We start from the raw sequence: 144179 nt of genomic DNA, 5'->3' as shown, positions 1-144179 counted from the left end.
AGAGATGTGTTTTCAAAATTATAATCAGGAGGTATGACTTTGAAAATAGTTAAGTGTAAATTTGGTGTGCAATAAGTTAAATTTTTAGGACATATTATATCTGAAAAATGAACTGCACATGATAAAGAGAAACTTGATGCTATTGCTAATTTTCCTTGTCCTCACAATAAAAAACAGCTTAAATCATCTTTTGGGTAGACTGGATTTTATAGAAAATATTGTTGCAGCCAAGCTTTGCATGCTCCATACTTGTATGAACTTTCGAAGAAAAATACTGTTTGGGACTTAAATCAGGAGTGTCAGGATGCTTTTGATGAAATCAAATGACAGTTGTGTCAAAGTCAGATACTGTTCAGACCAGATTTGCCTCTTACTTTTTATATTATGACAGACAGTAGTGATTTTGGATTGGGTGCTCATTCATTTTAGGAGGTTGTAGTTGATGGTGTTATTGAACATAGATCTCTTGCATTTGCTAGTAGAATATTGCAGAAACATGAAAAGACATATACTGTAACTGAGAAAGAACTTTTGGCAGCACATTGGGCACTCAACGAATTTAAAAATTATTTACTAGGCCACAAATTCATCATCTATACTAATCAAAAATCATTATGTTATCTTCAGGTGTGTAAGCTGTGCCATAACAGAATTACTTGTTGGGCCCTGTTTTTACAGCAGTTCAATTATGAAATCAGATATGTTAAGGGCTCAGGCAATGTAGTTGCTGATACTTTGTCTAGGCTATCTTTAGGAACTGAATCATCAACAACTTTGGAGAAGGAGAGAGAGAGTTTAAAATTATGTACTTGAAAGGTATGAAGGAAGAAAAATATATCTTGTAAACTTGCAAAGACATCCATAGGTATCAAAATCATGTTAAAAACTGGAAATTGGTTAAGAGCTTGTTGGGTAAGAAAGGAGGAGAAAAAACAGAACAGTATTATAACAATAACAGAGAAGAAAAGTTGTTATTCACCATATAGCGGGGAGATGCTGAGGATTCACACATTTATAGCTTTTGGCCATTAAGGCCTTTGTCAGCACACACACACACACACACACACACACACACACACACACACACACACACACACAACTTGAACTCACGTCTGCAGTCTCAGAGAACTGAAACAATGGTTGTTTCAGTCCTCTGAGACTGCAGACGTGTGTGCAAGTTGCGTTTGTGTGAATGTGTGTGTGGATGTGTGTCTACTGCTGACAAAGGCCTTAATGGCCAAAAGCTATAATTGTGTGAATCTTTTCATTGTGCCTATCGCGTCTCAGCATCTCCGCTATGTGGTGAGTAGTAACTTTCCTTCTCTGGTATTGTTACATTCCATCCTGGATTTTCCATTGTTTGAGCAGTATTATAAGGTACACAAAGGTATTTTATTCAGGAGACATAAGACTGACTCAGAGGATTGGAAATTATGTTGCCTGGAACAGTGTATTGATACTTTAATGACTTATGCACATGAGAATTTTGGTTATTGTGGATCAACCAAATGCTCACAAAAGATTCAGGAAAACATCTGTTTTTGTAACATAGGTGGGAGAGTCAGGAAGAAGATCGCCAGCTGTGACAGATGTCAAAGAGTGAAGGTAAGTAACCAAACAAGTAGAGGTCAAATGCAAGACATACTGCCTAATAGTAACCTAGATCTCGTGTCTGTGGATGTTTATGGACCTCTACCTAAGTTTAAGAATGGATTTTGTTGTATTTTTGTGCTGGTTGATGTGTTCTTGAAGTTCATGAAGCTGTTTCCTCTTAGAAAAGCTACCAGTAAACAAACCATCTTGAAGTCTGGAAAAACATGTTTTCATCAGGTAGGTGTTCCTAAAACAATTTTATCTGATAATGGTTCTCAGTGTACATCACAAGCTCGGAAATATTTTGTTGATCATAAAAAAAGGCATATTCTAATCTCAGTGTAACATCCTTCAAGTAACTCTGCACAAAGATATATGAGAGAGATTGGAAGACTGTTTAGAACACATTGTAAAAATAATCATACCAGTTGGATAGATTATGTTAGTAATTTGAGGAAATTATGAACAGCTTACAACATTCTTCAGTGGGTTTTTCACCATTTGAAAATCATGTTTAATCGCAGACCAGCTAACTTTATTTCTGAAAATGTTGAGTTTCCACCGTGTAAAATTCTGTCACCACAAGAGAGGGACGAGTGTGTTAGGGAGATGATGAAAAAACAAGGGGACAGGAGAAAGCAGAGACATGATGGTAAAGGTAGATTTTCTAAGTTTGAAGTAGGCGATCTTGTGTTGGTGAAAGCCAAAGAGAAGTCTAAAGTGTTGACATCTGAGGTAAAGAAATTTTTCTATATTCATAATGGACCAGTCAAGATTCATGAAAATCCACATCCTAATGCATACAGACCTGTGTATCCCAAATCTAAGAAGTTTGGATTACGCAATATCACTGAACTGAAAGCATATAGACATGATCCCTAAGTATCTAATTTTTGTTCATTTGTTCTTTTTCAATTGTCATGAATGTAGTATGTAAGATCATGTAGTTTCTAAAGTTCTATTTTATCAATTGACTGAGTTTAAATGTATCTGTAGATTCAGAAAACTACATAATTGTGTTTTCTTTGTCCGGAATTTAATATGTAAGATGTTGAGATTTTTAAAGTTCTGTCTTACTTATTGACAGAGTTGAAATCTATGACACACTATACAGTTGTGTTCTGTAATAGATTTGTGCTTTAGAATTTGATACACATGTGCCATGAGACTAAGTGGGTAGATCTTTGTACAGTTTTGAAAAGGGACAATATTCATAATTTGTACCGAAAAAAAAATTAGGAATAGTATCCGAGCATATCTGTGTGTAATACCTTATTAGTCCATTCTTTTCATTGCATTTAACTCTGAATATTGATGTTTCATATGTGAACACCTTTTAATTTCACCTGATATAAATCCCATATAACTGACTTTGAAAAGTTACTAAGGAGAATATATCTCGTGTGATGTGAAGATATTCAACAGCGTATTTAGTACACAAAACAATGTTTCAGGATTTGATGTGTTTGCTAGACAGGAAGTTGCCTATCTGTTAAAGTGTGTAATGAGAAACTGAAAGATGTGTGTGGATCCACTCCCTACACTCCAATATGGCTGGCTGTACCATGCTGCACAAATCAACTTCCAAGAGATCATAGGTGCTGGGTAGCATATTCGAGTAGCTGTCAACTGGATCTGTGCTGTGACTGATATTTGTGAATTGATAGCCAAACTGCTAAAGACAGTGCTATTCAGCACAAATGCATGGTTCTCTCTCCGTCCCTCCCCCCTTTCTTTAAGTAGGCTGATCGACTTTCCAATACATTATGTAACTTTAAACCAGTATGTATTTTTTTATCAACTGTAAATGAATCTTCTAGGTCTTTATGTGTGTACGTTAGTTGTATGGACAATTAGCAAATAGTGTGGTAAACATTTACTAATGTAGACAATCTAATGATATGTATACATGTCTGCTTTCACATGCTGATCTTGGTCCTCAAGCTACTGGATTGTGTCATCATTCAAAGCTAATTTATGACTGTTTACCTGTATTTTTTCTGAGTATTGCAATATTGTATGTGACTGGGATTTGAGTTGTGGACATATTCATACTTAGCTCTGTTTGGGGTACTCCTGGTCATCACGACTGTGTGTGTGTGTGTGTGTGTGTGTGTGTGTGTGTGTGTGTGTGTGTGTGTGTGTGTGCGTGTGTGTGTGTGTGTGTGTGTGTGTGTGTGTGTGTGTGTGCACACGCGCACTCAAGGAGAGCATACACGCATTGATTGAGGGTAGATGCTTCTTACCATTATTCTTTGCATATAGCTGGACCTACTGATAGGATTGTGAGGTTTATTCATTTAGTTGTGACTTATTTGTACCCAGTCAGTATGGTTTGGATTCGTGGGTCAATCCCCACATCACAAGCTTAGGCCCTGATATTTTTCCATAATTTTGTTCTTTCATAAGTCAATATATCCTTGAATACTCTGGTTTATGTGGCTGATTGATTCCTACTCATGATTGAGTATATTCTTCTGGTCTGTGCCCGTCATTGTGATTTTTCGGGTCAGCTCACTCGTTGTACACTTAGGCTCTTCTCTTTTGAAGATTTTGAATAGTAATTTACCTTGTCTCTGTATTTATTTTTATAGTTTAGTGGTGTCATGTTGTAGTTTTAACCTTGTATTATTTGTCTTGTCGCAGTATGTTCCACTTGCCTGAAAATCTTAGTGCCATATCCTGATGTATGTATAGATTATGATTTTTGTAGTAGGTATTTTTCATGTGTTTTCTGTAATATTCTGTGTATCAGATACTTCTGTATATCTGTCTGTTATCCTGAGCTTCATTTTGTACTCTGTTTGGCAAACCTTAGTCTGTCACAAAATATTGTAAACACACTGTTTCCAAATTTTGTGAGGGGGATATTATTATGGAACACCCTTTTCCTAACATAACCTTTTTTTATAGAAGTAGCCGATAGCAGGATTAATCCTGAATCTGGTATAGATGAACAGTCTCAGCTCTTTCAATGAAAGAATTTCATTTGATTTTATGTACATTGTATTATATTTCAGGCTAAAATGAGCAACAAGAAATTAATTTATTAGTACTCTGTATGTAAGGCTAGAATTATTTTTCTTTTAGAAATATCTGGCATACTTAAAATTCATATTATTGATTGCAAAATCTAACATTAATTATTAAATTTATTTCTGGATTCGTTTATAAAATAATGTTATATCTTGGTGGTGATTCTTCTTTTGTCAAGAAAGTTTGTACACTCTTTTCCTTTGGAATAATGTGTCACAGAATGTAGTAGTAGAAGACATGCCTCTGATGGAGACAGATATATTTATGTGATTGACACTAACAATGTAATTTGGAACATTAAGTGGAAATTATAAAAACAGTGTGATATTTAATAATGTGACAAAGAATAAAATTCAAGAAATATACAGTCAAATCTTCATCGGTTATTTAGTCATCAGGAACCCACAACATTAAATCAAAATTTCAGCCACAAGAATGTACCCCTAGATGCAAGACTTGGAGCCAACAAGAAGAGAAAATTAAGATAAATAAAAAGTTTTTCCTTTGTATATCTTATGCCTCTCGAAGCTTTTGAAAATAATGAAGAGATAAAGAGAAATTTAATGGTGATGTGTGGGAGGGTAAGATTACACAGTCTTGTTTGCAAGTTGAAGACAGCGTTCACCATCTGTTGCATCATTTACAGGACTGATTGTGGACCTTTGGTACAGGGCCGTGTAGAGGGCCTGAATCAGAGGCTCAGGTAGTTCTGCAACCATATAGGCTGCAGATTCCTCAACTTGCGCCATAGTATGTTGGGGTATCAGGTTCCACTTAATAGATAAGGGGCCCATTAAATGCCAGGGACAGCTGAAAATATAGTGGGGGCTGTGTGTGGTGGACTGGGCAGTGGTTTAGGTTAGATGGTCTTGAGAAAGAACAAAAAGAGCCTCAGTCTCAAAGGGTGTAGATCAAACAGAGAATGATGGTAGAAACTGTAGGTATTGCAGATGTATATTGTTGTAGCTGTTTTGGGAAAGTTCTAGAGCTCCTAGTACTAACAAAAAGCACTGAAGCTCGAGTTGTTATTGTTATAACGTCAAGTTTAACACATATATTTCAGAACGACACAACGCATAAGTCACAGAGTAAGTTGGCAAGCAAGACATGTGTACACGTTAGCATTCGAATAAGCCCTGAGTCCCAGTCTAGCGGCCGCTGCTCGGCTGGCCGCTTAGGTGACACAGCTGCTGCATGGCTGGCAGACAGCGCCGCACGTGGAGGACGCACGTAATTGCGTGACGGCGCTTTGAATGATCAGCGAGTCACAACACTTTTCCCCCCTTTGAAACTGTTGCACTGGTCTTGATGGAGGTGTCCTGGAGATGGCTAACGTCCATAGGCGTTGTTTGACTCGCCGTAAAGTCTCGAGGAGGAGGCTTCCCGTATGGACGGAAGTGTCCCCGATGATAACGGGTCAAGATGACAGGAGACATAGGGGTTGAATCTGCTGGGGCCCCATGCGCCAATCTGTCCGTTGGGGCAAGTCCAGTTGATATGACAGGAGACATGGGCGATGTGTCGGCGTCCGTTGGAGGAGGAGACGAGTAGATTTGCTCTGACAGAGGATGGTCATTCGGTTCCTGCATGGGCACGTCTCCTGGTGGCGTCCGTTCTTGTGCTGACATCTCAATGACGGTGAGAGGGCTGCGTTGTGAGTATTGAGAGATGCCAAGATCCCGAGCATCAGGTAGAGCCGAAGGTGGTGTAGCGGCATTCGGAACAGGCGTTGCCGGCACACGAGGCTGAAGCTGGTCTGAATGATGCACTGCAACACCGGTGTCCGTCTGGATTTCATACAGGCATCTGCCACAGTGTCGTAAGATGCGTCCCGGGCTCCATTTTGGCCGCCTGCCATATCCCCGTACCCAGACGAGGTCGTCAGCGGTCAACCGGCCAAGTGAAGGCATCCGCGGCCGTGAGGTGGAAGGCCGCAGAAGATGAAGTAGCGTGCGGGGCTTTTCGCCATGTAAGAGCTCAGCCGGGCTGTGGTTCTCCATGGGGGTGAAACGGTAAGACGCCAGAAACTGGAGAAGCGCATCATCAGCAGCAGAAGAAGTCAGAAGTTTCCGCATCTGAGCCTTAAATGTGCGGACCAGTCGTTCAGCCTCACCGTTGGATTGCGGATGGAATGGCGGGGCCATGACATGCATAACACCGTGACGAGCACAAAAATCCGCAAATTCGGAAGAGGCAAATTGCGGACCATTATCCCTAACAAGAGTAGACAGGACGCATTCCAAAGAAAAAATGCGGGCGAGAGCACTGGTGGTTGCCGCGGTGGTAGGCGATGTGCAACGGACAATGAAAGGAAAGTTAGAGTAGGCATCAATTACGAGGAGCCAATAAGTACCAAAAAAGGGTCCTGCAAAGTCAGCATGAATGCGCTCCCAGGGTTTCTCAGGTGAAGGCCACGGTGACAAAGATGACTTCGGGGCAGCGGCCTGTGATGCACAAGGGCCGCAGGCAGCAACCATGTGTGCTATTTCAGAGTCGATGCCAGGCCAGTACACATGATGGCGTGCCAGAGATTTTGTGCGAGACACACCCCAGTGCCCTTGGTGAAGGAGGCGCAAGACCAAAACATTCAAAGACGCAGGTACCACAACACGCGGCAAAGCATTGTCTGTGGAAAGGAGGATAACACCATCCCTAGCCGTGAGGCGGTAGCGCAAAGCATAGTAGTTCCGCAACGCATCAGAAGTCTTAGTGGACAGGCAATCTGGCCAACCCTTCTGAATACAGTGTGAAACCTGGGAGAGGGTAGGGTCAGAACCCGTAGCAGCCGCCAGCCTGTCCCCAGTGATGGGGAACCCGTCCACAACCAGCTGCTCGGCAACATCCAGGTGGAAACACAAAAGTTCGTCCCTATTGAATGTCTGATCAGGACCCATGGGAAGGCGAGACAGAGCATCAGCATTTGCATGTTGAGCCATTGGCCAGAAATGAATCTCATAATTGAAATGAGACAAGTAAAGAGCCCAACGCTGGAGGCGATGTGCAGCCTTGTCGGAAAGTGACGTTGATGGATGAAACAAGGAAACAAGTGGTTTGTGATCCGTAACAAGATGAAATTTTGAGCCATAGAGAAAAACACCACACTTATGAAGAGCATAAATAATGGCCAAAGCTTCTTTTTCAATTTGAGAATACTTTTGTTGGGCATCCGTGAGCGTTTTGGAGGCATAAGCAATGGGTTGTTCCAAACTGTCAGAAAAACGGTGCGCAAGGACTGCACCGGCCCCATATTGAGAGGCGTCTGTGGCAAGAACAAGATGTTGGCCAGGTCGATAAGTAGCCAGGCACGGGGCCTGTTTCAGCATAGTCTTCAATTTCTGGAAGCCGCATCGCATGACGCAGACCAGTGAAAAGGCACATTTTTATGCAACAGGCGATGCAACGGCTGAGCCACCGAAGCCACAGACGGTAAAAACTTGGGATAGTATGCTATTTTCCCCAAGAAGGCCTGCAGTTCCTTAACAGATGTAGGGCGAGGAAGGGCATCGATCGCAGCGACAGTTTGCTGAAGTGGACGAATACCATCCCGAGAGAGTTGAAACCCCAAGTACGTGATAGAGACCTGAAAAAATTGTTATTTTTGAAGATTACACTTAAGACCGGCAGTCTGTAAGACATGAAAAAGTGTGTGGAGATTTTGAAGAAGCTCTTCAGTGGTGGAGCCAGTGACAACAATGTCGTCCATGTAATTGATACACCCAGGGACAGGGAGCAATAATTGTTCCAAGAATTGCTGAAAGAGAGCAGGGGTGCTAGCAACCCCGAATGGCAAGCGTTGGTATTGATAGAGGCCGAAAGGCGTGTTAAGGGCCAGAAACTGCCGGGAAGCTGCGTCGAGAGGAAGTTGATGATAAGCTTCTGACAGGTCAATTTTAGAAAAATACTGGCCTCCAGCAAGTTTAGTGAGCAGTTCTTCAGGACGGGGCATAGGGTAAGTGTCGATGAGGCATTGAGCATTTACAGTGGCTTTGAAATCGCCACAGAGACCAATATCACAATTTGGCTTAGCAACGACAACAACAGGAGAGGACCACTCTCTGGAAGTAACAGGAAGCAAGACCCCTGAAGTAGTGAGACGATCCAACTCCCGTTTTACTCGATCACGAAGGGCCACAGGAATGGGCCGAGCCCAAAAAAACTTAGGCCGAGCAATGGGTTTGAGCATGATGTGAGCTTCAAAGTCATTTGCACGGCCTAACCCAGGAGAAAAAAGGGACGAAAATGTCGTCGACAAGGAATCCAGTTGAGCATAAGGAATAGCATCAGAGACAATATTGACAGAGTCATCTATGGATAACCCAAAAACGCGAAAGGCATCGAAACAAAAAAGATTTTCTGCATTGCTCTGGTCGACCACAAATATGGGAACAGTGCGAATGATGGATTTGTAAGATACCTCAGCATGAAACTGTCCCAAGAGAGAAATCATCTGTTTATTGTATGTCTGTAATTGCCGAGTGACAGGTGACAGGAGTGGAGAACCCAACTGAAGATACGTCTGAGAATTAATTATAGTGGCAGCAGAACCAGTATAAACCTGCATGCGAACATCTCGACCAAGGATCTGGACAGTGAGGAATAACTTCCCTGAAAGGGAAGAAGTGCAATTGACAGACAGCACAGAATCAGAATCAGCGTCATGTTCATGAACATCATGTATGTGGTCAGATTTGCAAACGGAAGACACATGAACTTTCTTTTTGCAATTGTGACACACAGCCCAACGTTGGGGACAATCCTCGTGTGAATGTTTCGTAAAACACCGCGGACATGAAGGAAGTTGCCGGGGGTTTTGCTGTTTTGCTGCAGTTTCTTAGCGCGTTGTTTACGGTTAGGCTGAGGGTGCGCGTGGGAGCGCACTGCGGCCATGTCGGCTGGCGGGGACGTGCTGCACGCGTCGTCAACAACGCACAGAGGTTGTATTTCCCCGACATCACCCCACGCCTCTATTTGCGCCCCAGCGGCACAAGAAATTTCAAAAGACTGCGCAATGGAGAGAACTTCATCTAGAGTCGGATTTGCCAACTGAAGGGCACATTGCCGAACTTCTTTGTCGGGTGCCGACCGGATAATAGCATCCCATACCATGGAATCAGCATAGGATTCTTTGTGAACATCAGTAACAAATTGACACTTTCGACTGAGGCCGTGAAGTTCAGTAGCCCAAGCACGATAGGATTGATGTGGCTGTTTTTGACAATGATAAAAGGCAACATGAGAGGCTACCACACGTGTTTGCTTTTGAAAATAGACAGACAGAAGTGAGCACATTTCAGCAAAGGACAAAGACGCAGGATCCTTCAAAGGAGCCAACTGTGACAACAACCGATACATTTGAGGAGAAATCCAGGAAAGGAACAAAGACTTACATGGTTGTTCATCCGTGACATGAAATGCCAAGAAGTGCTGTCGAAGACATTTTTCATAATCAGACCAGTCTTCCGACGTCTCATCGTAAGGAGGAAAAGGAGGTATAGCCAACGACAAGAAACGACCCGCATTTGACGCCTCGACGAAATCGCGAATCGCCGCTGTTAGAAGCGTTTGCTGTTCAAGGAGATTTTGCAATAGTTGCTCAACAGTAGCCATGGAAACCTGTGGGTCAACGGTGAAAAGAAAAAATCCACTACCTTGTCGCCAATTGTTATAACGTCAAGTTAAACACATATATTTCAGAACGACACAACACATATAAGTCACAGAGTAAGTTGACAAGCAAGACATGTGTACACGTTAGCATTTGAATAAGCACTGAGTCTCAGTCTAGCAGCCACTGCTCGGCCGGCCGCTTAGGTGGTGCAGCTGCTGCATAGCTGGCAAACAGCGCTGCACGTAGAGGACGCGCGTAATTGCGCGGCGGCGCTTTGAATGATCGGCGAGTCACAACAGTTATAGGTACTGAAAGCTGGCTAAAGTCAGAGATAAGTGCAGCCGAAATTTTTACAAAGATCCTAACAGTGTTCAGTAAGGATAGATTAAGTACAGTCTACAGTGGCTTCTTTATCGCTGTTGGAAGTGGTTTACCTTCAAGTTAAATTGAAGTATGTAGTTTCTGTGAGTTAGTATGTATAGAGGTTACATTTGAAAACTGGAATAAATTAGTAATTGGTCTCTTTCACTAATCCTCTAGCTCAGATGAGACTGTTGCTGAAAGATTCATAAAAAACTTGAGTATGATTTTGAAATGTACCAGTATATGATCATTAGGGTAAGTATGACATGAAGTGTTGACCTCAGGTTTCAGGCTGTCACGATAACAGCCTATATAAATTTTGGAACATTCTTATTTCATTTACATGATCATTCAGTTTATTATAACTTAGTTAATTTCATTACATCTTTGCTCTGGTTCAGCTGTTACTAATCAATACTTAAACATAGAACATAAACAATTCTCATTTTGTAATTCCAGCATGCCATTCACAGGAAGTGATGCCAACCTTTCATTAACACATGAGCATGTTATGAACATATTTCAACTAATAACCATTTTGATATAAACAACTTTAAAAAAAGGAAAAAAAATTATTGACAAACTGATTTTATGAATTCCAAAACTGATAGCTAAAAGCTATGCAAAACTTTATGATGGAATGTGAGAGTAATAATTTAATACCTAACTTTGTGATCTCATTCTGTATAGACCAGCAGGTTTTTGATTGTTATCCATAAATTTTCCATTTTTAATAATGGTTGACATAACCAGTGATTGTTAAAATAATATATAAGCAGTGATTAATCAGCAATCAGGGTCACAGCAAGTTGCAGAAAATTTTGGTGGAGCAGATACTTGCAGATTTTTTTACAGCTACTGCATCAACAAGATTTCTGAGAAACAAAGATGAGTATTTGCTATCAATCATTACATCAATCTCAAATAGGTACCCCACACATTCATTTTAAGGTGGTGCTGATTTCAGTCTACCCCAGGGCATTTTAGAGAAAATACACATTCAAAGCCAGTTGTAGGCATAAAACTTTGTCCAAAATTGTGCTTGCTCCAAAAATTGTTTTGAGGAATTAGCTCAGGAGCCCACTCAAAGAGTAAATGGTTGTAGAAACATTCTTGATCTCTTAGCGACAAATAATTCTGAGCAAATAGGGAGCATCATTATAGATAAAGGGGAAAGGGGTTGGTGACCATGAGTTTGTTGTAGTGAGACTGAATACTCAAACATCCATATCCACCAAAAATTATATATAAGTCTTCCTAAGACAACTGCCAATCCTTTTTAACTAACTATGCAAATGTAGATCAGATGTGGCTTGAATTCCAGGAAATAGTATTGACATCAATTGAGAGATGTATGACAAATAATTTAATAAAAGATGAAACTGATTCCCCCTGGTTCACAAAACAGATCAGAACACTATTGCAGAATCAACAAAAAAAAGCATGCCAATTTTAAAAGAAAGCAGACTCCTCAGAACACTGTTGCTGAAGCAACAACAAATTTCTACAGAAGCTAGAAATTTAGCATGGTCATTAACACAAGGTTATTTTAATAATTTCCATAATGAAACCCTGTCTCAAAATTGGCATGAAATCCAAACAGATTCTGGTCTTACATAAAGTACAACAGAGATGGGACCTAATCAATACCTTCACTGTGCAATAGTGGTGGTAATATTGTCAATGACAGTGCTGCAATAGTGAAGTTACTAAATATGGTTTGCTGACATTCCTTCACCAAAGAAGATGAAGTAAATATTCCATAATTTGAATCAAAAATAAGTGTCAAGATTAGTAACTTAGAAGTAGGTACCCTTCATGTAGTGACGTAACTCAGATCACTTACTAAAGGCTAGTTTTCTTGCCCAGTTTGTATACCGGTTACTTTCCTTTCAGCTTATGCTGATATACTAGCTTCATACTTATCAATCATATACAACAGAAGATCTGTACCTAAAGACTGGGAACAGGTCACGTCAATACACAAGACAGGAAATTGGAATAATCTTCTGAAATAGAGACCCATATCACTGATGTCAATTTGCAGTAATGTTTGGAACATACACTCTGTTGAAACATTATGAAATACCCCGAGGAAAATGATCTATTGACACACAGTCAGTATGGATTCAGAAAATAGCAATTGTGTGCAACACAATTAGGTCTTTATTCACATGAAGTAATGAGTTTGTAATGTAAATGAATGGGCATGGATATTATGAATACTTTGATACCTTTTTAACCACAGCCTACAGTTCCATACATCGCTTATTGTGAAAGGTTCACTGAAGTTAATTATCTGTTTCATATATGAATGGATCACTTTGGAACAAATTGGTTGATTTTCATTGTAAATTCAGTAAACATTGGAACACAAATTGGAATGTAAACAGATGTGAATATAATAACTTCTTAAATGTTTAGGCAGAAGGCAGTAATGTTATTTGATGTATTCAGTATTATAGTACTGAGAACATGTTGGGAGTATCAGAATTCATTTAAGTTGAAAGTTATTTCTTGCAATATATTGTTAACTCAACTGGAATCACATAATTACAAAAATAAATTTGTCTAAATCAGCAATATTATATTGTATATGGAGATTCTTGTCAAGATTGAGTTTAATTCAACATCAAACCATTCAGATCTGTAAAATTTTAATTGTAAATTATAAAATGTAGAGAAACAATTATGTTCATTTTCAATGTTGCTTATTGACAATTTATAAAAGCAGCATAGTTGAAGTCATAGCAGGTCAGTGCTGGAACAGTGTTTATGACATGAACTTTATGATTTTCTTTAGCATATACAATAAACAGTTAGAGCTTATTGTGTGGACTACATTATTTAATAACTAGTAGGACATGAAGTTGGCCTGACATTGCTTAAAATGAATGCCAGGGTTGTTTAAAAGGTAAAGTTATTATCTTCAAGAGTTGCATCACCCACATATTAAATTTGAGGTTTTTAAGTTAAGTATTGAAGTGTGTTTATAATGTTGTTGACACATTTTATCATGGTGAGTTGAGCTAGGATACACTGGCATACTTATAGTTTCTGAATTCCATGTCTGCATCAGCTAAAGACAAAAATTTGGAAGCATAATAAGAAAAATCACAGGAAGTTATGGATGTCGAAACCAGCATTGTTATCTGCAGATGTGATTTCTTTGAAGGATAATGCCTGAATCAAAGTGAATGACTGGATGTAATTGTGCAGAACATCTTCATCATGGATGCCAAGAAAGCACTTTATTGTTACATTTACTCTGTTCAGTTGCCAAGATAGTGATAGAAATCTATTTTTTATTTAGTATTGGTGTGCTAGTTAGCATTCTCCAAAATGGAAAACTAGGACCAGTTAGTTAATTAAGAACCAGTTTTAAACAATAATATGGAACTTGCCCCTAGCATGGCAGCAATAGTTTTACACAATAATACGGAACTTAATCGAAGTCCTAGAAAAGCAGCATTTGATGCAAAAGTGAGTAGTGTTTGCAGCCTGTTCCAAGGTTTCAGTCACAGAGGACTGTTAGAATACAATGATAGATTGACTGAACAACTAAATAGGTTTATGCAGGTGCAGTTAGCTGAAACCAATAAAAATTTGTCATGATAAAGACTTAGCTGGCAGAATTGAGACAGCAAAAAGTGAACCAAGTAATATCTTTGAACAGACAAAAAGTGAACTAAATAACAGTTTATATCAGTCTAAAAGTGATTTATGAAGAAGTAATTAAAAGAATTAAGATATGAGATTTTAAATTGCAGCATTCAGATCATGGAGCTAAGAGAAGAACTTGCCATTGAATCGGAACTCAAACAATCCTATGCTCATGGTAATTTATTTGTGAATAATGTTGTAACAGTTGAGTCAAATCACATAAATGAAGTTGAAAAGATTTATGCTGCAAAAGATGAATTACTGTTAAAAATGTAACTATCAATCAGAAGAGTTGGCAGTAGTGGATGATGTTTGCCAGCAAACTATTAATACCCAAGTCACCAATGAAACTGAAAATTTTACCAATGTTCTGTCCACAGCACATGCAACTATGGTAAGGAGAATGTATTTAGGCAAATGTGAAATAAGGGTAACTGTATATGTCAAATATTTTATGAATGAAGACAGTGTAGATTTTTCTGAATTTGACGCAGACTGTAGAATGAAATGTTATTTCAGACATATGTAATATTTAAAATGTATATTTGTCTAAAATGTTGAGAAAGCTGTCTTGGGAATGTCAAAGTGTTATGGGTTTGTAGAATGCCAAATTGAGTAGTAACAATGTAATGTATAGTTGCGGTCAGTTCCACAAGAAAGTGTATGCCATAATCTTAAATGTAACATCTGCAGCAACATCTCTGGTAGTGGTCTCAAATCTGTAATCAATGTGCTTTTGCACAGTGTGTAAATAAACAGTGTGAGAGTTGAATGTTTTATTTTGTCGGCTGCATTATAAAATGAGTGCAAAATATCTCGAAAGTCTGGTGTACGAAGCATGAGAGGTTGCTTCAACAGACTGTGAAACACCAATTAAAAGTGCATGTTTGGGGATGTTTCTCCAGAAGTGGTTTTGGCTATTTGCACTTATTTACAGCCATTTTAAACACTGAAAAAATATGCAATATTTATCAAAAATGCCTTCTGAGGTCTGTTAAGAAGCTATTTGGTTCAAATGAGGCAAACAGGGTGCCTCAAGAGGATAGTGATCTGAAACATGGCAACCGTCTCTGTACAGGGTGGAAACAAGACAATGGGGTGTCCATGACTGACTGGCCTGCAATGTCTCCGGATGCAAATCTGATCAAAAATGTTTGGTCGCACATTAAGATGATGCTGAAAGGAAAGCCATTATTTGCTTTGAAGCAGCTGTCATTTAAAATCAGGATGATATGGTAATTCCTACTGAGAGAATATGCAGATAATCTTGTGAAAAGCATTCCAAATAGGTGCCAACCTTTAGGTAATTGTAAAATTAGTAATAACATGTATTTTCATGTAAACATGTATTTGTAATAGTGTCTTTTATATCATATAGATGATGGCGTACACTTTCTTGTGGAACTGACTGTATGTCAATAAACATAATGTTAGAAGTCTGTATTGTGTGATTTTCAAATTTTTTAGAGTGTATGTAAAGTGTTATTTTGAAACGTGCTTTCAAACAAACTCATGTTAGAAGTAGAAACAAAAGATATTGAAAATATCCCTCAAGGGATGTATGCTACATGACTGGTGATGACAGAACACTGAGCTAATGTCATAATTTTTCCAAAATTTATTGATTTCTTTGCTATCTGCTTTCTCTGATTAATATCTAAAACTTTCAAGTTTTATTCTACTACCATAGGTACTAGGTGCACCTACACAAGACATTTGCAAGTATAGTTTCACAACATAGTAATCACAAGTTTATCCACTGCTTTGTCTAAGAATTAGAAAAAGTTTCTTATCTTTTTGCAATGAAATTTGTGCCCTATTGGTTCAATCTGAGAATTTTTGCAGTAAGGTTATGTTTAAGATACTTCACAATGCTATGATGGCAAAATCTGTTTACGTTTAAGCTTTGAGTAGTAATGAATTTGTCTTGTATTTTGAAATGGAATAATGTTGACTGTCTTTGAGGCAAAATATTTTTCCATGTAATGACATCAAATATACTGTACTGCCTGGTTTTGTAGAAGATTCGTCAACAAAAATTTTAGATCTATGTAGGGAGTTGTTGTGTTGATTTATTGTTGGGAAGGTAGGAAGTCAGACTTGTTGGCTTATTATAGTCATACTTAAGATTTGTAATCGTCAATTGAATCTAATGACTATGAAAAAATGGAAGCATTGATATGGATTTTTTTGTGAGTATAGGGCATTACACTGAAGTTTCAAAGTTTGATAAATTTTGTCTGTTGTCCCAAGTACATTTTACGGTGAATGTTGCTTACAGAGGGGAGATTATTTTTCAGACAACCTATGTATGAGGAATGTTCAGTAAGTGATGCAATTTTTTTTCTGAAAGCAGGTTGATTTCATTCAGGATTCCAGCACACTATAATATTTCCCACCCTTTCAGCTACAAAACCCTATTTCTTAAATTAATCTCCTTTCAGTGTGATAGACTTAAACTACCTTACTGGGAAGGCCTGAATGTCTGCATGGTGCTACTCCACTGGTTGTCATCACAGCCACCATCTTGCTGCATCAATAACGTCTCCGTAATCCATGTACTGTTCCCTGCAGAGTGCACCCTTAATTGAGCCTATCTGATAGAAGTCAGAAGGTGCAAGATCTGGGCTGTATAGCAGATGACGAAGAAGAATCCAATGAAGTTTTGTGATCTCCTCTCAACTGAGCAGATTTGTGTGGGGTTGTCATGGAGACAGAGAAGTTTGTTTGCATTAGTGTGATGATGAATGTGCTGAAGTTATTTCTTCAATTTCCTGATGGTAGCACAACACACTTAGAGTTGATCATTTCACCATGAGGGAAGACATCAAACAGAATAACCTCTTCAGAATCCCAGAAAACCATTGCCTTGACTTTACTAGCTGAGGATGTGGCTTTAAACTTCCTCTTCAAATGAGCCTCTGGATCATGGGGTCCCAGGTTCGATTCCCTGCTGGACCAGGGATTTTTTCACCCAGGACTGGGTGTTTATGTTGTCTTCATCATCTCCTCATCATTTGGGTAGTGGCGAGACTGGAAATGGAAAGATTGGAACTTGAACAGGCACTGATGACCACAATGTTGAGTGCTCCACAAACCAACATCATAATCATCTTCAGAGGAGAGATAATGAGGCACCACTCCATGGATTGCCATTTTATTTACAGTTCAAAGTAATGAACCTGTGTTTTATCATCTATGACAATGTTCAACAAAAAGTTGTCATGATCAGCCTCTTAACGCACAAGCACAGCTGGTTTCTAATTGCTCTGTATGGTCTTCTGTTGGATGGTAAGGAACCTAGTGGGCACACATCTTTGAGTGCCACAACTGGTGGACGAGTGTGTCAGTACTACCAATAGAGATATCAAGCTAAGCACTGAGGTGTTTGATTGTGATCCATCAGTCACATTGAATGAGAGTGTCCACACATTCCAACACTGGTATGGGTGGAGGTTGCACTTAACAGCCGAACTAAGTTAATAATTGGCTCCTTCTACCGACCCACAGACTCCAATGATATAGTTGCTGAACAGTTCAGAGAAAATTTGAGTCTCGTAACAAATAAATACCCCACTCATACGGTTATAGTTGGTGGGGACTTCAACCTTCCCTTGATATGTTGGCAAAAATACTTGTTCAAAACCGGTGGTAGGCAGAAAACATCTTCTGAGATTGTCCTAAATGCTTTCTCCGAAAATTATTTAGAGCAGTTAGTCCATGAACCCATGCAAATTGTAAATGGTTGCGAAAACGCACTTGACCTCTTAGCCACAAACAATCCAGAGCTAATAGAGAGCATCATGACTGATACAGGGATTAGTGATCACAAGGTTGTTGTAGCTAGGCTCAATACCGTTTCTTCCAAATCCACCAGAAACAAACGCAAAATAATTTTATTTAAAAAAGCAGATAAAGTGTCACTAGAAGCATTCCTAAGAGACAATCTCCATTCCTTCTGAACTGATTATGCAAATGTAGACGAGATGTGGCTCAAATTCAAAGATATAATAGCAACAGCAATTGAGAGATTCATACCTCATAAACTGGTAAGAGATGGAACTGATCCCCCATGGTACACAAAACAGGTATGAACGCTGTTGCAGAGGCAATGGAAAAAGCATGCGAAATTCAGAAGAACGCGAAATCCTGAAGATTGGCTAAAATTTACAGACGTGCGAAATTTGGCACGGACTTCAATGCGAGATGCCTTTAATAGGTTCCACAATGAAACATTGTCTCGAAATTTGGTAGAAAACCCAAAGAAATTCTGGTCATATGTAAAGTACACAAGTGGCAAGAAGCAGTCAATACCTTCGCTGCACAGTGCCGATGGTACTGTTACCGATGTCGGTGCTGCTAAAGCGGAGTTATTGAACGCAGTTTTCCGAAATTCCTTCACCCGGGAAGAGGAATGGAATATTCCAGAATTTGAAACATGAACAGCTGCTAACATGAGTTTCTTAGAAGTAGATACCTTAGGGGTTGCGAAGCAACTCAAATCGCTTGATACGGGCAAGTCTTCAGGTCCAGATTGTATAACGATTAGGTTCCTTTCAGATTATGCTGATACAATAGCTCCCTACTTAGCAATGATATACAACCGCTCGCCCACCGATAGATCTGTACCTAGAGATTGGAAAATTGCGCAGGTCGCACCAGTGTTTAAGAAGGGTAGCAGGAGTAATCCATCGAACTACAGACCTATAGCATTGACGTCGGTTTGCAGTAGGGTTTTGGAGCATATACTGTATTCAAACATTATGAATCACCTTGAAGGGAATGATCTATTGATATGTAATCAGCATGGTTTCAGAAAACATCGTTCTTGTCCACGAAGTAATGGCCGCTATCAACAGGGGATCTCAAGTTGATTCCGTATTTCTAGATTCCCGGAAAGCTTTTGACGCCGTTCCTCACAAGCGACTTCTACTATATCTGCGGGCCTGTGGGGTATCGTCTCAGTTGTGCAACTGGATTCGTGATTTCCTGTCAGGAAGGTCGCAGTTCATAGTAATAGACAGCAAGTCATCGAGTAAAACTGAAGTGATATCAGGTGTTCCCCAGGGAAGCGTCCTGGGACCTCTGCTGTTCCTGATCTATAGAAATGACCTGGGTGACAATCTGAGCAGTTCTCTTAGGCTGTTCGCAGATGATGCTGTAATTTACCGTCTAGTAAGGTCATCCAAAGACCAGTATCAGTTTATCATTTAGAAATGATTGCTGTATGGTGTGGCAGCTGGCAGTTGACGCTAAATAACAAAAAGTGTGAGGTGATCCACATGAGTTCCAAAAGAAATCCGTTGGAATTCGAGTACTCAATAAATAGTACAATTCTCAAGGCTGTCAATTCAACTAAGTACCTGGGTGTTAAAATTACGAACAACTTCGGTTGGAAAGACCACATAGATAATATTGTGGGGAAGGCGAGCCAAAGGTTGCGTTTCATTGGGATGGAAGTTATTAAAGCAAAGACGTTTTTCGTCGTGGCGAGATCTATTTACGAAATTTCAGTCACCAACTTTCTCTTCCGAATGTGAAAATATTTTGTTGAGCCCAACCTACATAGGTAGGAATGATCATCAAAATAAAATAAGAGAAATCAGAGCTCGAACAGAAAGGTTTAGGTGTTCGTTTTTCCCGCGCACTGTTCGGGAGTGGAATGGTGGAGAGATAGTGTGATTGTGGTTCGATGAACCCTCTGCCAAGCACTTAAATGTGAATTGCAGAGTAACCATGTAGATGTAGATGTAGATGTAGACTGCAGGAGTCACACTTGTGTGTAGCCAGCTGGCACACAGAGATCAGGCAGGTTTGTGCAACATCATTGTAATGATGACAGATGCCTCACCCATTGATTCATCATGCTTTTGTTCACTGCGAGGTCCCCATAGACATTCTGCAAGCACCTATGAATGTTTGTGATGCTCTGGTTTTCCACCAAAATAAACTCAATGATTGCTTGGAACACACCTCATCACAACATTATTTTGAAGGCCACATATTTGCCACACCTACTGGAAATTCCTGAGACTATAGGGACTGAAGGAGGAATATTCCAAGATGTCCCATGAGAAATTCTTCACTTTTCACGTGAAATCGGCCAAGGAACAATGTGTTGCATTACTTATTGAATGCCCCTCATAATTTTTTGTGTGATGTTGATAGTCATATGACCACACCGCCACCTGAGAGATCGATCCGCCTGATGCGATTCTCTCGATAAATGGAACAGAAGAATGGTGTGCTAGCCAAAGAGTACACAGCCAGTCACAGTACCTGTGCTCACCATGAGGTCACTAGTCCACTTCACATGTAGCAGGAGTGTAGTGCAGTTGTGCCAGTCTACAGTACATAGCCGCACTCAGTGGTCAGTCAGCACCGAAGTTAGTCAGTAATCGTCTGCAGCTCAGTCATTGCTGCCATCAAGTCTTTGTAACCCAGTTACAAGCTAGTCTCCAAATTCACTGGATTTGACATTCAAGATTGTGAGAGATTAATTCGTCACTGCAAGATTTGTGACTTGTAAATTATGTCATTCTACAGATGCTTAATCTCGTCATGTCTTCTATAATTGTCAACCAACAGATCAAGGACTACAACAAAGTTAAGCAATAAATACTTCCTTATTTTGTACTCCTGCTAATTAATTGTGTTTTCCTGTTGTAGCTACCAAGCAGTCTTGGCATAGTAGAACCCACATTTCCACCCCCTTGGCTACCTCATATTTGCTACCTCATGTTGATGGACTTGGTTATGGTGGAAGATTGAGAGCCATCAAATAGTGATGATCCTGGCTCTGCAGCTGGTCCTTCTCCTATGGCTTTGGGATGCTTCCTATTCTATGGAATCAAGTCATATTACAAGGTTTCCCAGCCAATGTTTTTGTGTGTGCCAAAAATATTTTCTGAACGTTTCCAGCTTATTCGTGCTTGGGTTCTGTTCCTGTGTCTTTTGTTTTTCTGTGGCTTTTTGACCATGACTTTGTATGCATCACTTGATATACATTTGAGCAAGTGTTTTTTTTCAGTCTTTCCAGTCATATTCAGTGTTTGCATGTGTTCTTCTTGTGTTCTATTTTTTGCTGCTTTTGCATATTTAGTATGACTTTACTTCCTGTTACCATGGCTGCCATGCAGACAATGCCAAATGTGCCACTTGCCGCACATGTGACCCCACAGCACACAGTTGCTTTAGACCATTTCTGTCAGTTTCAGCTGGAGCAGATGACTCAGCTGATGCAAACCATATTGGATTTCATGCGTGCAGCAATCATGTGCCCAATGCCGCCGGGCCACCTGCTGCCCCTGTCACCAACACCCTGCCTGCATTGGTTCCACTGTTCCGGGCATTCGACGAGCGGTATGAACAGTGGGATGAGCAACGCTCCCAGTATACCACGCATACCGCCACATATGGAATACAAGGCACAGTATTCGCCAACTATTTTCTAGCAACAGCAGGTACAGAAGTGTTTCACGGCGTCACAAAGCTCTTCCCTACCACTATGCCAGATAAAATCCCTTACACAGACATTTTCAGGCCTTGATGCCTATTATGCTGCATGCATACATGTTGCAGCAGCTCAGTTTAAATTTTTTTGCTGTGTCATTTTGGAGGGGGGGGGGGTTGTGATGTCGTCAGTCATATGACCACATGACCACACCGCTGCCTGAGAGATCGATCCGCCGGATGCGATTCTCTCAATAAATGGAAAAGAAGAACAGCTGTGCTAGCAAAGAGTACACAGCCAGTCACAGTACTTATGCTTGCCGCGAGATGCCACTAGGCCACTTCATGTGTAGTAGGAGTGTAATGCTGTTGCGCCAATCTACAGTACGAAGCCATGCTCAGTGGTCAGCTAGTGCCGAAGTTAGTTAGCCATCATCTGCAGCTCAGTCATTGCTGCCATCAAGTCTTTGTAGCCCAGTTACAAGCTAGTCTCCAAATTCAGCAGATTCGACATTCAAGATTGCGAGAGATTAATTCGTCACTGCAAAATTTGTGACTTGTAAATTATGTCACTCTACAGATGCTTAATCTAGTCATGTCTCCCATAATTGTCAACCAACAGATCATGGACTACAACAAAGTTAAGTAGTAAACACTTCCTTATTTTGTACTCCTGCTAATTAATTGTATTCTCCTGTTGTAGCTACCAAGCAGTCTTAGCATAGTGGAACCCACATTCCCACCCCCTTGGCTACCTCGTATTTGCTACCTCATGTTGATGGACTTGGTTATGGTGGAAGATCGAGAGCCATCATTTTGAGAAGTGTAATAGGTGAGCATCAGGAAGTGTGGGCACATGCTACATGATTGTAATTTGAGAACTGATATGCTGTGGTTGTGAAGTGGGGACATGTGGAGATCAATGCTTAATAGTCAATCGTGCAAAGAGCTGGCTTTACTGCTGCACTCATGCTCTAGCTTTGGGAAGGAAGCTGCCATGATGACATGGTGATGAGAACTAATAAAGAGCCAAATAATATATTTATTCATTGCAAATCAGCACATAAGTGACTGATAATAAGTTATGTTCATAAATGTCTATGCACTGATGATCCCATGACCGCAGTAAATGTTGACAGCATAAATAGTTCATCTTGGACACTGATCCTGGAGCATATACACTCCTCAGTGATACAAGTGTACTGCCTGATAAAATGACCATGGGAAAACAATCCACATGTGTCTAAAATAAAACAAACTACTTTCTCCTCATCCTGTAGGGCACCAGATACTTTACAGGCATGACAAAATGAAACAGGTGATGCCAGATTAACTTTATGAGTACATACATACCGGTGGGGAGCTTGCATTAAACTCAACCCATATACTCTGCAGGTAGCAGAATCAGACTCAGGAATAAGCAAATATCACAGTACTGTTGCTCAGTTACACAGCTTTTGCTTGCCTTACAGCTACACACATGACCCCATTTTAAAATTTGGCCTAATGGTAAATCTGAAAGCTGGATGCCACTCCCATTGTGCCAGCCATGAACTGCACTTCTGTCATTCACTCATTTCTGTACAGCTGTCACACACACGCAAATCCTCCTCCCCCCCCCCCCTCCCCCCCGTCCCTTGTGGCACTCGAGAGTTGTGAGAAAGTGCAGGAAATCCGCATGCATTCTGTATGTATGACAGTTATTTGGGGGTTGCACACCTCATAGTGACATCATTGTAAATGTGATGACAGCAGGCCAGTCAGCAGTGATAGGGAGGTGGCCCATGTTGTTAGTGAGTGGGGCCAGCTGGGAACATAGTGGGCATGGCGTCATGTATCCAGTCTCAACACCCTGTGCATTGGTGTCACGAAAACTACATAAAACATCTATATTTACCCAAGTATGGTGTCATCATAATAAAAATGCAGATACCACCAGACAGGCCTGGTGACACAGAGGGTGACTTCCAGAGCCCAATGGGAAAGAACATGAAAACTGGCACAGAAAGGCCTCTGAAGAAGGTGGTGGCTGGGGTAACAGATTCTAAGCCCATATTGTGGCTGTGTCAAATAAGGGCTACATTGCACTAGTTCCAGCTGTTGGCAGTTAGAAGCACTGTGCCAAAGACTGTTAGTGTTCATGGCTCTCTGTTCCTTGGGGGACATCCTCACCATTCACAGGAGGAGAGATAATGGTACACACGTGGACAAGCAACCAGTGATGATATTGTCTATCCCAGAAATATGGTGGCTGCCCATGGAGAATCGGGACACATACTCCAGGTGCCAGAACTAGCATGTTGAACACTTGGCATGGCTGTTCAGAAATGAGTGAGTTATGGGCTTGAGGTCAGTGCAGGGACAGGCTTTCAGAAATGGGCAGACATATTTCACAACCTCAAAAACTACAAGCAACTTACTTCTCCAAGCATGTTGCCACTCTGATAGCTTCTGCAAGAAGAACATGAATGGCTGCCAGCTACGGCTGATGTGTGGTTGGAGCACTGTGCCTGTGGCGGTCCTGCTGGCATCCACAACCATGGCTAATTCAGTGCCTTGCACTTTGTGACTGAGCAGTGTCACTTCTATAACGTTCTATTTAGACTCAGTAAAACTTTTCTTCAGTGCATCCATCCAGATAATGGGAATCTTTCCTTTCAAGGTGGGGCCATGTAGAGCTGCCATCTAAAGCTCTTGCATAGTGGTAGCATTAGGCAGATAGCACAGATAAAAGTTTAACATGCCAAAGTAGTTGTGTAAGTCTTTATGCATCTGTGGGTGTGACACATTCATGATCAATTGTTTCTTCTCCAGTAGTCATGTGCATCTGTAAAGGTGATTAAATGCCTGAGAAATTCCATTTCAGTTACCCCCAATATGCAGTTCTAAGGTCTAATAATGATCCCTGCTTCACTTAATCAATGGAAGATGGTACTTGGGTGGCAGCAGTGGAGCTCAGGCAACTTAGAAAACGCCAGGATGTCACTGATGCATGCAAAACACCATAGTAAGCCTTGCAAGGCCAGATAACACTACTAGGTCTGAGCTACAGTCCACAGACCAAACATCATGAACAAGCTCAAAAAAGCTCAAAGGACATAATAATTGCCATTTTAAGGTCATCTTCAGGTGCCACTGTAATCTGTGTGAACAGCTCTATGCAATTGATTTTACTGAATATCATTGGCCCCCACCAAGGCACGCTCAAAATTCTGATATCCTACAGGAGTGCTACTGGGTATCGTCCAGACCCCCATTTATGCATTTAAGGCATGACAGTCCCTGCATGGGCACTATGAATTTTCTTTCTTGGAGATTAAGTGCAAAGCAGAGGACCATGTACTGCTCTTTGACTGAGTGACACCTTGTTACAATGTAGCCATGAATTCACCCTTTCCTATAGTGAGCCTATTTGGCTTTAGTTGATGTGGATAGCATGTGATAGGTAGATCAGGTGTAGTCGCAATGTAGTTGTGTGCCAAGTGTTTGACATCCCTCAGCACATCAGGTAGGTGAGCAAACTCCAGAAATTTGCCCAGTATGTCGGCTTATGGTCTGTGGCACTTCACTGACTTCACGTTGAAACATGCAGCCTGCTGCCACTTTCCTGCTATCTTCAAACTTGTCATAGAGTTGATCAGTTTGGTGCTTGCAATATCAGCTGACAGGCTGTAGTGGCTGAGGAAGTGTTGACGCAAATATGCAAAGATGGCATGCCTCAGCAGTCCTGGGGTCTCTCAACATTGTTTGTGGGAATATAAACAGGTCAGAACCAGTGCTGACTTGGTATTTTACACTGCCAGTCCATGCTGCTATGAAGAGATGCTTGAATACTGCAGTGCAGTTAGGTGCATCTATGCCAAGTCGCTACTGGCATTTGGGTGCAGGTAGGGTGGCCATCACATTTCTACATCATTACTGAAGTGGGCATGGTACCAGCAAACCTGTTCAGTGGCTGTTCTGATGTCAGCAGAGAACCTCTAGAACGCTTCGTCCTGTATTGCTGGGCACAAGAGCTGGGTAACCAGTAGCTGGATCTGCTGCTGCTAAGATACTTGGTCCCCTCCGGCCATGATTGTGCCATCCTGTCAACCTGCTTGTTTTGTATTGCCACCTTGGTGGCCAAGTTCTGAACTAGATGGTGTGGGGTGTGGGTCAGTTTCCAAGGTGGTAGGTGCAGAAGGCATGTGTCACTATGGAGTGAAAGTTCCTGGAGCTATGGCATCATAGGTTGCCATGGCTGAGGTATTAGGTGGTGTTGCCAGTGTGTCATACTGTAGTGCCCCCAGAATTTTACGAAAGTCTGGAGACACTTGTGTTCCAGCCGTTTCGAAGATGCATTATTTTAAAGCAGGGTGTAAGGATGAGCATGGGATACTGCACCCATTTATTGTTTGTGCAGGCAAAACTGGAAGGGAGATAGTTCGTCAGCGGTGACAAGTGTTCAGTGCGACCTGCGAAGAATAAACACATACGGCCCGGAAGCTCCGTGGCCGGCTGCAACGAGTAATGTAGCTTTGTATTGTTGAAAAACAAATGGAGTGAATCGAGATAGTGACTGTATTAGTAGACGTTGAACTGCTGTTGAGAGTACGTGGACTGGACATGGGTAGTCAGCCATGATAAAAGCTTATGTATTAATTGTGTTCAAAAATGTATAATTAACTGATCTTGTGTGCTCGGTAAAGTGTGGGCTTACATCATAAAGTTTAGTTGTTTTTTTGTACAAAGTGGAAATAAATATGTTCAGGTGCATTGAATGATGTTCCAAGAGTAGCGTATTTTTTAAATAAGAAGAGAGAGAGCGAGAGAGTGAAAATTTCCCCTTCCTAGCAGTGAAATCTTCGCAGAAGCGTCTGGTGCTAGCAGAAGACATCAGCGCTGCAAGAAAGCAGAGCCAGCATTCTTCAACAAGTAAGTCCACGAAAACACTTAACATTACACCGGGCCACCGCAATGCACCCAATCAGCTAAGTCTGCAATGGCACATAGCTCCATTTCTGTCTGCTCAACAATGACAGTTTGCACAGCTGCCACAGTTAGAATATTTTACATTGTGGAGACAGTTGGTTGAGGGACTGTGCTGTAATATGAGAGTTGACTGTAATTGTTATTATGATACATTGAGTTTGGTCCATATACGCTGTGCTGATGAAATGTAGGGATTTTCTTTTTGTTTTGATGAGACACAGATGAGACATAAATTATATAGTAGCAGTTTGAAGATGATGGTTTTGATGATGTTTCCTGTGTTAGAGAACATTATTTTGTACAGTGGTATATTTACTGTGAGCCTGATGGCTATATGGAAAAAAATATGCTGATTACATCTAATGGGTTTTTGATAGAACACGTCTTGGGAAATGAAAATATTAAAACCATTAACTGTGAAAAATGTTTGACTTAAGTTATGTTGTTGACTTTGTGCCACCTGAGTGTTTTTGTAGCAGATCTAGAATTTTTAAGAGAATAATGCATAAGGAGGAAGTGGGAAATTACTGAAACTGAAATGAATCCACAGACTTGTTTCTGATGTAGTAAAGTTGTTGTGCCTGGTGCTTTGTGGAAAGTTTTACCATTGTGAAACAGTTTTGTGAAAACATAATAAATTCAATGGAGCATTACTGTCCAGAAGTACATTCTGTTTTAGGATTTTGAAACTGCTGTGACATTGTACTTTGAACTTTGTAAGAAATGTAAATTAGCTTCCAGGATATCCTTCACATTTTACCAAGAAAATATTTGATGAATAATAGGTTTTGTTATGTTCTCATGTTGTCGCAACTACAATTTGTCATATATTCAGTATACTTGCATTTTGAGTTTTTGTACATTGTTAAGTATTTTAGAGTCATAGAACATGTGTATGCTAACATCAACACTTGTCATGTAGTACGTAACAACTCAACATCTCTTAGTTTGTTCTACATAATCATGTATTAACAAACATTTTAACTTGAAGGAAACAACTTGTACTACTTTAATGTTGTTCTTAAACAATCAAAAATCCAGGATGGAATGTAACAATATTAAGAAAAGGAAAGTTGTTACTCACCATATAGCGGAGATGCTGAGTCACACACACACACACACACACACACACACACACACACACACACACACACACACACACAATGCAGCTCACATACACAACTGCAGTCTCAGGCAACTGAAACCACACTATTGTGCCTGTGACTCAGCATCTCCACTATGTAGTGAGTAGTAACTTTCCTTTACATATTAATGTTGTTATACAAGATACATGGTTTTTAATGACTGACTCTGTATGTAAGATGTTATATGTCTTTTAAATGCACGTGACATCATATGCAAAGGCCATTTACATATTTCAAGTCACTTTCCTTCCCATCTCATCTGGTAAATCTCCCCTGGCTCAGGGTTCTGTGTATGTTTTCCAAACTCTCCCCATTTCCTAAACTTCACCAGCCCGTTTTCATCCCTCTTCCTTCCCCTCCAGCTCTTCTGCCAGAGGATGGAGCGACTGGCTCAGAAATCTTGTGAATTTTCTTAACCTTTGTATGTGTGTATTCTCCTGCCTACACTTGATGAGATATCTATCCAATTACATTTTCAAAAATTATTTTCATAGATACAATATACCATATTGTGTATGATATGTGAACTGAAAGAGAGATTTATATGGACAAATGAATTTTTTAAAAAAGATTTTTTATATAATGATCAATATTCTTTTCATAATAGCTGACTTTCTTGTACAGTATCCCTGCCCTATGTCCTTGGCTCCTGTGAAAGGCCAAAATAACAGATGATGTTCTGGAATCCTATCAGTTGTTATTTCCAGTTCCCACAAAAGTGTGCAAAACATAATGTCATTTAAGAAATTCAACAAGATTGTGATTCCAAAATAAATATAATTGTATTTTTTGTGAGATCACAATCTCATGGATTTTTTTTTAAAAAAATGACTTCAGATTCACCACTGTCTGTACCATTCATTACTGTATCCACTGTTACAAATTTCAATTGGTTCTGGTTTAAGTAGTTTAATCTTGATTCTCAGGTATTGCAGCATGTGTCAGTGGTGAATATGAATTCATTTAAGAAATTCTACGAGATTGTGATCTAACGACAAATACACTTATGTAAAGTTGTACCTAGCTAGGCATGGAGATAAATGCTGCAAAACCAGAGGATCAATATTAACCTGCTCAAGATGTAACCACTTGAAAATGACATACAGTCAAAACTGTAACAGCAGATATTGTAATAAATGGTACACCAAATGGCAAGTACAAAGACACTTCAAAAATCCAGTTGTATGAATATTTCAGAAGGTGGCTGTGTGGAAACTACAAGATATACAAAAGAGCTAAGCTGCAACCACTGTGCTGCATTCCACATGGACACAACAACCAACAAGCTGTCTGTCTGCATGAATGGCCACTGACAAACTGTAGCCAATAAACAGCTGGACAACCCAGTTGTTGAACACACTGCTCAACATGATGTTCTTCATTTCAATGATTGCTGCACAGTCTGTGCTTCCTGAATCCTTCCCAACATCATCAGATTTTATGAAATTTGCATGTGGGAGCTCTCCCTACAATATATCTTACACTCCTGTAATCCTCCTGGCCTCAACTTTTGATAGTCATTGTCCTTTACCCACCTATCCTCTTGCCTGTTTCCATTCCATCATTACATAGCCCTCTATTCCATCAGTGCACACACAGTCTTTTTACTTCTCATTTTCTGCTCCTCCCCACTCCCCCCCCCCCCCCCCACCCTGACCACACTCCCTGACCCCTCCCCCCTCCCCCCACCCCCCTGCCCACCTGACTGCACCTAGCTGCCCTACCCTCTCTCCGCCTCATCCCTGTAAGCTGCCACAAGCAGCACTTTATTGTCTCCTATCCATACCCTACTATAACTCCCCTATCTGCTCCAGCCCCCTCCTTACTCCCACCATCAAGTTTGTTTCTCTCATGTGATGCTGCTTGCAGTCTGGCCTTGGCAGCCAGAGATTAAGGTCATGTGTGTGTGAGATGTGTTTGTGTGAGTGTGTGTGTATGTTGTCTAATTCTGATGCCTGAAAGCTTTGTTTGACTGCTGTTTTGTTGCGATGTTTGGTTTGTGGGGTGCTCAACTGCACAGTCATCAGCACTCGTACAAAGTCCCAGTTTTTACACAGTCCAATTTTTTTACACAATCCAGTCTAGCAACTGTCACAAATGATGATGATGAAATGATGAGGACAACACTAGCACCAAGTCCCCAGGTAGAGAAAATCCCCAACCCAGCCGGGAATTGAACTGAGACACCGTGATCCAGAGGCAGCAATGCTAGTAACTAGGCCATGAGCTGCGGATGTCTTTCTTTTGTGCCTATCTGCAACTCAGCACCTCTGCTATATGGTGAGCATTCCATTGTTAGATGTACAGGAAACACACACGTCATTGGATAAAACATCTTTCCGAGATTAACAGATGCTCAATATCAGTACCATTTGTGATTTAGCAAACACCAATATGTGCTTGCAATTCATTGAAGTCACTGACAAAAATTATCTGGAAGTATACAACAGCAGCCCTCTTTGGAAATCTGTTCATTTGGTTGCTACCTGTGGGCATGAATTATTCTGCTGCAACAATATGGAGCAGATGATTTGTCTACATATTCAGATATGCCTGTCCTCTAGAGAAACTACACCACAACACATATTATGAATCAAAATTTTGAGTGATGCTCTATCCATTGACAAGTGTCTTTGTGAAATAAAGACATTCAATTTGTAGAGATGGTAATTGACTTATTGAAAGACATTTTTCATTTTTGATGCTTTCACTTTTATGATACAATCATAACCAGTTTTGTCCTGCATTGGCCGTCTTCAGATGCTACAATATAGAAAAGAAGAGCTGTTATTAAGACATGAGCAAGTACAATTATTTTCAGTAGGTCTACTCATGAGGAGCTTAGTTAAGTGCTATTAACATGCATATGGTTCATCACTATAGATGGCATTTGATGAACAAGTGTTCATAAGTTGTCATCTAAACATAAAATCAGAAATCAAGGAATTATACTCATACAGCCCAGTGTACTTTTTCTTCCCTGCTCTTTGCACTAGATGCACACATCCTCTATAAGACAACCTTCTGTGACAATTATAACAGTAATATTTCAATCAGTTATTTATCAGACATTAAAGTAAAATACAGATCATTAAAACAGTGAAACCTATTTAAAACAAAATGAGGTCTTTACAATAAAAAAGATAGAGTAGCAATCCTTATGATATTTCCAATGGGTATTAAGTGTGGAGGAAAGTAGGTCCTTCACCACAGCAGCATGATCAAATGCAGGTTCCTGCATTTAATCCTTATGATACATTTTTTGGTGGCAGTGGCACTGCACTTCAAACTGTTAGATGTTTAAACCATAGCACATAAGCTGAGGAGAGACAACATAGAAACAGATGACCATGGTAGTTCCTTGTTGCAGCTCTCTGACACTCTTCTTCAAGCTCCAAGGTGTTTACATCAGCAGAGTGCTGCACTTGTTCACAAGGAGGCCCCATGATTGGATGAGGCTGTACGCAGGAAGCAGTGACTGCCTTAGCTGAATAAATAATGATAAATATTAAAATATGCATTTGTCACAGATTCAATGAGTTTATCTGGTACCTTGCATTTGTTTTATCAAATGTCGCTCATAGGTATGGATCATGAGCACGTTAATAGCATTTTACTAAAATCACAAGCAAACCTAGTGACAATAGTTGTACTTGCGTCAGGTTTTAATATAAGCTCCTCATTTCTCTATTGTAGCATCTGAAGGTAGTCAATGCAGGCTGAAAATGGTTGTAATTGTGTCATAACAAAGTGATGGTGTCAAGAATAAAAATTAACATCTTTTATGTGTCTATGTTAAGTAGCTTGTAGTTTTTGCACAGTTGTCTTCTGAAACACTGGAGGTATTTGCAAATAATACTGTATATTACTTGTCTGTTGCCAATCACTTCCTTTCACAGTACTCCTATGACTTCAAGCACAAAATACCTCCTTCCATCAGCAGTTTAGTTTTTGCAAAAAGTCACTTTTGTTTTGAAGATCACACATACAAGCCAACATATCTCACTCTTATGCAGCCTCTTCTAGGGCTGACAGCCACTCTGTTGGTTCGGATTTCTGTGTAACACCTTTACCATGTAGGCTCATACTGAGGTTGTAAATTAACTAAATAAACACTGTTTTTAGCCTTGTTTCACAATTTATTATTAATGTTATTGCACAACCTAGGTTTCGTGTTATAAGCCCATTTTCAAGTACATTACATGATAATGGACAGATCTTTGGCACTCAGTAATGCACTTGAAAATGGGCTTATAATGAAACCTAAGTTGTGCAATAACATTAATCATAGATTGTGAAACAAGACTAAAAAAAACAGTGTTTGTTTAGTTAATTTACAATGTTTCACCAAGAACCCACAGTTGATCCAATTCAAATGAGCTTGTAAATCTTACTTTTCTGGAAAAGATTAACACTTTTTTGTCAAAGATTACATGCACTCTTCATTATTTTCCAAAACTTTTTTCCTTATTTCATGTTAAGTGTATCTTTGTTATTTATTCAATGGTATACATCTTTATTTTATGTCATTTGTGAATACAAAGCTGTCTTTAGATTGACATTACATGTTAATAGTCTGTTTTTATTTAAATATTGGGTGCAACTGAGACAGCAAAAAGTACTTCATTTCAAGGCAATTGTGTATCTGTACCTCATTTGTGGATATATCCTGCACTTTAGATAAATGAATTTCTAAACAGTAATACATGAGGTGACCCGAATGTTAAAATTTTAAATTAATTGCAAATGCAACCTGCACTTTTTACAGTAGAGGTTAGATTTAAAGAAAAATGCAATGTTTCAAAATAAATAGTAGTGAAAATTTTTCTACAAACGTTTATTCCAATAAATATACATAGTTAATGAATAAGTTATTAGACATAATAAGCCCTATAAGTTTATGACAAAATAGTTGTGCAAAATGAGATGAAAGATACCTTACATAATGGTATAATTAGCCTTCTTTCACTGATGTCATTAGGAGTCTCAATTCACAATACAGTCACAACAGTAAATGCATGAATCATACCAGTCTACTATTAATTCTCTCTCTCTCTCTCTCTCTCTCTCTCTCTCTCTCTCTCTCTCTCTCTCTCTCTCCTCACACACACACACACACACACACACACACACACACACACACACACACACACAAATTTACTAACATTTGTTATTTAACTACACACTATGAATAACTTAATAAAATGTCTATCTCAACACAGAAATTTAATCAACACAAGTAGTAGGTGGTATCTGAGTCTTTAAAAATATTACAAGCATGATAATATTGTACTTTACTAATAATATTTCCACTGTAAGTCAAAGATACATCTGAAAATTGAAACCATCACTACATTAACAATCCACAATTTTTTTGCCATGATGGAAGTTCCCATGCTCTTTTTACCCCAATGAATTAATTAATTTACATAGATCTTTTAACTGCAAAGCTTTATACCTTCATGGCATCAAGTTCACTTTGCAATATAGTCTGTACACTGGTTATCCAATCTGACTAGCACAGATGTCAGAAGAGATATATTTTAAGAAGTTACGGAATGAAGCTGAAATTTTTCTCAAAGATAATGTTTAGAAAGTAACGAAAATCACATTTATGTTCAGAGTTCATGTTAAAAAGCAGCATAAAAAATAATTATGATATGTAACATTTAAATTGGAGATATTAAGTAATGTTCAGATCAGTATTAAATATTCTAAAATAGTCCATTTATTTTTAAAATAAGAGTCTATCAGATTTTCATATAAACATTTTCAGAAGACAGGATTTTCTGAAAGTAAACAAAATATACCCATAAACATATATATAAATCATTTTAAGCTGCTGCTGATGATGTGTTGATAATGGCATGGATGAGTTAAATCCTTTCTTGTTTATGGCAGCCTGTAAGATCTGTAGGAGAACACAGCACTGAGCAAATATAGTACTGTATTTACAAGGCCAATCACCTGAAAATAAAATAATTACACTTAATATACTCTGCATATCATCCTACATATGGCTGTAATCATAATAAACAGTTACCACTATGCAGGCAAACCCATGTGCTTTCCAAATTATTTAAATGCTACTTTTAGGTCTCCGTTTCTTCAAAAAGTCACTCAGGCAGAAACTAAGCTAATAATGTCATGCAAAAGAAAAATAGTTGTTTGGACTGGATGGCATACCAAATTATATATTTAAAAGTTCCCTTCATTTTGTAATAAAGCCACAAATGTACATAGTAAAACATCATTGTCAACTGGAACATTCCCCAGTAGCTTAAAAACAGCAAAAGTAACTCCTCTGTTCAAAAAAGTGAAGTGTGAAAATGTAAACAACAGTCATTCAGTTTTAAAAAACAGAAAATGCAGGATGTAATAATGAAAGTATTATGAAAAGGATAGATTGCTATTCAACATATAATTGAGATGTTGAGTTGCAGACAAGCACAGTCTTTTTGTCATGCCTATCTGCAACTCATCTCTGATATATTGTGAGTAGCTATCTATCCTTCTTATAATATTGTCATTCAAAATTGACTCATTGTTTTCTCCAAAATATTTGAAAGAATTTTCTACGAGAGGCTTCAAAGTTATACAACAAAAATATTGTGACTGTCACCAAATCAGCATGGATTTAGCAAATCCTAGTCTACATTAACAGTTACCTATGAGTATTCAAAAGATCTCTTTAGAGCACTGGATGACACAGAACATACTACTCGTATTTTTCCAGATCTGTCAAAAACATTTGTCATAACTAATCATGAAATTATTATTACTATTTATCACAATAAGCTATCAGGGGGATTTCAAATCAGACAGTAGACATTATCAGTAGAGTATCACAGGCCCTACAGCTACTATCTGTGAGGCACCACCAGAGATGCGATCACAGGGTCATGTGAGTGGGGCAGACAGTGACTCCAATCTGAGCAAAGAGGCGTGAACCAGTCTTGTTTGCCGTGAGCCAGTATTGTTTAATATGCTGCATGAACTAAACGAAATCTTGTGTAGCTGCTAATCAGATATCAACATTGCTCTGGAAATTGACTTTCTGGTTTACATTCTTGATGTTTATGCAGTGCTCCACTCACAACAACCTTGGCTTTGTTCATGGAATACCCATTCATATCAGGTGTAGACACTTTAAGTAGAAAAAGTCTTACCCAGATGACAGGCAGCAAATGGTAGTATTAAGGCAACAACAACAACAACAACAGGAACAGGAACACCAACACATCCATCTAATTAATCACCAACCAACGTGGAGAACCAAGTGGCTATGTACTAGGACATTTATGTTCCTTATGTACAAGGGGCATTTGAAATGTCCATGTGAAAATAAAAACTGCTTACGTGTTTAAGGTAAACATTTTTTCACTTTTTGACGTAGTCTCCTTTTAGACTTATACACTTTGTTCAATGTTGTTCTAATTTGTTGGTCCCTTCCAAATAATAGGAATTGTCCGAGTCTGCAAAATAGGTATTAGTTGCTGCAATCACTTCCTCATTTGAATAAAATCTTTGTCCCGCCAGCCATTTCTTCAAATTGGGGAACAAATAGTAGTCTGAGAGAGCCAAGTCTGGAGAACAGGGGGCATGTGAAACGAGCTAGAATCCTATTTCCATTAATTTTGTGACCACAACTGCTGAGATGTGTGCTGGTGCATTGTAGTGATGGAAAAAGACTTTTTTGCAGTCCAATTGCCAGTGTTTTTCTTGCAGCTCAGTTTTAAAACAGTCCTAATGATGAATAATATGCACCTGTAATAGTTTTACTCTTTTCCAGATGGGTGATAAGGAGTATCCCTTGCCAATCCCAAAAGACAGTCACCATAACCTTTCCGGCCGAAGGAATGGTCTTTTCCTTTTTGGCACAGATTCCCCCTTGATAACCCATTGTTTACATTGTTGTTTGCTCTCAGGAGTATAGTAATGTATCCATGTTTCATCCACAGTGACGAAACGATGCTTAAAGTCCTGCGGATTCTTCCTGATCAGCTGCAAACCATCCTTGCAACACCACGCGATTCCAGTTTTGGTCAAGTGTGAGCAATCGCGGAACCCATCTTGCGGATAGCTTCTCATGTCCAAATGTCTATGCAAAATATTATGTACCTGTTCATTTGAGATGCCCATAGCACTATCAATCTCACACACCTTAACTCTTCTGTCATCCATCACCATATCATGGGTATTATCAATGATTTCTGGGGTCATAACCTCCACAGTGATACAGAACATTCAGCATCACTTGTGCCCATATGGCCATTCTGGAAATTTTGAAACTATTTATAAACATTTCTAATCAAAGGTGCAGAGTCACCATAATGTTTATTAAGCTTCTTTTTAGTCTCCTCAGGCGTTTTGCCTTTCATAAAGTAATGTTTAATCACCACACAAAATTCTTTTTCATCCATTTTTTGACAATCACTTGACTTACTTCATTCAATGTCAAATACAAAGAAATAGACCATTATGGCTGAAACTTGGTGTGTGTTCTTTCCAAAGATGTTACTCACTAAACATGACCTCGATAAGAGCTGGTGGTGCCATCCCTCGGACTTTGCAAGGACTTCTCAAATGCTCCTCATATAATGAACATGTAAATGAATTTACAAAAGCAAAAGCAAAAAAAGAAACCTTTTTACAAGAATTAAATAATATCATTACCCTGATAATATTTTACTGAAGTTCTAGGAACACAGCTACAAAATGCTTTAAAATGAGACTTTCTCATGAAAGGTTTAGGAAAAAAGCTTTGAAAAGCTTTGTATGCTCTTTGTGTGCTAAACTAAACTGCAAGAAAGTCAACAGTATTCCGATATATTGCACTTATATCCATTCATTACTTTCATATTGGCTAATCTTCTGAGGAAACAGCCTGCAGCAAATGTGCCTTTAGAAATGAGCATATTTTGAACAGAACTGGAGACGCAAGATGAAATAAGCCTATCCACAGCAACAACACAAGAAGTGTTGTATCAGGAAAGTGTTTCACACATAATAGTTAGCTTATTCAACAGTCTACCTAATGATTAAAAATATCAGTCATCTAAAAATTCCTTTACACATTTCTGATGGAACAGTGCTTTAACTCAATAAAAGAACTCTTGAATTATAAAACACAACATTTTTAAATTGCATTTAGAACTACGGACAGGTTCTATCATTTAATTTGGGCTTTAAGTTATTTGTATACTGAAATTTGTCTATGTTGTCTCTCTTTTTCTCAAATTTCATGTGTCCTATATTTACCATATTATTTAAGTATGTAAACAATCACAATGAACGAAATTATTATTTCTTTAGCAGTATAATGTTAATATTATTTTAGAATTGCATAAAGCTAGAAAGAAGAAAAACAGAATATCAAAACTGGAGGTTGCAGCAAGCACAAGAGGTTTTTGAAAAGATATTAAAGTCACAACTTTTCATAACCAGCAGTTCCTTCCTCTGTTACTAGAAATGGAAAGTGTAGGAAGAGAAATGTTTGAGAGAATTTCAAAATGTGACTAAAATAGTTAAGATTTCAGAACTCAATTTGTAAATGAATGACCAAAGAATTAAGGGATATGGAGGTAGCTGGAAAAGAAAATAATACTTTAAACAATGGAAAGTCATACGGATGACATGCTGAGTTGCCAACAGGCAGGACAAAAAGACCATTAAGCTTTGGGCCAAAGCCTTCTTCAGGGAATAGAAAAATGCATACACATTCCCACAAAGAAGCACACCTCACACACATGACTGCTATTTCTGTCCACTCGAGATTGTGGTCATGTGTGTGTGAGGTTTGATTGATTGTGTGAATGTCTGAATATTTTTCTTTTCCGAATAAAACTCTGGCCAAATCCTTATCTGTAACAGTCTTTACAGCGTGCCTATCTGCAACTTAACATGTCATCTGTATGGTGAGTAGGTTTTCAAAATATTCTTAAAGTAATAATTTATCAGTAAAAAACTCATAATGATTTTCCTCTCAGCACCAACTCCCACTTTCATGTTTTTGTTTTGTCCCCCTCTGTATCTGTTTCTCAGTGTACATCCAGATAAAAGAACCAACTCATCTATAATCCTGAAATGTTGCCACATTTCTACATGTCTGTAATTTTTCACGTATTATCTTGATAGACAGAATTTCAAAAATTTCACTTTCAAATTTTTGGATATTCTACACATATTTAAAATGAATAATAAAATAACTGAAGTCTTACCGATGCTGCCATGTGTCCATCATAACTATAAGATCTTTTGTGATCACTTATTTGAATAATGAGTCTCAGAGAAGCAGCAAGATATAATATAAAAGCTATTGAGTGATAAATCAGTTCCTGAAACATAATATTAGCAAAATACAAATTATGTCATACTTTCATATCCATAGAAATTGAGTGCAAATTTCAAACCCAACACAAATATTTATACTTGATTTTCATTACGTATGATGATGGTAACCATCAACTACTAAATTTATGTAATAGTCTACTTCTTTAATTTATCATTGCCATTGCCAGTTTAGACCAGCCCAATTGATCTTCAGATAGTTACAGTTTCATTTACATTCATGAGAAGTCATCACTGACTATTTGTAATAAAAACATAACAAAAATATCAACAATAAATATAGTACAAATGTTTGAAGATGGTCTGTCTCAGTCTAAAGTTATAATGCCAATGGACAATAAAATTATTTGAATATCATCAGTTTAGTAGTTTGTTGCTTTTTATAAATACTGGTACCTCATACAGAATAGTTCTGAAAATTCTTGTGCACATAACAGCTTTAAGATATGAGCTAATATTTACTTGCAAAAGAACATTAATAAATATAACAAAAGCAAGAAAGAATCATGCAGAAGTTTTAATTACAAATAGCAACAAACTCAACAGAAAAAGCTAGTGTTGTGGTATATATATCTGATATTTGGAAATTTCAATTGTAGAATCAGATATAAGTTTAAGTTCTTCTCTAGATAGAAAAAAATCTGTACTGCTATATAATGACAAATTGCTCTTTAACATTTGTGTGTGTGTGTGTGTGTGTGTGTGTGTGTGTGTGTGTGTGTGTGTGTAGAAAAATTTGTGCACTCGGACTTTAAGAGGCAATTCTTTACATAGTAGCAATACAAAAATGTCTCACAAAATTTCGTACTGTGCATATTTTGGGCAATAAATGGATGTTAAAAATTGGCAATATGGCAACACATGAATCATGTGTATGGTAACTACCTCTGTCAGGATAAAGCAGTAGTGCTGTGCGGTTGGTGCAGTGGGTAGCGATTTGGGTTAGAATGCAGGAGGTCGAGGTTTCAGTTCTGGATTGAGACTTACTTGTTTTTATTTGCTAAAAGTAGTCTATGTGGTATAATATCTGGTGTCTTAATTGTTATATAGCAATTACAGTGGGTCTTCTACAAACATTTGCAGTTATGTACTATGAACACAGAAATGGAAATACAATCATTTTCATTGGTCAGCTCTTAAAGAAACTTTTTGCACATTGTGGACACACATTGTTTTGCGCCACTGCATCTACTAGATTCCAAATTTATTTTGTGTTCTTCCTGCTCCAATGGTCATATTGATTAATACGAACTATTATTCTTGCCACATTCGGGTTCATGACATTTCATTAGGGCCTTACGTCACCAGTAGGGCTAGCAATGTGCTTTGCAAATAATTTTGATGGGCCCATTCATCAGGGTACAAAGAAAATAGGTTTGGATTCTAGTAGAAGCAGTGACATGAAACAATTTGTGTCCATAGCACGCAAAAGGCTTCTTTAAAAGCTGACCAAACAAAATGATTGTACTTCCCTTTCTGTGTTCATAGTACATAACTGCAAATATTTTGTAGAAAACCCACTGTAATCACTGTATGACGATTAAGATGCCAGATATTGTACCACACAGACAACATTTAGCAAATAAAAGCAAATAAGCCTTGACCCAGAATCGAACCCTCGACTTCCCACATGCTAACCCAAAACACTATCCACTGTACCAACTGCACAGCACAGCGCTGTTTGCTGACAGCGGTATTTACCATACAAATGATTACAGCATTGCCTGACTTCCAATCTTTAATGTCCATTTACTGCCTGAAATACGCAGAGGACAATCCTTATTTCTGTTATACAGGGTGTACTTAAAGTTCAGGAACACTTTCAATTATTTATTGCACAGAAACCAAACATTAAAGTGTTCCCAGACTTTAAGTACACCCTTATGAATGTTCTTTTGCAAGTAAATATTAGCTCATATCTTTTATCTTTTAAAAAAGATTCTGTTATGAGGTACCAGTATTTATGAAACAGCAACAAACTACTAAATTGATATGATATTCAAATAATTTTATTGTCTGCTGGCACTACAATATTAGACTGACGCAGACTATCTTCAAACATCTGTACTATATTTATAAACATGAGATGGATTTGCTGACATTTTTGTTGAGGTTTTATTGTAAATAGCCACTGATGCCTTCTCATGAATATAAATGAAACTGCAACTATCTGAAGATGAGCTGCACTATTGGCAATGCAAAATTAAACAAGTAGACTACTATATAAATTTAACAATTTACTTCACTGTTTTATACAATACTCTAATAGCAGTTCAGACAGACATAAGCTACATATTTTTAATAGGTGTGGTATATAAATATATGTATAATAACATATAAAGAGGGAACACTGTTACCAAAAATTCTCAAAAAGTTCTTGATCTGTTCACATCAAATTTTTAAATGGTGTTCTAATAAATACTTTGACAGGCATAAGCTATACATCTTTTTAGTACATATAAAATATAAATATACACTGAAGTGCCAAAGAAACTGGTACAGGCATGCATATTCAAATACACAGATATGCAAACAGGCAGATTACGGTGCTGCATTTGGCAATGCCTATATAAGACAACAAGTGTTGGCACTGTTGTTAGATTAGTTATTGCTGCTACAATAGCAGGTTATCAAGATTTATGTGAGTTTGAACGTGGTGTTATAGCCAGCACATGAGCAATGGAACACAGCAAGACCGAGGTACCAATGAAGTGGGGATTTTCCATTATTGACTATTTCACGATTGTACCGTAAATATCAGGAATCTGGTAAAATATCAAATCTCCAACATCTCTGTGGCTGGAAAAAGATCCTGCAAGAATGGGACCAATAACAACTGAAGAGAATTGTTCAATGTGACAGACATGCAACCCTTCAGAGCAAATTGCTACAGATTTCAATGCTGGGCCATCAGCAAGCATCAGCATGCGAACCATTCAAAGAAACATCATCGATATGGGCCCACTCATGTACCCTTGATGACTGCATGATGCAAAGCTTTGCACCTCTCCTGCACCCATCAATACCGACATTGGACTGTTGGTGATTGGAAACATGTTGCCTGACCGGAGGATTCTCGTTTCAAATTGTTTCGAGCAGATGGACATGTACAGGTATGGAGACAACATCAAGAATCCATGGACACTGCATGTCAGCACAGGACTGTTCAAACTGGTGGAGGCTCTGTAAAGGAATGGGGCATGTGCAGTTAGAGTGATATGGGACACCTGATATGTCTAGATATGGCTCTGACAGGTGTCACTGACATAAGCATCCTGTCTGATCAGCTGCTTCCATTCATGTTCATTGTGCATTCTGACAGACTTCGGCAATTACAGCAGGCCAAAGCTACACTCCACACATTCAGAATTGCTACAGAGTGGCTCTAGGAACACTCTTCTAAGTTTGAACACTTCTGCTGGCCACCAGATTCCCCGAACATGAACTTTATTGAGCGTATCTGGGATGCCTTGCAACAAGCTGTTCAAAAGAGATCTCCACTCCTTCATACTCTTATGGATTTATTGACAGCCCTGCAGGATTCACGGCATCAATTCCCTCAAGCATTACTTCAGACATTATTCGAGTCCATGCCTTGTCATGCTGTGGCACGTCCATGCCTTGTCACGCTGCGGCACTTCTGCATGCTCAGGGGTGCTCTACAATATATTAGCCAGGCACACCAGTTTCTTTGGCTCTCCGATGTAAATGTCATGTGACAGGAAAACGTTAATAGCAAAAATCTCAAAAAGTTCCACACACACACACACACACACACACACACACACACACACACACACACATACACACACATAAATAGGAAAGTTTCTTTTATGGCTTATTGGTCTATGATTGGAATACTACTATGGAATCTGAACTGTCTGAAATATTGCAATCCTAAATGTTTGCATATTAAAACTAAGTGAAATACTGTCATTGAAGCTACTATCCTCATAGATCCAAGAAAGCAAGATTAGCATTTAACAGCCCATTAACATCAAGGTCATTAGAGACAGAGCACAAGCTCGAAATGTTTCAAGGACAGGAAACCATAATGTCATTTGCCTGGAGTGATTTTGGGAAACCAGTGAAAACCTAAATCAGGATGGCTGGACATTGATTTGAACAGTCCTTCTCAAGAATGTGAGTCCAGTTTGCTGTCCACAGTGCCACCTCACTCAGTTCACAAATACAATAGCAGGAGACATCTCTCATACCCCATACACCAATAATTCCAGCCAATTTACCCATTCATTTTAGGTTACTTCAATTCACAATCAAGATTTCACTGACAGTAATACTAAACATTTCTGATGTCATAGAGAGGGGGAAAGAGAAGATGGACAGAGTGAGGCGAAGGACCAGAATGGTGAAGGAGATTAGGACATACATCCAATTCCCATACATTTTTAGGAATTCTGAAGTATTGCTGAGTTTGATAGTAAACAAATAAAGAAGAAAATACAGGGTGACACACGGGAGACAGATGGTTTTGAACTGAGTAGTACTGAGGGCGTGGTGGTGGGAGGTGGTCGTGGTGAGGATAGTTCTGATCCCCACAAGATGCAATTTCATTTACTCAGTCACTATGGAGCAGTGGGACTTGCAACGTCGTGTGTTTGTCTATGACAGTTTTGTGAAAAGTGGTGAGTCTATTATTGCTATGCAGCAATTGTTTTGTGTGCGGTTTAATGTCGGTCGACATGGAGCTGTTCCAGCTGTAACACAATCCTCAGATGGGTGGAAAACTTCAGATCAATTGGAAACATAGTGGATAAGAAGCATCCTGGCCTGAGATGCAGAGTAACGACACCATAAAATGTTGAAAAATGCAAGCGGCAGTCAGAAGCCCAGGACAGTCAGCTAGACATCATGCTAGTGAGTTACAAATCAATCGTGAATCGGTTAGATGAATTTTGCATAAAGAATTAAAATTCCATCCCTACAAAATGCTCATTGTCCAACAACTTAAGGAAACTGATTTTGCTGTATGAGAAGACTTTGCTTACAGAATGCAAGTGATTTTGGAATCGAATGAAAATGAAATTTTATTGATGAGTGATGAAGCTCATTTTCATTTAAACAGGACTGTGAATAAGCAAAACCTATGTTACTGGGCTCCAGAGCATCCACACCTTAACCACCAGCGTCCTCTACACTCAGAAAAAGCAACAGTCTGGTGTTCTTTTGGCTTTGTTGGCATTATTTGACCTTATTTTTTTAAGAGAATTGGGCCATAGTTACTGTTGATTCGTTTTGTTACATTCGTATGCTTGAAACATTCTTGAAACCAGAACTAAGAAAACGACGAATCCCTTTCAAACACGTTTTGTTCCAGCAGGATGGGGCAACATCGCACACCACAAACACTTCAATGACAGTTCTTAGACACATGTTTCCTGGCCTGATTATCTCACATTTTGGCAATGTTCCTTGTCCTCCCAGGTCTCCCGACTTGTCCGTATGTGACTTTTTTCTGTGGGGGTACCTTAAGAAATGTGTCTATAACCACCAACCACAAAATTTGGAAGAGTTGAAGAATGCAATTATTCAACAAAGTGCTGCCATCCCTGCATGGATTTTAGTCCATGTGATGGAGGCTTTTGAGAAGAGACTTGAGTCCTGCATTTGAAATGATGGACATCACCTTGAGAACATTATTTTACACAAATAACATTGCTAACTAAAATGGCAAATAATGAGCTTTGATTTTGTGTAAATAAACATGCATTAATTTTAAAGTTGGCTGGGTATTATTTCACTAAAAACTGTCTGCCTCCCATGTGTCACCCTGTATTTGATAACTGCAAATGATACAGGAACTAGAATGAGGAAGAGACTCTGCCTCCAAACATGTAGAGCCACTAAACTATCTCCATGGAAATGTGGAAATAAAGAAATAGTCCGTGAACCTGTTTGCTACATATTCTTTTTATGTAGCCCTTCTCTGTTCACATTTTCCTCCAGTCTTAGAAAGAGAGTGCCTTAATCAATGTTTCCAAAAGCTGGAGAATTCGCTGTGTTACAATATTTTGCCTGTTGAGAACAGTATTAATGAAGGAATTATGGTCAACTACGAAGGTTCTGTTTACTGAGTGCATGCAGAATGAATAATAACTGAGAGACTACCATTACATCAGTTTTTAGTCTACTGCCATAGGGTGAGCAGGAAATCATCCTGTCAATGCTTTCATTTTAATTTTGCCCAATTTTTTCACAAATTGATTAAAAGTTGTTTCATCTTATACTTTTTAAAATGTAACATCCTAATCAAGCTACCGTGGAAATAAGTGTTATTTTACTAACATTACTTAAAACTTTTACACATAGAATCATTCAATATTGCCATGTTATTTGTGTTTTAAAGCAATTATTAATTCAGATCAACTGTTGTACAACAAACCAAGTACCATCAAAGTTTTTTCTCGTGATGCTATGAAATAATACTAAACCGTACTCCCTAACCTATGAAATAAACATTAGCACTACAAAAGTGACTTAATTATAGCATATATGATGCCCAAAATTAGCTGTCCTAGAAAATGCCTAAGGCTAACACGGAATAAGTTATCCTAATTAACTGTGTAAATGACCACCACTAACAAGTTCCCATAATCACTTTACCGCTTAGATTACTTTCTCAGGAAATTAGTCACTCTATATACCTACTAAGATGCAAAAGTCAAAAACATAGAGTGTTACATTAAAGGTAATATCTTTGTTATATACCCAGTCAGGGAATTTTGACATGTTACCGTATATCACACTGTAGCACTGTAAGGTGTTAATTAATGACAGCATCATCATAAGTGTACTTACATAGAGTGTTTTGGAGATAACAGTCCCTGCGCTTAGGGAGAGAACACATGCTAGGAGTAGACAGAATGTTGCTATTAGAAAAGTTGTCGTCATCAGTATGAAGAAGAACTGTGCATTCCTTGTATATACAACACCAACTTGGTCTGCATAATAGGCAACAATCCCCAGGCAGACAGCACCCAGAATCTGTGAAAAAAAGAATATTAAATCACTTATTGAAAATCAACAACATGTGAGATGTTTGAGTGTATAATACTTTTAGAAAAATAATTTCTCTGGGTATGCAATAACAATATCATCAAACCTTCATTTAAATTTGTGTCATTTGAGGGATATTGTGGTTGCTTTTCCAGCCCACTGCAGATCTATATCTTTTCTTCTGAAGGAACACTTAACAGTTGGCTTACTGTATTTGTTATGCTGTGCATTGTCGAACTGTATGCAATTAGTGAGTGAATATTATTTTCTTCATAATGTCTCATGCTCTTCAACAGTATTTTAGTGTAGATGTAATTTTTATTACATTATGTTGGACTGACTCTAAACACTTGGTATGCATCTTTAGTGGCAGTATTTAATTTTAAAGTGTAATAGTTGGGTAAAGCTATCAAAATATTATGGATCATTATTTTTGTCTAACTACATTTATAGCAATCACTTTGCCTTCATTGGCACACAGGGCGTAGGGCCAGGCAGTTAGCTCTCATCTCTATTACCTATTATGTACAAATCTTACATCCACTATTCAATGACAAGACAACTCACCAGTTGTTTTAGACACCTGAAAATGTGCACTTATCAAATTCTAATTTTCTGCAGTGTAAGCATGTATACTATAACTGCTAATGCAAAAATTGTATGTAATTTTACCTCTACTTTACTAAATACTACAAACTGTGGATTACTGTACTGTCTGAATATTTTACATGGTCAGTATATTTCATATATGTCTGAATAATTGTGTACTGAGTTGGGTAATTGAAGGATTTTTGTATGTAATGTTTAAGATCGCCAGGTGGTGTGTCTACCAGGAATGTGGCTTAAGCTTGAACCAGAACATGGGCAGTAGTGATGTTTGTATCTAATATCACAGTGGCACTTATGCAGAGTATGTTTATGCAATTACTCCATGTTAGTAAAGCTGGGTCGATCTGATAATCATTTTAATGCTTCGGATTTGCAACTGTGGTGAGGTGTTCATTGTGCATGCTCTGATACTTTAAGTGATGTATTAGAGCTGTGGCTGGAGGAGCCATAGTTGAATAACTGAGAAATGGTTGCATTTTTTTGGGGCTTGCTGTGATAAAGGATATTTTCATGGTGTAATTTTTCTAGCATGAGCTGGGGGTATAACTACATTTTGTGAAATTGTGCAGTTGGTAATAGACTTTGTCCAACAGAGTGGAGCACAAATTGATTGCGTTATTGTCAGTTGTAGGCAACATTTGCTTTCCTGTACATTTAATGTGAACTTGCGGTGTGGGCTTACAGTCTACATATGTTGTTAAATTAATATAGCACATGACTAATGTGAATTAAGTTAATGTGTAGTTCCATTGACAATTTAATTTAAGTGATTACTCTGGGATTACAATTTAATCTATCTTAATTGTCATTAATGCAACTCATATTTAATGAAATTTAAGTCCAAGTTCTTGTCTCAGTGCTTTGCCAAATTATACAGAGTTAATATTGCTGTGGTGCCACATCTGGCACAAAGTATTCTATTTAATTCACTGCTGCTTATGTAATGACTATTAAGGTTAAATATATTTTACTTAAATTGTATGGATATGTACTGGAGGTGCACCTTAAATCAGACAATGTTTGAGTGGTGTTTGGAGAAGCATTGTAATGTTGTCATACGAATCTTTAGTACTCAGTGATGAAATGTCAAACTTGTTATTTGCTTTTCTTTTTATGTCACTGCTGTTCCCTTTTTCATCTATGAAATTTTTGTGAGGTTAAATATGTTCAAAAACAATATTCACTCATGACCTAATCTGGCCAGACCACTTGCCTGTTCCACTACAGAACTGATGGCAGCAATCACAAATAGTAATTTTTATTTGTAACTATAATTATTGTTCTTCTCTATGTTCCTTCCAATCAATGTCAGATTTTACAATAGTACAAAAATGTCAGCAAAAGTAACTGTCAAACTTATAAATGAATTTGGTAAATTCAAATCTGACGTTGAGGATGAAAGTTATCTAAAGATGAGGTTGATTTGGTGCATATTGACTTCTAATAACCTACAAAAACAATTGTGAAACGGAACTGGAGTAATGTAAGTTTAGTCACAACAAACATTTTATTAAATAAAATAAATAAATATGTTAAGCAGCATGCAAGGATACATAAATTATATTTTCTTTCAAATTAGACCTTGCTGAACTTGGCAAACAATTTTAAAGTATTTTTGAGATGGGTTCAAGAAGTCTATAGTCTAATACAGCCACAATCTGTGAAACATGAAGAAGACACAATATACTATCACTTAAATTTGGACCATATTTTACTTCTGGAGTATAAGTAAGGTTCCTAGCACTTCAGTTGTATGAACTTTTACCATAATATCCATGCACTTCTGCTGTGCCTGAAGTATGATGTACTTTTTTCTGTCAGGTTAACTCTTTTATTGTTTTGAGGATGTTCAAACAAAAAGGCAACTTTCTGTACTGATAGCTTAATGTTTGTCATCATGGTTTTGAGCCAATAAATAAACACTATTAAAACTGGTGTTTATTTTAACTGTTCTTGCTCCTCAAAAAACAATCAGAGAATAGCTGTGTTTGTGGTGAGGAACTTTTGATGAATTAAACTTTCAAGTAATGTGTTTGTATTGTTAATCATTATGAGCCCTAAATGTGTCAAAGTAATCACTACTGCGACATAGTAAGGTAAGATTGGCAACTGAATTATTTTGCACTGTCCGTAGTTGTTTGCGACCAAACAATGGACTATTCACATACTATTGATATCATCAATGGTTTCCATGCCAAACACATGTTGATGCTACATCATAACAGTGGCTTGTGCTGGGAGGAAGTCTATGCATGTGCACTTTCTCTTGTGAGATTTCAGTCATTTCAATTTTTTGTGTGATGTATATGCAACTTTTAAATGAAGAAACAGTAGAACATTTGCCTTAACAAATGTAGAATACTATACTCAGGCCCGTGTGTTCTCTTCTAGTGTACAGTTTCAGTTTGTTGGTTTGGTCTCCTATTCTTGAAACCTGTCAGTGGATTGGTAAATGTCACAGCCTTACCCAATGTCAAGACCAGTAGTTGCACCTACTCTTGCTTCTTTTGTCTAATTGGATGGTTTTAAGAAAAAATTTGATTGTGGGCCTTTGAGAGATTGGATAAACCAGTAGGACCTGGTGACTCAGTGGCTCTAGCAAATAGCAACAGCAATTAGAGAAATATTCTCACATCCATAAACCAGGTTCTAGATGACCATGTAGAACAAATGGGAACCACAAGTAACAAATTTTGAGCAAATTAGTGGCAGACAGTACTGTCTGCCACACAAACATAAACATCTGGAATACCAGAAGTGCCCCTGTTAACTAGCTATTGGGAATCGGTTTCTTGCTACACGATTACCTACGAATGGATCAAGAGTGGGATGGGTGATGGTCAGGATTCACCCCCCCCCCCCCCCCCAAATCCTCAAAAAACAAAAAAGCAAAAGTCCTCTAGTAATCACTGATGTAAACAAATTATTATGATTACACTGAAACATTTTACATATGTTATTATTGATATTATTAAGATTTGTGGCATACCAGAAGTGGAGGCAACAGCAAATTATTCTGTGATGGCCTTGGCAGGAGAGGTGGCGGGGGGAGGAGGGGAGGGGGGAGCAGACAACGAAGACCTGTCATATTTCATTTTTTTTCATATTTCATATTTATTTGCCTGTAGACAACTGTTATGTTGTATAGGCATCGTCAGATGGTTATACAAATGATTATACGTAAGGTCAGTAGTTACATAGTTATACAGATTGTGGTACAAATGATTGCACAAAAGTTAACATATGGTATATGATTATACAAAAGGTCAGTATGGTTGTATGAGATAAATTACAGTTTCTTTGATCACAATCACATTTACAATAATAGAGAATCATATTTTTTCTTGTAGGAACTCACTTATGCTATAGATTGATTTCTCTTTCAACCATGTCTCTACCACTATTTTAAATCTATTCTCATGCAATTCCCTCATTCCATGTGATGTATTGTTGTAAAATGTTTTGCCAGCATGTAAAAAATTATTCTGGATTTTACTCAAATGTGTCCAAGGAATGTCTAATAAGTTCCTATTTCTGGTTTCATATGAGTGCACATCTGACCTGCTTTCATACATGTGGGCATTCTGTTTGGCATGCATAAGTGCTTTAAGTATGTATAGACTGGGAACTGTAAGAATTTTGTGCTCAATGGAGTACTGTCTGCAAGAAGTTAAATTGCTCACACCAAAAACACATCTAATGGCTTTCTTCTGCCAGAGGAAAACATCTTTTGCCCCAGCAGTTTTTCCCCAAAAAAGTATTCCATAATGCAGATGAGTATGAAAAAAGGCGTGGTATGCCATAAATATGCACTCCTTACTGACACAATCCTTCAGTTTCCTAAGGAGATATAGAACTCTTGCCAACTTACTGCACAGCTTTTCTGTGTGGGTATTCCAGCACAATTTGGTATCAAGATAAATGCCTAGAAATTTTACTGAATGTCTGAGTTCATTAGGTCCATCATTAATATCTCTAAGGGAAAAGAGGATGTGTTCAGTTTCATTTTTATTTAATGACAGTCTATTTTCATGGAACCAGTGAGCTGCCTTTTCCATCATGGATTTGTTCATTTGTTTGACAAACATTCACATCATTATGTGATGTGATAAAAGTTGTGTCATCAGCTTACATTACAGATTTATATGGTAATGTGTTGGGCAGGTCATTCACATACACAATGAATAAGAAAGGTCCCAGTACAGATCCTTGTGGGACTCCATATTTTACCTTGAGAAGGTCAGATTTGTTGTTTGAATTTATATAGACCATTTGGTTTCTGTTTGTCAAATATGATTTCAGCAGTAATAGTTCTGTTTCACTTATTCCATATTTTTCTAGTTTCTTAATTAAAATGTTATGTGAGACAGTGTCAAATGCCTTGGTTAAATCAACTTAAGTTGTATAGGTATGTTCCCTATTTTAAAAACCTTGTAATATTGATAAGACAACTTCCTGGGCAATACAATTGTCAGATTAAGGCAGAATAGAAATGTTCCCTCTGTAAACGTCCTACTGATTAAGTAGGACAGTGGAATGCATATAGTGTCTATTATTTTCTTCATGGTAAAATTAGAAAAACCACATATGTCCTCAGTTCTGGAGTTGCTTAGTGATCTGACTACATCCAGTATATCCTTAGGATAAATGGTTCTCCATTCAAATTTTGGCAAGTCTCCTGTCAACTCTGTTTCCTGCAATTTGGAAAGTCTGTCCTCACTATCATCTAAATTACTTTCATCTGTCATAGCTAATTCTCCAGAATTTATGAAACTATTATTTAGTTCAACTGTACTTAGAGGAACAGGTAAATTTTTGTGCAATTAGCCCTGTTTCTGCTTTAACTATTTTCCATGCTGCTTTATGTATGTTGCTGGACTGATAAATTTAGTTATCATTAGCTTTTTTCTTTGCAGAAATGATTTCTTTTCTGTACAGCTTTTTTAAATTGGCATATGAGTGTTTATACTCTCATGATTGTCATTCCCCCCCCCCCCCCCCCCCCTCACAATATATTTCGCACCTGACTAGCGTGACTAATAACGACACTGTAGTTTTTCACATATCTCCAGTGGTGATGCAAAATGTGAACTAGAGGGTGGAATGGCACAAAATGTACCTGTTTTTTAAACTAAGTATTAATCTTTTACTTAAATTGGCAGCGGTTACTTTTAACAGAACATCAGTACTTTTATGATGTTTCCTTTAATAGTCTGCTTTTTTTCTAATATTTAATGAAGCAATGAATCTATATGGTATCTAGGTCCATACCGTACGTTTATACGTTGTGTGTCGTGCAAGTAGCTCAGAGTGGGCCTCGATAAAATGATGACGCAACTGGCCGCAACAAAACAAGGCAGTGTTAAGAACACACACTACAGGGTCGTGGAGAAATGGAGCAGGGGTGGGAGTAAGAGCTCCCTGCCCTCATTAAGTTGATTGGATAGAGTGGAACGCCATTACCCTAACAGCTTTGTGAGAGCTTGTTGCTGAGAACTGGAGGGCAAATCAGTTGCATAACGTGCACGTTGCGGGTCAGTTCGATGGGAAACGATAATGCTAGAACACTTTCATCTCTGTCGTTCGTGAGTTGCATAAAAAGAAATACCATCATGCCATAAATTTTCATAAAATGATTTTCAAATACTGAGACAAAACTGCTAGGAATCGCTTCAAGTCAACCCAAATGACAATCTGGGTGATAAACCACATGCACATCCAGCACAATGGTGCTGCTAATCGTTCATCGAGCTTTCTGTAGATGTTTACTCGCAATTAAAATTTTTAATAAAGTTATAAAGTGCCTGGCGGATCTCTTAAAAAATTGTTCTCTTACTGGATACTTGTGTACTAACAACTTGCACCGTGTCAACAAAACTAACAAACACCAGAATGCATTACACACACTTCTTGTAGCGAATTTCGTACTGATACCGAAAATTAAATATTGCTGGTGGTTTTTCATTGATACAATTCCTATGAAATTCGTTCAGTGTTACACAGTTTCATTCAGCCCACTTCTCCGTTTCATGTAAAGAAGAATAATTTTTCATAGCATGGTTAAATATTTCTGTGATTGTACAATAAATTATTGAAGTAGTGTTGACAAACTGCAAAACGTTTCCAGGGGTTAATCAATCTTCAGTACTCACGAATACGTTAATTCTTGTATATCAGACTATAAAGTCATAGTCAAATCTCTAAATGACATCTATTTGACTTAGGGTATAATTTTCGGGCCATCTGTGACATCTTTGTCAATTCCATACACCCAACCTCACTTATAACTAGTTTCCTGCACTTTACAGTATAGACATGGCTTTAATTTCAGCCGTCCTTACCGTGCAACTGGTACCATCACTCGTCTGCACCGTACTTCCACGGGGCTATAGGAGACGATAAAGACACTACACACGACTCTCACTCAAGAAGATGCATTAAAATCTATCCAGGTGATTTCTGTAAATTGTTTAATGCAAATGTTGATGTTGTTCCTTTGAAAAGGACATAGAGCATTTCTTTTCCTACATTTTTCCAATCCGAGCTTGTATTTCGTCTCGTATTACCTCGTCATCGGAGAGTCTCAGGCTTGATTCCTTTTCATTGGTCGTTGCGGTTCTAAACGTGTGAGCAGTGGATTTTTGCTGTAGATTTTCACCTCGTCTCACTTTCTGTCCCGCGTACCTTTGGTACTTTACATTATCTGTGTTTAAGAAATAGAAATCATCACCTGAAAGGTTGGCCTGAACGTCATCGTCTTTTGCTAAGCATTGTTCTATTAGAGGTGTAATCCCCAGTATTTACTGCGTTCGGAGAACAGACTGTAACCTTTAAAGTCTAGTGAACGGTGATTTAGCCAAAGCTGGTAGACTATTATTATTCGGCTGCAGTTCGCGTGGATCAGAGAGCTAATAACTGGCTCAAGTATGTTTTGGTCAAATAAATGAACTTGCCGCAGTTATTTAAAGATGAAAAAAAACTGTACTGTTTCCATGCAAGCTGGAAGATTTACTCTTGTGGCTTGTTTAAACTAATCTCGAGACCTTTTCTTCTTAAATTGCAGAGGAAATAGCGAAGCGCCAGGCGGAAGTTATTAGCGCTGTATGTTTGCATCTCAATGGTCAGACATCAGAATTTGTGTGTGTGATAGTGTATTTACAAGAGGTTATAAGACGAATATCAGCAAAAGCGAAGCAAGGGTACGGAATGTAGTCCACTATGATCAGGCGATGCTGAGGGAATAGATTAGGAAATGGGACACTAAAACTAGTCGATAAGTGTTGCTATTTAGGCAGCACGATTAAGTGATATTGTCGAAGTCAGGAGGATATAAAATGCAGACAGGCAATAGTAAGAAACGCTTTTCTGAAAAGGATAAGTTTGTTATCGTCGAATTTAAAGTGAAATGTTGCATTCTCTGAAGATCTTTGTATGGAATTTAGCTTTGTGCGGAAGAGAAAAGTAAACGACGAACAGTCCAGCTAAGAAGAGGATAGAAGCTTTTGAAACACCAAACTGCTGAAATCACACTACTTAAACCAACTTATGCTAAGAACAACACACACACACCCATGCCCGAGGGAGGACTCGAACCTCCGGCGGGAGGGGCCGAGCAATCCGCGCCTCTAACCGCGTGGCACAGAACAATGCTGAATATTGAGGGGTAGATTGAATCACTAATTGTGAGGTACCAGATCAATCTGGGAAGAAAAGAAATTTATTGAACTTCGAGACTAAAAGAAGGAATCGATTGATATGATATATCCTGAGGCACCAAAAAACCGTCACTTCAAAATTGATGGTACAGACGACAGACTAGGGTGAAGAGCCCCATTAAACCAGTCTTCGGACTGACGACCTCAACAACAAAAAGTTAGTGCAATTGGATTTCTACAAGCCAGTGACATGCAATGATAAATAGTGACTGTCTCGCGGGTTAAGGTGAGTTTAGCGATCATTATCCCAACGCATGGATCACGACGTGTACTTGCCTTCAGAATATCACTTTATCGAGGAGAGGGGAAGCCGACTTTTACATAAGATGTAACGAGTCTTTTTCATAGTTCCTATGAAAAAAGTCAATAGATAGATTTCATCGTGGAAGTGTTGTGCAGTTCTTCTTTGAACTTCCCTTTTTTTTTAATCAGTGCGCCGCAGAACTGGAAGAAAGGATATTACGGAGAAATGGCTTAGCCACATCCTGGAGGATGTTTCCAGAATGAATTTTCACTCTGCAGCGGAGTGTGCGCCGATATGTTCTTGTTCCTGTTACGTTCACACACAGTGCTTTGAATCGTTGCCTTTAGCGCCCTCCTACAACGGTCCAAACCTGCGGTGTTTTCATGCCACATCTGCCGAGGTGCTCATTTTCCATTTGTGCACTCTAACAATCGCAATGATAGCGGAAAAGAACTTTGCAAACAATAAGATTGTTTTCAACCATAGACACGTCCACAAATGGCCAGAATCTACTCTCTGTCACACAAATTAATAGGCCAAAGACTGAAAAATTAAGAAGTTTGTGATATGAAGCTGGAAAAAACTGAATTTTAATATAATAATCCAGGATTGCAATAAAATTGGATAATTGTTGATTATTCTGGGTAATATTGCAATCACGAACTGTAGCTGCCAAGCTGTATATGGAATATTCCATAATTTACTTCGTTGTGAAAGTCAAGCCTTTGATGTATGAGGAGGAAGGTTGGAAGGGAGACACACACGGACTTGAGAGCGCTAATGCACTTGATTGTTTTGGAGACCTAATCCGAGGTTTGCTGCCAGCCTGCAATTATGCTGTAATAGACACTGAGCAAGGCTGTGGACATGAAGATTTACGACTCAACAGGACATGAACGTTGCTGATTCCGGATGATGTTGGCGAACTCATCATTATTCCGGAATGTTTTAGAAAGGTATTTTTTGTTTGTTTGTTTGTGTTTGGCAAGTGCGTGTTTCTTTTAGTGTGGGGAGGGAGCGAGTTATCCATAAGCAAGGCACATTACTGACAAATGGCTCTATTCGTAAGATGACGTGTCTGAGCATGCCATACAAGCAAGTGAAGTGAAGCACTTCAACTTCTGCTCGAAGTTCCCGGAACTCATTGCACGCAGGTGATTCCGAACATGCCGACACCACGCACACAACAGCCATCACCTGGTGGTGTCATTTCAGCAATTTCTCAGAGACACGCACTCGAGTCCATCTGGTAATTTAGTGCACTAAATCACACTAACAAAGTCTGTCTGCCAATGTTCCGTTTGTTTCCAAGAAATCTCAAACACCTAGCAAAGCGACCGTGATATTTTCATCAATAGGACGCGCAAATTGTTTTCTTTTCGAGCTGAGGTTCTGTGTAAGGATGTTAATTATCACAATACCCTTATAAAATGTACTCATGGCCCAAACCAGTAATTTTTAAGTAATAATAAAAAGTAATTGTATTCCAGGACCTGTGACACCTAACACTTTTAGTTTTATTGAATGGAAATGGAAAACTCGAGTGCACTGTTTATATTTAAAAAATATGATCATTCTCAATAGGCTTCTCAAGACAAAGCATAAAGGAATCCCAATACCAAATGAATAGTCACGTCAAGTACGTCTAAGAAAACGCGCACTATAAGCCTTCATTTCCATGCTTTGCTATGTTATACGAATGATAGGCCTATTGGGTCGCAACGAATTAACGAAAGTGTTTGCAGATGCATTTCGAGCTCTTAAATGTTTATGTGGAATTTTAGTAAGGGAAATATGGTAGTCTTCAAAAATGGTTCAAATGGCCCTGAGCACTATGGGACTTAACTGCTGTGGTCATCAGTCCCCTAGAACTTAGACCTACTTAAACCTAACCAACCTAAGGACATCACACACATCCATGCCCGAGGCAGGATTCGAACCTGCGACCGTAGCGGTCACGCGGTTCCAGACTGAAGCGCCTTTAACCGCACGGCCACACCCGCCGGCTGTGGTAGTCTTAACACCCCCTCGAAATAAGTCACTCAGAAAGAATGATGTGTAAAAACTAGATCAGTTGAGAAGAATAAGATCGGAAATCGAAGGTCAACTGAAAGAAATCAAGGAAAACCTGCATCAGAATCGCTGGAACTGGTCTGAACCCAGCACTTCCTCTACACTATTGGGCCACCTCGACACGAAGGATCTGCATTCTTCTACTCCAGTGATTCTGACTTCCAACGAACTGTCGTAAGACCCTGGCAAATTGAGTAGATGAGACAGGCCGTCGGAATTTTTATGTGACACCACACACGCAAGATGTCTGCGGGATTCATGACGTAAAAAATAGAAAACAATGGGAGTGTTATGTACCAAGTACGACAGATATGTGAGTCACATCCTTTAATTAGAATGTTTTATTATTTATGCATGTCCACTTTTGAAAATCGTGTACATATTAAGCGATTTTTTTTTCGTTTCTCCTTCATTCTGACATGTTTCGCGCTCGCATGGCACCGCGGACAGTTTTTCTTAATAGAAAAAATTTTGTACTGTTAGTCAGAACTATTTGTTGCATCAATCATTTTAATTTAATTTAATTTTTTCTCGTTTTGCTTCAAATAAAATTGTAAAGTTTTAGATTTAATTCACTCTTTCCACAGAACTGAGCTAAAACTCTTAACCACGAAGTGCGTCGACTATGACAACAGTCACGATGCAATGCAGTGCAACGGTCGCGTGCCGCATGTAAACATGGGCGCTTGGCGTAATTGTGTACGGAAAGCAGTGACCTCGATGACGTCACAGCCGACCGCACACGCCGAGGTAGGTGTTGTACAGTTCTCGGCTATTTTTGGCAATCTGGTGCTTTTCCTTGGCTTTACTTGTGTTGTCTTGGCTTGGCCACTTTCGGCAACAGAGCTAGCTGAACCGCATCAGAGAAATTGGATTGTATGGGAATGGCGACTCGGCTGTTACCTAGACGTGTGCGAAAAGTAATTGCATGTTATTACGTTCATGTGTCAGTGTGGGACTATTACGCCTTTTGGTAGAATTTATCGGTTTCTTAGATTATTTACTTGTAAGTTTCTGATTAAAGCGTACAAACTTGAAGGAAATTTCGTGGGCACCAGTAGTATATGGGCTTCACACAACGTGTCTTGCAGGGCAGCAATTTCGCGAGGGAGAGGAGGGTAGGAGGGAGGGAGAGAGATAGATAGAGAGAGAGAGAGAGAGAGAGAGAGAGAGAGAGAGAGAGAGAGAGAGAATAAGAAATGGGCAACCATGCTATATGAAGCTGTTTGGAAACAAGCTTGCTGGCTGCGGTTTAGCATGCCTTTTATCACCACTTTATTTGGTAGCTAATAACAGTCCACCAGTTGTTGAAAATTTCGTTTACGTGTTTCGGACGTAGCCCATCATCAGAAAATCATACAAAAGTATTGTGTCTAATAAATTCAGTTTAACATACGTGAGAAGATGACAAAATGTGACAAGTTGTTGTATTAATTTAGTGACATTATTGATATTGGCGAGAGATTTACGAAATCAATGTTCCCAAGCTATTTATTGAGTAATAACTGGAAGGCGTTAATGGTTCTTCATTCGGTACGGACAATGCTGCGAAATTCATTTTGTGGCAAGCAACCCGACTGAGGCACATCAGTGAGTTTCACTGTTACACCGCGAACGGTTGTAAGATATCACTAGTAAGAGTTTTCATACTTCCGGGAACTAAGCCGCAGATCTGTATTGCCACAGTTCCTTTTCCGGGAAGTTAAGTCATAAACGGCATTGGCCGCGAACAATGGCTGCTTTTGATAATGGGACGGAGAGCTGCCGGCAGCGGGTTCTATTGCTCAACTTATCCTGAGATGTGCAGGACTGAGAAACACGTACTGTGATCCCGGGAAAAGTCTGCGAACTCCGTATTTCTGCAAATGTTTTCTTCTGTGCAAAATCGCAGCTAGTTCAACCAAAACAAATATGGAAGCGAAATATGCAAATTCTTTCGACATCTTTTCACTTGTTTCGTAAGGCACCTGACGAAATCACAAAAAATGGCAAAGCTTAGCCTATATGTGCACTCGTCGAAGTTGGTCAAAAGTATCTGATGTGTACTGACTTGTCAACAACTACACGTATGAGAGAGTCTTATGAGAGACCCGAAGAATGAAATTTCTAAGCAGTTTCGCTTCTCTGGAATGGTTCTATTTTTACGACAGAGCTCCTTGTTTTAGAAGAAGCTTATGTGGCATGTTGTGACCGAGGAAAAAAACTTAACAATTTTGTACGCACGCAATATGTTTAAATAGCTAGAGTAAACCTTATTGCCAATGAATTCTGTGTTGAGGGTGGTCAGAAACAATCTGAAAAGTTCATAATGGTGTTGCAGGGTAGGTTGTACTGAGAAGTAACTGTTGAGAAAAAAAAAATCGATACGTTGCGCTGTTTCCGAGTTAATTGGCATTGAAGTTAGTCAGTCAGGCCGCTACGCGTGCAAATTCAAGCGGCCCGCCAGAGACGGTGTCGCGAAACATGTTCTTCGTTTGCTTTCCTAAAACCGAACAAGAGAGCGATACAAAAATTGTGCATAGTAACGGTCGAACCCGAGCCAAAGGCACCGTGAGTGTTTTATGTATGCTAAGCTCCAATCAATCTTCTTCTCATTTTTCTATGTTTTTTTTCGTTTCTTTTTTTATCAGAATCCAGATTATGTCTATTTCTGTTTTCTTTTCCTATTTCTGCGGCGTCATCTAAGAAACAGTGCTCGACAGAAGCCAGAAAGTCGCGTATTCTGCGTTCTTTGTGTGTTCACATGTTGACCGTTTATGTATTCTGCGCCGTAGGTGTAATGAGGATCGAGATCTGCACTTGCCTAAACATTCGTGGAAAACTGCCCAACAAACTGATCGTTTCACTAGACCAATGTGTGGGTGGAAACCTGTTTGTCGTATTCTGTTCGCGTCTGGATTACTAACGTGACTCACAGCCATTGCTCGGCATCTTCAGCTATAGTCTACGTGTAGAAATTCTTGCTGAAACTGATCAATTCACATAAAACGGATCAAGACATTCTAAATGGATAATGAGAAAGTAGATCAAATTAATTAGGAGGGGGACTTTCAGTATGTCCATCACGTTTACACCTTCCGTGACGCGTAAAGGAAAGAAATTCGTGTAATTTTATGCATCACTGTTTGGGAAAAATGAACCCCCTTGAAAAAATAACGCAAATGGAAGGCAATGTAAATAAGTCAGATAATAAAGTGAAAGGGCGTGTTTAGGCTGAGTATTACTATCTAAACACTCGTCACGGCGGTACAGAAATGTTAAAGTTTCAGTATTGGTCATTGCCAGCGGTAAATTAGCATTGTATGTCACTGTTAGTCGCTAGCAATAAAATCAACAGTAGAACCACCTTAAGGATGAACGACATCGATTAGTTGAATTCGTGACATAAGTTCTTCGTACGTTCTACTTCGAGCTTGTATATGCTGTAAAGCTTGCACAGTGACGTGTGTGTTAAGGATAGGAGGGAGGAAACATACTAGTCGTAAACCAACCAGGCTTCCACGAAATGTGACGTCAGCCAGGGAGATAGACATCACACTCACAAGACAGTGACGGACTTTACGACGACATTCGACTAACGGCGCAACGTTGCGGCTGTGTTGCACGAGTGCCATTGTATGGCGCCACAGTTCTCCGTGTCTGTTACGTTGTTTCGAGAACTGAAGGAAAAAAAATGACAAAAGGATGTTGATTAACAGCGTGCAGAAAATAAACAGCGAAATAATTTCAGAATCTGATTCTATATGATGACTTCACAAAGAACATCTTCAAAAGAATTGTAAAGAACATCGACAGGTACTGAAGCGTGTTATTAATGGATGAACGGCAGAAGTTACAACCTAGAGGTGCAGATAGGGAAGGACTGACAATGAGGTGAAAACTGATTTACGAACTTACCGGAAAACGCAATTTTTTGTAATCATTATTATAAAATAGCATTATTTTGTATTTACTACTTCCAGAGAAAATAACTGCTGTTTTATAGTACTACAGCGACCACTAAATAATCAGACGAGTCCACACGAGGAACTCCTTTTCCCGTTATCGAGGAGGGTTATGGGTGGGGCTGATGTGCTCATGCCTCTCGGATGTCACAGAATTCTTCTTGTCGGATACGTGTGTGGTGTAGTTAGCTATCCAAGAAACATCTACGTCAGGCCACAGTATGTTTGTAAGATAGTAACACGAGTTACTGGGTGTTTCCCGACTGTCGATTCTCATGTGAATAGAGCCTATAACTACATCGTTATTCTGCAAACCAATGTGGCATGACGTGGCAGAACGAACTACATCGCCGAAAAAAAATGCAACACCCTCAAGGACTGTTTTCAAGTGGTACCATGCGCACACCTAGGGGTTGCAGGTTCATTGGTTCATTTATTACGGTCATCGGGGACCAGATGGCGCTCAGGAAGCCTGTCCGTGCACCCTCTGTTTTTGGCCCTGCAGGCAGTAACTGTGCTGAGTTGAGAGGTGGACAGTGTTTGCAACATTTACTCATTCAACAACCGTGTATCACCGACGAGTGCGTACTCCTGCTGGAACAGCTTCAACCATTGGTCACATTGTTGACCTCCGGGAAGCTGAATGGACGTATCGACGGACTGCTGCGCTTTTTGAGCACAGTGTATCGAAGGTGTGTCGCTGCTTGTTTTCAGCAGTAGTCTGTGGCACATTCCATATCTGTGGGTGAGGTTCTGGAAGTCCGTGTGCCGTGCGAGCAGCGGTGGCTGACAGATCATCATGCAGGGACGAAATCCGGGCACATGTTGCACCTGCTGCGTCATCGGGGCCACTGGGAACCGTCTGCTTGCACCAAGATTATGATCATGTTTGTCTCTGGCCAGGTTACCACTGACACCACGACACCACCAAGTGTGGCTACTCTGGTGTCTCGAAAGAGTTGACTGGAGAGTGAAATGGCGCTTTCTTGTCCAGTAAAGAGTAACTTCCGTCTTCTGTTCATGAGTGGTAGACGCGACGCACACGTGTATGTTGCAGACCTGGTGAGCTGCCTAGTCCAGAGTGCGGTCGCCTACGAGACATACACTATGCGATCAAAAGTATCCGGAAACGTGGCTGAAAATGACTTACAAGTTCGTGGCGCCCACCGTCGGTAATGCTGGAATTCAATACGGTGTTGGCCCACCCTTAGCCTTGATGACAACTTCCACTCTAACAGGCGTACACTCAATCAGGTGCTGAAGGTTTCTTGGGGAATGGCAGTCCATTCTTCACGGACTGCTTGCACTCAGGAGAGGTATCAATGACGGCGCTCCAGAATATCCCAAAAATGTTCTATAGGATTCAGGTCAGGACTCTGTGCAGGTCAGTTCATTACAAGGATGTTCGTGTAAGCTCTCCGCCACAGGTCGTTCATTCTGAACAGATGCAATCGTCATCTCCGAATTGTTATTCAACAGTGGGAAGCAAAAAGGTGCTTAAAACATCAATGTAGGCCTGTGCTGTGATAGTGTCACGCAAAACAACAAGGGCTCGATGAAGAACACTACCAGACCATAACACCACCGCCTCCTAATTTTACTGTTGGCACTACAGACGCTGACAGATGACGTTCACCGGGTATTCGCCATACCCACACCCTGCCATCGGATCGCCATATTGTATACCGCGATTCGTCACTCCACACAACGTTATTCCACTGTTCAATCGTTCGATGTTTACGCTCCTTACACCAAGCGAGGCGTCGTTTGGCATTTACCGACGTGATGTGTGCCTTATGAGCAGCCGCTCGACCATGAAATCCAAGTTTTCTCATATCCCGCCTAACTGTCATAGTACTTGCTGTGGATCCTAATGCAGTCTGGAATTCCTGTGTGATGGTCTGGATAGATGTCTGCCTATTATACATTACGATCCTCTTCACCTGTCGGCGGTCTCTGTTAGTCAAAAAAGAAAAAAAGTTCAAATGTGTGTGCGTTCTTAAGCGACCAAACTGCCGAGGTCATCGGCGCCTAGACTTACACACTACTTAAACTAACTTATATTAAGAACAACACACACACCCATGCCCGAGTGAGGACTTGAACCTCCTGCAGGAGGGGCCGCGCAATCCGTGACATTGCGCCTCAAACCTCGCGGTCACACCGCGTGGCCTCTTGTCAGTCAGCAGCCGAGGCCAGCCTGTACGCTTTTGTGCTGTACGTGCCCCTTCACGTTTCCACTTCACTATCACATCGGAAACAGTGGACCTAGGGATGTTTAGGAGTGTGGAAATCTAGCGTACAGACGCATGACAAGTGACACCCAATCACCTGACCACGTTCGAAGTCCGTGAGTCCCACGGAGCGCCCCATTCTGCTCTCTCACGATGTCTAACGACTGCTGAGGTCGCTGAGATGGAGTACCTGGCAGTAGGTGGCAGCATAATGCACCTAATATGAAAAACGTATGCTTTTGGGGGTGTACAGATACTTTTGATCACATAGTGTGAGTGAGGGGCGCCATCAATTACATCTCGCGGTCACATTTGCTTTTTCTCCAGAGCAAATCAAACAATGATCGCTACATTACACAGGCTGTTATCCCCATGCTACTGTCATATATTCGACAGGAAGCTGATGTGATTTTTCAGCAGGACAATGCACGGCCACATCCGGCTGATGCGACGTAACGTGCTATTTCTGGTGTGCAACAACTGCCCTGGCCAGCAGGATCACCAGATCTCTTGCCAATAGAACTCGTATGGGACACGATTAAGAGGGAACTTACTCATTTTCCAGGGCTTGCAAAAACCATTGCCAAATTCCAACAAATGGCGCAAGACGCTTGAGACAATCCATCGCAGGATGCCATTCAGTACCTTTATGATGGTTTGCATGCCACAACACACGCATGCATTGCCGCCAGAGGGGTACACTATGTATTGATGAGACTTTCTAGGCACCCTTTTTTTTTTGAAGTGTGTGTTTCGTTTGGTCTGAATTTATTGTGACATTCGCCCAGAATGGTGAACTATCTGTCATCTCACTTGTCAATAAAATTACCTAGTTCTGGACGGTGTGGAATTTCTTTTTCCCGCAGTGTATACACTACAGTTTATTCCTTTTCCTTTGGGCATAGACCGGGGGCCAAATGACTGCTTAAATAACACTGTGCACAGTATAATTAGTCTAATCTTGTCCTCGGTATCCTTACGAGCGTGATACCTAGGGCTCTGTAGTCCTAGATTCCTGAGTTCATGCTGCTTCTTGAAATTCTGTAAGCAGGCTGTCGCGGGATGGTTTGCGTCTGTCTTCAGGGGCCTGCCACGCCTAGTAAAAACCAAGAGCCCGTAGACCAGACAATTTTGGTAGGATTTGTGGGTAGGGAGGACTCAGCAAATTACCTTGCATGGGGAGTCAGGTGTGCCCCAGGGCGGTGTGTTGTGACCTTTGTTGTTGATGTTGTATATTCGTGACCTTGCAGACGATTTTAATAGTATCCTCAGATGTTTTGCAGATGACGCAGCTATCTGTAGTGAAGTGCTGTTTGAAAGAAGCTTCAAAGATATGTCAGATCTTTATAAGATTTCAAAGTGTGCGAAGAATGGCAACTTGGTTTAAATGAAGAACTGTGCACTTCACAAATCGACAAAATGTGTTATCCTATTACTATAATATCAGTGTGTCACAGTTAGAATCGGCTAACTCCTACAAACACCTGAGTGTAAGACTCCGTAGGGATATGAAATGGAACGATCACTTAGACTCTGTCGTGGGTAAAGCTGTTGGAAGATTTAGGTTTATTGGTGGAATACTGGAGAAATTTCTTACAAATTACTCGTGTGACCCATCCTAGAATATTTCTCAAATGTGCGGGGTTCTTACCGAATGGTACTAACAGGGGATATTGAAACTGCACAGAGAGGGCAGTACGAAAGGTCACAGGTTTTCTTGATCCGTGGGAGAGTGTCTCAGAGATACTGAACTATGCTCTTGAAGCCAGACAAACTATCGCGAGAGAGCCTACTTACAAAGTTTTAAGAACATGAAGACGCTACAGATGCTACACAAGTGTCTATGTATTGCTCCCGTGGGATCGTGAGTACAAGATAAGATCAAGTACGGCGCACATGGAGACATTTAAACAATCGTTCTTTCCGACCTCCATACGTGAATGGAACGGGAAGAAACCATAATAACTGAAGCAATGGGACCTACCCTCTGCCATGCACTTCACAGTGATTTGCACAGTGTAGATATAGATGTGTAGGTATGGCATCACCTTCATCATGTTCCGTTTGTTAGCGGAAGCGGTTGCGGGAAAATGTGTGTCAGAAAACACGACATGCGATGAGGATGCTGCCAGAATGTAACGTAAGCAGCCTTAACGATAGTGCACGCGCTGCGAGCCAACACTGAGGTAAGCGCCGTTTCCCGCCACATCTCGTGAGACGCACTGCGAATACATTTGCGTACTACTGCAGCCTTTTCTCGTCTGGAGTCGCTGACGTCACCAGGATGACGCCACGCAGCTGGTGCGCGTAGCCGGATGTACCAACGGTTGAAGACTTTGAATCGGCTCCCCAAAAATTTTACTGTTTACTCTGAATCCTATAAATAAGAGGGTGAATCAAATACAAACCGAAACCTGTTTTATAAGTTTATTTCAGTTTTAGAAAAATTCACACACACGAACTTATTTCTCTATATAGTCTCCTGAAATGAAAACACATTTCACTCAACGGACAGTCAGTTTCGTGATCCCGTTTTCTAAAATGAACGCGGCTGCAACAGCAGCCAACTGCGCACCAACACTTCGACAGAGCCATTGCCATCAAATGTGTGTCCTCTGAATGCCTCCTTTAGTGGCCCAAACGACTGAAAATAGCACGTCGATGAATCCGGCTGTAGGAAGGGTTTTTATTGAGTCCGAGCAGCCGAGTGGGGTCAAACGTTGTCATGAAACACGATCACACCCCGGATTGGAAATGCCCGCCTTTTCTGAGCATATGCACGTTTTTTTGGTCCAAATGCTGAAAATAATGTGCTGCGTTCACAGTACAACATTCGTGGAGAAAATCATTGAGAATCTCCTTTAAAATGAAAATAGACTTCTGCAAGAAGTTTCCCTGCGAAGAAGCAGTTTTTTGCATTGCCGAGTGCAAATTCGTCCTTTTCGCGTCATTCCATGTTGCTTTTCTCGATTCCGTGATGTAATGGCGCTCGTAAGTTTCATCGCAGGCTACAATCCAGTGTAAAAAATGTCCCTCTTGAGTTTGGTAGCCTGTAGGTAGATGTTTGCACACCTCGAGACGACGAAATTTGTGCTCGGGGTTGAGAAGACAGAGCACCAATTTTGCGGGCACTTCCCGAAATCCCAAGTTGTCAGCAATGATCGCCTTAGCACTATCGCATCTTATTCCAACCTCAGTAGCGATTTCAGTGACTGTTAGTAGGTGATCGTCTTCAATAACCTGCCGAACAATGCAAATATTCTTCTCAGTCATGCTGGTCAAATGGTTCAAATGGCTCTGAGCACTATGGGACTTAACATCTGAGGACATCAGTCACCTAGAACTTAGAACTACTTAAACCTAACTAACCTAAGGACATCACACACATCCATGCCCGAGGCAGGATTCGAACCTGCGACGTAGCGGTCGCGCGATTCCAGACATTAGCGCCTAGAACCGCTCGGCCACTCTGGCCGCCCTCATGCTGGTCCTCGGGCGACGTTGGCGAGCTGTTGGTTGGTTGGTTTGGGGAAGGAGACCAGACAGCGTGGTCATCGGTCTCATCAGATTAGGGAAGGATTGGGAAGGAAGTCGGCCGTGCCCTTTCAGAGGAACCATCCCGGCATTTGCCTGGAGTGATTTAGGGAAATCACGGAAAACCTAAATCAGGATGGCCGGACGCGGGATTGAACCGTCGTCCTCCCGAATGCGAGTCCAGTGTCTAACCACTGCGCCACCCCGCTCGGTCTTTGGCGAGCTGTATTCTCAACTGTTTCTCGTTGTCGTGAAAACTGTTTGTATCAAGCATACACTTGAGTCTTTTTCAAGGTATTCTCCCCGAAATGCGCCGCAAGTTTTTTCAAAATTTCAGACGTTTTTACGGCCTCTGTTGTGAGAAACTTGATTATACTGTATTAAGCAAAAGATACGGTATTTCTTGGTCGGACACAGATTCTGACTAAAAAAACAGTACGATAACGTTCAAGCTGTGGATGACAATCACTGGTAAAAAAAAGCCCAAAAATTCCTATTTGTGTCACTCGTAATCTACATTCCGTCCGTCTTTCGGTACATTTAAAATCCTTTATTAGCGCATAAAACTCCTCTCGTTCCCCTCACACTCATATCCCAGAGTTAATCGATCGTAGTGGCTGCCATTGGGCACCACTATCTGTGCAACTCTCTCGCTGTTGTGTCTGCTTGACAGCCGTGGGATCCCAACCGAAGATAGAAGCAATAATGTGAAATGATAAGGCGCAGACACGGCATCCTACACTATCGAGAAATAAGGAGCAGGATATCTACGGGGGAAAGAGCATGTGAAAAGGTGAAGCAGTTAATAACATATAGAAGAATTCCAGTGGAACTTGTAGTATTATTCTTTTAAAGTGATATAAGCTTCCGCATGGCTCAAGCAAGGACAATGAAATCATAAGTGTATTCTGTAGATTATTTCTTTTTTATTTAGCAGGTAATCTGAGAATCCTTTTTCTTGTAATCACAGAAAGCATTTTTATTCACAACGAAGCATCTGGAATTTTGTTAAAGGCTTATTTTATGTCGCTGGTAACAAATGATAAGATTTAGCTTCAGATTTTGTATAATTATGTATGTAGCTTTCACATGTGTGAACTCTTCCAGTTAGAACGATAAGTTGTGTAACTCATAGCTTCGCTGGTTAATAAATATTTTCAAATTATCTACCTTCCTCATCTCCTTGTTATGGAAGTAATTGTTATTGTGTGTTAAGAATTTTTCAGAGACCGAATGAGTTGAAAGCGGATTTTTCGACGATAAAACGAAGGAGCGCTGTTCGAATTTTTTCGTTAACTCTTCTTTAAAACAAATTAGCATCCTCCTGAGATTAATTTACGGATCATTTATTTGCCTTACGTAATAATTATTCTCGATTTATCGGTCATGCATCATGAAGTAATGACGTCAACCAACATAATCACTTGCTTGATACTGTCCCATATTCAATCATTTTAGATGGTGGATGATAAAAGGTTAATCAAAATCTAAATTTACAGATTAATCAACTGGTTTGCACTATTGTGCTTTTAAAAAGAAATTTTGCGCCACCGTCGTTTGGAATGTGCTTTCTCGTAGTGATTTTTAAATTAGGCGAAGCTTTATATTCTACATCATTGCTTTATAATGTCTCTTACTGAGAAATTTTCATTGGAATATCTCATTACAAGACAAAGGAAACATTTAGATTTTTGGAAAAGATTTGCTAAGTGTTGTGTCTGGAGTCTAGACAGTTACAGCATCCTATGGATCATGAACAGTTAAAAATAAAGAAGAAAGATGTTTGCAAAGTTTTGAAATGAGACTATGGAGAAGAATGCTTAAGATGAAGTCTACTGACGGACTTGAGAATGAAGAAGTAATGAAGAGAACAGGAAAAGAAAGAAGGTTATTGGAAGTGATCAGAACGAGGAAAAAAAATCTTGGCTGGTACATATACTGTGCAGAAATTATCTGCAAGAAAGACTTATTGTTGGAAAAGTGGAAGGAATGAGAAGAAGCGGTAGGAAGAGAATCGTAATGATGGATGACATTCTAAAAGGATGAACATACAAACAGACAAAGGAAAATGCTCAGAATAGGACACGATTGAGGGCCTCTAGTTGAATCCTGTCGTAAGACAGATATACTACAGAAGAAGAATGAACACTATTTTCCCACAAACGACCAACAATGAAATGCCATTTCTGAACGATTGGCCCGCTGCATGGTGTTTCCTTATTTTCAGAGTGTGGATGGCGTTACTGCTAATCACATCGTGCAGTTACAAAGAAATACTGATAATTTTCATGTTCAAGCATGCGAATGTCATGTTTGTTGCACGCCACCTCGATGGTATTGTAATTTTAATGGCCAGCAGTGTACATACCACGTCAATACGGACATATTCCTGTCACCTTGAAGTTACGTCTCCTTAGTTACAGCATCCTATGAAAGTGAGTCATAAACTGACATACCCCATATTACGCTATGAAAATCATCCATATCTGTAATTCCGTGGATAACCATCGCTTCTGTTCCCACACAATACAGACCATCTCATATGGTGGCATAACCCACTATATTTCCTACTACATCCTTAGACCTTATCTCACTGCCCTCAACCACCCCCGCCTTGTTGCAATTCCTCACTACGTTTTTTTCTGACAAACAATAGTGGGCATCGCCACAACAACCCCTCGGCAAAGACAATCTCCCGATTTATTTAGGGAGCAATACTCTTATCTTCATATCATTTGAACTGCATTTAAGCATTAATTTGTAACAAGTCATATTTTATTAACTTTTTTATTTTGCAATTTTTTATGGTTGAAATGTGTCTTGATGGATAAGAAAGACACTGCAAATCCTAAGGTTAAGATTTAATCCACAGTCTGCCATAGCTGTATTTTTTCTCATTTTTGCTTCTTTCATCTCTGCCAGTGTTTTGAGCATGGGAAAAATGCCAATTTGTATCGTCGTTCAGAGTTGACATTATACTATAGATCCTCCATAACAAGCTGTTTCAGTATCAAGAAGGGAAAGGCACAAAAGCTCCAGCGCCTAGTAAAGTAACGTGGATAATGCTTAATGATCAATACAATCAAAGCAATTTCTGAATACCTGAAACTACTTAGAGTCTCTGCGGATCATCTGGACAACAAGGAACTCTTCTTTGTATGTTTCTTGCACGGGATATCCTAATCCTGCATAATACAGGTTGATTTGTCCAAATTTATGGAATCTTTTTTGAAATGTCTTGACCGCTGATCTTGCCAGCCCTCTCTTTCCCAGAATTTATCCCACTGTACATTGTCTGCTATTTCCATGATTTGGCAAATTTATTCTCATTTCAAATTTGTGGCCATAGCCCTACTTGTCACCACAGTGGTCAGTTAACCTAAGTAACGGAAGTCGGCTGAACCATCTATCTGTGAATCGACTAACTTTGTTCCGCTTATTATCGTAACTTAACTGTTTATTTTCTCATCCGGAAGTTGGGGACCAGCGCAGGATTTGAGTAAACGAGCGTGAAAAACTAAAAACCGTACTCAACCTGGCCTTTGCAGATTCAGTCGGGACATGGAACGCCTCCCTGTCTCCCAAGCTAGCACGCTACTCATTAAGCTACACGTACAGGACATCTGGCCATCTGGTTCATAGTTTTTAAAGCAGCATGTGTGCCCTTGGCGTAGGGCTAGCGTGTCTGGTTACTAATCGAAATGGCCGCGGTCTCGGGTTCGAACGTCGCCCCTGGTTAGGTTTTGAATCAAAATCATCAGCAATGGCGGCCGAAAACTTCCCGCCTAATAAGTCACCATCATTCTGCCAACGACCTTGTCAAAGAGAGCGGAGGAGCGGACAGTGGTTCAGTACACTATCTTGCACCTAGGATGGAAAAATGCCCCTAAAAGCCGGAAGAATCAGTAATTATGAACGGTATGAGGATGCAGAAGGCAATGGAAACCACTGCAATAAAGACATTTATGTGGAATGACAGAATATGTGGCCTGTAATTGAAAAAAAAGTGTCACGATGATATGATCTGTTCTCTGGCAAAAAATTTCGGATTAGTCCCCCTTTCGGATCCTCAGGAGAGCACTGCGATGGGGGAGGTGACCGTGAGAAAAAGATGAAATAACTAACGAAGAGATAACATTCTACGTGTTGGAGCACGGAATGTCAGGAGTTTGAACGTAGTAAGAAAGCTAGAAAATCTGAAAAGGGAAATGCAAAGGCTCAATCTATATATAATGGGTATCACTGAAATGAAATGGAAAGAATATGAGCATTTCTGGTCAGACGAATATAAGGTAATAGCCACAACAGCGGAAAATGATGTAACGAGGAGAGCACATTTGTCATGAATAGGAAGCTGGAGCAGAGAGTGACCTACTGTGAACAGCTCCAGCTGGATTACATCATCAGGCAGAGATTCCAAAATCAGATACTGTATTGTAAGGCCTACCCAGGTGCAGATACAGATTCAGACCACGATTTAGTAATGATGAAAAGCAGACTGAAGTTCAAGAGAATCGTCCGAAAGAATCACTGCGGAAGGAAGTGGGATACTGATGTACTGAGAAATGGCGAGACGCGTTTGATGTTCACTTGGTGTGTGGATACTGTGAGAACGTACACCAGAGTAGACAGTTCCGTTGGAGAGGCAATCACAAATGTTGGAAAGACAGAGGCACAAGGAAGGTAACTGCGACGAAACGTTGGGTACCAGATGAAGTACTTCAATTAATCGATGAAGGAAGGAAGTACCAAAATGTTCAGGGAAAGGCAGGATTATAGCAACATAAACCCCTAAGGAATGAAATAAATAGAAAATGCAGGGCAACCAAGGCGAACGGACTGCAGGAAAGATCTGGAGAAATCGAAAAAGAAACGATCGTCGGGAGGACTGATGCAGAGTATAGAAGACAACGAATTGAATAGCAGAGGACGTGCTGGAAAAAGAACGATGAACGGGGTTTAACAATGTGCTAATAAAGAAAGTGGTAAATATGATACAGTAACTTAGCGCTGCCTGATCACGGATAACGTCTGTTCGTGTCATATGTCAATGTTCGTACACTTCTTATCAAAGAAAACAAGTCAACAGCAAAAAATATATTCCAGTATATTCACTGCCTTTGAACTTACCACGCAAATGCCAGACATGGCAGCGTCCGGTGGCGTCTGGAGTTTTGCGCAGAAAGCTGGGAAATTGTAGACAATAATGGACGGTACGCTGCAATTAAACCTCTAATATATTTTTGTGATAGGACGTAATATCTGATAGACAAAAACGGTGAGCAATTGAATATTTAACAAGTAATGATGAAAGTGGTGCAAGGAAGAGACCTTGGACCATGGGTAGTAAACCGTTTTTACCTACCGTCAACTTTTTTATCTCTGTTATTAGTAAACCGCCCACTAGCTTCAGAGCAATGGTGATGTATAAAGAAGGAAAGTAACTTTACGCAACAAAATTTACGATCAAAGTTGTAGCAAGTTACAGCATACAATAATAATTACTTACCAGATACTGTACGTCAGCATATTATGAAAACCAATCGAACATATCTTTAACCCCCAACTGCCTACCGTCCAGAGTGTTAGAAGGACAAGGTTGACGGCGACGGTCTTGGGCGCTTTTAAGGAGGGAGTCAGCGTCATAATCAGAGAAATATAAACGCTGTGATTGTTACATCACCACCTCTCTCTCTCTCTCTCTCTCTCTCTCTGTCTCTCTCTCTCCCCTTTTTTTAAACTGGGATGATAAACATACGTCCCCATGGGATAATTTTTTAATCATAAATCAGTTCTATGGACAGATTAGAGAGGATATATTTAAATAATTCACACTTTTATTTAATGAATGGGCTCAACAACTGCTTTATGTTATGTAAATTGCTGCAGGACATACACAGTTATTGACGTGGAATACAATTTGTTAGTCATAAAACGCACTTGGGGCGTGCATGGTTTTCTTCCTATGTAGGCAGCAGAAGTGTTACGGCACGTCCAGGAAAGATATGATGAAAGAGCAAACTAAGTTAGCTTTGAGAGAGCGTTATACGCCATCATGAGGTGTTCAAGGAAGAGATTTGTGTGTTTGACAACACAAGTTTGCTTTTTTTTTTGTTTGTTTTTTTACGCTGTTGACAGTGCCTAATGGAATATCAGCTTTAAGAGTTCGATAATATAATAATGTAGTCACGAAGCGTGTTGTGGTTAATAAACCAAAGACTTTCGACAACTGGAGCTGAACAGTCTCAGTACTGAAACTATAACACATCAGCCTCACGAGATATTTTAGGGCGGTGCTACGTTACCTGAATTACGTCCGCGCGGGGATGTAGGAATGTCAAAGAGAGCAGTAAAAATTAAGGGAGAGTACTGCACTCCATTCGTCACTGGGAATTCTGAAACGCCCTCACATGCGCGTCCCCTCATAGACTACTATTCGTGCTATAAATATACCAGCTTGCGTCAGCGTACGGCGGAGCGGTGAGTGCACGCTGGACGTGTTCGCCGAATGAGGTCAGCGGCCAGCACACGCTCAGAGCTAATTCGCTAACACGTGGCGCTGGCCAGGCCGCTGGAGGATATTCTTTATAGTTCCCCACCAAACAGACAGAATATACGCAGAGACGCTGCGGCACGTTAATTAACGCTCCTCGTGGCGCTATGCCGACTGTTATGCGCCATGTTTTTGGAAGTCATTCTGTAGCTGTCTTGGCCGGCCGAGGTGGCCGAGCGGTTCTAGGCGCTACAGTCTGGAACCGCGCGACCGCTACGGTCGCAGGTTCGAATCCTGCCTCGGGCATGGATGTGTGTGATGTCCTTAGGTTAGTTAGGTTTAAGCAGTTCTAAGTTATAGGGGACTGATGACCTCAGAAGTTAAGTCCCATAGTGCTCAGAGCAAACCGGCAAAATTCCTGGCGCCGCTGGAAATCCACACCGAAGAGTGCTTGATGTAATGAGAGGTGAAACGGGTGAAATCTATGCCGGTGCAATATGCGTAGAACACTTCTCTGACTGTGAATGCAGGCTTTCCCGGTGTATACTGGTGATGAAATCTTCTCGGGCTTCCGTCCGGGTAGCTGGCGAAGATGATGAGAATGACACTCATTGAAACGTCGCGGATTTTCGACGCAGCTACCCGGATGGAAGCCCGAGAAGATTTCATCACTTCTCTGACTTATACCACATTCCTAGGCGATACGTTGCGACGAAACAGTAGGATCGATATGCGCCAACGCTAGAACGCCCTCTTCACGTACCTCGCCAGTTGCAGTTTTCTGCCTTGTCCTCTGTAAGGCGTTCCATGATCCCGATTCAAGTAGTTTCTTGCAAATACGTGCAAGAAGCTGGCGCTAGGACGCTCACGATCAAGATATAGCTCTCCATATCGCTTTATTGCTCTAACAGCATTTCTCCTGCTTTCACCATACACTAGAAGCATATCTAACTTTTCTTCGTTGGTGTACATGTCTGCTCCAAGAAACTGTGACGGAAATGCGATGTCTCATTACCCCAGCAGCACTTTTATACCCTTCTCTCCAGCTGCCTCGTGTGTCACCTTGCGGCGTTATCGAGAAGCAGGAGAACAACGATTTCCCTGTTAAGTTCCTCATTGGTCAACAGGAAAGGTCGCATCGGACAACGCCGCTTCGAAGGACGAATACGATACGAGAACATATCTGTGTCTCGAAAACTATTCGCCTAAATATTATGATATACACATGTTTGAAACCGTCTTTTTAAGCCCATCATGTTACGCTAAAATTTAACATAGGGTTCCATTGAAAAAAAACCAAAGATGACCTCTTGTCTCTGTAATAAAAAATAGCACAAACATGAAATGTGATGTATTCAAGTAGCCCCTGTTCCTGCAATTCACTGTCCAAACGGCATCTTTGTACCTATTGCGGTTGGGGAGGTACAACGGATGTTATGACTTAGCTGCCTCATCCTGTATATAAAGAGGGCGTGCGTGAAAAATCATCAAGCTTTTTAAATGAAACAAACGTTATCAACATACTACATCTTTGTTCTTCATGTCTACATATTTACAGTGCACTGCCGCTAGAGGGCTCTGAACTGAAACATCTAACGTGGAGGTATGTAACGGAGCTATGTTTGCGTGAGAGGAACAGCGTGCTGTAACCGTGTTTCGAATTCGAAGAGTTCGTCCACACATGTCGCACACCCACTCCAGCATGACAGCCGAGAACCGCGAGATATGCAACAGTCAGACGTCTTGGGTTCACTATCATCGATCATCATCATACAGTCCCGACTTGGCCCGTTTGATTTTCATCTGTTTGCAAAACTTAAAGAACACCTTCGAGGACTTCATTTTGATAGTGATGAATCAATGCAAGCATAGGTGAGGTTGTGGATCCGTGAACGAAGTCAAAAATTCTACAGCGACTGTATCAACAAACGGGTCTCTCATTGGGAGAAATGTGTTCGTCGCTAGGGTGACTATGTTGAAGATGAAATATCTAGACATGAAGAATAAAGCAGTAGAATGTTAATGAAGTTCGTTTTTAAAAAGCTTTAAGAGTTTTCAAATAAAAATTCGGAGAATATATATATGAGGAATCAGAACGAAATTACGCAGCCAGTTTTATCGTTCATGGGCTCTGCGGGTTTGTTATAACTCCTGTAGCGAGCTACTATACAGAGTGGGCCCAAAGTCACGGTCGGAAGGTATTCAAGTAACTTAAGATATCGTTTAGTGGTTATGCCACTCAAGAAAAGTATTCTTGGTTGAACATAACGCTCCCTGCCCGTAGTACGGCTGTCTTTTGATAGAGGTCACTCAAATTACAATGCAGGAGTCACTGTCTGAAAAACGGCATGTGATCGTGTGGTTTCGCTTGCGGTTCAGTGAATGCTACCAAGGTGACCCTGTTGTAAACATTTATTATAATGGCATATGCAAGCAGATTCACAACTAAGGAAAGTCTTCTTCGTATCGTATGGGGGCATGGATAGGAAGGAATGCGTGATAGATATGATGCAACTAGAGAAAAGAAGCCCCGACGGGGGCTAATCTACGGAAAGTGGAAAGAAGGGCCAACTGGGTCTGCTACAGATGCACCACGCAGTGGAAGACAAAAGATAACGATAGCGAAACTACTGAACGCATAAATGCATATTGCTTCGCTCACCAGCAAAACTGACAAGTTTCAGAACCTCTATGTGTTGTTTGATGAATAAATGAGGTTACCGTTCACTTAGGCCCGGCAGCATCAATCAATTAAGTGTTGATGTTATGAACACTCGACGCGATTCGTACGAACAGTTATTTGGAGTTTTCCAGCATCAGCAGGTCGCCGTAAGGTTATGACGACAGACGAGTGTGCTATGTATCTTAGCTCGCGGTACCGAAATATTTACATCTGGGTGACAAACACCTGAGGATGATTAGTCTCGAAATCCTGTGCCGGGCAAGCAAACACACATGGCAGCGATTCCGACTCTGCGCTGGCAGCGACTCCAACTCTGCGCCGAGAATGATGGTTAGGATATAGTGAGAGAGTTTGAAATATATAAGTATGTTGGAACATTCGTTTTTTGTGTTATTCTATTTTTGCACTATTTTTTCGGTTAAATACAATCTCTTTTACAACCGTGGAATTGTTTGATGTTACTGATCTTCTTTCAATACAATAACATTAAACGTTTCCGACCGTGACTCCTGGCCCACCCTGTAGTAATGTGAGGCGGGAATGTGTACGACTGCAGACATGTAACTAAAAATAGAGTTAATTACGTTTTTGGGATGATAATTAAAACTTTGACTAGTAGTGGCCACTAGTGCTCACACAGCATCGAAATACTAAAGATGCAGCATTGCGATGCAGAACGTGCATAAAAGTATTTCACGCTCTGTAGCTGCATCTTTATTGTGAGGTGTTGTTCCGTGCACCTTTTCTCAGTCGCGCCTGTGTGCCAAGCGATGCACATGTAACAACAACGACGTTGTACTATCGTACATATAAATACTAATTTTTTTTCCATCTGATTTTTCGATAAACTAGTGTGATTGATGTTCTGATTTCATTTTTTTTTTGTTTCATGTCATTGTGTTAAGAAAACTGTAAACAAGTTTCAATGTTAATATTAATGTTTATGTCAAATGTCAAGCAGTATTGTAACAGAATTGAAATGTAACAAATGTTGAAACTGTTGCAAGATGTTTAAAATTGTAGCTGTGCGTCTGGTCCATACGTAGGCAATGTGTTAGGATAAGTAGAATGCAAAACCTCGGGTGAATACCCTGTCTGTAAGGGAGCGGTAAAAGGTGGATGGCAGGCGAGCGCGGGAAAATGCACGCGGGAACTGTACGGCACAACGGGCTCAGCAGTAGTAGTTGGAGTTTGGCATTGGTCTGAGCAACACGTTCTGGATCGAGGAGGCTCTCCTGGAAGACGTAGTTTCATTGAGCCTCGGGTATGCCGTTCCAACGCCCATAAAGCGTGGCAAAATTACATAGGCACTAAACGGAAAAGTATTGCGACGCTATGAAGAAATAAAGTGCCGGTACGTCAAGAGCCATAGCTGTGGTTGTATGTGTGCTCTGTGCCTCGCCATCTCGCCGCCTGCCAACCGCCGCATCGATACAAACAGGTTGAAACTTTTAGTACTGTATTCGTATGGACCAGTGTTACTTTTGTTCCATACTGTTCAATAACAACTTAAATTTTACCAGAACTTTCCTATCATTTAATTATCTTCACAACTAAACTAGATAGGGTCCTTTCCGAATGTTGTGCAATCCGAGTGTCCCGAAATGAAAAATTAAATTTTGTGTTAATAATAATTACTTGCAGACCTAACTATGTTAGAATGGTGTTTAAAGAACCGTTTTGTTAATGAACCAGTAAATGAATAACGAAGGTCTGACAAAGTTGGAAGATAACTTTAATATTGATTTAGTATTGAAGTTTAATTATTTCGAGACAGATAAAAAGGTATTTAAATAAGCAGGAAATAAGATAAAAAGAGTAGTAACTCATATACTGGAAATCTTGAGCGCATAATGAATTCAGTAATCAAATTTTTTTTAAATACAGTGATCATAACAGTTTCAGGGTCCACCCCCCCCCTTTTATTCATTTGAATTCTGAAGTGTTTTAAACTGATTTGACCAGCAAAGTTAAAGTCAATATAAAAGCCAAAATTTATCAGTGTTTTACCATTATCAAAATTGACATTGTGTGTGTGATTCGAAAGTGCTATTTCTAGGATAACCTATGCCCGATTTTAATCAGATCAATAGACAGTACGAAGTTTTGTAGTATACATTATAGTGTAGTGTTATGTATTTATGGTTTTTCCATATTAGTACAGAACGTGAAACTATCAGTTCAGTAGATTTTCTGGTTCTAAAATTCTACTATATTATGCAGTGTTACTACTTGTTGCTTTGCACGAATATCTGCCAACTAGTCCAGGGAAGAAACTCAGTTAATGCCTAATTAGGCTGGCGACCGTATTATTAACAACTGATAGCATCTTCTGTGTTGATTTTTGTCTGTCCTGACGTGTAGTTGCATTTCGGACTTATTTGACGTATCGTTGTTATTACAGAGTGGGTGTAAGTCTGATTTGCCACCATTCAGGTACACGCGGTCAATATCTATGCAAAAATCTTGTCTCGTAAGGTGAACCCTACTCACTTACCATAGTACAGGCTTTAATGAGTATCGTGTGCCCCGGCGCGTTACACACAGAAGGGCAACTTGTCCGGCCGCCATTCGCGGGGGAGTTTGCTCTGGGCGCGAGCCAGCAGTCTGGCGGGTGTAAACACGCACCGCAGAAATAAGTCTGATGCGGGCGGGCTATTACCGGAGGGGCCTCTGAAGACTAAGTAGGCGAGCCAAATATTAAGGGAGCGCTGTTTGTTGTCCCAGTTACAGCTCCACGCGTGCGAGCGAAAACCCGCGGGATGAATGATGGGGCCGCCGGCAACAGAACGCGTGCGCCTCTGCACGTGGTGACAGCACGTGAGCCACACAAGCGACGACCTCCAGCAGAACAGCGGGCCCAGGGCTAGGTGACGCACCTCGTCACACTGCAGCACAACATTGACGAAACAGGACTGGTAGGCTCCTTGCGTCATGCAGGGCTCGCTGTAGAACACCACAATTACACTACACTACACATCCAGTCACATTAATGTGACCAGCTGTCAAAAGCCTGAATAACCAAATTTGTAGTGTTGACTGGTGCTGCGATGCAATGAAAATATCACTTTCTGGAAATACCTGCATTTCGGTCGTACTGGAGGCGTCAGTTAACTAACGTTCAGGGCAAACAGTTTTTTAAACAGTTTATTTTCCGACACAGCCATACTCACTTTCAACAAGAAATTTGCCAGCTTCGGCCCTCTTCACTCCAGTCACTGAGAAAAACCACACTCACTATATTACTGACACGTAATAGAAACAAAAACTTGCAGTCGTCGTTTTTAACTTATTTTAGTAAATGACAACCAGTTTTGGTGACTCAACGCATCAAATGGCTCTGAGCACTATGGCACTTAACAGCTGAGGTCATCAGTCCCCTAGAACTTAGAACTACTTAAACCTAACTAATCTAAGGACATCACACACATCCATGCCCGAGGCAGGTTTCGAACCTGCGACCGTAGGAGTCGCTCGGTTCCGTACTGAAGCGCTTAGAACCGCTCGGCCACATCTGCTGGCCACTCAGCACATCATCTTCAGGCCTTGATGATACTGAGCTGGTGAACTCCGCTTTTATACACAATCCCATCAGTGATCAACTCTACGAGCTGCCTTCCGTAGAATATTTTAGCAGCGATGTTGTGTCTGCAACAGGTATTCTACGGAAACCGGTTCATATACGTTGGCCACTGATGGGACTGTGTATGAGAGCGGAGTTCACCCCCTCAGCATCAGCTAAGGTCTGAAGATGGTGTACTGAGTCACCGAAACTGGTTGCTATCTTATAAAATAACATCAAAACGACGGCTGCACGTGTGCCATTTTCTTAAGTAAGTCAACAGCCCAAGTCCTACGGACCATCGATTACAAGGATGGACGTACTAAAATATCACTGACAGTTGCGGACGTCCTACGTCTAAACAATAAAGTCGGGCAATATGTAACTCCTAATATGTACGTCTGTGATCACCACAGTCCTTTGCTAGGCGTGGTCATATTAGAGCTGGTATGCTGTTGTTATCCTCCGACCTTTACACTGATGTATCTAGTCAGTTTCAAGTAAATTGCAACTCGGCTTCTCCCATTGCAATAGGTGAAAGAAATGAGAAGTGAGACAAAAATCTTAGGCTTGCCCCCGGATCGAACCGAGACCTTTCTCTTGGTAGTTTGACACTTTATCAATGAACCGCTGAGCTACTAAAAATGCATGGGTTGTGGCATGGGAAATGTAGTGAGTACAAGAGCTGGACAAGACAGACGTACTCACCGTCTGGCACAGCTTGAGCAGGCCGCTCCAGGAGCGCATGTACCCAGTGTTGATGAGGATGGCCGACGTGGTCGTCGTGGTCGTGGTCCTCGTGATGGTCACCTGGTGCGACATGGCGGCGGCTGCGGCTGCGTCTGCAACGTGACGGAGGAACGCACTCACTGAGGAGTTTCTGCTGCTGCTACTCGGCTACCGGTGCGCGCCAACGCCTTACTGCAGCGGGCGTGAGTCACGCCACAGCCACAGCCCACAGCCTCGGCTCTGGAGGCGTCATCAGTAGGTGACGCCAGCGTCTGGCGCGCGGCTGCGGCGCGCCGAACAGTGAACCGCTCCCGCTATCTAATCACAACCCTGCACCTCCCCCCTCCTTTCTGCTTTGTTTTCTTACCTTAAGACGCCAGTGCGATAAAATGTTTATTTCGACGCAGTGTTTACTTGGTGCGGAGTTCATTTGGTTAAAAATCCAATGTCGGACACAGCGGGAAGTGTGGTAGGTCCGCTGTTGTTTTCTATCTACATAAATGAGCTTTTGGATAGGGTGGCAATGTGCGACTGTTTGCTGATGATCCTGTGGTGTACGGGAAGGTGTAGTCGTTGAGTGACTGTAGGAGGATACAAGATGACTTGGACAGGATTTGTGATTGGTGTAAAGAATGACAGCTTATTTCTGTATTAGAGTTACCCGTGTTGCATAAAAACTCACTTGTTTAGTTCTGTATTAGAGTTGTTTTTGATAAAATATTCTTATCTTTAAAGTTTGATTGTGGTGGTTATTGGTCGCGCCAGACCGCTCGTTAATTTTTTTTTTTTAATGCAGATGAATAGGAAAAAGAATCCTGTAATGTTTGAACACTCCATTAGTAGTGCAGCGCTCGACACAGTCAAGTCGATTAAATATTTGGGCATAACATTGCAGAGCGATATGAAGTGGGACAAGCATGTAATGGCAGTTGTGGGGAAGGCGGATGGTCGTCTTCTGTTCATTGGTAGAATTTTGGGAAGATGTGGTTCATCTGTAAAGGAGACCGCTTATAAAACACTAATACGACCTATTCTTGAGTACTGCTCGAGCTTTTGGGATCCACATCAGGTCGGATTGAGGGAGGACATAGAAGCAATTCAGAGGCGGGCTGCTAGATTTGTTACTGGTAGGTTTGATCATCACGCGAGTGTTACGGAATTGCTTCAGGAACTCGGGTGGGAGTCTCTAAAGGAAAGGAGGCGTTCTTTTCGTGAATCGTTACTGAGTAAATTTAGAGAACCAGCATTTCAGGCTGACTGCAGTACAATTTTACTGCCGCCAACTTACATTTCACGGAAAGACCACAAAGATAAGAGAGATTAGGGCTCGTACAGAGGCATATAGGCAGTCATTTTTCCCCCGTTCTGTTTGGGAGTGGAACAGGGAGAGTAGATGCTAGTTGTGGTACGAGGTACCCTCCGCCACGCACCGTATGGTTGATTGCGGAGTATGTATGTAGATGTAAATGTAGATCTGAATTTATGTTGATCCATAGTAGATACGGCACACCGGCATGTTTCCAGAAGTTATTTTATTTATACCACCAGTTTGGGAATCTCATTAATGTCATCTTAAGGCCCTATGCACAACATCTATAGAAAATCAGACACATCGATGCATGAATAACAGAAGCCATCAGTATCTGGATTCCATGAAATTTTTGTGGAGTGTGTACTTCGAAGACTTGACAGCAGTTATAGCTTTTATGTGCCCGATTAAACCGGTCGCGTAATAAGGCCAGTCAATGAAGACGAAAAAAGGTGGAATGTGGGAAATAATTCAAGCAATCGCAAATTTTTGTTCAGTGGTAGGAGGGAGTGCCATGAATAAGATACTAGAAATCCTGACCTGTGGTGGAGTGGGGATGCATTTGAAGGTCAATTTGTACGTTTATCTTCAATAACCGCCGGCCGGAGTGACCGAGCGGTTCTAGGCGCTACAGTCTGGAACCGCGCGACCGCTACGGTCGCAGGTTCGAATCTTGCCTCGGGCATGGATGTGTGTGATGTCCTTAGGTTACTTAGGTTTCAGTAGTTCTAAGTTCTAGGGGACTGATGACCCCAGAAGTTAAGTCCCATAGTGCTCAGAGCCATTTGAACCATTTTTTCAATAATCCGGAAAGTACGGTCCCTAGCGAAACAGTATCCCAGTACAAAATTTAACTACATTGAATTTCCAACAAAAGGTTCCTCTTAATATTTTCTGTAGAACAACAGTAACGAAAGAATATCAAAATCTCGCGCTTGGTTTATTCCCGATATTATATTGCCGGTTGCATAAAACGAGATCAGTAGGGGAGGCTGAATCACCCCGTGTACCCTCCTACAATCTTCGGAGATCTCCAGCTTGTTCAGATTTTTAAATATTCACTGGCTTTCGGCAGAAATTCTTCCTGGTGTCGTCAACTCTTACGGGAACTACACGTTAAACTGAGATATGTTTATGCATGGAAAATTCCTCTATCAACAAATTCTGTGCGAGATCCCAACACTTAGACTAACTTCAATCGCGCCCGTAAATGACGGTGTGTCCTTGTTCTGATGTAAGCGGGTAACACGCCTGTCGCGTCGATAATCACCTTAACACAACTGACCCCGTCTTAAATGACCAGTTACCGGAAGCCTCAAATGTGAGTCACCAATTTTGTGTCATTAGAATCCACTTAACGAGCGAAAGCAACACACTGCTTGTCGTTTTCTGACTGAATGAGGAGCGAGAGGCGGGTATATATATGGAGTACTCTAATCAAAACGAGATAGATGAAGAATTATAATAAACAATTTTTTTTTATTTCGCAAGTAATCGCCACAACTGGTAATACGCTTGTCTCACTGTGACAAGACGGTCAATGCCTCCACGGAAAAATGTCTTCGGTTACCCACGGAACGGTGACTGTACTCAGATGTGCACCTCTTCGTCCGAAGCAAATCGACGGCCACGAATCTCTTTCTTCAGGGCTCCAAAAATCTGGAAATGGTATGACGAGAGGTCGGGATTGTACGGAGGAGGTCCAAGGGCTTCTCACCGAAACTTCTGCAGTGTAGTCTAAACAACCTTGGCAACACGTGGTCCCGTCTCTTAGGCTACCGCAAACATTTTTCCTATGGAGGCACTGAATGTCTTGTCTGACAGTGGGATTAATGTATTACAGTTATGGTGATTCATTTTGAAATAATAAACAGTTTACTTACTTTTCTTCCATCCGTCTCGTTTTTATTTCACTGCCCCTTATACTATACGCTGTATTACCACTGGTTCCTGGGTGTCTATACTTCAACATTTCAGATCGTTACTCCTGGTTAGGCTACAAAACATGAAGATGTCATTTACCGGAAGACTGCTTTGGATGAAACAGTTCCGTACTCTGCAAGGCCCTGTTGCGGGTGGTATGCCTTCACCTACCACTTACCCAGACTGTTATATGGGGGACGACAATTTGATGTGAACTCTGAACCATGGTGCAAGTTGGCATTTTTCACAAATACAAATCACCGTCAGTGCGATGTGTGACCAAAAACTATCCTAACACCGACTGAGGCTTTGCAATCCCTCTTAACCGCCGAGGCACACACACCAATTGTAAGTAGTCTGTTTAGGTTTTTATGTTGGTAACGTCACCTAGTGCTCTGTATGAAAATCACTGGCTGTGCTGTGTGCTGTCTGTGGCTGATGGGCATTGTTGAAATAGTCGATATTGTAGTGTTGGGCAGCGCGTAGCGTTGCGCAGTTGGAGGTGAGCAGCCAGCAGTGGTGGATGTGGGGAGAGAGATGGCGGAGTTTTGAGAGCGGATGATCTGGACGTGTGTCCATCAGAGACAGTAAATTTGTAAGACTGGATGTCATGAACTGATATATATATTATGACTTTTGAACACTATTAAGGTAAAGACATTGTTTGTTCTTTATCAAAATCTTTCATTTGCTAACTATGCCTATCAGTCGTTAGTGACTTCAGTAGTTAGAATCTTTTATTTAGCTGGCAGTGTTGGCGCTCGCCGTGTTGCAGTAGTTCGAGTAAGTGATTCGTGAAAGGTATAGGTAACTGTTAGTCAGGGCCATTCTTATGCAGGGATTGTTGAAAGTCAGATTGCGTTACGCAAAAAATATTGTGTGTCAGTTTAGTGATGGTCAGAGAAATGTCTGAGTACGTTCAGTTTTGCTCAGCTGTTCTAAAATCAAATAACGTAAGGGGTTTACCGGCACAGTAATTCACTGATTTTTCTGAGGGGACGTTTCACAATGTATGCACAGCTTTGCCGCAGACAGACAATTCTACGTTTACAAGCAGCAAACCGTTGCACAATACGGTAAAGAGACATTTTTTCAAGGAAATGTGACTGTCTGATCGTAGACCGCTTGATATCTCTTATCATGTTCGCAAAATCCCTACGCGTGATAAAATCTACACAGTGGCAAAGCCGCACACTTTTCCTCTAATACAGGTTTACAAAAATTATCCAACGGGGTTACGCGAAAACTACGTCGCTTTCTTCCAAATATTCCAAGTTTCCTGTTCTCAGTTACAATTTCGTATGAGCTTTACGATCATATAGCGTCCTTCTGAATTCGATGGTTGTTGTCATGCTTGTTGGGTAACATCTCCAAAAACTTGAACAACACTCTATAACTGATCGCATTTGTGTCTCATAGCGAATTTCATGTTACTAGCACCAACTATGGTCTTCTGCCATATCCGATACATCTATTACTCATACAAGCTCGGCCCTGATTGTAATTCCGTATCAAATCTTTACCTAGAGTGATTTTAGTCTTCATTCATTTTCTCAGTTTTTGCGTGCGTAACAGTTTACAACCACAGACTGCGAAATCTTGTGTAGTTGTTTCAGGAAGATGCCGGCAGCACTAGACAGCCGTCCTTCGGGCCTGGCACGGCTGTAATTGTGGTGGTGGTGGTGGTGGTGGTGCTGCTGGTGCTGCAGAAGATTCCAAGCGGATATTCGCTTCTCTGTAGTCAAGGTGTTCCGCTGACGTACGCGACACGACTTGTGATTAACGCGCTTGGAACATGCAGCTGAAGAGCAAGGCATCCAGTGGCCACTTCATTCAACTTTGTATTCACATCTCTACGCAATATTTCGACTACCGTCGCTCGACGATTTTTCTATTGAAACGAAAGATTAGGCAGCTTCTTTCTAAGACCTCTTATGAGGTATTGGGGGGTTCAGTTCCACGATTTTATCTCGTTAACAGTTAATAGAAACCCATAAACTTCATCGTTTCTTAGCGAAGTCTTCGGCGCGAGCGGGAAAGTAGTGTGATCTGGACGGGAGATGCAGACAATCTTCGGCGTTTTGAGAGAACTGGGGGTCGTCAGCTCTGGCAGATTTCTTTTCTTAATTGACCAACTTATGGCCCACCCTCGTAGGCAACCGCAGAAATTTTTCTATGAAGGTTCAAATGGCTCTGAGCACTATGGGATTAATTGCTGAGGTCATCAGTCCCCTAGAACTTAGAACTATTTAAACCTAACTAACCTAAGGACATCACACACATCCATGCCCGAAGCAGGATTCGAACCTGCGAGCGCAGCGGTCGCGCGGTTCTAGACTGAAGCGCCTAGAACCGCACGGCCACTCCGGCCGGCTTCTATGAAGGCACTGACCGTCTTCCACCCTAGTGATAATCATCAGATAAGCATCAGCTCGATAAGTAGTAGATTCCCCATATCTCTTATTGGCAAACTCAGAAATGTGAAGTGTCTTATATACAAGAACATCTCTTTCATTAAAACTCTCAAGACCAGCCGCTGATAGAGATATGCTCCTCACCACAGCAACAGTAATCCACCCGTTACCATGTCCACCTGCAACTGTATGAAATACACCAAAAGAAAACAACTTGCAACGTACAACCTTCCTTGAACGAGATCACGGACTAATTCACCTTCTTCTCCAGACGGAACAGTACACCTTCTGTAATGACATGAATGGCGACAGGACGCTGAAATCGACCCCACATTTCTTTACTCGCAGCCGGTCACTTACTGAAGAAAAAAAAGTTTCAGTCTGGCATAACAATGGCCCTAATTTTCCACCCTTCGTTAGGACCCTGCAGGCCGCCTTGAGGAAACAGTAGCTTACGTACAGCGGATGTTTTCTTTTAAGATGCACTTCATTTTTAAACCTTTGTTTCTGAATTATGTGCACAAGTGAGACAACGCAGGCAGCGCACCAGTCGACTCTTTCTTAATTTTTGTTCTGCTTCTGTAACTTCTGTGCGCCTTATCAATTGTTTGCGTGTTTTGTTTTGGATGCAACAAAAGCTACGACTTCTTTGACCTCACTGATGTAATTATAGGCATAATAGCATCAGCTGCTGGAAATAACTGCAGCTGCATCTATATTCCGCAGGCCTCAGGGTGTGCCTGGAGGGTACATCTGATACCACTATACTTTTCTCCAATTCATGTTCCGTTCACGAATGGGGCTGGGAAGAGCAACTGTCAATAAATCTCCGTGTGAGCTCCGATTTGCTCGTCGTGGCCATTCGGGATACATCCATTAACAGGAAGTAAAGTTGTCCGACTATGCTTCAAATGTATGCTCTCGGAATCTCAAGAAAAATCCCTCCGTGATACACAACGCCTCTACATCTACATCTACGTCTACATTACTCCGCAATTCACATTTAAGTGCTTGGAAGAGAGTTCATCGAACCACCTTCACACTGTTTTTCTATGGTTCCACTATCTAATAGTAAGCAGGAAAAACTAAACATAAACCTTTCCGTGCGAGTTATGTTTTTACTGATAGTCGTTTTCCGCTATGTAAGTGGGAGTAAACAAAATATTTTCGCATTCAAAGAAGAAAGCTGCAATGAAAAAGTCTTTGTTTTAACGATTGCCACCCCCGACTCGCGTATCGTGCTCACCCCTTTTGCTCGATAATGCAAAACGATTTGGCCTTCTCTAAACTTTTTGGATGTCCCCGTCAATTATACCAGGTAAAGAACCCATACCATGCAGCAGTACTCCAGAAGAGGACGGATAAGCGTTGTGTAAGCAGTATCTTTCGTGTACTTGTTCAATTCTGCCAGTAAACCGCAGTCTTTGGTTCGACTTCCCCGCAAATTTTCTGTTTCATGGTTCCAGTTTAAATTATTCGTAATTGCAATCTCTACATATCCATTTGAATCGATAACCTATAAATTTATGATTTATCGTGTAATCGAAATTTAAAGATTCCTTTTCATAGTCATTTGGCTGGTCTTATGTTAGGTTTGTTTAGAATCAATTGCAACTTTTCACGCCATATAACAGCTTTGTTTAAATCATGTTGCAATTCATTTTGATCTCCTGATGGCTTTACTAGACAGTAAATTACAGCATCATCTGCAGACAGTCTAAGAGGGCTCTTCATATTGTTTCCCAAATCTCTTTTATATATATATATATATATATATATATATATATATATATATATATATACACTCCTGGAAATTGAAATAAGAACACCGTGAATTCATTGTCCCAGGAACGGGAAACTTTATTGACACATTCCTGGGGTCAGATACATCACATGATCACACTGACAGAACCACAGGCACATAGACACAGGCAACAGAGCATTCACAATGTCGGCACTAGTACAGTGTATATCCACCTTTCGCAGCAATGCAGGCTGCTATTCTCCCATGGAGACGATCGTAGAGATGCTGGATGTAGTCCTGTGGAACGGCTTGCCATCCCATTTCCACCTGGCGCCTCAGGTGGACCAGCGTTCGTGCTGGACGTGCAGACCGCGTGAGACGACGCTTCATCCAGTCCCAAACATGCTCAATGGGGGACAGATCCGTAGATCTTGCTGGCCAGGGTAGTTGACTTACACCTTCTAGAGCACGTTGGGTGGCACGGGATACATGCGGACGTGCATTGTCCTGTTGGAACAGCAAGTTCCCTTGCGGGTCTAGGAATGGTAGAACGATGGGTTCGATGACGGTTTGGATGTACCGTGCACTATTCAGTGTCCCCTCGACGATCACCAGTGGTGTACGGCCAGTGTAGGAGATCGCTCCCCACACCATGATGCCGGGTGTTGGCCCTGTGTGCCTCGGTCGTATGCAGTCCTGATTGTGGCGCTCACCTGCACGCCGCCAAACACGCATACGACCATCATTGGCACCAAGGCAGAAGCGACTCTCATCGCTGAAGGCGACACGTCTCCATTCGTCCCTCCATTCACGCCTGTCGCGACACCACTGGAGGCGGGCTGCACGATGTTGGGGCGTGAGCGGAAGACGGCCTAACGGTGTGCGGGACCGTAGCCCAGCTTCATGGAGACGGTTGCGAATGGTCCTCGCCGATACCCCAGGAGCAACAGTGTCCTTAATTTGCTGGGAAGTGGCGGTGCAGTCCCCTACGGCACTGCGTAGGATCCTACGGTCTTGGCGTGCATCCGTGCGTCGCTGCGGTCCGGTCCCAGGTCGACGGGCACGTGCACCTTCCGCCGACCACTGGCGACAACATCGATGTACTGTGGAGACCTCACGCCCCACGTGTTGAGCAATTCGGCGGTACGTCCACCCGGCCTCCCGCATGCCCACTATACGCCCTCGCTCAAAGTCCGTCAACTGCACATACGGTTCACGTCCACGCTGTCGCGGCATGCTACCAGTGTTAAAGACTGCGATGGAGCTCCGTATGCCACGGCAAACTGGCTGACACTGACGGCGGCGGTGCACAAATGCTGCGCAGCTAGCGCCATTCGACGGCCAACACCGCGGTTCCTGGTGTGTCCGCTGTGCCGTGCGTGTGATCATTGCTTGTGCAGCCCTCTCGCAGTGTCCGGAGCGAGTATGGTGGGTCTGACACACCGGTGTCAATGTGTTCTTTTTTCCATTTCCAGGAGTATATATAAAAGAAACATCAGAGGGCGTGTAACACTTCCTTGGGGAAGGCCAGATACCTCTTCTGTTTCACTCGATGGCTTTCCGTCAGTTACTTATAACTTCGACGTTTCTGACAGGAAATCAAACATCCCGTCGCACGACTCCGACGATATTCCACAGCCATGTGATTTGATTAAAAGCCCTTTGTGTGGAACAGTTTCAAAAGCCCTCTGAAAAATCTAGAAATATGGGTTCCATCGTACCGACTGCCATTGGAGTTTGTTGATCATCTCCATAACGCTCTCTTAAGGGTCCCAGATTGGTGAGCTACTCAAGAAACGGTCGAGCAAGTGTTTTCTAAGCCACTTCTTTCATGGTTGAATTTTACTTCCTTCACATTCTTTCTATGTATCCCAACTTGGTATCTGCCTTTCCTGCAGATAGTTTTATATGGTTAATCTAGGTTGGTGGGATCGGTTATTCCTTGATAATTTAAGGTTGTTATCGTTTCCAATGCTTTTCCATCAAAAACGCGTCTGAAGCAACAATGGAGTTCTTCGCTTATTTCTGCGCAATGCATTGAATTTATTTAAGTTCAGGGTCCGTCCCTGTACCAGTCATCAAGTCTCCCAGGTCTTATGCAATAGTGATATGGACAACAGTATCGTTTGCGAATAGTCTCTTGGAACTTTTGATGTTTTCCACTAGGCCATTTGCGTATTTTTTAACAATAAATGCACCATAGCACTCTCTTCGGGTACTCCCGAAATTCGTTTACTTATCGCACCCCGACGTGAACAACGACAACTCAAAAATGCAATACCCGAGAATAGTCGGGCTAAGGAATTCTACTTAACTTACGTTGAAATGGTATCAGCTACTTTTAATTTCAGATTACTATTTTTGGCCGTAAATTCAATTACGTTTTGTGCAAAGGTAATATGGTCGTGTAGTTCTGATCTCTTCCTCAAGTATTGCATTTTTGAGTCGTATCACTGTTCTTGCCGTGGTGCGATCTGTCGATTTCGTCCCGTTAGAAAGAACTCGTTGAGTTCTGCAGTCCAGACACAAAACTGGTCAGGTACTGGGTGAGGTCGCACTATATTTCCTAAACGACGACGCGAAACTCTATCGAATCCCTTCCGGAAGTCGAGAAATGCTGAATCAGCCGAGCGCCTTTGTCTACAGTGCCCTGCATTTCATAAACGAACTGGGCGAACTGTATTTCGCAAGGCCTGTTTACGGAAGCCATGTTGATTTTTATACAGGGGATTCTCGTTTCCCAGTGACATCAGTGACGTAGGTCTGTAATTATGTGGATCGATCCGGCGGTCCTTCTTGAGATACAAGATATTCCCGATGCATGCTGGTTGCGAAAAGCGTGGCGAACACACCACATAATCGTCTGGACGCACACACACACACACACACACACACACACACACACACACACAGGAGCACTTGCGCGTTATTCAGGAATGGGGCCTGCTTTACGAGTGCAAACTGTCCGAGTGATCATGTCAAACAATGGAAATTAAAATGCTATTGCTGGAAGACCTCACCAGCAAACGTTTCCAGTGTACATTTTGGCACAAATGATTAGTAATTGACTTCTAGGACCTTTACTTCCTACCAGTGACATGCCGTCAGTTTCAGAATACAACAGTTACGGAGAGCTGTTGTACAGTAGCGCTTACTGTTTCTGACTCCTCTGATTGTCATTATTTATGTTGTGTCGATGTGCGATCAAAGTTAATTTTATTGACCACTTTGGGGAACAGGACCAATTGCATGAGCAACGCGATCGTGCGTTGTCATGCTCTATTAGTTCTTTTTTTTTTTTTTCTTTGTGATGTGTCAAGACTGTTGTGCATGTTCCTGCAAATGCCACCAGGCTGTGATGAAGGGCGCCCACACAGAAGTTTGCAGGACGGGGTGAGGGTGGGGGTCCTAAACCTTGGGTATGAAGTATTTTTAATATTTTGGAAGAGGCCGCCCTTGCATGGGCTCCCTTGGCTGAGGTGATAATCTGAATCAAAAACTAAGTTCATGAAATGAAACAGATGCTTTTGGACCAAAATGCCAGATGCATAATGCGGCTCATGGTTTTCTGCTTGGACACATGTCACAACTTTGTAGAAACGTGATTTTAATAAAATTTAATTTGTCTATAGCTTAATTTTTTGCCAACACCTACGGTCTTTAAACATAGGCAAAATCTTGACCCATTTTCAAGGATATTCCCTGAGGATTTTAGTATGAGGTACACATGATCTGATGTATCGCTACCAAGTAATGATAAGGCTATGATTTATTCGGTTTCTAATGCTAATTACTATTCCTCGTGTGAAAAAAAACATCAGCAACAGTGGAAAAGCTTGTAACGTGCAATCGTTGTAACATAGAAGGATCCGGGTTGTCGTATGCACCTACGTAACAGATGCAGAAGCAATGTTACGTGCTTCGAGGAGCTGCGGGTACAGCTCAACAGGGCGTCGTTTTGCCGCTATTCCCTCCTTTTAGTGACCCCATACAGGAAGTGCATATCAGCCCACTCTTCATCGCTAAACCTATCCATACTGCTGTGCAGCATTCTGCCGGAAAAATAATCCCGAGACGGAATGGAGCCGTACTGAGTGCAAGCTTGAGGACGAAGAGTAAAGAAGGCATTATTGTTGCAAACACTAACAACTGTCAGTGAACGGAACACGTTTCCAACCATGACACACAGAGCATGTGTAGACATTTGGACTGTTGTGCAGGTATTTTCAGCGCTGTGAAGAGACAATGGAATGCAACTACTCTATAACGGGCTATTGGAGACAATGGATCTGTTGTACCAACCACTCCGTCTACAGGCCACAAGTGGCCCATCGGGACCATCCGACCGCCGTTTCATCGTCCGAGGAGGATGCGGATAGGAGGGGCATGGGGTCAGCACATCGCTCTCCCGGTCGTTATGATTGTATTCTTGACCGAAGCCGCTACTATTGGGTCGAGTAGCTCCTCAATTGGCATCACGAGGCTGAGTGCACCCCGAAAAATGGTAACAGCAACAGCGCATGGCGGCCTGGATGGTCACCTATCCAAGTGCCGACCACACCCGAAAGCGCTTAACTTCGGTGATCGCACGGGAACTGGTCTATCCACTGCGGCAAGGCCGTTGCCTGTTGTACCAAAATACTCAGAAAATATCACTGAAACACTTCCGGAATGTTGTCAGTGAAATTCTGGTTCAGACAGACGGGGAGAAAGAGAGAGAAGAGAGAGAGAGAGAGAGAGAGAGAGAGAGAGAGAGAGAGAGATAGAGAGAGAGAGACAGAGAGACCTGTATTATGAATTTTCTACATCTCTCCCGTAGCAGATGGAATGCTGTGTGGTGTGGATATCACCCATTCTCTCACAGTAAATAGCGTGGGTGTTCGCAGATTGAATAGAAGAATATTTTCCTTGTATTTTAATCCAAAAGCGTATCACCACCAGAATCAGCTTCGCTGCTGGTAGCTAAATAATACGGAACAGTGGCGAATTCTTCTCTGTCTGCCTACTGTGTTGTCTTATCGGACATTTCGATTACGTCAATTTCTTGTTAAGTGACTAGCTTCTACTGATATCTGAATAGCGAGGAGCATCAATGTTCTGTGACGTAGGAAACGCTCATTCTTCAACACCATTCTTTCATTTAAAAAAATACCGATTTCATATCCTTCCCTATTATCCTATCAGCCTATGCAAATTATTATCCAAATTACTACCACTAAGTGATATAGTCTCAGATTTTCTAACGAATAAACTGGTATGAGCCTTCTCCTCACATCATTTCCACGTGGGATACCCCTTGATACTGTCCCAATATGCACTACATCTCGTTTCTGAAGAACGACAGCTCGCCTGTTTCGGATGTAGAATGGTATGGGAAACTCTCCCCTGAAAACTAAACACTATTCTTCAATAAAAATAACTATGATTGACAGTTGAGTGAACCGATTACTGGGGGCGAGTCATTATTCAACAAATACTCTTTTGGTGAGTTTATTCGTGTGTTGTATCACTTTCTCTGTGCCTGCGTGTACATAAACTTCGCAAATCACTACAAAGAACGTGCTAAGTTTTCCTGCGACCAGACGTTAAGGCCCCTTCCCCTTCATTCACGGCAGAAGCGTGGGAATAATGACTTTTTACGAGCATCTATGCTGTCTAATTTTATCTACATTCTCCCTGTGGGAGACGCCCGCAGGGGAGCTAGCAAGGGAAATTGTCCATCACACCACCCTCGGATTTAGTGATCAAATGGTCCATTGGATAGCCCGTCAAAAACTGAACACATCCTCCTGTTGCATGGTGAAGAAGTCAATAACTGCCTGTTGCACATCCTCATCTGACAGGAATCGACGACCTTGCAAGGCCTTTTTTAAGGGACCTGAGACGTGATAGTCGCATGGAGAGAGATCAGGACTGTAGCGCGGGTACTCGAGTGTGTCTCCCACTTGAGTCTGATTAACGTCTGCGTTACGACATTTGCTACTTGCGGACGTGCGTTATCACGTTGGTCGTGTTGGAACGCATTTGGTAATAATGTCGCCACGGTTCACGTTTCCGCATTTACCGCAAGCACCTCGGAAAGACACGATGCCACACTAACTCCTCTTCTACTTGTCGTGGCTTGTATACCCGCGAGGGAATCGCACTAGGTTACTTATGCGTAGCGACAACTCCCTGAAACGGAAACTTTTTAATCTCCACTTGTAATATCCAGACTCGTTTCAACATCGTCGCCATCATCGTCGCCTTCGTCGTCACCCATATGACATCCATATATAGGCATAGCCATCCACAGAAATTTATCCAGGAGGAGCAAGACTCGAAAATTGTTATTTTTTTATATAATTGTCACAAGTTATACAGTGACTGGTTAAGTGACAGTACTGTCTCACAGCAAACCACTACGTAATGCAACATTTGACTAAACGAGACGTTTACAGGAAATCACTTGTAGAAGTGTTTGAGAATTCTGTAATGAATAAAAAGTGAGTGTTCCAGAGTCCAGAAGGGGGTAGGGCAGGGGGACAATTCCCTCTTCTCGCCCCCTTGCGGAAGCTTATGTATGATACTTCTCCATACATTACGGTTTTCAACTATACGCTGTTCCCCATGCACGTTTCCTCGTGTCATGTACACACCTTTCATTACATCGTCCTCTTTTTGATCTTTTCTAATTTGCTACCAAAGAATTTCTTTCATTCATTAACCATCTAATCCCCTGGTTACAGGCACTGCCAACCTACATTTCGTTTTCACTACAACAATGATAATTCCTTCCACTCCATTCTCTGCCCTAATCCATTTGTTGGCGTTGAGTGTTTCATAGTTGTTGAGCAACAACGGCTTTAGAATAATTTTCACAATAAAAACCCTTGTCTCACTGCCTTAGTTTAAAACTGGCAGAAAACAACTATTATAAACTTGCCAAATCACACAAATCGAAACCTTTGCTTTGAAATATATTCAGCTTATTAAAAATCACATCAAACAATATTTACTGTGTTGTTTATTTCCCTTACTGTTCATTCGGTCGTCGCCTTCAACTGCTCTGAACACAAGAACACATCAACTTGTTCCAATGAGTTCATTGTTAATACGATATTTTTTATGCATTCTTGTAATTTAATAGTAGCTGATTTTCAACCATACGTTATAATTTGCTCTTTTGAGTTGAAGTATACCTGCATTAGAGGCAAACAATACAACGTCACCAGCAAAACGAAGGTGGTTCAGTTACGTTCCATTCACACGTGTTCCTTCTTCGTTTTCCCCGTTGAAAGGTCAAAAATCTTCTTCTAGGGCTACTCAAGTCAGTGCTCAGGTTTTCAAGGGCTGCTAGTACAGTCTTTGTTACGGATGGGTCAAAATCTTTTTCAAAGTCAATGAATCCCAGAAAACTCGATAATTCGTGGTCATTAAATCGTTCTATAATTCCGTTCTCGTCATCATCCATTCAGTATAAGCAATCCGAGAACATCGGAATGTAATTTCTTTTATATTGTATTCTCTAATTTGCGTTCGTCCCTTAAACCAGAACGGCCGACGTTTTGGGTCAATTTCTCACCCCAAAAACTACACAATGAGTCTACCAAAAGTAGATATTTTATTCATCTGTTTAAAATGGCTACTCCACAGAAGGAATCATTTTGTATCCTCGAGTTTGCGCAGTGCAATTCCGTGATTACAGTTCAAAGACGTTTCAAGTTGAGGTACCAAATTGATCCCCCGAACGGGTGGAACATTTGCAGATGGTATCTACAGTTTCTAGGTACAGGATGTGTATATAAAGGAAAGAGCCCTGGCCACCTGATGACCTGATGACAAACGAAAACGCGTGGCATTTTGTGATGAGATTTTTGGTGCTATTGACAATGATAACACATTCGCAAAACGCATCGTGTTCAGTGATGAAGCGACTTTCCATGTTAATGGTCAGGTAAACAAGCTCAAAGTTCGAATTTGGGGCCTACAGAACGCACATGCACCCATTGAACATGTATGAATTCGCCCAAAGTCAATGTGTTTCGAACGATATCCCGATCATCTGTTTATGGCCCATTCTTCTTTGATGGAAACACAGTTAACGGCCAGCAGTATCTCGCTATGTTACAAAACTAATTGTTTCCGAGGTTGCACGAAGACAACTTAATTTTTCAACAAGGCGGGGCGACCCCCCTCACTGGAGTCGCCAAGTGCGTGAATATCTGAAAGAAACTCTACCAAACTGTTAAATTGGTCGTCAAGGAGCTGGCGAGTTAGAATGTCTCAGCTGGGCTCCACGTTCGCGGCATTTGAACCCGCCAGATTTCTTCCTGTGGGGTTTCGTTAAAGACAACGTTTATGTACCACCACTCCCACAGAATCTGGAAGAGTTGAAAAACCGGATCCGTACTGCCATAATATCGGTGACGAAGGACATGCTTGCCCGAGTATGGGAGGAATTTGAGTATCGATGTGATATTGTTCGTGTCGCTGATGGAGGACATATTGAACATCTGTAATCTGAACTTGGGAGGTTCGTAAATGTGTGTGTATGGTTTCATATTCGTATGTCTTAAACTTCAATAATTGTATGCATTCGGAATACATATATTCTTTTTGAAACACCGTGTAAGATTTTTAAAAATTTTTGAAAAATCTATTAAAAACTTTTACAGTAGAAAATTAAAATACTTGTACTCACATAACTAAGCTTTTAAAGTTTATTCAGTAGACAGAGACAGAATATCCGTTTCAGTGTCGTAATACATGCATCTGATGGTCGTCGTTTAAGTCATTAAATGTTCAAGAGTTCTTTCAGGTTATGGGCGTTATTGATGAAAATATATGTCAACTGTCACTATTATTTTCTTTGGATTATTTCTCAAAAAGGTTTCTTTACTTGTTATCCCAATATTCTTTCTTCTCATTCACTATTCGTGTGTCACCCCAGAATAGCACCGATCATTCGGTTGAGCCCGCACATCATTAGCGAATGCGCGTTCCGTCTGTAGGCAAGCAGTTTACGCTCTTGCCGCTGTAAGGCACAGCACGCGACCGCGTCCCCTGTTCGCAGTTTCTTGTAGACCTGAGAAGCAGTAATTGCGACTTTCAGGCTCTACTTTTCCGTCAGTAGCTATATACTTGATAGGTTTGGTCCAGGTAGAAGATCCCTCTATTTTATTGCAGCCACTACCTTGGATTTTCGTGCTAGCCGCAAATTAAGTCTTAACAGTGTTTCATTTATTTTAATCTTACCAAAGAATCACTGTGGTATAATTTGTTTAGGACTCAACCACCATATTGGATTGGAATCCGGCTGTTTTTATTCAATGACATACCGCCTTTTAGCGGCGTTTCGTTCTGACGGACAACGAATGTTGGGTACTAACATTTCAGATCTAATGTTTTAATTGTGTGGGGACAAATATTTCAATTTTCTCAGGTAAAACTTTTTAGTAGTTTTCTAAAAATGTTTTAAAGAACTTAGAATAATTTTAGAAGTTATCATATCAGTGGATGTCACCTGAAGATGTGGCTTTTAGTGCCATGAAATCGGTACTCATCTAAAAATAAAGGCGTAAACACAGCTGAAGTTGTTTACTACTCTGTCGGTACCTTCCAGAACCTCACTGAGTCTCTTCCTGCACGTCTCTCGGCTGTCCGCACCGAAATACATCTTGAATAAACGTCATTATGAGCCGGAAAGTTTGTTCCTTAACTCTTGTGGTCTACACATCAGAAGCACTCAGCAGCACTCCGTCTTAAGGCCACAAGTGGCCCATCGGGACCATCCGACCGCCGTGTCATCCTCAATTAGGATGCGGATTGGAGGGGCGTGTGGTCAGCACACCGCTCTTCCGGTCGTTATGATGGTTTTCTGTGACCGGAGCCGCTACTGTTCAGTCGAGTAGCTCTTCAATTGGCATCACGAGGCTGAGTGCACCCCGAAAAACGGCAACAGCGCATGGCGGCCCGTATGGTCACCCACCCAAGTGCCAACCACGCACGACAGTGTGTAACTCCAGTGATCTGACGGGAACCGGTGTATCCACTGCAGTAAGGCCGTTGCCCTGTACACATCTGAAGTAGTAACAATAAGTCTACACCTGTGTCATAGTGATCCTCAATTATTTGACGATGAAATTGCCTGAAAATAAAATACCTTATTATGAAGTTGTCCTCTTTTGTACTAAACTTATTTTATTTCACCTTTCTCGCGCACTTTTTCAGTCAATATTAGATTAATGCATCCATAATTCGAGACTAAGTAAAAACTGACATGAAAACTTTCCATTGAAGAAACCTGAAAGTGATCTGGGAGTGCCGGCCACAGTGGCCGAGCGGTTCTAGGTGCTTCCGTCAGGAACCGCGGGACCACTGCGGTCGCAGGTTCCAATCCTGCCTCGGGCATGGATGCGTGTGATGTCCTTAGGTTAGTTGGGTTCAAAAATGGTTCAAATGGCTCTGACCACTATGGGACTTAACATCTGAGGTCATCAGTCCCCTAGAACTTAGAACTACTTAAACCTAACTAACCTAAGGACATCACACACATCCATGCCCGAGGCAGGATTCGAACCTGCGACCGTAGCGGTCGTGCGGTTCCAGATTGAAGCGCCTATAACCGCTCGGCCCCACCGGTCGGCGTTAGTTAGGTGAAGCAGTTCTAAGTTCTAGGGGACTGATGGTCTCTGATGTTAAGTCCCATAGTGCTCAGAGCCGTTTGAACCATCCGATCTGGATCTAAAGACTTTATTTGCAGTTTAATTAGTTGAAGATGATATTCATTTAATGAAATGCAAATATTACACGATTATTTTGAGTTGTTTTCAGTTAATCGTAAATCCGTTCACTCATTGTCACCTCACTCTCGAAAAAATGGGCTACAACGTTATCGGCAGCTGACAGGCCTGCTGTGTGAGGGACAGCTGTATTTCAGCAGTAATCATTATCGCTGTCTGAAGATTCGGCAGACTGATGAGTTTCCCTATTGTTCACAACAGCTGCAGGACATAAGCTTCAGAATGACTTTCATCATGAAAGTCACTTACGTCACTTTCACGATTGAGTTCTTCTAACAATACTTCCTGTATAGCATCTTCCGTTAGAAAAATGTCATTTACTTCTTGCCGTTTTCACGTAGATGAACTACACGCTCAGCTACAGAATAGCTACAAAATGTGTAATCCAGGGTCGCAGCGACCGTTCAACCCTCAGCGGGTCATGCATAGCAAGAAAAAAAAAAAAAAAATTCGGGGTCACAATGACCTTGGTGTACACTTCTAGGATTAACATCAAGATACCTGCTAAGCAAGTTACGGTTAGTGCTTTTTTCTTAGAAGAAGGTTACTTTCTTAGCCACTTAGGCTTGGACCAACAGGAAGCTCTCATGACAATGGAGAACCAAGACGAAACAACCGCTAGAAGGATGCTGCATTGCTCTAACATCCTCTGGAGATAACACTTGCGGCTGACGCACATGAGAGAAAAAAAAGGAAGGAAAAAAGCATTCGCCGCCTAAAAGTGGATCTTTACGTCATGCTCGGCGAGAGCGTAGCACGTCAGTATCCTTTTAGTACTCCTGAACGGCATACAGCGTTGCCTACGACTGTGGAACTTTCCTTGAAAGCCAAGACTGGCTGCGCAACTTTAATCTGAATGTGATCTACCTTTTGCTTTATGTGGTCTATTTGCGCGGTGATCTTACGAAAGAATGTCAGAAAATTAAAGTAAAGTTAGAGTACACTGTTTCGTCTACTTCGAGATTATTAAGTACTTAAAGATAGAGCTCTCATCAACTCGACGGTTTCTTTGAACTCACAGTGTTTCATTCGGCATCGTCCTGTGGAAATGGTATGCCGTTGGCTACATACGAACTTTATACTGACTTACCCAGCGAGCTAGAAGTTAACGTTGAGTCCGAGTTACGAAGAAATTCGGCATTTTTCAAGTTAACACGCACTGCTAGAATTGAAGAAAGTGAATTAGAGAAAAAATCAGTGAAGAACTTGAAACTTTCAGCACAGGGCAGGAGGATGTAAAGGAACTATGGCTCAAGTTTAAAAGGAAAATTGGTCGTGCATTGGATAGATATGTATCCGATAGAACACTTCATAATGGGAAGGAACCGCCATGGTATACAGTCACTGTAAAGAAACTTCTACAGAAACAGAGATTACTACACAATAGGTGAAAAACAAAGCATAGGGCTATATATCAAGAGATGCTGAAAGAAACGCTTTTGGCTGTCAAGACAGCAATGCGTGAAGCCTTTAGTAACTAAGGTAGCAGAACATTATCAAATGATCTTTCGCAAAACCCAAAGAAATTGTGACCGTATGTAAAGGCTGTCAGTAGCACCAAAGTTGTTGTCCAGTCCCTACCGAATGAGACAGGAACTGAAACTGAGGCTAGTAAAACAAAAGCTGAAACGCTGAACTCCGTTTTTAAATGTTTCTTTACGACGGAAAACCAGGGAGAATTGCACCAAATGGGTCCTGACTCCACTGAAAAGATGATCGAAATAAGTATTAGTGTAGTGGTGTTGAGGAGCAGCAGAAGTCATTAAAATTAAACAAAGCTCCAAGGGCCGATGGAATCCCTGTCAGATTCTGTACTGAGTTTGCGGCTGATTTGGCCCCTCTTCTAACTAGAATCTACCGAAGATCCCTCGAACAAAAAACCATACCTCGCTCCTGGAAAAAGGCATGTGTCGCACCCGTCTACAAGAAGGGTAGTAAAAGTGACCAACGAAACTATCGTCGAATATCGCTGACGTAGATTTGTTGTAGACTCTCGTGAAAATATTGTGAGCTCAAACATGATGAGGTATCTCGGACAGAATGACCTCCTCCCTGCCAGCCAACATCGATTCCGAAAATATCGGTCATGTGAAACCCAACTCTCACTTTTCTCACTTGACATACTGAAAGCTTTAGATTAAGGCAGTCAGGTAGATGCAGTATTTCTTGATTTCCGAAAATCATTTGACTCAGTACCACACATACGCTTATTGTCAAAAGTATGACCATATGGGGCATCAAGTGAAATTTTTGACTGGACAGAGGACGTTTTCGTAGGAAGATCGCAGCATTTTATCTTGGATGGTGATTCATCGTTAGATGTAGGCATAACTTCATAATGACCTTGTAGACAACATTAATAATAACCTCAAGGGTTTTGCAGATGACGCTGTTATCTATAATGAAGTACTATCTGAAAGAAGCTTCATAAATATCCAGTCAGATCTTGATAAGATTTCAAAGTTTCAAGAGCCGGCTTTAAATGATGACGCTAGGAATGTATTAAAACCCCCTTACGTATCACTCACATAGGCATCGTGAGGACAAGATTCGAATAATTGCAACACGCACAGAAGCATTCCAACAATCAATCCATCCGTGAATGGAAGGCGAAGAAACCCTAATAACTGGCACAATGGGACGTACCCCCTGCCATGCACTTTCACGGCTGGTTGCAGATGTAGATGTAGAGCGTACGTGACAGGCTAACTACTGACGTGTTTGTTGTTTAGCGCTCCTCGTGCCGGTGAGCTACTACCTCCGTAAGGCAACGCAGCACAAATTGCCGAGTAAAATAATAGGTACATAGCAGACCCCTTGGGCAAAGAGGCAACGTCTAGACACGTGAACGCGCGCAACTACGTGCGTTCTTTCTACTAATTTTTGTGCAGGACCTTTCGTTCCTGTGCGTCAGCGATTGCGCGCGATGAAAAATGCATCGTGTGAACACACCTTTACGCTGTCAATTGTTTGCTGTTTCACCATGAGGTGTAAGTTAGTGGAGTGAGTCAGATGTGCAATGGGATTCGAAACCGATGGTTTGAAAAAAGAAAATAGTCTACAAAAAGCGGCTGTTGCGTCCTTATTTACCTCACGTAATGAGACTAATGGGCTACCACAGATGTGCATGAACGTCTCTGTAACGTGTTTTTATGAAACAATGATACTTCTATGCATCATTTCAACCACATCAACGGTTCGGAAAGAATCACGAGTGCATAAGTTATTGGAACTGCGGAACATCTTGAGGAATCTTGGCAGTGATAATGGTTTCAGCGCTTATTCTGCACCTGTTCCGGTTAACCATTACAGAAAAAAAGGTCAGCTTGCAGGTGCAAATTTTTATTTCTTCAAATACTCGTTTCTGGATTTCACAGTATAATAATATGAAGATTGGTGCTTTGTGAAACACCGAAATTAGTCATTTGAAGAAATGAAAACTTGTATCGGGAACTTTCCTTCTCTGTATAATGCAGAACATCTATTCCTCGCCGTAATCCCTACCCGCATCCCTGTGTTTCCCACGTACATGGTGGCCGACAGTTATAGGGAACAGACAATAAAATTAATAAGTGTAACAAATTAAAAATTAAAAAGGAGTCTTTTCTCTTCTGACATCTCCACTGGAGAATAACTGGAAACTGCGTCATTTCCAAAAGGAAGGCCCCGTTTCGTTGCTTCTGTTGGCGGCTTTAGTAGAAAGCAGAAAATGATTGTGAGTCTAGAATTTTTGGTGTCTGCAGGAACTTTCAAGATGAACGTAGGAACTTTCCACATGTCATATGGGAGATGGTCGAAAATGAGCTGGCAGGCTTTTAGGCTTAGGTCCATAACCATACCCGAGTATTAATGGAAAATCCGTGTCCTCTGCTCCCGTAATGGGCCAGAATGGAAAGCAAATTGGACACATAATTACCATGACTCTCAGTTCATTCACGGCTAGCCCCGCCCAGATGCCAATACTAGCATAAGAATGAAATAAATCTATTTTCTATATTACCTTAGTACACTAATTGTATCATATGCAACCATTCCAAATTAGACAAAGAACAAGATCATCATTGTGTCAGAAACTTAATCAAAGTAGTAATCTCCAGCTAGTGGATAATGTAGTAAGTAAATTATTTTGAAGTACTAACGTATCAACCCTATCAAATTCGGTCAGTTGTTAGTTGCTCAATTTTGTTTATCGGCCAATATACATAAAGCAATGTTTAGAATAAAATCAAAACGGTCACCCTCATCTTTATAAGCAACGTATATATCAAAGTTTATTGATATTCGAAGTAATTGCGTGAGTTTATCGAAATAATGTAACCCAATACATATAAACAAATCGTCAAAAAATACTTTCTGCATAAAATACAAAATTACTGTAAATGTTAACTAAAAGCTAAATTAAAATTTACGTCGAAAACATGGTAGGAAAACCGTCCTTAATTCTGGTATTGTGTAATTTATGAAACTGTCAAAGTCGTTGTTTATTCCGCATATCTGATGTAAATTCAAATGTTATCATTGGTTTCTGGCTAATCTCTAAGTATGAAACAAACAGTAATGTTTATACTGTTTCTGTATTTATGTCAAACTAACTTGATGAAATATTTTTCAACTCTAATTACTGAAAACTCTAAATTTGACAATGGCATAATTGTTTGAAAGTGTACGTAAGGATGGAAGTTGCGGAGTCAAATAAGAAGCTAAAAAACTGTTTCAGACCACCCATCCGCACTGTGTAATTTCGACGAGGCTTATTTGCACCACGTTTATATCCAGTTCACATTTTTAAAGAAGAAATTTCGTTTAAGGCTGAAACAAGCCTCCTTCCCTTAGAGACATGACGCTGTCTAACAGAGTGGTCATAGGAGGCAGCCAGGCAGGGTCAGGAAATTACAGGCCTTAGACAAAGGAATTATAATACCGCGATAAATATGTGCTTGAACGTAAATGGAGATGCTAGCCAAGAATGCAGGTTGCTCTATTGTACTTGATCACAAACGGCACTTGCGCAGTGTTCCCAATACATTGCAAGTGGTAGTCGAGGTCAGAACAACGTTCTGTGCAGTTATGAGTGCATTTCGTCGGAGTCCATGAGGTGAATGCTTCTGTAACCGAGGGAGCTGAAGCGTTTGGTGTTTCAAGAGGCACCTTATCGAAGACTTACACCGCATAAACTAATGGGAGAAAAACATCATCCTGTGGTCACAACGCGGGACGAAAATCTGCGTTAAGTGATCGTGATAGATGATCACTGAAGAGGATTGTGACGACAAGCAAGCGAACGACAGTTGCAGAAATCGCTCCAGAAATTGATGTCGCACTCGTGAACCGTCAGCACCAAAACAAGAAGGGAGCTGCATAACCAAGGACTCTTGGGCAAACTGTAATTCCAGAACTACCCATCAGTGACGCAAATGCCAGTAACAGGACAATGCGGTGTCGAAGCCATAAAACATGGACAATGGAGCAACGGAAGAATGTCATTTGGTCGGATGAGTCTTTCTCCCTCTGATCTCCAAGATATTGGCGACCGTTTACAGAAGCTCGAAACTCAGTGCGGACATGAATGCCAGATGCTTACAATAGATTCGATAACGAAATTTTATCTGTAAACCTGGCAGAAAATGCAAAGAGATTCTCGTCGCATGTAAAGTGTGCTAGCAGTAAGACACAGTCAATGCCTTCTCTGCGCGATAGCAATGGAAATACTATCGTTGTGGGGAAGGCTAACCAAAGACTGCGTCTTATTGGCAAGATACTTAGAAAATGGAACAGACCTACTAAGGAGACTGCCTACGCTACGCTTGTCCGTCCTCTTTTAGAATACTGCTGCGCGGTGTGGGATCCTTACCAGATAATACTGATGGCGTACATCGAAAAAGTTCAAAGAAGGGGAGCACGTTTTGTATTGTCGAGAAATAGGGGACAAAGTGTCACAGACATGATACATGATTTGGGATGGACACCATTGAAACTTGGCGTTTTTCGTTGCGGCGGAATCTTCTCACGAAATTTTAAACACCAACTTTCTCTTCCGATTGCGAAAATATTTTGTTGACGCCGAGCTACGTAGGGAGAAACGATCATCATAATAAAATAAGGGAAATCAGAGCTCGCACGGAAAGATACAGGTGTTCGTTTTTTCCGCGATCTGTTAGAGATTTGAATAATAGAGAATTATTGTGAAGATGGTTCGACGAACCCTCTGCCAGGCACTTAAGTGTGATTTGCAAAGTATCCATATACATGTAGATGTAGAACTTCTGGCCGAGTTGAACTTCTGACGCTGGAGTGACATGGTTGTGGTTCGGTGATAATTTGGGCAGCTACAGTGAAGAGCCAAAGAAACTGGTACACCTGCCTAACATCGTGTAGGGCGCCCGCGAGGTCCATAATTCCGTAATAGTACGGGGAGTGGGGTGGGGGGATGGAAAATGGCTCTGAGCACTATGGGACTTAACATCTTAGGTCATCAGTCCCCTAGAACTTAGAACTACTTAAACCTAACGACATCACACACATCCATGCCCGAGGCAGGATTCGAACCTGCAACCGTAGCAGTCCCGCGGTCCCGGACTGCAGCGCCTAGAACCGCACGGCCACCGCGGCCGGCTGGGGGGATGGAGATCCTTCTGAACAGCACGTTGCAAGGCCCCCAGATATGCTCAATAATTTCGTATCTGGGGAGTTCGGTGGCCAGCGGAAGTGTTTAAAGCAATTCTGGACGTGTGTGGTGTCGCCTTGTTCTGCTGAAACTGCCCAAATCCGCCGGAATGCACAATGGACATGAATGGATGCCGGTGATCAGACAGGATGCTTAGGTACGTGCCACCTGTCAGAGTCGTATCTATACGTATCAGGGTTCCCATATCACTGCAACTGCACATGCCCCACACCATTACAGAGCTTCCACGAGCTTGCCCAATCCCCTACTGACGAACAGGGTCCTTGGATTCATGAGTTTGTATCCGTACCTGTACACCTCTATCCGATCGATACGATTTGAAACAATACTCATCCGAGCAGGCAACATGTTTCCAGTCATCAACAGTACATTGTCGGTGTTGACGGGCCCAGGCGAGACGTAAAGCTGTGTGTCGTGAAGTCATCTAGGATACACAAGTGGGCCTTCGGCTGCGAAAGTCCATATCGATTATTTTTCGTTAAATACGAGGGTTGAATGAAAAGTAACGCCTCCACCTTCGTTAACTGGGTTTGGATGGGAATATTTTAATAACTCAAACGCAGAAATAATCCTTAGAATGTGATCTTTAATTACCAATATTCACTTTTCCACATAATCACCAGCCAATTAGATACATTTCTGCCAACAATGAACAAGTTTTCTGAAGCCGCACGAAAGAAGTCGACACTCTGTTTCCGCAACCACAGCCTCACAGTACTCTCAATATCTTCATCAGAAGCATAACGATGTCGCATGATTGAATGGAGAAAGGCGTCACCTTCATTCTCGTGACGCGAGAGGAGTTCCTGGCAAATTTCAAGTCTGTGCTCTTTCATTTCAGGAGTCAGCATCCGGGGTACCCATCGTGCACAGATCTTCCGATATCCAAGCAAAGCAATAACGTGACCCACACGTTCTTGAGAAATGTCGATTGTGCTTGCAGTTTCTCTCTGAGTGATACGACGATCGTCCTGAATCAATCTGTCAACATTTTGCTCGTGAAACTCGGTGGTTGCTGTCACAGGACGACCAACTCTTTGTTTGTCCCGCAGTTCAGATGATTCCTCCTCAACATCTTTAAACTTACTCGCCCAACGACGCACAGTACTCACATCAACACAATCAAAATAAACTTTTTTCATTCTCTGATGCCGGCCGGAGTGGCCGAGCGGTTCTAGGCACTACAGTCCTGCCTCGGGCATGGATGTGTGTGATGTCCTTAAGTTAGTTAGATTTAAGTAGTTCTAAGTTCTAGGGGACTTATGACCTCAGAAGTTAAGTCCCATAGTGCTCAGAGCCATTCTCTGATGAATCTCCTTTGGGGTGACACCTTCTGCTGTCGAGAATTAGCGTTTCTAGGCGCTACAGTCTGGAACCGCGCGACCGCTACGGTCGCAGGTTCGAATCCTGCCTCGGGCATGGATGTGTGTGTTGTCCTTAGGTTAGTTAGGTTTAAGTAGTTCTAAGTTCTGGGGACTTATGACCTCAGCAGTTGAGTCCCATAGTGCTCAGAGCCATTTGAACCATTTTTTGTCGAGAATTCAATGACTGCACGTATCTTAAATGGCATTGACCGACCGTCGGCGCAGGGTTCCATACTTCACACTGTAACAACACAACCGTTCAATGATAAGGCTTCCCACCAACTGGAGCTGTAGAGAAGAGGCTACGGAACAAGCCAGTACCTGCCGTATACCAATGCTACCAACTGTTGAAGAGTTACGAAGGTGGAGGCATTACTTTTCAGTCAACCCTTTTAGTTTGCACGCTGACACTTGCTGATGGCCCAGCATTGAAATCTGCAGCAATCTGCGGAGGGGTTGCATTTCTGTCACGTTGAACGATTCTCTTTAGTCGTCGTTGGTCCCGTTCCTGCAGGATCTTTTTCCAGCCACAGCCATGTCGGAGATTTGATGTTTTACCCGATTCCTGATATTCACGGTACACTTCGTGAAATGGTCGTAAGGGAAAATCCCCACTTCATCGCTACCTCAGAGATGCTGTGTCCCACCGCTCGGTCGCCGACTATTACACCGCGTTCAAACCTGCCATTGTAGCAATAGTAACCGATCTAACAACTGCGCCAGACACTTGTTGACTTATATAGGTGTTGCCGACCGCAGTGCCGTATTCTGCCTGTTTACATTATCTCTATATTTGAACACGCATGTCTATACCAGTTTCTTTGGCGCTTCAGTGAATATCGTGGTAAACATGGGCCGTATGGTTACCTTACAAGACCTCATTATTGTTTAGGATATGTGACCATTTTGGCTGATCATGTCCATCCCGTGGTACAATGTTGATGCCATTTTCCAAGACAGCAGAGTCCCCGTTGACAACTCGCATCGTCCAGGACTGATTTTGTGAGCACGAGGATGAATTGTTGCATATCTCCTGCACACCACAGTCTCCAGATCTCACTGTTAATGAGTGGTTGTGGTCTACGTTGGAGAAAATTGTGCGTCATTGCTATCCACCACCATCAACATTATCTCAACTTGCTACTCAAAAATGTTCAAATGTGTGTGAAATCTTATGGGACTTAACAGCTAAGGTCATCAGTCCACTACTTAACCTAAATTATCCTAAGGACAAAGACACACACCCATGCCCGAGGGAGGACTCGAACCTCCGCCGGGACGAGCCGCACAGTCCATGACTGCAGCGCAATAGACCGCTCGGCTAATCCCGCGCGGCTCAACCTGCCACTATTTTGCAGGAAGAATAAGACTCACTTGTAAACCATAAAGGACTTTTGCTTGTCCATTCCGAGATGAGTGCAGTTGTCTTGAATACCGATGTGTTTACTGCACGTATTAGGCTTGGTAATGTGCCTTGTCTTTGGTGGTCCCATGTTTCTGTTCATCTCCCTTGGATGTAACAATACAAATGTTCTCAGTTATTCCGTTATGAACGCTGGAGCTGACATAAATCACACCATCAGTGTCCCTGAAAGTGAGACGTCAGAGCTTGTTCCCAGAGCCTCTGAGTGCTGCGCGGGTAGTTCAGTGGAAGTAGTCTGGCAGCTGCGAGGGGCAGTCGACCTGTTGGAGGCGGAGGCGGCGTCGGCGTCTGGTACAGCTGTGTTGCAACTGCGCTATTCTGGGGGGCGGCGGCTCAGGTGCTATTCTGGGAGTCGGCAAATCCTGGAAACTCCGACCTGGTTACCGCGGCAACGCGATCTCTGCGCGTGCAGACCCACTCTAGCGGCGGCGCGCTCTCTGTCGCAACGGGCCCGGGCCCGTCTGTACACACCGCGTGCGAGCGGGCGCCAGCAGTCCCCTGCTGGAACGTCGCCCACCGCGCATCATGTTGTACCAGGACCGAGTCCAATCCGAGACCGACGACGAGGGCAGGACTTTGGCGTCTCGTGCGTCCGAGACAAACAGACCATTCACTGATATACATCTTTAATACTCTTAGTTTGCTGTAAAGCGTACATCTCAATTTCCCCCTTGCTCTGCTCCTCTGTAATGACTCAATTTTAGTTCTGTTTGGTCTTCGATCTTTCCCGCACACTCCTGATAACCTTACGACGTCCTGGTTAATTTACTACATCGTTCATGATCTTAATTGGTTCATGTAATAAGACATAGGAGCAGAGGGAGCTGGCCGTGTTCCGTTCTTTCTTTCCGCTTTCGTCCTTATTCTTTCAAGTAAGGAACTCTGGGTTGGCCACTGGAATACACTGTGCTCAAATGGATCAATGTAGATTCTACTGTGGTGAGAATTTATTTTGAATCAGAGGCTGGCATGAAGGGGAAAGGTACTCATAAGTACCCTTCAACACAGTCCAAGATTTAAAATTGGCGCCACAGTGTCAACGGCACTAGACCAGTATAGAATCTCTGTGGCCTATCCAGTCCTAAAAAGAGTAAGAATAAAAAAAATGACCAAGTGAGAGTAAGACTTTCGCACTGAGGATTCCGTACAAATTTAATTATGTATATAGACAGTTCGTCTACCCCGGGAACCGAGAACCTCGACGGTTTTTGTCGATATCGATACTGGTAAGAAATTGTTCCCAGGAATTCCAAAAGCCGGCTGCTGTGGCCGAGCGGTTCTAGGCGCTTCAGTCCCGAACCGCGCTGCTGCTACGGTCGCAGGTTCGAATCCTACCTCGGGCATGGATGTGTGTGGTGTCCTTAGGTTAGCTTTAAGTAGTTCTAAGTCTAGGGGACTGATGACCTCAGATGTAAGTCCCGTAGTGCTTAGAGCCATTTGAACTATTTTTGAATTCCAAAATCGTGTCAATATCTCTACAGTAGTCCCTGTGGCTAGCCGACATAAATCACTGATTTACATCTTCAATACTCTTAGTTTGCTGTAAAGCTTACATCTCAATTTCCTCCTTTGCCTGCTCCTCTGCAATGACTCGATTTTAGTTCCAAAACTAGGAAAACGAGCACGGGGCCAATATATATATATATATATATATATATATATATATATATATATATATATATATATATATATATATATATATATATTATAAGGAGAAAAAAAAAGCAACACGAAGGAATTTTTCAAATACGACGAAAATCGGTAGATGTACATGTATAGACAAAGAAAGCATTAAAATTTCGGAAAAACTGGATGTTTTATTCAAGAGTAAGAGCTCCACAAATCCAGCAAGTCAATAATGCGTTGGTCCATCTTTGGCCCTTACGCAGGCAGTTATTCGACTTGGCACTGACAGAATTGTCGGATGTCCTTTTGAGGGATATGGTTCCAAAACTGTGCTAATGGTGCGTTAGGTCGTGAAAATCCCGAGATAAATGGAGGGAGCTGCCCATATTGCTCCAAACGTTATCGATTGGGAAGAGATCCAGTGACTCTGCTGGCCAAGGCACGGTTTGGCAAGGGCGAACACAAGCGTGTGCGGGCGGACATTATCTTGCTGAAATGTAAGCCCAGGATGGTTTGTCACGAAGGGCAACAAAACGGGGTGCAGATTATCGTCGACGTAACGCTGCGCTGTAAGGATTACAACCAGAGGTATCCTGCTACGAAAAGAAATGGCATCCCAGACCATCACTCCTTGTTGTCGGACAGTATGGTGGGCGAGAGTCAGCCCCTGTCCGAGACGTATCCATCCTAGAAACTCATTGACTGGAATAGAATTGTCATCAGTGATGAGTTCCGCTTCGAATTGAGCCCTGATGACCAGTGAAGACGTGTCTGGAGATACCCCGGACAGCGGTGGGATCTCGACACGTTATTGACTTGCTTAATTTGTGGAGCTCATACTCTCGAATGGATGATCTATATTTCCTGAAATGTTATTCATTTGTTGGTTGTATATGTGCAACACATCTACTGATTTCCGTCCCATTCGGCTAAGTGTTTCGTGGTGTGTCGTTTCGTTTTTCTTTCTTTTTTTCCCATTTGGTTGTACCTCGTGGCGTACAGTGTATTATGCTTTTTGCTGTTCTCGGCTGTGTGCTGGACGACAAATGAACAAATAATTACTATTTGTGATTCTAAGATTCTAAGACAGTGAAATCCTCATTTGTAACGTATCATTATCGAACAGCGCCTATTTGTTCGCTTCCGTGACTATTGGTACGCCAGGGAAAGAGGTTTCCTCCAGTCTGGAGTTAATGGGTCAGTCTTCCCCTAATACTCCTAACTGTGTAGTGGTCTGGCCACAATAGGCGGCTCCGGATGGTGTGATTTCTCCGTGACGGCCGGTGTTTCCAGCAACCATTGCAGAAAGACCTTGACGTCCGGCCAGGAGGCGGCACTTTACTCAAGCTCTACCAGCGGAGACAGGAACAGGCGAATGAAAGTTCCGCTCTTATCAAATGGTTCAAATGGCTCTGAGCACTATGGGACTCAACTGCTGTGGTCATAAGTCCCCTAGAACTTAGAACTACTTAAACCTAACTAACCTAAGGACATCACACACATCCATGCCCGAGGCAGGATTCGAACCTGCGACCGTAGCGGTCGTGCGGTTCCAGACTGTAGCGCCCTTAACCGCTCGGCCACTCCGGCCGGCTTCCGCTCTTATCCCCCTGATTCTCACTGGCTGGGATGCTTAGAAGTTAAATAACATCGTGGAGCATTCTGACATCTTGCAGAACCAAGGAGTCATCCGGCAAGCCTAGCGGGTGCAGGTGATGTGCGCCATCTGGGAAGGAGGTGATGTTTTCGTTGGGCATTTCTGAAGTTGGGAGTGAGTGATCCTTCCACGATCAGCCAAGTCTCTTACCGCAGTTTATAGTGCGGAGGATTGCTAGTGTCCAAGTGTGTTCTCGGGCAGCCATTTGGAATCCTGATTATGAACGTAACTGTTTTCTCAGCGAGCGTTGCAGAATACAGATTGGCGAGTGTGGATGGATCCTTCGGGAGAGAGAGAGAGAGAGAGAGAGAGAGAGAGAGAGAGAGAGAGAGAGACGTTGGAGCTGAGCGTAGAGCCATTAGCTAGCTGGAGGTGGTGTGGCATAAGAGTGACGGACTTGGCTGGGTTTAATTCAGGCCAGTAAATTGCTATTTGCTTCCATGCACATTTGGGAGGGACGTTTTCGCATGACTGTTTCAATTTTGACTTTTGAACTGTGTCCCTGTTTTGTTGTTCTCGTTATTGTCAGTGAGTGTTGCTAGCGGCCGGTTACAGGTGTTGTACAGAACTGCTAGAGGTGAATATATTCGAGTCCAGTGAGTGGTCGTCGAAATCTTTCTGGACGTAGTTGGATTGCTACAGGGCATCAACGATTGACTTTGAACTAGTGAGAAGTTTCACCCAGTTTCGCAGGTCAGAGCAAGGCTGACGACATTTATTTACGAGTATGCTTATATGGATATGTTATATGTTCTTTCGGACATGTTCGAAAGAACAGACACCATATCCATATAAGTATATAGTTCTGGCAATACCGGCCATGACCTTCTCCTTCTGTGCGGATGCACACATATTCCTCGAACTCTTACGGGACTTGGTAAGAATGCCCTCCACGAGTAATGACTGTGTTGTGGTGGGGCACTACGAATGTAGTGTGTGGACATATAATGTGAGAATGTGGGTCTCGCGGGAAGCGTGCGCGAGATAGTCGCTGCAGTCGCACTAACCTATGTGCCCTCGGTTGCTCAGAGGGATAGAGCGTCTGCCATGTAAGCAGGAGATCCCGGGTTCGAGTCCCGGTCGGGACACACATTTTCACCTGTCCCCGTTGATATATATCAACGCCCGTCAGCAGCTGAAGTATACTTCTAATTTTATTTACGAGGGTGAGCTGGAAATTAATGCCTCCGAATTCTTTTCTTAAAGCTTCTAAAGTAAAACAAACGTTATTAACATTCTAAATATATATTCTTCATGTCTGCATATTTGCAGCCCTCTGCTCCTAATTGTAGCGCGTAACGTGCCGGTGTGTAACGTAAATATGTCGGTGCGTGAGAAACAATGTGATGTAATAAAGTTTCGAATTCGAAGAGTTGGTCCCCACATGGAGAACTCTCTCCTTCAGCATGACATTGGGAATTTGAAATTTGTGGTAAGTTCTATGGGGCCAAACTGCTGAGGTCGTCGCTCCATAAGCTTACACACTAATTAATCTAATTTAAACTGACTTACGCTAAGGACAACACACACACCCATGCCCGAGGGAAGACTAGAACTTCCGACGGGGGGAGCCGCGCGAACCGTGGCAAAGCGCCTACGACCGATCGGCTACCCCGCGCGGCTGCATGATAATGCCAGACCACACTCGAGTGCAGCGACATCTGCGAGAATCCGACGCCTTGGGTTCACCGTGACTGATCATCCTCCATGCAGTCCCGACTTGGCGCTGTAGGATTTCCATCTGTTTGCAGAACTTAAACAACACCTCTTTGATAGTGCTGAAGCGGTCCAAATAGAAGCGAGGTCTTGGCTCCGTCAACAAAGTCTAGTATTCTACAGTGGCGGTATCAAGAAACTGGCGTCTCGTTGGGAGAAGTATGTTCGTTTGCAGGCTGATTACTTCCCGAAATAAATATGTAGTCACGAAGAATAAAGATGTTCAATGTTAATAATGTTTGCTTTATGTAAAATGCTTTAACAGTTTTCACATAAAATACTTGTAGGCAGTACTTTTCAGCACGTTTGCTGCTGCCGGATCACATGAGCCATGGAAGGCATTGCTCACGCTTGGAGTAAGCCGTTCCAGAGTTAATATTCGGAAGTGGGAACTTATTACGCCAAACAGTTTTGTTGTTCCGTAGCGCCGAGGAAACAATGTAGCCTTTTGATATAAATTATCTGCGAATAACTGCCAACCTAATGGTGCCTGTTTTGTGTCAGTTTACACCTAAATTATAAATTTAAACAGCCGCGTGACCCAATCCGGTAACAGAGGGTTGTACTTCCTAGCCCAAGCTTCCATAACTATAGAAATTAGAGAGACAGAAACCGTCCCCTCCTACTCCTTCCCCTTTCACTCTTCAGGTGTGACGTATATATGTGTACCTGAGAGTGCAAGCCTACTTCCCTATGTAACAACAGGTGAAATCAAGAGTAAGAAACTAATGGTAGGTAGGTAGTTAGTGTTTAACGTCCCGTCGACAACGAGGTCATTAGAGACGGAGCGCAAGCTCGGGGTAGGGAAGGATTGGGAAGGAAATCGGTCGTGCCCTTTCAAAGGAACCATCCCGGCAAGAAACTAATGGTGTCAGTATCTTATACTTTGGCTGAGACGATCATGACACACATATTCACGGTCAACAACAAAAGGTGTGGATAAATAATTCAGAAGACAGGGGAGGAGTTAGCAACGCATCTGTTTGTTGTAGAATTGGAAGTAAACACGGTGTTATCTTTTGAAGAACGAAATGAATGATAAAATTTTCCCGGAAAACAATTTGAGTGCAGTTCGACAATGTTAATAAGTTGAATCTGAAATAACATCACTTTCACTCTTAACAATTATAAGAATCGGAGACCAGTGTGAAATCGATAGAACGGTGCATGACGTGAAGAAGAAAGGTAGCGGAAGAATGAGACGTTCACCGCACGACTAATGTGTTGAGGCAGTGATTCAGGAGCAAACGCAACCGCAGAGAATGCCTGCGAGGCATCGCTCTCGTGAGACTGGGATCAGCAAAACCAGGATTTTACGGCCTCAGTGATGGAAGCTTTACGTTCCGACACTCCATGCTCTGAAGAAAGACGACCATGATAGGCGAAATGAGTGGAATTTTGTGAGTGATTCAGCAATATGTATGAAGAAGATGAACGTTTCCAAAATCTAACTCTTTAGGTGACCTTTAAGCTTCATGGTACAATTAACGGACATAACTACATGTACTGAGCTTACAAATATCTATTCATAACTGAAGAAAAGCATATTTATCTACCAGAAGTGTCAGCCTGACTCCGCAGCTCGTTCTCGTGCGGTAGCGTTCTCGCTTCCCACGCCCGGGTTCCCGGGTTCGATTCCCGGCGGGGTCAGGGATTTTCTCTGCCTCGTGATGACTGGGTGTTGTGTGATGTCCTTAGGTTAGTTAGGTTTAAGTAGTTCTAAGTTCTAGGGGACTGATGAACATAGATGTTAAGTCCCATAGTGCTCAGAGCCATTTGAGCCATTTTGTCAGCCTGATGATTAATCAGGCCGAGCTTCTTCGTGGAGACTGTCGCAGGTGACTCTTACGTAGAAATGTTGCACTTGATAACAAGTATAAGTCTTCATCACTTTTTTGGCAAGGACATGGCGCGACTTCACTGTCAAGTTACTGTAAGGGAATTTCTCAGTCGTGCATTCCGTTTGTGATGGATAGGACGAAGAGGAAGTGCTGTGAAACATCCAGCTCGGTCATCTCATTTGACCCGTTTGGACTTCTAGCATTGGGGTACTGACAAGAATGCAATGCACGCACCACAAAAACACCAACACTGGATGAGCAAACTGAGCAAATCTATGAGTCTCTTGCGTTAGAAATAACACTCTGTTCTAAGTCGTTGTCGACGATGCATTGTCATGGAAGGTAGTCGTTTTGAGCACGTTTTAAGTCATCAGTCGCCTGACTGGTTCGATGCACCCACCACGAATTCCTGTCTTGTGCCAAACTCGACATCTGAGATTAGCACTTCAACTCTACGTCCTCAATTATTGTCGGATGTATTGAAATCTGCGTCTTCCTCCTAAGTTTTTGAGTATTTCTTTCTTTCTCGGACCATTGCCCCGCTCCAACGTGGGGTCGGCTTTGTTATTATGGATTTGGCAGCGTTAACGGCAGAGGGTGGCCGGATGCCCTACCTGACGCCACCCCGAACCCCCTGGGGTGGAAGTAGTCTGCATCTAGTGTAAGTCATGAAACAGTGCGAACGTTTTCAAATGTCTGTGAGTCGTGTAACTGAGGCGTAACTTGGGACCAGCCCGGTATTCACCTAGTGGGATGTGGAAAACCACCTAAAAACCACATCCAGGCTGGCCGGCATACCGGCCCTCGTCGTTAATCCGCCGGGTTGATTCGATCCGGGGCCAGTGCGCCTACCCGAGTCCAGGAAGCAGCGCATTAGCGCTCTCCTAAGTTTTTGTGTATATACGACCTTAACTTACGTCTTAATTTATACGACATCAAATACTTTTCTTTTCTATCTGTTTCAATAGTATAGATATTGTACACATTCATGATTAATTCTGCAATTCACAATTAAGTGCCTGGCAGAGGGTTCATTTCTCTACCCTCCACTAGCGACCAACGCACAGGAATATTTCTCTTATTTTACTCTGACAATTATTTCTTCTTATGTAAATAGTCGCCAATAAAATATTTTCACACTCTGAGGAGAAAGCTGGGGTTTTAGATTTCATGAACAAAACCTTTCCGCAAGGAAAAACGGCTTTTTTTTTAATGACTGCCATCCCAGTTTGCACATTATACCCGTGGCCCTCTCTCCCTACTTCACGATAATACATCACGAGTTTCCCTCCTATGAACTTATCCAGTTTCAAAGAGTGTAAACAGTATTTCGGAAGACCCTGCATGTGTCTTGTTGGAATTTTTTCATTTGTTCACGCTGCTGTTCGATAGACTTGTAGGCGATTTTTCTTGCAGTGAGCTACAAATGGTCCGATTCATACATGTTAAGCCACTGAGTCCTGTGCGTGTCATAATGCACCCCTCACGACATCACAAGTTAATCGATTGCATATTTACCGGAGTACATGGTTACCGGACTTGGTTAGTATTCGTTCTACGTATCCTTTTTTTCTTTCTTTTTTCTTTTTGTATTGACCAGTGGTACCTGCGGATGAAAAAAAAAAAAATATAGACGCGAGCGAACACCACGTACATAGGGAGTAGGCGGTCGCGTCCTGATTGTATTCTGCCTATCGGATGGGAACGAGGTCGGCTGCGGCGGCCCGCATCGCATTGTGTGGGCGGAAGAGCGTAGTATACCTGGCTGGAGTGGTCGTCCTTGACCCGCTAGAGCGCTGGCGGTGCCCAACATGGAAGTGCGGCGCGTGCCAAGTCGACCCTGGCACCCATCCAGAGACTAGAGACCCCTGCCCATTCATCGCACCTGCTGGCGGCGCGTCACGAGTCTCTGACCTGCTTATAGAAAGCGAAAGTGGACAGGTGGCTCTCCTTTATCGCAAGGAATGGCTGTAGGTCGTCGTTAGCACCGTACCGAGGAAACTTTCAGTCATGCTTAACCTGGACCTGTCGGTAGCTCTTTAACATTATTCTAGTAGACGCCGCCCAAGTGTTTTGTTGGTCCCCTGTGACCTACTAATAAATTGGTGCGTGCCACTTGTTTTAACTGCATTAAAGCAGCGCACTCGTCTCAATTCAAATAGCGACATTATCATTACCAAGTATTTGTATTACTTGACTGACCCGAATTGTGTTGAAAACGATTGTATTCGAGCCTTTTGGGCACAAATGTTCGTTGATAGACAAAGGTCATCGCATTTTGCGTGACTTTAGTGTGTCATCAAGACGAACGAGGATATCTGCTGGATTTATGAAAGATAAATACGGATTACCTCTGGCTTGGAGGCACAGTTGTTAACCTAAGGCCGCGCTGGGTAGCAGTGCGGTATCAGGTGCCTTGTCACGGTTCGCGCGGCTCCCTCCGTCGGAGGTTCGAGTCCTCCTTCGGCTATGGATGTGTGTGTTATCCTTAGCGTAAGTTAGTTTAGGTTAGATAAAGTAGTGTGTAAGCCCAGGGACCGTTGACCTCAGCAGTTTGGTCCCATAGACCTTACCACAAATTTCCAAAAAATTATTAACCTGGGGTTCTCAACTGTCCTGTAGTTGATTGCAGGGTAGTTTCCCCTGGTGCTTGGAGAATGCTTTGGCGGGACATACTAGATTTTACAATCACGCCAGGAAACTTCTCTGAACGATTTCTTGGTGAATAACATTACGAGGGATCCTACCAGAACTCTATAGAGCAGGGATTTCCATACTTTTCCTTTGAGGGAACACTTCAAAATATAGGTACTTTGGTCGAACACCTTGTTTATTTTGAATGATAGTAAAATTAAAATAACTTGTTTTATTCATTGATTACTTCAATTTTAAACCATTACTAGTAACACAGAAATCATAATACATTTTTTTTAAATAGTATCGTCAAAATGTCAAAGAAACACGCCCTAATATTAATAGTTTTTGGCGGAGGCCATATTAACTTCCCACGGAACATCAGTGCTCCGCAGAAACTAGTTGGGCGTGGTCGTGCGGTAGCGTTCTCGCTTCCCACGCCCGCGTTTCCGGGTTCGATTCCCGGCGGGGTCGGGGATTTTCTCTGCCTCGCGATGGCTGGGTGTTGTGTGCTGTCCTTAGGTTAGTTAGGTTTAAGTAGTTCTAAGTTCTAGGGGACTGATGACCATAGATGTTAAGTCCCATAGTGCTCAGAGCCATTTGAACCATTTTTTTTTTTTTTTTTTTTTGAATTAGTTGGGGGAACCCTCCTACAGGGAGTGGCAGTTAGTGGAATTTGGGCAGATCCAATGTTTAATGCTTGAGACTGTGACAAAAATCCGTATGAAGACTACTACATTGATTGACTGAAAGTAGTGATTGTTGATTATTTTCTTCGATAGACTCTGCGCTAGATTTTGGAAGAAGTGCGACTTCATGCGGTATGAAGTTGTGAGGTTATGAGCGGCCCACGAGGCGGGGAATGGGCCTTGTTTCAGCAATTCTCGTGTTATTTCCAATAGTCTTAGTAAAAAGAGACAGCTGGATTTAGAGTTTACGAGCGCAGAGGTAGCTAAAATTATAGTTGCACAGGTGGTCAATAGAGAAGGGGTTTCAACTTGCCTAAGGGCAAGAGATTTTACAGGCGGCAGAAGTTGTAAGAGCACAGTGTTGACGAAAAATTCGGGGAGGCACTGTCAAAAAGAACGGACTATGCAAGATTAGACCGAAGAGAATAAGTTGCGTTGTTTCTCCCATGTTTAGAAACGCGTGGCTCTGATAACTTTAATTCTCCAGCAGACTTTTCTCTACAGAGCTGTGAGGTCGTTTTGTGGAATCCCACTAGACAGCTAAGAGGAAAGGTCCAGTCATGAGCAGCAAGCTGAGTACCGGCGAGACCATGTTATTGGAGTTGAGATTGTGACTATCTAACTTGACCCCGCGGGCGACGCTTCTAGGAACCAGTTTAGTCGCGCAGCACGTAGTCTGGAACACATGGATGGCGGCAGCGTAAGAATCTTCGGCCATAAAGAGGAAAGCAAAATTTCTGTGGCTCATTAACTGCGTAATCGAACGCTACTATATTTTTCATGTATGATGAAACAGGGATCTTTACAAAACTTTTATCCCTAATTGATATGGGCTACCGCGACTGTAAAGAATATAGGTTTTCGGAAATTACTGCAGCCAGTCATCTTTTGTAATGTATCAGTTTTTATTACACCATGATAGGTTTCATGGTCACGGTATAATAAAAACCGAACTATTACAAAAGAGGCCAGTGGTTGCAGTCATTTCTGAAAATCTTTAGACTGCTTTGACCTCTGTACCTGAAGTGACGGTCGGCGGTCTCTGAGGATACGTTTTGTTTAAATCCGACCGAATATTATTGCATTTTTATGGGGAAACACTTCCTCATAGACAATGTAATCATCTGTGATTGTAGCTAATTTCTCCGCCACGCCGACAGTGAAGTATGTATATTATTAAATGGCTAACCTGGCACACGGTGCACAGTATAAGCTGTACATTGCCGATCTGACGGCTTCCAGGAAAAAATTCACTATTTCATATAATAATAATTATTGGCCGAATTTAAAAGCTGAGTGGACCGCTCAGGATTGGCATTACGTTCTCTTCATCGATGAGTGTCGCATGTGCCTTCAACCAGACAATCGTCGGAGACGTGATTGCAGGCAACCCGGTCAGGCTGAACGCCTTAGACACACTGTCCAGCGAGTGCAGCAAGGTGCGGGTTCCCTGTTGTTTTTGGGTGGCATTATGAGGAGCCGACGTACGCAGCTGGTGGTTATGGAAGGTACCGTAACGGCTGTACGATACGTGAATGCCATCCTCCGACCGATTGTGCAATCATATCAGCAGCATATTGGCGAGGCATTCGTCTTCATGGGCGACAATTCGCGCCCCCATCGCGCACATCTTTTGAATGACTTCCTTCAGGATAACGACACCACTCGACAAGAGTGGCCAGCATGTTCTCCAGGCATGAACCCTATCGAACGTTCCTGGGATAGAATGGAAAGGGCTGTTTATGGACGACGTGACCCACCAACCTCTCTGAGGGATCTACGCCAAATCGCCGTCGAGGAGTGGGTCAATCTGGACCAACAGTGCCTTGAGGAACTTGTGGATACTATGCCACGACGAATACAGGCATGCATAAATGCAAAAGGACGTGCTACTAGGTATTAGAGGTACCGGTGTGTACAGCAATCTGGACCACCACCTCTGATGGTCTCTCTGTATGGTGGTACAACATGCAATTTGTGGTTTTCATGAGCAATAAAAATGCGAAATGATGTTTATCTTGATCTCTATTCCAATTTTCTGTACAGGTTCCGGAAGTCTCGGAACCGAGGTGATGCAAAACTTTTTTTGATGTGGGTAGAAGCTGCTATCCAAGTGAGCCGTCACCGGACGGACGCGGCCCTTATGTCGTCTTCACATAGGGGCCGCTGCTGTCGCGTTGTCGTCCTGAAATGGAATCGGTCAGCGTGCGACTGGGTGGCTTCCTCTCACAGCCTTCTCTTCTTCGTCCTTCCCGACTGGCGTGCCGGCGCTTGATTTTACGCCGTAACACGGTATAAACCTTCAAGACGGTGCGTCTTGAAGCATCAAACACTTCGGTTACCCTAATTACGCATGCACCCACCATACTAGCACCAACAAATTGCACAAATTCAAATGACCTAGCTCCGACATAATACACTCACAACTAAAGGGTGGCGTACGAAATGTGTTACCATTTTGTTTTTGAATATAAATTTTTATTGTCAATACAATCTGAAAGGAACATATGCTACAATGAAGAGCCGTCCATGGAGATTTGTTCTAACTCAGCACATGCTCAATATGTCCACTATTTCGTTTCCTAACTTACTTCAAACGAACACTGAAGTTAGTGATTACCCTAGGGCACATGTCTTCCGTAATTTCACTGCAAGCTTGAAGAATAAGTCTGTACACAGAAGACTGTTCTGACCACGACTGACACAGTTAGCGCATTCCACAGTAGTCGTACGTGGTTAACTACAACCCCGCAGCGTTGCAGGCTTGCATCTGCTAGCATCTGCCTTTATGTTCGAGCACGCATTTGTTGTTGTGTTTCCATGTTTTTGTCCAACCTCTGTACCTGCAAAATTGTACCGTTGTGCGACACATAGTTAGGAACGTATGACGTCATAAAGAATGAGATACGTAAAACAAAAGCTTGTGTCTCAACTGGAGAGCAAATTATCCAGACTACACTCGTCCAGTCTTTGGTAATGAGAACCATTAGCGCCTTCCAACAAACTTTAAGCATAATTTCAAAGAGTTTTTAATATTTTCTCACTTATCTCCATAATATCAAATATTTAACACATTAACTCAATCTACATTTACATCTACATCACACTCGGCAGGCCACCTAACGACGCGTGGTGTTGGATACATTTCGTACCACTGACTGATCCCCCCATCCCCCCAATCGGGAATGACGCGAGGGAAAAATAATTGTCAGCAAGGCTCTGTATTTTCTCGTCGTGGCCTTTTCGCGAGATGTATGTGGAAGGAAGTAACATGTTGTCCGACTCTTCCCCGAGAGTGCTCTCTCGAAATTTCCATAGTAAGCGTCTTCGTGATACACAACACCTCTCTTGTAATGTCTACCACTGGAGTTTGTTGAGCAACTCATTAAAGCTCTCGCGACGACTAAAAGATTCTTTGCAAAACCAGACATAATGTCTGCAGGGACACCGCAATCACTTTTTATAAAATGTTAATTATAATCCGTCTTGAATGCAAAATGTTTATTCACATGACCGGTTTCGGTTCCTCTAGAACCATCTTCAGATCTGGAATTTCGGTTACAGGAGTAAACCGTCCACATTCAACATGTGACGCAGCATGTGAAGGTTGCTGAGTGTGGACGGGTTACCCCTGTAACCGAAATTGCAGATCTGAAGATGGTTCTAGAGGAACCGAAACCGGTCATGTGAATAAACAATTTGCAATCAAGACGGATTATAATTAACATTAACTAAAAGATTCAGCGACGAAACGCGCCGCTCTTCGTTGGATCCTCTCTACCACTTCTACCACTCCTATCTAGTAATGATCCCAGACAGATGAATAGTACTCAAGAATTGGTCGGACAAGCGCCTTGTAAACCACATCCTTCGTGAATCATTTACATTTCCATGAGATTCTTCCTGTGAATGTCAGTCTGGCATCTGCGTTTCCTACTCTTTGTTTTACGTGGTCATTCCACTTACGGCTAATCTCGAAAGTTATTCCTAGATACTTTGAGGTAGATATTCTTTGCAGCACTTTGTCAACAGTATTGTAGTCGTGAAGTAATGTATTTATTTTCGTATGTCTGCGCTATATGTTACACTTATTTAAGTTCAGTGTCAACTGCCAGAGCCTGCACCATTCCTCAATCCTCTACAGGACATTCTGCAACTCGATACTGTTCTCTGGTATTGTTACTTCCCTACCGCATCAGTTGCGAACAGTCTTAAAGAGCTTCCGACGCTTTCCACCAAATCATTTATATACATTGTTGTCCGCCTCCGTAGCGTAGCGGTAGCGTTACCGCCTACCACGCAGGGGCCTGGGTTCGATTCCCGGCAGCGGACTGGATGTTGTGTGTCTTTCATAATCATTGACTCACAAGTCGCCGATGTGGCGTCAACTAAAGAGGACTTGCAATATGGCGGCCGAACTCCCCCGAATGGGGCCTCCCGGCCAACAACGCAATACGATCATTTCCATTTTTTTATATACGTTGTAAACAGTAACAGTCCTATCACACTTTCCTGGGCTTCTCCGGAAACTGCCATTACATCTGTCGATTTTGTTCCGCCAAGAGCGACGTGTTGAGATCTGTCTCCAAGGAAGTCTTGAATCCAGTCGCAAATATGGTCCAATACTAGGTAAGCTCATATATTTTCACTGAACGACAATGCGGGACGCTGTCTAGTGCCTTGCTGAAGTGAAGCATCACGGTATCAACCTGAACGCTAGGGATCTCATAGAGGAACTGAACGAGCTAAGTTTCGCAACATCTCTTTCTACTAAATCCATGTTGATTTTTATAGAGGATATTTTCGTTCTCCAAAAAGTCATAATTCTTGAGCATGAAACATGTTCCATAAGTCTACAACACATTTACGTCAACGATATGCACTCCGTCCTCAGGCCAGAAGTGGCCCATCGGGACCATCCGACCGCCGTGTCATCCTCACTGAGGATGCGGATAGGAGGGCCGTGTGGTCAGCACACCGCTCTCCCAGTCGTTACGATGGTTTTCTGCGACCGGCGCCGCTACTATTCGGTCGACTAGCTCCTCAATTGGCATCACGAGGCTGAGAGCACCCCGAAAAATGGCAACAGCGCATGGCAGCCTGGGTGGTCACCCATCGAAGTGCCGGCCACACGCGACAGCGCTTATCTTCGGTGATCTGACGGGAAGCGGTGTATCCACTGTGGCAAGGTCGTTGCCCTTCAACGATATGGACCTCTATATAATTAAGTGGATGTGTTCTAAGACACTTTTTCCATTTGCAAGATATCTATCGTTACTCCAAAGAACTACGATAAAGTGCCGCTAGAAGTGGAGCAAGTTCTTTCGCGTAATCATTGTAAAATCTTATAGGTATCTCAACTGATCTTGGTGCGTTCCTGCAACTATGTTATTGTAGTTGCTTTTCTATTCCGAAATGTGCCATTTCGACGTTCGTGCGATGACTTAAGGGATGCACCGCGTTACGAGCTTCCATGGTGTAACAATTTTGAAAGACTGAATTCAGTATTTCGACCTTCTCTCTGTTATTATCTTCGTTTCGGTACCGCTATGCTCGATTGGTGAAGGAATAGAGGATTTAGAACCACTTACTGAGTTTACGTAAGACCAAAATTTCATTTGCTGAGTAATAAGGTATTTGATGCTGTTCTATGCAAGGGAGTTTAATTCCTTAAAGGGGGTAGGTAGGACGTCAAACGGGCCGACTTGGAGCAGGAGAGGCACCACAGGACATTTTAATTTCCAGTGTCTATACTTTTACAAATAAATTCATAAAACTTTGTCAGCATGACGAGGAAGGATTCAGAATTCACATTCATAGCAGTGGAAGTTCGAAAACATAACGAAGTAATTTTGTTTACATGTGAAATTTCATCATTTTTTTCACTTACTAATGGCAACATTTGTTGCTATAGGTACACTTTTCTTCATAAGTAAGAGAGATGGTTCGATGAATTTTGTACAGCATACAAACCATACTTAAAGGTGTATAAAACTCTAGAATTTTCCAAATCTATTAAAAACTGTGGTAAAAATTGAGGTAATTAACTAAAAAATTTGTGTTTTTTCTAAACGAAGTTTAAAACATAACAGATCATTCGTTTTTTCATAAATTAAATAAATTCTAGAGTTTCATACACCTGTAAGTATGGTATGTATGCTGTGCAAAATTCATCGAAGACTCTCTCTAACTTATGAAGAGAAGTGTACCTATAGCAACAAATGGAGCCATTAGTAAGTGAAATAATGATGAAATTTCACACGTAAAAAAATTATTTTGTTATGTTTTCGAACTTCCACTGCAATGAGTGTGAATCCTGAATCCTTCCTGGTGATGCTGACAAAGTTTTATGAATTTATTTGTAAAAGTATAGACACTGGATGCCTCTCCTGCTCCAAGTCGGCCCGTTTGACGTCCTACCCACTTAAGAAATCGGGGAGGGGAGGGGGCGGTTTTCGCCGGCCGGGTTGGCCGAGCGGTTCTAGGCGCTACAGTCTGGAACCGCGCGACCGCTACGGTCGCAGGTTCGAATCCTGCCTCGGGCATGGATGTGTGTGATGTCCTTAGGTTAGTTAGGTTTAAGTAGTTCTAAGTTCTAGGGGACTGATGACCTTAGAAGTTAAGTCCCATAGTGCTCAAAGCCATTTGAACATTTTTTGAGGGGGCGGTTTACTCGTACTTGTTCTATAGCAGTTTCCTGGAACACTCCAAATGTTATCCAGGATAAAGCGCTGGAGACTGCCTGCGGAGACATTTTCCTGCGCATTAGTGAGCAGTGGAGGGTGACTCCCCGAACTTATTACCCGGTGTAGTGCTGTGTGACGCCTTCCCCAGTGGTGGCCGGTGCCGCCTGGCTGGACAGAGGGCACCGAGGTCGGCCTCTCTCCCCACTGCACGTGGGCGCCAGAGGCAGCGGCAGTAAAGTAAACGCCGCCCACGCAGCCGCACAGTCTGCAGAACGGCGCGCTGGGGCTGGCCGCTCTTTACGACCGCCGCGGACGCCTTAGCTCGCAGTCCGTGAGCTGCGCCAGTCACTGCACGATTTTATCGCTCAGGCGACCTTCCGAAACTACACTACCGGCCATTAAAACTGCTACACCCCGAAGATGACGTGCTACAGACGTGAAATTTAACCAACAGGAAGAAGATGCTGTGGTATGCAAATGATTAGCTTTTCAGGGCATTCACACAAGGTTGGCGCCGGTGGCGACACCTACAACGTGCTGACATGAGGAAAGTTTCCAACCGATTTCTCATACACAAACGGCAGTTGACCGGCGTTGCCTGGTGAAACGTTGTTGTGATGCCTCGTGTAAGGACGAGAAATGCGTACCATCACGTTTCCGACTGTGATAAAGGTCGGATTGTAGTCTATCGCGATTGCGGTTTATCGTATCGCGACATTGCTGCTCGCCTTGGTCGAGATCCAATGACTGTTAGTAGAATATGGAATCGGTGGGTTCAGGAGGGTAATACGGAACGCCGTGCTGAGTCCCAACGGCCTAGTATCACTAGCAATCGAGATGACAGGCATATTATCCGCATGGCTGTAACAGATCGTGCAGCCGCGTCTCGATCCCTGATGGGGACGTTTGCAAGACAACAACCATCTGCACGAACAGTTCGACGACGTTTGCAGCAGCATGGACTATCAGCTCGGAGCCGGTCGGAGTGGCCGTGCGGTTCTAGGCGCTACAGTCTGGAACAGCGAGACCACTACGGTCGCAGATTCTAATTCTGCCTCGGGCATGAATGTGTGTAATGTCCTTAGGTTAGTTAGGTTTAAGTAGTTCTAAGTTCTAGGGGCTGATGTCCACAGCAGTTGAGTCCCATAGTGCTCAGAGCCATTTTATCAGCTCGGAGACCATGGCTGCGGTTACCCTTAACGCTGCATCACAGACAGGAGCGCCTGCGATGGCGTACTCAACGACGAACCTGGGTGCACGAACGGCAAAACGTCATTTTTTTCGGATGAATCCAGGTTCTGTTTATAGCATCCTGATCGTCGCATCCGTGGTTGGCGACATCGCTGTGAACGCACATTGGAATCTTGCATTCCTCATCGCCATACTGGCGTATCACCCGCCGTGATGGTATGGGGTGCCATTGGTTACACGTCTCGGTCACCTCTTGTTCGCATTGACGGCACTTTGAACACTGGACGTTACATTTCAGATGTGTTACGACCCGTGGTTCTACCCTTCATTCGATCCCTGCGAAACCCTACATTTCAACAGAATAATGCACGACCGCATGTTGCAGGTCCTTTACGGGCCCTTCTGGATACAGAAAATGTTCGATTGCTGCCCTGGCCAGCACATTCTCCAGTTCTCTCGCCAACTGAAAACGTCTGCTCAATGGTGGCCGAGCAACTGGCTCGTCACAATACGCCAGTCACTACTCTTGATGAACTGTGGTATGGTGTTGAAGGTGCATGTGCAACTGTACCTGTACACGCCATCCAATCACTGTTTGACTCAATGCCCAGGCGTATCAAGGCCGTTATTACGGCCAGAGGTGGTTGTTCTGGGTACTGATTTCTCAGGATCTATACACCCAAACTGCGTGAAAATGTAATCACATGTCAGTTCTAGTATAATATATTTGTCCAATGAATACCCGTTTATCATCTGCATTTGTTCTTGGTGTATCAATTTTAATGGCCAGTAGTGTAACTACGTAGGGACTTCAGGAAGCGAGCCTCCGGAGAAAGATTCGCCGTGACGTGTACGTCACAGCACGTGGCACTGGAGGTCTTACGAGTGCCGGCAACCGTCTCCGGCGAGGATCGAGTCTTTAAATGCGTGCAAGTTCTCGACAGCACACGACAAAATTAAGACCTTCAGTGGGTACCTTCACAAGTAAATAATGATTTACCGTGGGGCCGAGTCTTTGCGAAATGTGGCGGACAAAGCCGACTTGGGGTCAACGTGATATACGGGCCCCACAACGAACTTGCGACGGCGCAATAGACGGCTTGTCCGCAACACTTTGCGAACGCTCGGCTTTGTCAGGACTCACCCGAAATCAGTACTTACGGGGACGACAGGTCGAAGAGAATCGATTTTCGGTTTTCATCATATTTCGATAGATTAAGGTTTTAGTTAAGTACTCTGGAAAGGATTTTGCTGAAAAAAAAATTTTTTTCGTGCATTTAAAGAGCATTTTCCTACCACGTATGTTTATGTCCCACGCCCACTTTTCTGTCACCCACTGTCAACCCATACACTGTCAACTAAACCATATGCAGATGCCATTATTAGCAAAATAGAATGTGTAGGCCACGTTCGAAAACGTTTGAGAACAAGGCTGAGAAAAGTAACTGTCGATATGAGAGGAAAAAAAAAAAATTAGAAGATGGAAAATTGTTGTCCGGACAGGGTCGGTTAACTAAAACTGAAATAGAAAACTTGCAGGCAATTAGGAGATATAAAGAAAATCTGGAAGCAATGAAGAGAGATGTTTGGGCCATATTCTTCCATAAGTCCTCTACTGATGATAAGCCCTGTCATGGATTGTGTTCATCAGGAGAAAATTCGTGGTGCAAATACAATAGGGATCAGGCAACTGGAGAATCTTATTCTCACCAGCATTCTCTTCCTGCTGCTGTTATTACAGCTATTAAACCTATTTTCAGAGACTTGGCTCATCCTGACATTCTAAGGAAATGTCTGCATGGGCAGACACAGAACCCAAATGAATGTTTCAACAAGATAATTTGGAACCGCCTTCCTAAAGCTGTATTTGTAGCCATGCATACAATGAAACTAGGAGTTCTTGATGCTGTTATTACATTCAATCGTGGTAAAATTGGAAAGTGTTGGGTACTGAAAAAGCTGGGAATTAATCCTGGTGAAAATATGATCACTGAGCTGCAACATTGCGATAAAATGAGGATAGCCGATGCAGAGAGGTCTGCATCTAATATGGCCAAGAAAGCAAGACAGACATCCAGGACGGTGAAAAAGAAGCTGGAAGACCTGCTAGAGGCCAAAGAAGGGCCATGATATGCAGCAGGACAGTTTTAATTAACTGTAAGTAACAAATTTCAAAAGTTTTTTCTCCAAAGTCAATTTCCCGCAAACTAAAATTTTCAGTACAGATGTCACATTATATCAGAAACTAACATAGATAAATGAATGAAATTTTGAGAGACTTTGCATAACATAAAAAGCCCCCTCTGGTACTACATTCATTAACATTCCCCCATTAGGAAATTCACAAAAAAATATTTTCTGCAGAAAAACCTTAATATTTTTTGTTTATAAATTTGAAAAAAGTATTTCTTAAAAACTATAAAATGGATGAAGTAGATTTTAGTACAGTTGGGTATTAGCATTATGTAACATACAGTAAAAATATTAAGGTCATGAATCAAATAGTTTTTTTCAGAAATGGGTCAAATACTTGCCTAAATTAACATGGGTCAGATAGGCAAGGTGTGGTCCCCTTAATTCAAAAGGTACCCACAGTCAAGAATTATTAAACTCGCCTGAAATAGTTACTCGCTCTCCGCTGGAGATGGCTGCTGGCACTGGTGACTCCTGCAGTCTCACGCGCCACCGCCAGTCTTTATCGTGGGCCTCGAGGCGATTAGTGCGTCACAAGTTCGTTGCAGGGCCCCTACATCCCGTTGGCCCGCTTCGGCAATGAAGTGAAGTATGTTGACCCACGGCGCGCGGCTGACGTTCGGCTGAAGTCGGAAATCCGTCACGAGACGTCCTTCGCTCATTCTGTGATGCAATCTTTGTCCTGACCGTCAAATTTGCGAAAGCATTGTTAAGAATTCGATCGCAGCTCAACATTTGTGACAAGCACGCCCACAAATGTGATTGCCATTTGTTTCATTCGCAGCGACTTAAGCTGTCCTCTTAGGCTGTCGCCTACTCACACGCTCGGAAATCGCAACATATTCGGAAATGAACAGCGAATTGTTTCTTGAAGGTATACCGGCGGATGGAATACACTATCGTTTTTTTTTTTTTTTGGGCGTGCCTCCCAGATATTTTTAATTCATGTTCCGATATTTAAAAAAAAAAAAAAAAAACAAACAAAAAAAAAAACAGCAGTGGCTGAACACGGTGTTTCCACTGGATTCCATGGATTGCAGGAAATGCCAGAGCCTCTTCCTACGGGGTTTCAGAGATCTAGAAAGCTGTGAAATTACAAAGACAGTAACAAAAAAAGAAAGGAAATAAAAGTAAAGGAATAAATAGTATTAATATTCTTCTATGTAAGTCTTAGCATTCCATGTAATCGTTGACTGGATATCTAATTTTGCGGACAGTGCTCGAAATGACAATTTAGATCTACATCTACATCTAAATCTACATTTATACTCCGCAAGCCACCCAATGGTGTGTCGCGGAGGGTACTTTACGTGCCACTGTCATTACCTCCCTTTTCTGTTCCAGTCGCGTATGTTTCGCGGGAAGAACGACTGTCTGAAAGCCTCCGTGCGCGCTCGAATCTCTCCAATTTTACTCGTACATTCGCGATCTCCTCGGGAGATATAAGTAGGGGGAAACAATATATTCGATACCTCATCCAGAAACGCACCCTCTCGAAACCTGGCGAGCAAGCTACACCGCGATGCAGAGCGCCTCTCTTGCAGAGTCTGGCACTTGAGTTTGCTAAACATCTCCGTAACGCTATCACGGTTACCAAATAACCCTGTGACGAAACGCGCCGCTCTTTTTGGATCTTCTCTATCTCCTCCGTCAACCCGATCTGGTATGGACCCCACACTGATGAGCAATACTCAAGTATAGGTCGAACGAGTGTTTTGTAACCCACCTCCTTTGTTGATGGACTACATTTTTTAAGGACTCTCCCAATGAATCTCAACCTGGTACCCGCCTTACCAATACCATGTATTGCCCCTCCCCCCCCCCCCCCCCAAAATAACACATCGTACTCTAGTGTCTGCTCCAAACGAAATAACGCGGCTGTTAAGATGCTGAAGGAGGACAGGACTTTATTTTATGTGGTTTTCTGAATTGTTTCGCTGGCTGGAGTGGGCGAGCGGTTCTAGGCGCTACATTCAGGAACCGCACGACCGCCACGGTCGCAGGTTCGAATCCTGCCTCGGACATGGATGTTTGTGATGTCCTTAGGTTAGTTAGGTTTAAGTAGTTCTAAGTTCTAGGGGACTGATGAGCTCAGAAGTGAAGTCCCAGAGTGCTCAGAGCCATTTGAACCATTTTTTTTTAAACTGTTTCAGTGGCTGTATTTTCTAAAAGACTTTAGCGCCTATATTCTTGTCGTATATAGTGCTTCGTAAATGTGATGGCTACTTGACTGTCGAGAGTGACGAAACAGATGCAGCTGGGTGCAGCCAAATTATCGTTCTCAGAGGACGAATAAACGTTAGGGTTAATGGTATTCCCAAGCCGTCCTCTCGCGCTAATGTCATATCCACACACAGCTGCTGACACCAGCGCGAGCGCGCGCTTTGCGCCGGAGCAACAAGGCGGGCAACTGCTGCGTGTCACGAAGGTGTGGTTTAACATTACATGAACACTACGCAGACAAATGACTTTACACAAAGGCGAATAATTTTTGCACGGTTAATACTTTCATCAACCGAACCAGTTGAACGCTGCATCATCATTAAAAGTATTGGACAACTCGAAAAAAATGAAGACACTGAGATAACTATTGTTAATGTTACAATCAGATACACTGGAATAATTGCCGGGAATTATTCTACGAATGGAAGCCAAACCATAATATCTCCGCGCCCTGTTGTAGGCAATAATTCACTGCTTTGGCTAGATGTGATCTTTCATTAGCTACTTTTGGCAGTTGTGTGTGGAAATAGTTTCTACAAAAATTGTCGAAGCTTGCTGGCCCAATGCCTAAGTGAGCCGCAGGGGTTCAGATAACCATGCGGCCACCCGATTTAAGTTTTGCACAGACTTACCGGTGTCACTTAGGGCAAAGACCAGGATGGCCCCCATGAAATGGCCACGAAGAATTTCCGACCCCAACGTGGACTTGTGCCCCGTCTCTAAACTCCCCTTTCTCCATCCTCGCCTATACTGTTACACAATTCCAGTAACATTCTTCTCAGTACGTCGACCCGTCATGATTTGAAGAACTACTTACGTTTCGGTTACTGTTGCAGGCAGCCATCATCAGGGTACCAAAAAAAGTTGAGAATATCAACCGTAAATCCACTGCATGCCCGATTGCACCCTGCGGTTCAAAAAGGTTCAAATGGCTGTGAGCACTATGCGACTTAACTTCTGAGGTCATCAGTCGCCTAGAACTTAGAACTAATTAAACGTAACTAACCTAAGGGGATCACACACATCCATGCCCGAGGCAGGATTCGAACCTGCGACCGTAGCGGTCGGTCGGTTCCAGACTGTAGCGCCTAGAACCGCACAGTCACTCCGGCCGGCGCACCCTGCGGTCTGACTCAACTGTCAACCAACTGTGCCACACCGAAATTTTTTTTCCCGCCTTGCAGTTGTGTTAAATGTGCTCCAGATGTGACAGAATACGAAGACCTATATTTGGAGGCTTATCACGGGAACAGACTTCCACTATGCGTGCGTGTTTACAGAATACTGACATTCAAGCTCAGACAGCAGTATAAAACTGTTTGGAAATGGAAATTTGTGGTAAGTTCCTATGGGGCCAAACTGCTGAGGTCATCGGTCCCCAGGCTTACACACTACTTAATCTAACTTAAACACTACTTAATCTAACTTAAAGTAATTTACGCTAAGGACAACACACCCACCCATGCCCAAGGGAGGACTCGAACCTCCGACGGGAGGAGCTGCGCGAACCATGGCAAGGCGCCCAAGACCGCACTGCTACCCCGCGCCACATAAAACTGGAGACCGCACGGCTACCCCGCGCCGCATAAAGCTGTTTATTTTTAGCTGTAGTGACACGCGCGTGACGAAAATGCAGCCTTTGCCGTTGTCACAATCTCTACTCTTTCTAGAAAGTTCTTACCGTAGAATTGTGGTATTTATGTTGGTATTTTCCTCAGTTTCTCCTGGAGGAAAGAATAATTCTATATCTTAGGCTGCCACCATATCACACGGTCCTTTCACAGATCGGCAGCGTCTTTGGTGTATACTATAATATTTGTACGCATTTTTTTAACTGTATGCCTCGAAGGCCCTACCCAATCATTAACCAAGGTGGACATTTTTAAGTTTCTCGGTTTGTATTCGTAGCAAAGATACAGTTTATTGGGCGTCAAGCAACATAGGGATGGTTGAAAACACGAATGTTTTATTTTCAAATGTCGATGCGTGTACTTACTTATCTGTTAAGAGAGTGGAAGGACAATTCTGGATACAAAACATAAACAGGGTAGGACGTATTAGTGGATAAGAAAGGGTAATAACACAGGAAGCTCTTTAGAGATGGATATCAAGCTGAAATAGGGCAGGGATAGGGAAAAAATCTGCCACAATACACAGGAACCGAAATTTATAGGACCGATCTCGGTTTTGAACCCCCTCTCCAGCTCTATTTCTTGCTAAAATCTTTTATTGTGGTAAAAATACAATAAATTACAGCTTGCTCGCTCACCTCTAACTGAATATTAAAGAAAGCTACTATATTATTGACTGTTTATTCGACATTTTCGTTCCATGTGTTTTCTTTTAACCTCTTGTCATTGTATGAAGCGTTTCGTCTACCTCCGGTTGATGCTCACACCTACGCCACGGACAGCACATTTCACGACGTATGCACCACTGACGACCGACAAGTTTTATTTTTCGTGACGACGCTTCTGGTCCTCAATGAGAAAGTTGTATTTCGTCGGCGACGAGGTCGGTGATTTGCTGCGGACATGACGTTTGTTACACGACGAAGACCGAATTACGAGGGCGTGCTAAAGCCTCCGAAGTTTCTACGTGAAAACTTTTCAACCATTTTATATAACAGAAATGTCATTAACATTATACATCTTTATTCTTCATGTCTCCATATTTGGTTCTCAAAATAGTCACCTTGGCGACGAACACATTCCTCCCAACGAGAGAGCATTTTGTTGATACCGTCGCTATAGAAAGCCTGACTTTGTTGACGGAGCCACAATCATACCTCTGCTAACACCACTTTATGATCACCAAAGTGGAGTTCTCGAATCTGAAAATCGGATGGAGCGTAGTCGGCGGCCGTTGTGGCCGAGCGGTTCTAGGCGCTTCAGTCCGGAACCGCGCTGCTGCTACAGTCGCAGGTTCGAATCCTACCTCGGGCATGGATGTGTGTGATGTCCTTAAGTTAGTTAGATTTTAGTAGTTCTAAGTTCTAGGGGACAGGACCTCAGATGTTAAGTCCATAGTGCTCAGAGCCATTTGAACCATTTTGGAGCGTAGTCGGGACTCAGCGAAGGGTGATCGACGACAATGAACCCAAGGCGTTGTATTTTTGCACATGTCGCAGCGCTCGTGTGTGGTCTGGCATTGTTACAATGAAGGAGAGGGTACTCCGTGTGTGGACGAACGCTTCGATTTCGAAACCCTATTACAGCATGCTGTATCTCACGCACCGACACAGTCACGTTACGCACCGCAACTTTACACGCTACAATTCGGATCCGTCTAGCGGCAGAGGGCGGCAAATACCTATACAACAAGAATAAATGTGTTTTGTTTTATATTAGAAGCTTTGAGTTTTCACATAAAAAATTCGAGGCGTTAGTTTTCAGCACTGTCGCACACGCATTTGCACTGCGAGGCACAGTGCGGTAACCGATCCGGTAAAACCACTACATTAGGGTATCCGGATGGGCGTCAACAGACACACTGACGCTCCCACGTGAAACTCAGTTGTGCTAGGATCAGTACTCTTGAGTCACTAATTGGACTTCACTACTTCCCTTTAGTTCACTCTGTCAGAATTAATGAAAAGAAACAAGGTATTAAAACGGAAAATGAGAAATCCAAATTTTGGTCGCACTGCAGGGAACAGGGATTTATTTTACAATCCTTAACATTCGAGATTAGATGACGTGTTTTGAATGTTCTAAGAGGTTAAATTGGATCAGTTTCCTTACAGGAAGTTGATCGCTGGCTGTCGACGTAATCAAAGCAATAGTAAGAACTATAGTGGCAGTAATAGCATTGTTGACTTTAATGTTGTCTTGACTACCTTAATTTAATGTAACTACTGAAATGGAATTAATGAATAAAGCCAATTGTAGAGCTTTAGTTAGCAGGCTGCAATGCCAAACAGTGCTAAGCAGCGCACAGTGGGGAAATAAACATTTGTTGTAACTACGAGCTCGTTCATACACTGAAGGAGGTGAGAACCAAGGCAGACGACGCACATCAGGGCTATTCAGTCGCCACAAGTGGTCTGCTCGTATATGAGAGACTCATTAGCCATGCTGTTCACTTGACACATATACGCTTTTCAGCGGTAGCAAATTTCTTCCCTGGGTTTTCTTACACCGACAGAAATCTGTGAATAACAGAGGGCCAACAGTTTATTTTGTTCCGACAGTTTGAACAGCTGTAAATAAATTACTGTATCAATTACGTTTTTCCACGCGTAACATGACGCATTTCAAGAATTTATTCGCATTTTCAAGTGCTGTGAGAGTTATATTCGTACTGAATGTGGTGTCTGCCTGTGTGCTCTGCTTCTCTTGCCCTGCAGTCGTCTTTTTAAGGCCTTGAGGTATTGCTCCTCCTTTGTCATGCAGAAATTCACACACGTGGAAACCATCTGTAAATCTCTGCGTAATGAAGCAGGTACAATATCTTCAAGATGGGTTTTCCTAGGATCAGGGATTTTGCGCTGCGCAAACAGGACAGTGCATATTGCGCCGGCTGGGACGCAAAACTTCCATACGTTACGCATTTGTGTTTTCTCACAAAATAAAGCCACAAGCGCATTAACTATTCAGTCTACACGTGCTGTCTGGGAAGATTGTTCAAGCAAAAGATTGTTAACTTAACCAAAGCGCCAATATATTGCCCTGTACTGATGGATTGCGTGGGAGAAAAGGCAACTCTTGTGTTTGATAATAGCTACACTTGTAATGGACGATTAAGAAGAAGATTGTTTGCTCCAGACTTAGGCGAAGCGCATGAAAACAACCAGCAATATATTTTTGACACTGCGTCAGGGGGAACAGTTTATCTTCCTCAGCACTGAAACGCACTTGTAGCTTTCTAGCACAATTAAAAGCCATTTTGCACACGAACTTCACCAGACTTGCAGCAATCGCTTCACCAGAACGCAGTGTGCAACGCGTTAGACTCGTCCAGAATCAGACCAGAACCAGTTGGCTTGTCACACTTGACGTACAAAGCTGGTGCGCTACGCATTGCGGGCGGAAAACACTTTCACTGCTTTCTCACCAACGAGGGGTCGACGCCTATCACGCGGTGCGAGATTTCTGCTCGTAGTAAAAAGTGGCTTACGACCGTAAGAAGGCGACGGCGTGGCAAGAAAAGGAACTCTACACACTCAGACGTCACATCCAGTACCAAATTGGAGTGTCTTTCGCGGCCACTTATTGACGTATTCCGTGTTAGCTTCGGCCTCGGGATCTTCGGCTAACGTTGTTTAACGGTGTTCCTTACGGTTCGCCAGCACGTGTGGCTGGTATTGTCAAAAGTTCACCTTCTGCACAGTATCCGCTACCGGCAATGGCCGAATGTCCCCAAACAGAAGACAACAGCAATACGTTATCACATCCAGTACTAATGTGAAGTCCTGCAGCGCTTGATAAGCGAATAAATTCCTGGAACGCGTCGTGCTACTAGTAAAAAACGTAATTGATGCAGCGCTTAATTATTAAAATCATTATTGACACAGCCGAAAAACACGGTTTATGAAGGGTGAAGGATAAAAAAAATGCTTCGGAAGAAATGTATGTTTAATGTAATAAAATTATGCTACGCATTTACGGACATAGAATCTTAACATTAGGTACGTGTCTACTGTTTCGTGGTTAAACAGTGTTGTTGTGTTATCCTGACAAGAAAAGGTAAAATTACGCAAAGGAAGCAGGACTTATGTATATAAGAGTCGAGGGGCATGAAAAGAAAGTAACGACTGAGAAGGGAACGAAACAGTGTAGTAGTCTATCCCCAATGTTATTCAGTCTGTGCAATGAGCAAGGAGTAGAGGAAACAAAACAAAAATTTGGAGAAGGAACTAAAGTTCGGGGAGAAGGAATACAACTCTGAGGTTTGCCGATGACATTGTAGTTCTGTCAGAGGCGGCAAAGAACTCGGAAGAGCAGCTGAATGGAATGCACAGTGTCTTGAAACGATGGATATAAGGTGAACAGTAACAAAAGCAAAACAAGGATAATGGAATGTAGTCGAATTAAATCAAGTGATGATGAGGGAATTAGATTAGGAAATGAAATACTTAAGTAGTAGACGAGTTTTGCTGTTTGGGCAGCAAAACAACTGATGCTGGTCGGAGTAGAGGGGGTATAATATGTACACTGACACTGTGAGGAAATGGGTTTCTGAAGAAGAGATATTTGGTGATATCGAATATAGATTTAAGGGTAAGGAAGTCTTTTCTGAAAGTATTTGTGTGGAGTGTAGCCATCCGCAATGTTATTCAATCTGTACTTTGAGCAAGGAGTAAAGGAAAGCAAACAAAAATTTGGAGAAGGAATTAAAGTTCGTGGAGAAGGAATACAAACTCTGAGGTTTGCCGATGACATTGTAGTGCTGTCAGAGGCACTAAATAGTTTAGACAATAAGAGAATAGAAGCTTTTGATATGCGGTTCTACAGAAGAATGCCGAAGATTAAATGTGAAGACCATGTGACTAATGCGAAGGTACTGAACAGAATCCGGGAGAAAAGACGTTTGTAGTGCAACCTGTTTAGAAGAAGGGACCGGTTGACAGGACACAGTCTGAGACATCCTGGGATCACCAATTTAGTACTCAAGGAAAGTGTGTGTGTGTGTGGAGGGGGGTGGGGGGTAAAGGGGTGGGGAGGGGTAAAAATCATAAAGGGAAACCACCAGATAAATACAGTAAGTTGATTAAAAAGGATGTAAGTTACAGTAGTTATTCGGAGACAACGAGTCTTGCACAGCATAGAGGAGCATGGAAATCTGCATCAATCCAGCCTTCGGATTGAAAACCACAATAACAAAATAAGTAGAACACATCATTTCAGTGTAATACATTCACACTTACTTTAACTTACAAACAAATATTACATTATTCGTTCGCCAGAGAAATTAGCCTCTTCCTCTTCCTGAACTATAACGCCCATCCACAGCTATCTGAATCGTATAAAACATACGTGGGATTCGTATGGACAGACGAATTGCAGCCCGTCAGCTGCCACCAAAGACTATTCCATTTATTAAAGCTATTCTTTGCTGAAATGGTATCGAGTACTATCTGGCATCTTCGCCCCTGACAGCCCTCGACGTCGACGAGAAGCGAAACTCTAGCCTTTCCGTGTACAAGGCTCGCCTGCTTTGCCACACCACACGGAGGCGAGAGCGTTAACTGGGTGTGGTCGCTGTTCTTCAGGACCCTCCGTCCCTTATCGCGCTCCGCCGCGAGGCGATCCCTAAATACAGCCACCTATCAATCACTCTGCGACAGCCGTGTAGTGTGCTCCACTGTGCTTCCTCCACGCCACGCACAACCTTGAAACAGGACGCGGGGCGTGGTTCCTCTACGTAGGTGCACAAACTCCACTTTACTGCAAGTAACATTTCAAACGAACTTTCGAAGTCGTTCTACACTCAGTTAAAGCCAGAAGAATCCGTTTGTCCTTGTTTGTCTCACGACTGCACAACTGAAGTTCTAAACTTTGAGTAGCTAGACAACCCTCTCCCATTCGGATGAACGCTGCTACGAGTTATTGTGTGATCTACGAAACTTTAAAAACGATGGGTCTAAAGTGCATGACGAACGCTTTCTCGCTTGCATTTCAGAAATAAATTTATCGGAGAAAGTCAGAGAGAGAGAGAGAGAGAGAGAGAGACAGACAGACGTCATTATAGCAAATGCAACAGCTCGTATCATACGGGATGTCGTAAAAGCCTCCATTAGCCGTCGGAGTGACAGTGATTGCAGGAGACGAAAGGTGTGATATCAGCGCATTTGACTGTTACCAGATTGCTGGTAACCGAGTAATGGGACATCCCATCTATCATGTCGTAAAGGCGCTGGGCTTTTCACAGTCTACCTTAGCTTCTTCTTCTTCTTTCTCGGGCCTTTGTCCCGCTCCAACGCGGGGTCGGCTTTGTTATGACGGATTTGGCAGTGTTAATTGGATAGGGTGGCCGGATGCCCTTCCTGCCGCCACCCCGAACCTCCCGGTACGGAAGTAGTGTACCCCAGCTGTCTGCGTCCAGCGTAAGTCATGAAATAGTGCGAACGGTTGCAAATGTCTATGAGTCGTGTAACTGAGGCAGAACTTGGGGACCAGCCTGGTATTCACCTAGCGGGATGTGGAAAACCGCCTATAAACCACATCCAGGCTCGCCAGCATACCGGCCCTCGTCGTTAATCCGCTGGGCGGATTCGACCCGGGGCCGGCGCGCCTACCCGAGTCCAGGAAGCTGCGCTTTTGCGCTCTCAGCTACCCTGGCGGGTACAGTCTACCTTATGGGAGGTGTACAATAATAATAATTTCGTGTGTCTCAGTGGCATGGTGGATGCCTTTGAATTGTTTAAAATGTTGAAACGGCTCTGAACACTATGGGACTTAACATCTGGGGTCATCACTCCCATAGACTTAGAACTACTCAAACTTAAGTAACCGAAGGACATCACACACATCCATGCCCGAGGCAGGATTCGAACCTGCAACCGTAGCAGCAGCGCGGTTCCGGACTCAAGCGCCTAGGACCGCTCGTCCACAACGGCCGGCACCTTTGAACTGGATGACATTTCTGCAACCTGCGGATCCCCAACTTACCCCTGTTATCCAGCCGGGAAAAGGTGGCCTAGACGTGGCAGCCGAACCATGTGTCGTTTCTGGCGATTCCTCACATCAGCGAACGGTGGCGTAACCTGCCCCATCCCGTCCGCCCCCCCCCCCCCCCCTTTTCCCTGCCCCACTCCCTTTTGCCCTCATCTCGCCATTTATCAATATCACAAAGGTACACATTTCAATATATAATTTTTTGTATGATACAGTTCGAGGCATGGAACAACATACACTCCAAAGTTACATTTCTTCCAACAATATCGCGATTCGTTTTGCATTGTTTAACTGCCGATCAGTGCAAAGCAGTGGCAAGCAAAACAGCAGATACAAAATATACTCTTTACGCTTTTGTTCCATTAGCTCACTTCGTCCATTTTAGTGGCCATCATTCCTTTCCCTTCTTCTTTCCTCTCGTACTTCGAATTTTCTCTTCCTCTTTTCTTTTGACCTTTCTCAGTTTTTCCGCCCATCACAGAACTTCACACCCACGTTAACGGCAACAAGTGCACGCGCCCCGGCTGCCATGCCCTAGTTACGCCACATTATTTACCTGCTTTAGGGAAAGACTCCGCCCTGCCGTGGGTTATAACGTGTTGGTGGCAGACATCGCCGTCGACTATGGATCCCATTTGCAACTAAAATACTGCGAAGGAAAGATTGCGGCACACGCCGGCACTAACTGAAAAGGGAAATTATGGTTTCACACCCATCCATGTCGTCGTCCTTAGACATTCGCAACACGCCCCTGGATGGTATCAAAACGTAGTAAATCATAAAAGGAAGTGGGTAGAAGTATTCCTCTGTGAAGGACAGTTATATACAATGAAAGGAGGCCACCTTATAGTTGTACCATCGCCTCTCACAAGCAAGGTCATCACATCATGTGCATCCGTTCGTTCAACTACGGCAACACGCAGTTGTGCGAAATTGTATCATAATGGCGTGAGCAACGGTACATGGATATGATGGTGTTTGTACGGTTCTTCTCATTACCTAATCTCTTTTCTTTGGACACATTTGTGAGGTGTGGGCGTCGGCTGAGCCGTCACGAATCGAGAGTCGGATCCGGGCGGGGGGGGGGGGGGGGGAGGGGCGAGGAGGGGTAAAAGGAAACATTTGACCCTCCATCCCAGAAACGAACTCTGTGTCGACACATGCGTATGTTAGGATGGTTGCCCACCTTTCGGTGTCTTGCGGAGTCCATGTGACGATGTAGTCTAAGCGCATGAGAGTTCCACAAATTACATGTATGTCTACCCAATTCAGTTGCTCATAAATGGGCATTGCGTTTTATGTCTACCAAACAATCTATCACATGCCTCATGCACCGCGAGATTTAGCACAAGGTCGGACTAGACGATTGAGCAACAAACTGGGCGTGGTCAGCAGTGGAATCATCTAGGTAGTTTGGGAGAGTGGGATTCAAATCTCCGTTCGGCCACCGAAAATTGCTTTCTCCGTGGTTCCTCTAAATTATTTCATGTGAATGCAGAGGTATTCGTGCAACAATTCCATGGCACCTGAAGTGATTCAGGTGAATCGTGCAGAACTTTAATCTGGATAGATGAACAGCGATTTGAACCCCATTCCTCCACTGCAAGTCCAGTGTGCTGCCCTCTTCGCCGCTTTATTCGCTGCTATTGGTTAACTGATTTTGAAAACATAGATTACTAGTCAGACGACAACTTCGGGGTACATTTGCGTGTAAGCTGAGACATTGCATATTTTATGTGTTTGCGAGCAAACGCGTCCTTAATTTGTCTCAGTGATACTGGAAGCCTACGAATTACGCAACACTTCGAACTTCCGTACTTAAGCGGATCTATAACACGAAGTTGAACTTTATTGTTTTGTTTAAAAGCTTCCTTTGGCACTCACTGGTGCATTCTAGGACGTCATGTCTCTTAGGATACTGCTTCATATCGAATCTACTACTATTGTATACACGGCCTTTGAATCCATAGCTACAGTCTACATTGTTCTAAAGAGAAACAGCGTGTGAGCAATACTCTTATCGTGATAGTTCCAGAATAACACCGTTCAAGACAATCAATGTGAACGTCGAAGATAATAAATTAATGCTTCGTTAACTGTAGTAATTTCTTTTTTTCTTTAGTTTTCCATCACAACTGCCGGCCGGAGTGGCCGAGCGGTTCTAGGCGCTACAGTCTGGAACCGCGAGACCGCTACGCCGTAGGTTCGAATCCTGCCTCGGGCATGGATGTGTGTGATGTCTTTAGGTTAGTTAGGTTTAAGTAGTTCTAAGTTCTAGGGCACTGATGACCTCGGAAGTCCCATAGTGCTGAGAGCCATTTGAACCATCACAACTCACAACTGATTTTGAAAAACATTTTGTAGTTGATGTAGGCAGCTAATTTGTTGTCGTTTGGAGTTAGAGCTCACGTTAAAAAATAAAAAATAAATAAAAAAGATTTGCAACACAGCATCTCTCTGATCTCTCTGTACGAGCTGGTATAAAATAAGCGATGTGTTCATTTACTATCGATACACTGATCCCATTACAGGGCGATTATGACAGCTGTATGTCAGAAACAATTGAGGACAAAGTACATATTTGTATCAAGTTTTCCCTTCGGAAAGGCCTGCACCCCGTAACATATGTCCCTTTGGGCATTAAAAGGTTTTAAAACCTAGTCACCTCAAACTGAATACACGTTTATTAGTACTCTATAAACACTACGTAATGACGGGAGCCGTCTTGTGGACTTATGAGATGAGCATGACATTGTTCTGACAGGAGATAACCCCGAACGTAATATTCAGAATGAATACATGAATTACAAATCTGCCCTTGTGTGCGGCGCAGCTCGATCATACACACCACTGCTTCCAATGTCCGTGCCTTCCTCTGCAATGAAATGATTGTGTTTTGTCTAGAACAGACGCGACGACTGCTGTCGAAGTCAGCACGTGCGTAGAGTCAGTTCTCAAACTCTGACAGGCTGTTTGCAACGAAGATAGCTCCGTAAGTATCGTGTTTTATTGCAACTATTAACGTATTCGTAGCTTCAGACAGCCGCTCCTTCCCCCGAACACAATCCGGCGGGATCCAGTACTTTGTTTACTTGTGGCACAGCTGCGCACAGACACGATCAATAATTCCGTCTGGAGAGCGAGCACACCAAAAGCGGGTCAGTGACACAAACGAAAGCGAAGCCAGGCGGGCAGAGCGCCGTCGAGCAGGGCGTACTCACCTGTTGGAGCTGCGTGCGTCCGTTCGGCAGCGCGTCCTGACGACTTGTGAGTGGCTCTAGGCGCGCCTGTGTCAGCAACGCCCAGGCAACGCAGCGAGCATAGGTCCCCCCACCCTCAACCGCTCTTTCGCCCCTCACAACGCTTCGTCCCGCCAGACCGACTGCGCTGTAGCAGCGGCAAGAGTTCCGCGCCCCATTCACTCCGGAGTTATCAACAGCTGAAGCGCTGCCTTGTTTGTTAGTTGAAGCAGAAAATGGCCGAAATCCTGCTGAAGGAACCATTTAGCAGTTTTGTAAGGTGTCAGGCAAATCCAACACCTTCATTAAAACCCTGACATGATAGCAAATCCGGCAGTATGTCACATAGCTCCGAATAAATCCTGGCATTAAATTAGCCAAAGTAATACGATCAACGAGTGAGCAAATGGAATCCCATAGACTAACACAAGAACGCCTAAATGCATGTCATACCTACCCAACGTGAAACAGACGCAGTTCCGAGGGGAGAAACGAGAAAAGAAGCAGAACCGTGTTAAGCTAGAAGGTCCTACGATAAGGGACGGACACCCACGTGGCCAGCCGACCGCCAAGACCACCCCCGGCCCATGTTAAAAGATAGAGCCCTCCAGATGAACAGTATAGATCTTACGATAACACTAAAAGGGCCACACCAGCTGCAAGTTTTAGCGTGAGACTTTTTCGCGTCCCTGTTACGTAGCAAACATTAAAAACATTGCCCCACCACGAAAAGTGTAACATTTCTCATTGGATAGACAGAATTTTTGTAGGCGGAGCTTAAGGTTAACATTGAGGCCCTGACTGGTCAGTTGAAAACACAGCCAGATAGCTTTTCTTAAACCAACTTCCGTAAATTGCAGTAAGGAGAAGTTAGAGAGAGAGTTGCTTCCGAGACGGCGAGGTGTGTGGAGCTGTGCCGCCCGCTGCCCCCTGACGCTGACTATCCACCGACAAGGTAATGAACGCATGCGATGCTTCACTCAGAACTGCAGAAGTCTCATCTGTTACACCCCCTTCTTACGTAATACTAGTGTCGATCGTCAATTATACTTCGTGGTATTCACATTTGCTATTAGAAGTTAAAATCTGAAATGCGATGATTTTCCTGTTATATAATTACTGAGAAGCCACATCAGCCATTGTAATTTATGACAAGTTAAATAAGTAATTGAAGATAATTGAGGGTCACTGTAGACCATTATGATAGTTTTCTCTTTTATGAAACTTAATTTAAACCTAGATTATAGATGTGATATGGCATAGGTCATCCTTCGATCCCTTATAGAACTTGGAAACCCATTCAGGGAATATTCGTTCACATTTTTGTTGAACGCAGTTGGTTTTTATCATCCGGTATTAAAATATTTCCTTTTATCAATAGTGCAATTTATAAACAATGTTTTGTGAGTAAAATAAAAATTGCAATGGTTAACTTAACTGCTTTTTCGACGTTATTTTACCAGCTAACTAAAAATAGGAAAGCCTTGAACCCCTTTCACTAAATTTAGTTAGTATTAAGATTCTTTTTCTGGGAGTGCAGTGGAGCTGACGCTGAAATAATTAAGTATTTGATTATATCATCACTAGTCTCACTGAACTCTTCTGAACTCTACATGTCATGTGTGGTCTGACGTCTCCTTACCAGCAACAGGTCGCAGGTTCAAACTAGTAATTCCCTAAAAAAACGCGCTCAGAGCGTCGTTGCGCGAAAGTGGTAGGGAGACACGACTTAGAACAGACACCACGCAGAATGTTAGAGTTTGCACGAACTGATAAATAAAAACCGCAGTAAACAAATGTGGATGATCGGGTCACAGATCAACACTCCTACAAGTATGAACCCATAGGCTTAGCAACTACACAACATCTTCATTTCGCATCCCAGCAAGGGACTCAAGTCGAAAAAATGACGCAAGTCGAAAAACTGAAATTTTTAGTTTATGTCACTGAAAGACACGTTTAATTGCCCCAATGTACACAAAAAACTTCACATCTCTATTTCGTAATTTATCCTTTTGAGGGCAGTTGTGTCAGTTTTGTCCTAAGCTATTTCATCATCCGCCACGGAAGAACAGCGTCGCTTCAGCGTTGCTGCTAGCAGGTGTGCAGAGATCATTCAAGAAGAGCGGCATACTATGAATTTTTCCATGTAATTTTTGATTTGTGCTTATTATAATGTCCATATTGTGTCTTACATTACAATGGCTTTCAGACTTGCACGCTTGTCTGCTGGCCAAATGGTTCAAATGGCTCTGAGTACTATGGGACTCAACTGCTGAGGTCATTAGTCCCCTAGAACTTAGAACTAGTTAAACCTAACTAACCTAAGGACATCACAAACATCCATGCCCGAGGCAGGATTCGAACCTGCGACCGTAGCGGTCTTGCGGTTCCAGACTGCAGCGCCTTTAACCGCACGGCCACTTCTGCCGGCCTCCACAGACATTGTAATAATAAATAATATAGGAAGCAGGTGAACAAATTCATAATGGGAATGTACCTCTATGAGACATAAAAATTTAACTTCAAATCGATCACGCAGAAAGTTTTGACTGCAGATCATACCGAAAACGAAGGAGACAATGTTCATACCGTCCTCCGTCATCGAGAAGTCAATTAAGCGAGCTCTTAAAATATGTCCCCTCTTTATCCCCACTGATTACGTCAGATTAATTCGGTCCGAAAAAAAGGCCAGGAAATTCGTGTAAAGTAGCACGTTCGGATACCCAGGATTTCGTGGACTTGAAAACACTCTCACAGGTGGTAGAATGAAACTATAACGAAATATCAAACAAGTGACATAAAAGTGCAAAAGAGTGATCCAGGCATTCTTTTTGTGAGAACCACATACTAGCAAAAAGTAAGTACGGAAGTCATCGTCAACAATACCAGGAGAAATCAATTGAACATCTCTGCAACGCACTTCGTTGCAGCTTACAAGGAAAAAAGGAAGTTTCAGTTATAAAGGAAGCTCATGCTGAATCCATTTTCTCGGCGAAATGTAGTCCTACATTACACACCGAAGAGCCAAAGAAACTGATACAACTGCCTAATATCGTGTAGGGCCCACGCGAGCACGCAGAAGTGCCGCAACACGACGTATCATGGACTCGACTAATCTCTGAAGTAGTACTGGAGGGAACTGACACCATGAATCCTGCAGGACAGTCCATAAAACCGTGAGAGTACGAGGGGGTGGAGA

At 42.2% G+C, this 144179-nt stretch overlaps 1 protein-coding gene across 1 annotated transcript; it reads right to left on the bottom strand.

The window, feature by feature from the left end:
* Window positions 1-32629: 32629 nt before the first annotated feature.
* Window positions 32630-141055, bottom strand: LOC124622063. Its single transcript, XM_047147640.1, has 5 exons — window positions 140960-141055; window positions 78998-79131; window positions 45001-45186; window positions 38052-38168; window positions 32630-33798 (listed from the first exon to the last, which is right to left on the bottom strand). The coding sequence occupies exons 2-5, from the start codon at window positions 79109-79111 to the stop codon at window positions 33724-33726; spliced, it is 492 nt and encodes a 163-aa protein (XP_047003596.1). The 5' UTR covers window positions 79112-79131; window positions 140960-141055; the 3' UTR covers window positions 32630-33723.
* Between the last annotated feature and the right edge of the window lie 3124 nt (window positions 141056-144179).

This window comes from Schistocerca americana, chromosome 1, assembly GCF_021461395.2.
Source record: "Schistocerca americana isolate TAMUIC-IGC-003095 chromosome 1, iqSchAmer2.1, whole genome shotgun sequence".
Lineage (NCBI taxonomy): Eukaryota > Metazoa > Arthropoda > Insecta > Orthoptera > Acrididae > Schistocerca > Schistocerca americana.
This window is presented reverse-complemented; position numbering and strand designations above follow the sequence as displayed.

Coding starts and splice junctions, on each gene's coding strand:
- LOC124622063 (XM_047147640.1), bottom strand. CDS start 79,111: ATGTCGCACCAGGTGACCATCACGAGGACCACGACCACGACGACCACG. Junction 45,187..78,997: donor TGCTCAAGCTGTGCCAGACG/GTGAGTACGTCT, acceptor TTTTTTTCACAG/ATTCTGGGTGCTGTCTGCCT. Junction 33,799..38,051: donor ATGGACACATGGCAGCATCG/GTAAGACTTCAG, acceptor TTTTATTTTCAG/GTGATTGGCCTTGTAAATAC.